Here is a 121,059-nt window from a genome sequence, read left to right as displayed (position 1 = left end):
ATTCCCACTTCATCACAGCAGTTAAGGCTGCAGGAGCCCTGCCCTCTTTTGTATCAGGTCAAGAGGGCAGGGCTCCTTATATTATCACGTTGGAAGGACAAATGCTCACCTCCCATAATGCAATGAACTGAAGGCCTAATAACGCTATCAACTTTTGAATGGGCGTTACATAGGCGCAACTTGTGAGTGGATAAATACACAGATATCTGGTCTGCTTTTCTTGAAATCTATGTGTGACTCCCCCCTCCCCCCACCATGTGTGTGTTTTGAATGAATGGTACACATGATGAAAAATAATGATATTCCTTTTTATGTAATTTTTTTTTCTTTACAAAATGTATTTTCTGTTCTGTTTTTTTTATATATACACAATAAAAGGGGGAAAGAGGGCAGAGCTCCTGCAGCTTTAAATGTTGAGATGAAGAGGGAATTTTACCAGGTGCTGCATGCATACAAATGCCACCTTTTGAAATTCCCTTTTCAATACAACTGTTAAAGATACAGGAGCCTTGTCCTCCTTTCCATATGGTCACCCTATGTCATGTAAAAAGTCTGGTTGCAAAAGTTTAATGCCACTTACAGTGAAATCTTATGCAGGTCTACTCAGAAACAAGCCCCATTGGGCCTGTTCAGACAACACACTAAGCCACGGTTAGGCCGCTAACCCTCTTGCAGCAAACAGTTAGTGAGCGTGTTTAAACCGTGATTATGTAGCCACCATGATTAGGAAGGGTTCACATACCATGCCACATCATGCTTCACATGACATGCTAAGCCATAATGTTTAGCTCAAAATGCTTAACCACCATGGTTTAGTGTGTCTTTTGAACAGGGTCATAGAGTTCAATTGGGTTAACTCCCAATAAATGAGTATAGGATTGCAGCGTTATTCTTGCAGTTTTTTTCTCCCCGTCATGAAACATAGTCAGTGGCGAGTGTAGTCACTGGTGAGTGAAGTTGAGAAAGCCACAATTCCTCCATCCCACTCTGCTTTATAGAAGATGCTCTCTCTGTTTCTTGGCAATCACACACATATATGAGAGAGAGGGAAGAACAGATATAACTAATATTTCTATTTGTATCTGCCAACTTTGCTTTGCGTATGAAACATTGTGCCGCCACCACCTGCTGAAAACTTACCTATAGAGCATTTCCTTCCTTTTGCAATGAAGCCTAGATGCTTATCTTTAAAGTAACTATCTCCACATATTTATGAAGAGGTAAGCACTTTGAATTAGAACGTGTTTATTTTAAGCTTCTTAACCTCATATCAACAACAAACAGCCTTCCTCAACCTGGGCACCCTCCAGACGTCTTGGACTGCAACTACCATTATCCCAAGCTGCAGTTTAACGCTTTTGAAGAGCACCAGGTTGAGGAAAGCTAACAGACAACATGTCTAGCAGAGCAATTCTAACACTGGGGGCTTGTCTATATACTCTATATACCTTGTCATGGCTGGACAGTTGCACCCTGTTGTTTATATGATGCAGCCGTATGGGGCTTTTCCCAGCACAACTGCACTTTTTTGAAGTGTCTTTTTACTGCAGATTTTCCATTGCTCCACTTTCACAGCAATTGTTTCTTCATCTGTCAGTGGTGGCTTCAGTTTGGGTTAAGAAAGTGGGTGTAGCAAAGGCAGAGCCCAGTGCAGGGTAGGTGTGGGAATGCTGGGCGCCAGGGGTGGGGTGGGGGGGTGGGGAGCAGGTGTGACAATCCTAGTAATGGCCATCTGGTGATGTTAAAGTTGAAAGTTAGGGCAGTTATGATATGTAATACAGAAATTAAATTAACTGTAGCAGAGCATCTGCACTGTTCCGGGCTTTCAAAGTTGCGCAGAGTTGCTAGAGAAAAAGTTTTCATGGTTTCCCAGTCCCTTGATTTTTGCTCCCCATTCCCACTGTCTGACAAAGGCACTACAATTTGTTGTGCCTGGAAGCCTGCATTCACTCCCACCATGTAAATGCATTGATTTTGCTTCACAGCAGCGATGCTGCAGGGTTTGGAGGAAATTAGCTAGCAAAGCATCGCCGTATAGACACCCCCTGGGTAGTGATAGATGGCTTCTATGTCCACTATACTGGCAAAACCCAAAGATATGCAGGCACAGGAAATCCATGCCCATAATAAGCATCCTAGGATGTGATTGGTTCAGGCAATTACCTGACAGAAGCTAGCCCATTGGTCCCTGGACCCCTCCCTCTGATTAGCTATATCCAGGACCAGCATCGGGTTGGCATTGTTGGGTAATTGCCTAGGCTCCAGGTGGGCCTGCCAGTGACCTTGACCATGTAGAAGCTGCCATTGCTGGCATCTGCCCTCTTTTGTCACCCTGGGTCAGAGTACTTTAGACAAAAATAACTCCACAGCAAATTCACCATCTGAGACATAATCTGCACCAAATGCAGAGATTGCCCTTTTCCATTACTATTGTGTTACTTGAACAAAAGGATGGATAGCAGCAGCTGTAACCACAGCTATCTTTATCCCAAGTCAAACTTGTATGAATATTTCCAGTATAATCACAACCACAACAAAAGAACTGTAGTGATTAAAAGAGATTAAACATTTCCTGGAGCATATGGTAACAGCATCACACCAATGACTTAACCAGTGTTGTATGGAAGAGAGCTTTCAGTTGCAGCTAACCTGGTGAGTAAGGAACAAATAATGAAATGTTTGTATAAACCATGAAATTGTATTGTTTGTGTTTTGACACATTGGGGTCAAGCTGGAATATAAGCATACAGAAACTAATAGATACTTCAGCTCTTTAGAAATTACAAAAAGCAGAGGTGTCAAACGCATTAGCAAAGAGGCTACCTTATTCATGCTGATACAGGCTGAGTGCCAGAGAAGCAAAATCTTCCTTTGCAAATTTGGCAGTCTTGTCTCATTTCTTTTTTAAGGTAGCAAAGAGTTTGTTTTGTTTTTCGTTTTGTTCTTTTAAAAATGTTGAGTCTTTATGGTAACTATAGGTTTTAATACCCACTCCCATTGTATGTGACACAATTCTTCTGCACTGTCTTACACAGCAAAGCTGAATATGTAATTTGGAAGTCTATTGCACAGGTTTCAGTGGGACATACTTCCCAGTAATGTCTTTGATAATGAGACGCTACTTCGGACATTTTCCTCAGGGAGCCACTTCATTTTTCCTCACACCTCCTTCCCTCTCCACCACCCTCTTGCTTCTTTTTAACTAGTGCCATGAAATTGGGAATTTGGACAAGAGAGGGTTAATGGAGCCAGCCTTACTGCTGGGGTCCTGCCTTAATGGCTGGAAAGGTTGTTAAGTATTGCCCATTGATATGGAGATTACAAGTAAATAGTCCAGAAAGGCAAAGGCCTTAGCTAGACGGGGCGAAATCCTGGAATGTTCCCTGTGTGTTCACATGACGCACAGGGGATCACGGGATCAGGAGCACTTCTGGAAAGCGAGAGCCATTTTGGCAAAACGGTGTGCAATGTACCCTTCCTCCCACAAACACACAGACACTTGTGGCTGAGGCCTGTCATTAAGAGGCAGCAACTTCCCCTTTTTTCCTTGGATGGATAGTCTGCTTCAAAATCCAACTAGTACTGGTTTGGGGGTGTCTGTCTGTCAGCAAGCTCAAGCTAACAAGCTGTTTTGTTAGTGTCTGTCTTCCTGAATAACGAACAACAAAAGGGTCTTGTGGCACCTTAAAGACTAACACATTTATTCTGGCATAAGCTTTTGTGGATTATAGCCCACTAACATGGCTTACATTCTGAAAACTAAATAGAGGTGACTGTTTCCAGACAGCAGTTGTGTTATTCCGTTGCTCCAAAACCAACAAAGAGTCTTATGGTACCTAAAAGACTAGCAAATGAATTCTGGCACAAGTCTTTATGGAGTATAGTCCACTTCATCAGATGCATGGAGTATTATGGAGAGTTTCAGGACTTGTATACTGTACATATGGTGATGGTGGTGATGATCATCATCATCCAAGGTCATTTTTCCTCCAGCTGCGTTCCACTGTTGTGTAAATTCATCTGGGAAAATTCATTTCCTCCCCCGCCTGCTCCGCACTCTGTTTTCCCTCCCACAGCTCCAGCGCCACCCATCTTCAAGTAAACATTGCTTAGGTGCACTTTAACACCACAGGTCAGTTTCAAATGACACTGACCAGTTAAACTCAGCCAAGTCCTTATGACTGCCCCTTAGCCACATCACCAATAGCGGAGGGGCTACAGGTGCAAAGCACAGCTGGGAACAAGGAAGTAAAGCACATGGCAGTAGCGGCTGAGTAATCTCAGCTGCAATTCTCCTTCTGACCACTGCATTGAAGTATATAAACTATTGTCTTGCCTCAGTGCTGTGTGACTCTGATTTAGCAGCATGAGTGCCAGGAGGTCACCTTATTCTCAAGAATAAACATTTGGAGCCCAATGCCTTGCCTGTGATCTTTTGTGAGTGTTTCGATATTGGACTTTGATGCACTCGGATTAGCATAATTTATGCAACACCAATACTAGAAGAAAGCCTGCTTGGAAGAAATACTGTGATGTGGAAAGCTTCAGCAGCCACCTCTGCCACCCCCCCCCCATTGCCTTTTGTGTTTTAAATCCCAGCCCAACCTCCTTTCTGATTGGAGTAGACATCAGGCTGTACACTGATTAGCTACATCTCAGGCAACACTGGAAATGATTGATAAAAGCATGGAAGATAAAATATTATTAAAAATCTCTCTCTCTCTCTCTCTCTCTGTGAGTGAAGCAGCAAGACTTTATCCTCTCAGCAAACAGTTTTGGTGCTAGGTGGAATTAGAAGATACAGTGCCAGTCTTACTGCTTCTATAGATGTCCTCCAGCAAAGGGAGGAACAAAAGGTTATTAAAGCAACGGGAAAGGGTGGCAGTGAAATGCATTGGAGTCATCTTCCCATAGTCCTCAACAAAGGTCTTGTGCTCCTATTAAGGAAAGACCTGCTTAGAATTTAGTAGAAGGATTTGAGAGAAAGGGCAGTTTTTCAAACTGTAACATGATAGCTACATGGTCACCACCACAAATTAGATTCCCCCCTTTCAAAATCTGTATGAAATAGCCAGTCTTCTGAATGGTTTTAAATATTGACATAACAGGCCTTGGTCAAATTCAAAGACCAGCTGCAGCTGAGAAGTCTGATTCTGGCACCTGCAAATGAGAATATGAGGGCCAGATGTGGAGGATGTGGTCAAAGTTGAGCTCATGGGAAGGTTCTGAGGGAACATAAAGGGAAGCATCCCCTGGGTCTTGCTGTTAAAGAGTCCCTGGTTTATCTCCCTGGTGTCTCACGTAACATTATGATCTCTCTCTCTACATCCTGGCTCAATGCATGTTTACGTTTTTCAGAACATGGTGAGTGTGGGGGAGTTACACAGTGCAATAAAAGGACAAAAGAGGATATAAGGTTGCACAAAACTTTATTTATTTATGTGATTGCAAGTGATTAAAACAATAAATACAATAAAACATAACGATGACAGAATAATAAGTAAAAACAACACCCAACCCAACAAACAGCAGAGAGGGAGCAAACTGAACCTCTCTTGGAAGGGAGTTCCACACCCAAAGAGCAGCCACCGAGAAGGCCTTCTCTCGCGTCACCACCTTATGCACTTTTGAAGGTCTCAAAAGAAGTAGGGCGATGCACCACCTCAGGCCGAATCAACGAAACCAAGGCGAGTCCGGCTGATTTGGCCCACCTCACCTTGGTTCCGAGTCAGTTCCAGTCAGCCCGAGGCGCTTCGAAGACGAACAGCACCTAAGTTTTGGGGCGCCTTGGGCCACTTCAGAGCAGCACTTGGCCACTCTCCCTGCTCACCTACCGCCATCGCTGCCACATCAGTCCTGCTGCCATCGCCGCATCACTTCTACCACCATTGCCGCATTGCTCCTGCCGCTATCACCATCGCCACATCTGAGAACCAGGCCATGATTTTAAGACATTGCCAGGGCTCTGATTAGTACCTCTACAGCCACAAACTACGGTGGCCACAGAGGTACTAACCAGAGATCCCGCGATATCTTAAAATAGTGTCCTGGTTCTCAGATACGGCAGTGGCGGTAGGAGTGAGGCGGCAGCGATGGCAGCAGGAGCAAGGTGGTGGCGATGGCAGCAGGAGCAAGGTGGTGGCGATGGCAGCAGGAGCGAGGCATCGTCGTTGATGGTGGCAGGTGAGCAGGGAGAGGGAGGTGAGTCCAAAGGACACACGGCCGGCCTTGCTACTCGCTTTCCTGGGTGCCAGCTGCACAGGGACTTGCAAGGCCAACTCGCCTCGGAGCACCCGAATCTCGCCTCGGCTTCGGCACCAAGGTGGGCAACCCCTGAAGCACTCCGAGTTGAATCAGGCTGTTTCAGGAGCTCTGACCCAGCCTCCGAGGTGAATTGGGGGGACCATGCACAGCCCTAAAAAGAAGACCTCTCCGGAAGGTTTTAAGAGCCAGGCAGGCTCGTAGGGGAGAAGGAAGCCTTTCTGGAAGCTTCAATTAGGTCCTAACCAGCATTTTGAATCCTGCCTGACACAGACTGTTAGCCAGTGAGGCTGCTGTAACCAGGGAGTCACATGCTCCTTGTAAGTGGCCCTGGAAATCAGCCTGATCACAGCATTCTGGATCATCTGAAATTTCTAAACAGTTTTCAAAGGCAGATACCACAGAGAGCATTAGTAGTCTAAACGGGATGTAACTAAGACATGCATAACTCTATTTCTATAATTTTAATAGAAATACAATATATCTCAGCACAGGTGGGAAGTCTGAGACCAGATGGCCTGTGTTCCTCTCAGTCTGCTGACCAGGTGCTAACAGTTGATGGGCCCTCTTTAAAGGCCCCTGCTCTGCAATCTTACAGTGTCCTATACTCCTTTATCTTTAGACTTGGCTAGGACTAGACTTGGCTTCAGCGGAAGGATGTTTTCAAACAGAGGACTGCCCTCTGATGGACTTTAAAATAGATGATGCTCTTCAGTAAAGCAGGGCATCCTGCTACCTTAATGGTGAGTTGTGAGCATGAAAAGGAACAGACTTCATTCAAATAACTCATGGTGACGTTACCATGTAAAAATGTTTGTGTTACTTGGCACTACAGCAAGTTTTACTCAATATGTTGTTAAAATTACTTTAAAAACTGAAGTACAAGCAGTTTTCAACACAACTATCAAATGAAGTATTTGAGAAAGATGTAAATAATAGTCGAAATTGTCAAACACACTTTGATAGTATTGTCCCTTTGTCTTGCGCAGTCGTTGAAAATCCCTTTTTTTCTGAAAGAGCACACTATAATAGTTTTCAACTTTTTTACTCATAAGGAATTTTACCACAGTGATGTGTCTTCTGAGGAACTAAAACTGGACTCGATGGCCTTGTGGGCCCCTTCCAACTCTGCTATTCTATGATTCTATAAGACAGCACAGAAGCAACTCCTGGGTTGTTTAAACCAGGATTTACACAGGGTTGAGCAGCACATCCAAGCTGCATGCTTGTTGCTTTTAATCAACAACTCAGGAACCCAGGTTCTGAATCCAGAAACTGTGGGTTGCTTATGGGTCAAACAATCCAGAGTTAACCCAACAATTGCCCATGGTTTATTGTTAATTCTAGGTTGTTTAACCCATAAACAACTCAAAGTTTCTGGATTATCATGCCATGAAACAACTCAGGAATGGGGCATTCCCGAGTTGTTATTAAAAGCAGAAAATATAAGCACATTCACATGTGTGCATGCTTACATTTAATTGGAACTTTCTTTGTAGTCTTCTCTGCTCAGGTTCTCACAGCTGGCATAGTGACACTTATAAATTTGAACAACAGTGTGCTTCATTAGGTTTGTGAGTTGCAGCAGTGGAAACTATGTAGAAACCTCTGGCTCTGTACACATTATTCCTTTACATGCACATAAATAGCTTCCTTGGATCACAGCCTAGGTTCATATTCTGGGTTACAATTTTGAGAATATATCAGCTTCAGATTTTGAAAACATGACCTAATTAGAAAATAGACTCAAAGCATTACCAAACACAATTGGGATTTTATGTGTCTTAATATATCTATGTCTGAGGCTTTAATGATAAATTGCAACCTTGATACAAAATAATTTCTTTGAATTGGTGACAATATTAATGCCATACTCAAAGTATGCAGTATAATATTACAAGGGCTTTTTGTTGTTCTTAAAGGTCATATAATTTGTTAATGATTTTGCCTATTCAATTGCATACTTAAAAATAACTTTATTTACTTTATTATTTTTAGCAGCAGCTTTTGATTTGATCGATAGAAACTTGTTGTGGAATAAACTGGCCGACACTAATATAGATAAGCGCCTACTGTTTCTAATTAAGGAACTTTATTCCAATACAACTGCTAGAATTAGAGTTGGTACTTTTGGCTCATTTACTGATTCTATCTCCACAAACAAAGGAGAAAAACAAGGATGTCTACTGGCACCATTACTCTTTAATTTATATTTGAATGACATAATTCCAGCATTGTCTGGCCCAGAATTTTTTCCGCCTTCAGTTGGGTCAAAGAAGATTTCTATCCTTTTATATGCTGATGATATGGTTCTAATTTCACTTACCCGTATAGGTTTGAAAAGGCTGCTCTCTAAGCTCAGTGTATTTTGTACTAAAGAAAAACTGAGCATTAATTATACTAAGACAAAGGTGATGGTGTTTGGGAAAAGACATTCTCATTTCCAATGGTCTATCAATAGTCATCAGATTGAACAATGCCGGGAATTTAAGTACTTTGGCAGAGAACCTCTCCTGGAAGCCACATATAGAAGCTATTAGAGCAGTGGCTTTGAGATCTATTGGAGCAATCCTTAGATTTTATTACACTACAGGAGGACACTTGGTTGTTCCAGCTCTGAAAATATTTCAAAGTAAAGTCATTGCCCAGATCCTGTATGGTGCTGCTGTCTGGGGCTGGGATGACTCTCAAATAGTTAAACTGGAGGCACTTCAGAACACATTTCTTAAAAAACTGTTAAGACTTCCTCCAGGTACTCCTGCAGCATTGGTCCGGACAGAAGTAGATCTCCCCTCTATTAGATCTCGCATTCATTTTATTTTATTTAACTATTGGAGAATTGTACAGGATTCCTCAGTTAGGATTTTCCCCAAGCTATGTTTTGAACAGCTATCAAACTGCAAAAGCTGGAGTTCAAGATATTACAAGTTGCTTGAATTGTATCCTGCTCTTCTTGACAACTTTTCTGTCTTGAACTCAAGGGAGAAACTTCAGGAATATATTTTTAACTATGGTGCTCAGCTGGACAGACAAGCCATTAACAATTCCAAATTTTCAAAATGGTATAGGCTTTATAAATTTGACCATCAAAGGGCTGTTTACCTGGTAAAGCTTACATCCCCAAAGCTTAGGCAAGCATTTACAGCCCTCCATTTTCAAACTATGCCTACAGCTGTGACGGATGGCAGATATCAGCGCACCCCTTTGGCCCTCCGTCTGTGTATCTGTGGGGCCCCAGAAATTGAGGATCTGCCTCATTATTTGCTCTTCTGTTCTTTATACTCTGAACCAAGAACCAAATTTTTGGAATCTATTCTGTATCAACTACACTTCAATACCACTTCAGAAAAGATTTTCTATCTCCTGTCTGACACTGACTCTAGGGTAACGCACAAAGTATCTCTTTTTGCCCTGGCAGCAATGAAAATTAGGGGAAGATTTATTACTGAGATTGCAGTTGGCTGTGCTGGAGATGCTCTTATTTAACTACAAATTTTATATTCAAATTATGCTTTTAATTGTACTGAATTTTATTCTTTTATTATATATGATCTGTTTGTGATTATATGTAGTATTTTTATATTGTTGTTTCTCCATAGTGTATCTATTCTGGATGCGAATGGCCTATGGCCTAAGCATTAATAAATTACCACTACTACTTTATTATTTTAATGTCAACATTGTTTTAAACTAATTTGAAGGCTCAGAAGCTGCTCATAGATTTTTCTCTATCTCTGCTCTCACAAAATAACCACGTGTCACAAAAAACAGGTAAAATGTCACCTAGCAACAGGAAGTGCAGGCAAGAAAAGTTCCAGACCAGGCAGAAAGTCATAATGGAGGCATGAATGAATAAACTGGGTGTCTTGAAAGAAGAAGAAAAAAAAAAACAACTCCCACAATATAAGCATGCTGGAAACAACACTGGGGTGAGTGTATCAGATTTCTTTTTAAAAACAGTAATAGACAGCCTCCTTTAGGCTCACCTAAAATGAGATTTGAGCTTGATTCAGATTAGGGTGAAATTAGAAATGTTTTACTAAGCCTTCTTCAGTGTATTAATTCACCAAAGTAACTGAACATTACCAGATCTTTAAACTATCATTTCTATTGTTCAATATTAGAGGCATAGATCTACAGAGAAATATTCAATAGTTCCAAACCAATTATATAAAATGGCAGTTCTCAGACTTTTCACACATCATCATATACTTTTTTTTGCTTTTGGAACCTACCTCTTATTCCAGAAATCACACCCATTCCTTAACCTCAGTATGACATTCTTCATACCCTTATCCTGCATTATTTCTAATACACATTGGCAATGCATTAAAATACAAATGGGCCTATAGACTACTTCACATGTTATATTCTTTAAATATATACTTAAGATGTTTAATTGCACACCTAAACATTTGAAAATATGAAAGTGTATACTTCAGGTATTTTACATATGCACCTTTCTGCATAGAACAAACAGTATCAAACTCTATGCAAAAGCCTAGATCAACACAAATCTGATATCAGAAATGGCAAGATTTAGAAACCATGGAAGGTCATTTCAATATTCCAGGACACTTCATTGAAAGTTGTCATTCTTCAAAGTAATTTCTAATGGATTCCCCAGTGTGAAATAGCCAATTTAATAATTAATCAAGAAGTTTGATTCTACGCATTTTGGCTTGAATCAAGATAATGGTTTCCTATCCCACTACCACTACAGGTAACTTAGCAATGCTGGAATGATTTATGTTATCATCAATTACTGCGATTACAAATGGTCACAGCTCATTTTAAGCTTTAAATAGAATTGTCCAACTCTAGTTTTACATTTCATTGTCATTTGACCCCACAGTTTACATTTCTCTCTCTCTGTCCTGTGTGTGCACGATGTGTGTGTTTGTATGATATATCTACAACTGAGGATACTACTTCATGCACATGGTGAAGAAGCCTCCAGTTTATAAATTTTGTGCCAAAATAAGCCTATGAAGGCAAAAGACTGTTGGTTTTACCTTAACGTGTAGGGTGAATGCAACACAGGAACATACGCATTAAGGAGCTGTGATTGGTTCCCTGTTTAGTGTATACTTGGTGCAAATGTGGGTTTACTTGAGTGCAATGTGTGAAATAGCCCCAAATTGAATAACACTGCCTTCCTGGTCTTTAAAGCATATTATTATTATTGTTATTATCTACCGATGGATTGATAGTTAAGTTTAGAATTCCAACTATCTTAATTATATTTCGATCACAAAAGAAGCCGCCTTTTGCACGTTCTTAGCCGTGGTTTGCAACGTCAGCCTGCTCAAGGATAGCAAGGAGCATCCCCCCTCCAACGCCAAACCCATTTAGTTGAAATACGGGGGGAGGGCAGTAAAAGCAGGTAAGAACCCGAGAGGGGAGGGGGAACCGGGTGAGGCGACGGCCAGAGGTCGGGGAGAGGAAACCCAACAAGCCAGCGTCGCTGTGTTTATAAAGCGCGCGCCTTCTTCCACCTGCGTGAGGAAGCCAGGGCGCATTAGGGCCCTGCGGGAAGGCAGAGGCGCCCGGGGTCCCCGTCCTCCCGTATGTGCCTCACATACACACCGCCCGCGCACGCAGAGGGAGGCCGGCTGGCTGGCTGGCAACGACGGGGCAGGGGCTGCGCTGATTTGAGCCTGGGACGTCTGCCAGCAGCTGCCTCTTCCGCGGGTTGCGATGGCAGCAGCAACAGCAGCAGCGCGCTCATTCGACGAACCGCACCTCTGAAGCCCGGCGCTGGCTGGGCTACCTCCGTCGTCCTCTCCACCGCCCGTCCCCTTGGCACACATTCACTCACGCCCGCCTGCCCGCCCGCCCGCCGGCCGGCCGGCGCGCACCCTTCCCCGCTCACGTTGCCAGCGTGCCCAGTCCCGCTTGGCCTCTTCGCGCTGTCAGACAGGGGGCTTCAGCCTGGCCGCTTGCTGCGGGGCGACGCCCCCCTACCCACTCAGCCACCCACTCTGTGGGGTGGGAAGCATGTGTCTGAGCGCGCGCGCCTGAGCCACAGAGAAGCGGGGGGGGGGGGAGAGCGCGCGCGCTCGCTCCTCCTGCAGCCGCCTCCTCCTGCAGCCGCCTCCTGCCGTCTCTCGGTTCAGTCGGTCCGCGCGGCTCTGCTGGTGGCGGCGGCGGCGGCGGCGGCGGGCTGGAAGTTTGGCTGGCGGCTCCGGCTCTCCTCAGGCAGCCCGCGAGAGCTGCCCAGCCCAGCCGCCGGAGAGCAGAGCCCGCTGCTCTCTAGCCGCTTTGTCCTTCTCCTTCCTTCCCAGCTCGTGAGGAGCCGGCGAGCGCCCGGCGGACCCCGACGCCGCTGCCCTCCACCGCAGCATGCTGAAAGTCACCATGCCCTCCTCGGCGACGTCGTCGCCGCCGCCCTCCACCTCGTCCACCGGCGCGGCTGCTCCTGGCGCTCCCTCCGCCGCGAGCCGGGTTGGGGGCGCCGCCGCCGCCGTCCCGGATTACTGGATCGACGGCTCCAACAGAGACACCTTGGCCGATTACTACGAACTGGAGTCAGAGCTGGGACGGTAAGGAGGCGAGAGCTTTGAGCGGGCGCCAGAAAGCAACGGAGCAGGGGAGGGGTGGGGAGGCAGGCTGGGCGGGGGGAGGAGGAGGAGAAGGAGGGGGAGGAGAGGTGGGCAGGGAGAGCGACGCAGCGCGCGGTGCTGGGGCACAGAATACATCCTGGGCTGGGCAAGGCGCTGGTGCTGCAGGATGGCGGGGGGCGCGGAACAGCGAGGGAGAAGTGTGGGGGTGATCGTAGTGGAGATGGTGTGATAGTTAGGCTCGGTGGCGCTGGACAACTCTCGGGAATGTCAAGGCAGAGAGATCATCAGAGGCAGCCCTAGACAAAGCGGTGCCCACGGCGGCGGATTCGAGCGCAGGGCAAGCCAGGCAGCAAGGCACCGGTTGAGATAGGAAAGAAGGCTGTCCTTAAGGCAGGGCAATGCGGGGGCGGGTGGGGGAACAAATGCCTGTATAGTGCAATGGATTGCGTGGAGGGGGGAGTTGCTTGTCGGGGACGGTGGTCCAAGCAGAGGAAGGGGGGAAGGGGAAGCTTTTTATATTGTATTTTTGTATTCGTGTTTTTAAATTGTGGGTTGTTTTTGTGCTCTTCGTGGTTTTAATTTTTGTAAACTGTCCAAAGAGCTTCGGCTATTGGGCGGTATAAAAATGTAATAAATAAATAAATAAATAAATAAATTCCTAGACAGTAGAGACAGTGGGATGGCCAAGAATGGAGTTGTATTAGAACAGTATTTGGAGAGAGTAAAGAAGATCACTTGTGTAGGGCAGTGTGTGAGGGGCGAGGTAGGAAAGCGGGATGGCAATGCTTGGGCAAAGGGGGGAGGATTCAGGAATGTGGCAGGGGGGGATATCCTGGCCCTGTGCAGGAGAGGAGATGTGGGCTATGGTGAAAACTGCCATATGGGGCAGTAACGTGTGATAGGGGATGGCTACCCGGTACCTTTAATTTGCACTTGCTGATGCTGTGGGGCATGGATCGTTTGCACACCCAAACGTGGGTGAACATGCTAAGTTGGTACCTCAACACCTCTGTTCAGTCATACTGTGAGAAATTCTAACACACTCCGCAACCCCCTTCCCACGCTATATTGGGGAGAAAAAGAGCTGGAAACGACTGAGCTGTTCCTTCCAGTTCGCTGATGCCCCTATTCTTTACATGTGTAGGAGGCTGTATTGAAAGCTGCACCATCTGTAGAGCTCTAGTAGGAGATGAAGATCTGCATGGTTTGTTGTTGTTTTTTAAAAATGCACACATACATTTGGATAAATCAACATTATTATTTCAGCCTTGTTAAACTTCTCCTATGACTTAAATGACATTGAAAATACTAGCTTGCTGCTGTGGTCCTGCCAGTAGTTGCTAGAGAGGGGGGAATGAATCATTTAACACAGTTGAAAGCAAAAATAATAAAGGGATGCCCTGGTTCAAAGAAACGAAGAGCCTAGCGCTAATTATCTGGGAAGAGGCTAAGCTTGCAGCCTCGGCTTCTGAAACATAAAGAAATGTTTTGCAAATAACATCTCAAGAGCATCACTATTCAGGATAATTATTCAGTGGTAACAGCTGTTGAATACTTATGGCTTGACAGAACATTTGTGTTTGTGTTGACAGAGCATTTCTGAAAATTCTGCGTTCCTAATACTTTTAAGATCAGGTTGTAAGCTATATATATATAGATGATGGCATGGAGGTAGAAAATGGAAAATTTCATATAGCTTTCTTAAAGTGAAAAAATGCTCATTCTAAGTTGAAAGTTAAACCATTTTTATTGTAAAAATTGTTTGGAAGAATGTACAACCTGTCCACCTATCCAAAAGTTTGTTTCTCAGAGAGCAGCCTTTTACTTAATTTTAAATAGGCTGTGAGAACATCAGTATTTGGCAATGAATTGGACAATGAAAGAGCCAATATTTTAGTTAAATAAAAGTGGAGGTATGAACGCAGTAACTTCCCACCCAAGTTATGGGAGGGAGTGTGATGTCACATGAGCTTCCTGTTAATATATATTGATACAAGTGTAGGAGGAGTCTTGAGTGGAGTATTTCCTTGCCAGTGGCTGTAAAGGGGGATTCCTAATGGGCAAAAATACTGGAGTGGGAATGGCATGGAAGACTGTGAAGGGAAGATACAGTATCAACTGATAGCATGTTTCATGTGTTTTGCAATACATATCTAGAAACACCAGCTACTATAAACATATGTGCCCTTAGTATGTTGTTCCCTGCCTTGATCCAGAGGCAGGTAAGAAATAAATAAAATTATTATTATTATTATTATTATTATTATTATTATTATTATTATTATCTTGCACGTCAAACCCAAAGTCTCAATTGAATCACCCATGCCATTTTCCATTTGCTTACTAAATATGAGATAAGAGACCATAGGCTTCATTGAGTAGCCATTGGACATGCTGCACCTCTATCCCATCCTGTTTCATTGAAATATCAGTGCTGCTCCACACTGCCCATCCCTTTTCACTGCTGCAATGGCCTCTAATAAGAGTAGCACGCCCCATAAGGATAGAGCAGTGGGAACAATGGCAGGGAGGGCAGAACACACACTTAGCAGGAGACCATGGAACTGATATAGAAAGAGCCCAGATGAGCAGAGGGTGTGGGGAATGGGCAAGCTCCCCCTTTTCTGGGCTATATTGAGCACATAATTAAAGCATATGTCCAGGCAGATTCCCCAATGGTGGGGAATGTGTGGCACTCCAGATGTTGCTGGACTTCAGCTTCCATCAGGGATGATGGGAGTTGCAAGCCAACAACCTCTGGAGGTCCATGTGTTCTCCATCCCTGCTTTAAGCAGAAAAGAATTTTAAGATGTTGTGATTGTTATCTTAATATTGTATTGGTTTTATATGCTCTTTTAACCAGTTTTATGTATTATATTGTATTTAATGTTGTTCCCCACCTCGATCCAGAGGGAGAGGCGGGTAAGAAATAAATAAATATATTATTATTATTATTATTATTATTATTATTATTATTATTATTAAACATAAGATGGGCAATTCCTGCTTTCAATAGCCTGTGTAGATTGGCCATCTTTATAATCTATCTCAGTAGTGCATTGAAGTAGTAAAAGGTAATGAGACTTTTACAAAATTAATAGGATACATCTTAATAATTAAATGAAACCTGAACATGTGATAATAAGATATGGGTACATGGCTGAGGCAAAAAGGCATTTTAATATTTTGATAATGGAGAACTGAAAATAACTTAAAGCAAACTATTTAACCATATGTTTTATTGTCGTGTGCTCTACAATATTTTCTGGAGGTCCCATGCTTGCCAAATAGAGGGTGGGATGCTCCCTAGTCCACAGCCATGTCAGAAAAGAAAAGCTAGTGGTATACTTGCATCTCTCCCTCTCCCATCCCTTTCTGTGTCAGGTAGACCACCAACATAACTGATGTAAATTGGTACGCTTCTATAGTCTATTTGTAATAAGCTGAAGAACTGTGGGCAAGGAAAACCCTGCTTGCCTTACTCATTCAAGGAAAGATTAAAGTTTCATGAGTGAGGACTGCAGAGCTTCATAGCTCATATTTTAATGTTTTACATGCTTTCATAATTTAGCATTGTATATTTATAATATGATGTTAATATTTTTAAAAACTCACGGAGTGCTGGGACTAGTGGTAAAGACATTTGAGTGTATGTTTATCTTATACAGCTTTCCTGCTAGCTAATTCTCCTTTTGCTAAACACTGTAGTAATAATTCCTAGAACTGCTGGATACGTCGAAAGTTCTATTTTTTTACTTATTTATTTATTTTTGGAGCTTATTTTCAATCAAATCACATCATAGCAGAGTTTAACTATCCCAGACATGGTTTTGGAAAACATAGACTGTTCTTACGCATCAGAGTTACATTGGCTGTTAATGTAAAAGTAAAACTACATTTGCTGGGATGGACAATGTGCTTCATTGTTAGTGTCAGAAACACTATTTCAGGACCAATATGCTATTATATCTGGACCTGTGGCACAAGACAGAACCATCTACACATCAATGCTGCACAACATCAGTATCCATCATCCCTCTTTTCCCCATGCTCCTAGTTGGCTGATGTGTGTGCCTGTGCCTGTGCCTGTATGTACGCATGTACCAGATTATATCAGGCCTGACACATGTGGTGATTCTTACTCTTTATTTGGTTTTCTGTTATGGGCAGGAAGTGGGTGATCTGTAGGTAGAGGAGCCAGAAGTGATTCTATGTCATGAGCAAATCATTATCTGGTTAAATTTGGACTCATGACAGCTTTTACCCTCTCCTGGGGGGATATTAGAATGGTCCATGCCTGGAGGCTGATGGACACAGATAGTTTTGTGACACCTCTTGGGGATTTTTATAGATGATAAGGCTAGCAGTCCTGTCACTACCCTGCTGTTGGTTCTACTAATAATGAACCAGCTCTTTTCAAATTACTGAATTAAGGTACTATGTTCCTCCCTCCCTCCTTTCCTCCCTAAGGTTTTTATGCATTTAGAATTTGACAATTTCAACTCAGCTTCAGAAACATTAAATTCCATTTTCCCCATTACTATTAATCATTGGTACTAGAGTGTCCTTGTGCCGTAGCCATCTGTTTACATACTAGAAGAAAGTGTATCGTCCTTTCCAGGTCTTTTCCTTCTGCTGGAGAATTGATGAGAGCACCTGGGCTCAGTATTTTTCAACTTTACTCTGAGAGCTTCTCTAGTCTTCTCTAAAACATTTTCATAGGAACATATGAAGCTGCTTTATGGATCCATCTAGCCCAGTATTGTCAACACTGACTGGCAGCAATGGCTCTCCAGGGTTTCAGGGAATAGTTTTTTCCCCCCAGCCCTACCTAGAGAAGCCAGGGATTGAATTTGGGATTTCTCCATGTAAATCATGTGCTCTACCACTGTGACACAGCCCTTCCTTTCTGCTTCTCAAAGCAATATTGGTACCCAGATGGATAAGCAATATGGAGTAGGTAGTCAGAGGTTTTAATGAACCCTGGTAACTTTCCCATGATGTCCTAGCTTTTTCGAATCTGGTCTTTCCAGATGTTTTGGGCTACAACTCCCATCATTCTCAGCCAGCAAAGCTATTGGCCAGTTTACTCCAAATGTGCAATTGGTCTACTGGCCAAGTTACTACTTTACATTACCAATTTACATGGCCATTGTCTATCCTGGCTAGGGATAATGGGAGTTGTAGCCCAACACATCAGGAATGTACGGGTTGGGCAAGGCTGCTATTAATGCATGAGGCCTTAAAAGTGAGTCACTAATAACCACAACCCTGTTTTTCTTTTGCAAAAAGAGATGTGCTGTTTTTACCTTCTTTTAGCATTATTAGAGTTGCTTACTGGCTCGTTGCCAACCTGCTCTCTTTCGTTAGCCAGGTAATGTCAGGTAAGCTATTTTAAAATTGCAAACAATGATATGGATTGACACATGCATACAAATAAGCCATAGCCTTTTTGTTTATTTGGGAGAGGCGCCAACTCTAAGTGGCACCTGAGTTATTTTCGGGCTTACTGTTCTTTGGCCAAAGAAAAATCCTTTTGGATCCTAGCTCATGCCATTCTTCTGTGAAAAGAGTTGCCTGCTTTCCTGCTATCCTTCTTCCAATAGCAAAACGTTTGGTGCTGCAGTGCTTGCCAGTTGTGAAAGCTATATGCCAAAGACATTCCTATTATTGATTTGAAAAAGAGCTTATCAGCTATTTTATTGATGACTCCTAGACTTACAATGTTTCTGCTATTGTGTCTTGCTCCTTCATTTGCCGCATGGAGACCAAATGCATATTTGGATTAAATTGGAGATGGCTGATTACTTGATTTTATCACAGAGACAGAGAAGGGGAAAATTCAAATTCTGCATCTTAGGTCCATTTCAAAAATGAAAGCAGAATTTAGTCAATGTTATTTGATATGAGAAGTTATTTCTGTGAGATGGTTTCCCACGCACAATAATTTCAACCCTACCAGTATAACCCCATTTCCTTCTGAGATAGGCATGGAAGGATGTGGTGCCATCTAAATTGGGAAGAGCATGACTTGTGAACAGTGTGGTATAGTGTGCATTAACTGAAATGGGGGAGGATTCCTGGGTGACCGTAAAATACACAACCTTGCTCTTCTCACAGGTTCGACTCTATGCTGCTTTCTGGAATTTTGCCAGAAGATTATTAAAAAGATAGAACTTAAACATTAAGCTTTGAAATCTTAGTTTAATGTTTAAATTGGAAAGGCCAAGGATGGGCATCTTACTTTGAGAGCTCCCTGAAACAGCTGCTGCCTGCTGAGAAACCCACACAAAGCTTAATTTAACTTTGAATATATTTGGGTCATTTTGAACTGTGCAGCATAGCTGTTGACTACAAACCCTTTTCCATGCACACACAAAGATTTTAGCATGAAAGGGGCAAAAGCATCATCATAGTGAGTGAAGCTTGGAAAATCATAGCTCTTCGATTTGTATTTTGATAGTCAAATATATGTATGTAGCTACCTCATTCGTTAAAATGTTTACTGAGAAAACCAGCTGTTAAACTTGCAGTGGAGCCACCATTAACCAAATGCGTGAAGCAGCTCTTCTTTAAAATTCAATCAGTGTCCTTTTGTGTATCTGTGTTATTTGGTGTGCAACCTGAAAGTTGCCCTTGAATGCATCGTTCTTAATCCAGTCCTGGTTTTCTCTCCAGAGTAATCAGCTCATAGTTCTAAAGTGTAATTTCCTATATTTATTTGCCATGTTCTACACTCCACCAAGTTCTGTATGATTTTTCTTTGCATGCCATTGCTGCATAGTATCTGACAATGGTATCTGTGTCATAAAGCTGCCCCATATTGTTGCAGTGTCCTAGATTGGCTTCAAATGGCTGGATTATAAAGCATAAATGACACTTGACAGACAGAGGTCCACGTTAATAGAGAGTTAAGATGGCAACATTTACAGCAGTAAGACGCTGATGCTTGGAAAAGAGAAATAATAATAATAATAATAATAATAATAATAATAATAATGGTCAAAGACAAGACAAGTAGTTTCTCTTCTGTCTGTACAAAGAGGTCAAGAGGCAATAAGAGTGATGGTGAGAGCTTTACTCAAGGGTAGGCTGGAGATGAAACCTAGCATATTTTTCTGAAGGAGAAAAAGAGTGATAGTCAAGAAGAGGTGCTGGATAGATTTGGTGAGATAAATAAGATGAGATCTGAAGGTGTGGAAAGCAGCAAGGAAAAAGACCATAAGGGCAAAAATCAGGATGCACACAAAGCGATAGAAAACATTAGCACTCTGTAACACAGACTGTTACTGAAATGGGATCTGAAAGAAGGGCTGTATATCTGTAGTACGCCAGAGTTGGCAAAGACTGGAAAGCCATGACTCTGTGAGCAGATCTAGCACCACAACTCTGGAAAACAGGAAACTACTTGCAGAGCTATGTCTTTGCACCTCAGCAGGGAACAGCACGGAACTAGCTAATTAGGAACCCTGGTTTAGCTCTCACCTGCCATGTTAATAGGGTGCTCAGATGCTCCTGCACCTTTAATAGTTGTGCAGAAAAGAAATTTTCTGTAGGTGATGCTCATTATGTGACAGCTGCTGAAATTCTCTCTTCTGCCCAACTATTACAGGTGTTACTGATGCTCAGAGGATTGGGTGATAAAGTTTTAAACAACACATTGTGTTAAATATGTAGTGAGCAGCTCCATCTGTTGTTATTTTTTACTTAAAAGTAAGTGCAGGGTGATTCAAATCAGGACTACAGTGTGTGGTGAGAGGAGAGTTAATCCTTTCTTCCCCCACCACATTCCCATCAAAGATCAGCCCTATCATGCACCAATTAGGGGAAAAGAAAGTTCCCATTGACTCCTATTCATCTCTCTGTGTACTGCAGTCCCGATACAGATTAAGAGCCTCATGCTAACTGTACATGCTATGTACAATAAGCTATGTGCAATGTATTTAATGTAATGTGTAGTTAATTCTGTAATCCAGAATTAACTGTAAATAGGAAATATTGTGACTTGCATACTGACTAAGCTCATATCTTGTTTTGACCATTGCATTAGAAACAGAACAGCTTGAGAAGTCAGTATTTGAAGAAAAAGTGGAACCTGAATTCCTAGGTGGGAGCCAAGTTGATTGCGATGCTATATTTGATCTTATTTTTTGCACATCTAGAATCTTAGTTCTTAAGATTAGGTGAGTGGTCATTGAATAGATGTTAAAATTCAAGATTGTTCATGATGTAATATACAGTATCAGCTTTGGTTCACTCATGAGTGTTGAAGTAGGACTGAAGAATTTTCTTCTAATAGCTTAATTGGGAATTTCATGTTGGCTTCTTGACACTATTTTTCTTTAATCCAGTCATTACTGGGATATAAAAGATATATACACAGCATGGCTAAGTAGTAATTACTGTTAATTTTTCAGGGCTAGCCTTTTGACAAATTGAGTCCTTTTTTCTTGGCTCTCTTTCTGCAAAGAGTTATTCATGACCTTATATTACAACCACCCTCATACATTCTTTTTGGTGTGGTAAAAACATACAAATTGTTAATAATTCATAATTTAAGAGAAGGAGCAAAGTCCTAATGAGGTGCTCTGATAAGTTCTCTAATAAGGAAAGGTTCCCAGTTTTATGGGGCTTTATGCATTCGTTTGACAGCACAAAAAACTTCCACTGCAGACCTTCCCCTGTCAACATGGTGAGGTTGGTTGTTGATGGGTCAGGAGTGGAGCGTGCATCCCTAGTTCCCTCTACATAATTGTAAGATGAACATCTGAATAGGACTTCTCTGTTCTCTAACCACAAAGACAACTTGCATGCGCTTTTACACAAAGTCTGCTAGTAAAAAAATTGTGTGTGGAGGTGTTCTCTTAATGTTTAGCATGCATGTTGAAATTATTGTGTGAGTTAGCCATAAGTCTGGATCTAAACATGCAGCAGAATGAAGTCGAGGAATGAATTGCACCATGTCAGTTTGCAGGTGGGAGGATACAATTCTGGACATTTCTTTAGGTAAAAACAACAACAGATCCCTATGGTAGAACAGCAAGATGTCAGGGAGAAGGTCTGAGCTAGAACCACTGACCCAGTTTGCATGTCACAGCCAATTCCTCGGTCATTTAACCCAGGAGTTGGTGGGGGAGGTAGTGAGAGCACTGCTCCCACCCAATTACCACTTCCGCTTTCAATTTTGTGATGTGCAACAGAGAGCAGAGAGCTTCGGCTATTGGGCGGTATAAAAATGTAATAAATAAATAAATAAATAAAATCTGAAACTCTGGGTGTTTTGGGATTAACCCAGAGTTACCTGAACAAGAAACCACAGATTAACTCTGGGTTGTTTAACCCATAAACAACCCAGAATTTCTGAGTTTGCACATCATGAAACAAGCCAAGAGACTGGCTTGCTAACTGGGAGCGGGTGAGTCAGTGAGAGCCAGCATGTTTGCGTGCTCTGACAATCTCACAAACAACCCATGGTTAAGAAATCATAGGTTGTTTGGTAGTGCGAAGTGAGTTAATGTCTCTGATGTCCTCCGTTCTACTTTCTCAGGACTCTGTCACCTCATTTTGCTGAATGTGTACATCCAGCCTAATTTTGTCTCATTATTAGCAGTAGCAAATGTTGTTTGGAGAAAGAAGTCCAGAAAAGCATGTACCCTAAGAGGACTCAGAAAGATTCCAGTGCATTGGGGGCTACAAAATTGTAATTCTGATCATCTGACATACTTTCCTTCTAGTTATCAAATATATATTCCCCATCATATGTGGTACCTCCGAGTATCTGTGTTTGTCACAAGGCAAGTAAACATTTTGTAAACGTTATTGGAAGGAAAATGGAGTGGGAGATAAAATAGTTCAGTACACCATGGTGATATGAGAAGTGGTTCTCATTTTCTTGTGAGTTACCATCTATTTTCTACTGAGTTCATTAGGATGTTAGAGGTTTTCCATGCATAGCTTGCAAAAGCTCAGTGGCTGCCATAGTTACATTTTTCTTGATTTTTTCCTATTTGTATAACACAGTACAACTATAAAAAGAAGAGTTTGAATGGCCATAAGATAAGCATAGTCATAACCATTCCCACAGTTTTACCCCATTGTGCTCTCAGCTGGTACAAGCTCTTCAGTACTTCTTGAAGGAGCCGGGAAAACTGGGCCAGCATTATATGGGGAACCATAATTCTTGCTGCTATATTAAGAAGTGAATGAACAAGCCCTTAGAGATTGACCAGCTTAAAATGTAATGCTGAATGGATATTAATGAACTGTCTTTATCTCTTCTTGGTAACAGTCTGCAGTATGTGTTGTGTGCCTTTGCACATATATACACGGCTTCTAGTTTTGCTATCTGCTGAGACAACCTGTCTATGGAAGTGGGGCAGTTTACCATAGCTGAGTGGAATAGCACATGCTTTGAATGCAGAACATCCCAAGTTCAAACTCTGGAATCTCCAGATAAAAGGATCAGTTGATGTGAAAGAACTCTAGTTGAGATCCAAGAGAGATCCACTTCCAGTTAGAGTAGAGCAGAGTTCCTCAACATTTTTGAATCCCTGAGCACATTTGGAAATTTGAGAAACTTCTGTGCGCACCATCACAAAATGGCTCCCAGGGAGGATGTGGCTAATCACATAATGGGCATCATCAGATGAGTGTTTTATCTCATGCTTGCTACTGCCCACTTATGAATGTTCACATGTCCTTTAGATGACGACACCTGTCCCACTCCTTCCACTCATTTTTCCATAGCAAAATTGACTCCTTTTAATCCAACTTTTTTTAAAAAAAAATGAATGTGCCACAATCCCCTGCTGTGTGCAGGAAAATCAGCATGATAAAAGTAGCCTCTGAATAGGCCATGTGGCCTTTGTTTACTTCCTCTTTCCTTTCCGGGAAGAAAGAGGAAGTAATGGACAAACGTGGGGATGGAGAAGTGATGGCAAGGAACTGCGATTTTCCCCCATGTAATGATGCCCAAGGACTGCAATGGGAGGATTTCTAGTTAAAAGTGAGCTAATGCAGTTGAGGGGAGAGAAATAGTGAGGCTAGAGGCTGGGAGGGAGGAGGAAATAGCAAAGCAAAGGATTAGAGGGAAGAGAGGGAGCAAGGCCAGAGGCAGTGAAACAGCAAGGTAAAGAAAGAGGTGGAGAGAGAAGCTAGAAGCATGGAGGGAGAGGAAAACAGCAAGGCAAGGGGGTAGAGAAAGAGAAAGACTAGCGGCTAGGAGGAGGGAAAACAGTGAGCTAAAGGTGGGGAAGGGGAGAAAAATAGTGAAGCTAGAAGCTGGGAGGGAGTGGGAAACAGAAAGGCAAAGGAGTAAAGAGAGAGCAAGTCTAGAGGCTAGGAGGGGGAGAAACGAGCTGAAGGAGGGGCTGCACAGACATAGTGAGGCTAGTGGCTGGGAGGGAGGGGGAAATATCAAGGCAAAGGAGGAGAGGGGAGAGATAGACAAAGGCTAGAAAGGGAGAGAAAGATGAAGGGGGGTAAACCATCCAGAGAGCTGTAGATCTCCCAGAGAGCTTCGACTATGAGGCAGTATATAAATGTGATAAATAAATAAATACCATTTTCCAAAGTATTTTTTTAAGTTTGTTTTTGAAGGGGCAGGGAGTGTAGAGCTTTATGGACACTGTTGGTGGTTCTGGCAGACACCATAACACAAGTGCTGTGTTGTAACCCCCCTGGAGTAAATGGTACTAGATTATATTATATGGACAAATAGTCTGATCTGGTATAAGGCAGCTTCCTATAAACACACAGTGAAGGAGCCTCTGTGTACAACCATCTGCCAGGCACTCTTTACCCCCCTTAATTGCAAAGCCTGTAATGCAATTTAAATAGCCAGACAAGTGGGAGATTTCTTCTTTTGGTGCTCCACAAAATAGCTGACCCCAGTATTCAATTGAGAGGGATTTTACTAAACACAAGGGGAAAGGGATCAGATAGAAAGATAAAGCATAATACAAGTTCAAAAGAATCAAAATAGTTCCTACATAACCTAGACTGAGTAACTATCAAGCTCTGTTTCACCGTACATGTGCACCAGCATGAGTCTTTTCAGGTGTTTGGTTGAAGATGACACAACCCAATAAAATAGATACCATCTTTATTCAGTCTCATGGCAGGAGAGAAGCCCACTGATCAGGACGTAGCAAAGGCTGACTGGTTTCAATCTCACGTAGGTGGGTAATGCCTGTTTCACTCTTGCCAGCGCAGGAAATTCTAAAGGATAGGTGAGACCTGAGGAAAATATTTTCCCCTTCTACTGCCAGTCAGAGCTACAATAAGAAGAACCTATCCTATTAGCGTTATCACACCAGCGTTATACTGTGCAATCACTGCGAATTGCATGCAAAGGACTCCGAAGTTTTCCAGTTTATAATCTGCTTTTATTATGAAGTACTCTGAAGTTTTCCAGTTTATAATCTGCTTTGGCTGTGAAGTACTCGCTTGCATCCTGCTTTAATTGTGCTTCAAATGCAAAAGAACGGCCCTTTTTTGGTACTACTTTTGGAGCGAATCATTTGTTGTTTTCCGAGCTGCCACTGGGGACGCAAGAGCAGGATTTGATATGTTTAAAGAAAAATTAAACAAATGCTTACATTTGCGTAAGTTTTAAAGATAGAGACATCAAAATTGGCACAGTAATAGACATTAAGGAGAGCTTTAAGCATACCAAATTTGAATTGGATTGGGTCATCCATTGATTTTTTAATGATTTTTTACATTTCCCCCCCTTAAACCCATTTCCTGGTATGCAAAGGATCTTAGGAGCGCTGCCGCCCAGGGTGTGAGCTAGCAACAACAACAACAACAATGACAGTTAAATGCTGTAGGGGATAATTCGAGGGAAACAGGTACATGGGATGAAGCTTTATGTATCCGGGAGAAAAGGCTGGTGTGAAGGAGCAGACTGACTTGAGGAAATGGAGTAGGAAGGTCTTGGAGGATCTAGAGGTACTTAAAGGAGAAAAAGCTTTTGTCACACGTAAGTTCCCTCCGAATCCTGTTGTAAACCTTCATTGGCTCAGAGCACAGAACCACTCCGTAGAGGTTGGAAACAAATATCTAAGGAAACAAGTTTCACACAGTCTAGAAAGTCACCTTTTAAAACAACAAATATATCCATTAAGAAAGCACCAACTCCAGCCCAGATCTCTACTAAGGCACAATCTACACTAAGCAGGATATAACACTTTGAAAACGTTTTGAAGACTGTATAGGGAGTGTGTCCTGGGCCTCAACAGTTGTCACTACTGTTATAAACCGTTTTAAAGCAGTAGTGTAGATCCTGCCTAGGAGAGTCCTTTTGGAGCAGTAGGAGTAGTAGCAACAGCAGCAGCGGCTGGAAAGTGTGCCAGCAAACCTTCTGCTCTGTTGATCAAGGAAGAAGGAAAGCCATGTGCTAATGAGGTTCAAGTAGATGCAGGCACCAAGTGATCATGTGTACTGGCTTCCCGTTGCCCCCATTAGTTACAGCAGGTGTCCAGCTCTCTGAATAGGAAACTTCTAAATGAGCAATTTTAAAGAACTGCTCATGTGGAAGCCTGTTCAAATGAAAATAAAACCTAAAAACATTTGCACATCTTTTGTTGGAAGTATTTTAGTTCAAGTGCAGTGATGCTTCTGAGTCTTAATCCCCCCCCACACACCAATTGGGGGGGTTTGCATATAGTTTAGAATTGTGAATGAAAAGCTACAAGATCAAAAATCAAATGTAGCACCATTTGTCCCAATTTTGGAGAGTGAGAACTTTTATTTTATTATTTTATTTTATTTAAAGCAAATATCCAGCGCTTTTCAAACCTATGAGGCAAAATGTGCAGGCACTATTCCACCCAATCCTTTTGTGAGAAGCTTCCCTGCTGCCACCTTTCAGTGTTTTTAGCCAAGAGTGAAGTCATAGCTGTGATAGACATTTAGGGCAGCATGCAGCCCCATCTCACCTTACCTGCTGTGAGGATTTTCAGAGCCCCTTCTCTGATAAGCCCCTTCACACCTCATCTCAAAATATTCTAAAACTTAATTGACCATCTGTTTCTTTTGCCCATTCCCTCAGGCCTAAAGCTCCACTCTCCTTCAGCAAGCTATAACAGAAAGAGGAATGTATTCCATTTGGATGTAACTGTCCACATAAGCATATTGTAGTATTTGGTAAATAACTATTTTCTGGAATAGTTCCAGAGAGATGTAAGTGCTACTGCAGCTAGGCAGTTCACGGTAATGTTGCTAATGCCATCATGGCTAAATCTAGAGTACTGCAGTGTAATATAATATTAAGAAAAAACACTTTTAAAATTACGTTTTCCCCATTGCTGTTACTATTCGTCATTGCTGTCCTTCAAAGCATCTGGTTTCTTTTTCTAATAAAATGTTTAACCAATGCATGGGTTGGGATAGGGGAGAAGAGGGTTTTCAGAATGCTCCAGAATCTAGCTTGGGACATTTCTTCATATTGTTACAGTGATTGGACATGACATTTTATTAGGGAGATTGCATGGTAATGGATTGAAATGACTGGTCCATTCTTTAATGGAAGCTAATTGTTAGAAGGTGGTTTCTTGATAGAGAATCCCCTCGGAAATGTTTCAAAGCCATCAGAGTTTTGAGAAAGTGGGCCAGTTCGCATATCACACTAAGCCACCTTGAGAATAAGCCAAAGTGGGTAGGTTGCTTGTCCGTTACTTCCAACAGATGATTGCCTCCTCTGCAGCTCCACAGCTTACTTCTCCCCCAGTCTCTCACTCCTCCAGCCAACTGCCAGCACATATCCCAAGGGGCTGTATGGCAGAAATGCTCATTTCCTCATTCCCAAATAAAGCACCCTTTCTGTAATTGGGCCGGTGCAGTTGCTGGCTGACAAGGGAAACTCCCTCCGACATCAGATCACAAAAAGGGAATAATTTTCTGAGCCCTTACGAACACAGGAGCACATTCACAAACTATTTTAAAAATAAATAAATTTGGTGCTCTTGCACTCTTGTGTAAGAGCAAAATACCACCTATCTGCTATTTATCCAATCTTCCCCTTAACCATCTCTTATCAGTGTCGTTGAACTTGTACAACTACTGAAAAAAGTGGGCTGACTCTCTTTCCCCACCATCAAACTACAGACCCAAGTTTAGACTTCGTTTATCATTCCAGTCACACTTTTCAGTGTATGTAATGCTTTGTGATTTTGATCTTGTTTTACTCCAATGAAAGCTCTATGAGATAAATTAGGTTGAGTGAAGAATTACGTGCAAGGGGCTACTCAGTAACTTTATGGTTAAGTGGAGGATTTAATTAAGTTTCCTTCTCCCAGCCACTGCTCTAACTACTGGGTTGTATCCAGCGTGGCCGTTGTGAAAGTGCCCCCTCCAGCTGATACCGTTGTGCAAGCGGAGATTTCACACTTCCTATAGGAAGCCCAGAAATGTATGGGAATGCTAGTTTCTGGATTGGGACAGGGCAGACCTCCCTTATGTGAGCTCTGCTGACCTGCCATGTTCCAGAAACTAGTGCTTCCACTCATTTCGAGTTCCTGGAAGTGCTAAATCTCCATTGTACAAACAGTGGGTCTTGCTTGTGGAATATAATCAGTAGGGATGCATTGGAATCACCAGGACCATAGTGTCCAATTGGATACTGCCCACTGCATTGCATCACACACACACACACACCAGAAAGTACTGAGGGATGTTGAAATGAGGGAACTATGCATGCACTCACTTTAGATTAGAAACTTGTTGTAATGAGACACTGGCACTGAGAGAGCACATAGCAGTGTTAGCCAGGCAGCAGTTGTGTCTGTAGCCCTTTTGGGAGTGGACAGCTACCCTACCTCCTTTTCATCCCTTATGATAGGGATGTGCACATTCTGTGATTGCATTGCACAAACTTCAAGGTTGGTTTTTCTAGCCTCTGAATTTGAGAAAGTTGGCTCAAAATTGTATGTGCTATGCTTGGTGTAGTCTCTGAAGCTAGTGTGCAATGGTTGTGGAAGAGTTGAGCAAGATTTCCAGAAGTCAGTGCCCTTCACCATGTTCAGCAAAAGCCATCATGAAAATTTGCTTAATTTGTACATCCCTACAGGTGGATGTGGTTGTTGAATAGTTAGACAAGGAGTGGGATGCCTCCATTAACTTTATCTTCGTCTTCATCACTTACAAGCTTCCACCATGACCAATAGAGAAGGAAGTTTCTTCGCTTTGCATGACTGAAACCCATGGCCGTGACAATGTTGACCATATCAGCTTTTATATTGATGTTTTCTAGGCTTGTGTCCACAGAAATTGCCTTTGTTGGCCAAGGTAAAAAGCATGCAACGCAAATTACCATTTATTATTAGGCAATCACCACCTATTCATTCCTTCAGTATTTATGTATTTCCAAATAACCACTTGCTGCATGAAGAGTGAATTTCTAATTTATGTAAGATGATCTTTCATAATGTATATAAGAAATGTCAGTTGCAATTGGTAGTATATTTGTCTTTGTGTGTACATTGTTGCTATAGTACAGCTACCCAACGAATATAGGTTTACTTAAATATTAAACAAAAATCTGATACAAAACATGGTATTACTGACCAAAAATAAAACAGACGATGAACACAATACAGTGATCAAAACTGCAGAAAAATCCCAATAATTGACTGAAAGTATATGGCATAGCAATGCTGAAAAGAAACATATTGCTCCCTTATATCTAAAAAATACTTATGTTGTGCAATCCCATCCATATCTACTCAGAAGAAAAACACTTGGAGTTCGCAGGGAAATGTGTTTAGGATTGCAGCCTTAAAAGAGTGAAAACTATGCACTGTAACTCTTCCTCTTCCTCACAGGGCACTTTAACATCCCCACTGAGCTTGGAGCGCAGCAGCAGGAAAATGGATGATACCAGCTTTCTCCCCCTTGCACTCAGGCATGTTTAGGTAACGCGCAAGGGGTGTAAGTGGTGAGAGGAAAGCCAGGAACACCAAAGAGTACCATTTCCCAGTGTGTAAATGGGAAGCCCCATTTGTGCACATAGGAAAAATTACAGGGAAGTGCAGGCAAGGTTCCTAGTCTCATTTTTGCACAAAAATGGTCCAGGAACATAACAAAAGGGGTCCAAACCGATCACAATCATAATCAGCTGGGAAGGGGGGCGTGGGCAGTAGCTTGGGTACACTTGCAAATGGTGATTGTGCCCCACTGCGCAAGAGTGGGAGGAGTTTTTGCCACTCTTGCTGCACAGCTCTATAGCAGGACAAAGTAACCCACGGTGACCACCAGATGATACGCTAACCTACTATGGTTTAAATAACCCCTCTGCAGAGTGTGGGTTATCAGAGCGCATTATTTTGGCCAAATAAGCCTGCGTGAGTTTTTTTTAAAAAATCCCACCAAATGACATGATAACCCATGATGGGCTAAATCAGCCATCGTGGCTCATTTAACTCATCGTAGCTTATCATGACATCCGAACCCAGTCTGATCATTTAGCCCAGTAGTGTCGATACTGATTTGCCATTGCTTTCCAGGGCTGGATCTACACCAAGCAGGATAAAACACATTAGGCAAGATTTTTTCCAGCCTTACCGGGAGATGCCGTGGATTCAACCTTCAACATTCTGCATGCAAAATATGTGCTCTATTACTTGGCCACTGACCCAGTGTTTAACAGTTTTGACTGACCCTGCATGACCGTTCTTCTAGTGCTGCATTCTAACTTTCTAATTTCCAGAAGACTTATGAAGACATTATAGCATCTTCTTACAGTCATATTTGTCAGTTAATTTATCCCTTGTAATTGTTAGTATTATTATTAGTGTGTGTGTGTAATGTACTATATTTAAAGGGGAACAAACTCTTCTGTGCCCAGCTCAGCAACTGTTAGAAAGACCATATGTTAATAACAGAACATTGCACTGCAAGTAAAGTTTGTTGCATTTTTAAATAGCCAGTCATGCTCAAAACGACAAAGCACATGTTAATATGAGATATAAGGAATTATTTTTAGATTATGATTACCCAATTACATTCGTCTTATGTCTCTTTCTACTAACTGACACTGTGTATACATGCAGACATTGGACTTATTGTAAAACCACTTGAAAAAAATGTTATAAGCTTCTATTGTATCATGTTTCAGAATATAAGCAAATGAAATATAACTTGGAAGGAGCAATCCTATGTCCCCATGACAGCGTCTGGCAGGACATAAGATTGTTTGGTTTCCTGATTCTGAGCTTGTAAATAGGGCTCGAAGCGGCGAGTCAGGAAACTGCACTGCCCTCCCCCTCTTAACTGGTGCAGAGAGAACTGTGCCAACTACCTCCCCATGCTCCAAAAATAGAGTGCAGAACAGGGGAAAGGGGGTGTTCCAGCTGGAGGGCAGGAGACTGGAGCGGCTGCCCCAGACTTCTTCCCTCCCTCTCTGATGCGCCACTGCTAGATGGGCAAAATTGCCTGTCTAGCAGGAATGCAGGGTGCTCTGGTGCAGAAAGGCGAAGATCACCTTCGCAGTGCTCCCAGTCTGCATGGTATTCCTATCAGCCCCCAACTTTGGAGGCTGACAGGAATTGCAATAGGATTGTGCCTTAAATTGTGTTAAATAACATCTGTGTTTCATCCAGGAGTTGACAAATATGCCAGTGGCAAACTTAAATTTGCAAATGCAAAGATGGAGGGCTTATTTTTTCACTTTGTTCTGAGCTTTGGAGAAAGGCCAAAAGCCTCGAGAAAACCTGATGGGAAGGGAGACAGTATCTGTTTTATTGTCCAGCATGACATAAGAAGAGAGGCATGCTGAAACAGACCAAAGGTCTATCTAGCCCAGTATTCTGTTCACACGATGGGTGACCAGCTGCTTGGGGGAAGCCCACAAGTATGACATGAGTGCAACAGTAGCCTCCCACTCATGGTCCCCAGCCACTGGTATACAGAGACATACTGCCTTTGATATTGGAAGTAATATATAGCCAGCCATCATTACTAGTAACCATTGATAGCTTTATCCTCCATGATTTTTTTTTTTTTATAATTCCCTTTTAAAGCCACCCAAGCTAGTGGCCATGGCTATACCCTGAGATAACAAATTTCGTAGTTTAACTATGCACTGTGTGAAGAAGTACTTCCTTTAATCTCTCCTTAATCTCCCATCATTCGGCTTCATTGGATGAACTCAGGTTCTAATTAAGATGGTCAAACTAGTGTGTTATGGCTTGAAATAGACATGGATTTGCCACACACACACACACACACTCAGTGTTCCAAACAGAAAGTGTTTTACCTATGGGTATAGCATTGGACACATTTAAGGAGAAACAGGGGACTGGTTCACATATGCATGTTCACACGATAAGTACAGCATAAAATGGTGACATACAAATCTTGAAGGAACCATTACAGGTTAATTGACACAGACAGGCCTTTAAAATTGCCTCAACTTGCCACCTAAAACACAAAAATGTTACAGTTGAATTGGTTCACCTTTGCATTGTGAATCATCAGTTGTTGAGTAATTGAGAGATCAAGTGATGTAGAAGCATATGTGAATCAGCCCACAGACCAGAGTGATACAGCTGAAACAGGTTCAACTATTATCTTTTAAGATGTAAGGGATCACTGTGTTTGGCTGCTTCCTTCCTGGTAGTGCCATTAGGGTGACCATATGAAAAGGAGGACAGGGCTCCTGTATCTTTAACATTTGTATTGAAAAGGGAATTTCAGCTGGTGTCATTTGTATAAATGGAGAACCTGGTGAAATTCCCTCTTAATCACAACAGTTAAAGGTGCAGGAGCTATACTAAAGTGACCAGATTTAAAAGAGGGCAGGTCACCTGCAGCTTTAACTGTTGTGATGAAGAGAAAATTCTTCATATATACAAATGACACCTGCTGAAATTCCCTTTTCAGTACAACTGTTAAAGATACAGGAGCCCTGTCCTCCTTTTCCTATGGTCACCCTAGCTAAATAATCATTGATCTTTCATTGTAAGTTACAAGTGGAACTGCAATTGATTTTCCACACTAATGGGTATATTGCATCCCCCCTGTATGTTTATCATGTTATGTAGGGTGACCCTATGGAAAGGAGGACAGTTAAAGCTATACTATACTAGCTATACTAGAGTGACTAGGTACAAAAGAGGGCAGGGCTCCTGCAGCTTTAACTGTTGTGATGAGGAGGGAATTTCATCTGGTGCTGCATGCATACAAATAACACCTGCTGAAATTCCCTTTTCAGTACAATTGTTAAAGATACAAGAGCCCTGACCGCCTTTCCATATGGTCACCCTACTGTTGTTTCACAGTGTGTGGAACATCAGTGGCTGTGACATAGCTGCTGTGGGTGGAGAAGGGGGAAGTCCAATTCACCTGAATGGTCATTTGAAGAAGAAAAATCTGAGCAATACTTAAAAAAAATAAAAATCTATTATTTTATATCAAGCACCTATTTCTTTAAGTGTGATTACTATCCATGAAATGCCAAAAAAGCAAACACCACCCACCCACCCATGTTTAATTATTGTTTTAGATTGCAAGTATTTATTTTGGGGAAAACCCCGCAGTGATAAAATGACAGTAACTAGAAAGGTTGTTCTCCCGTCATTTTAAAATTAGTGTCCTTCAATTAAAACACTGTAAAACCTTTTCACTTAAGCAGTATTTAGATATATATATATATATATATATATATATATATATATCAGGAAAAGCATCTTAGCACACATTAAAATATTGATTAAAAATAATGGTGTGATAAAATAGCGCCCATTACAAAGGTTATAATGAATATATGCTTTGTTGGTCACCTGCCTGATACATTACTGATGACATCTCTTTAAAAATGAAACCCAGAAGAGTAGCTCTAAGGCCATCTATACAAAAGGAATTTGTGCAGCCCTTCTGTACTCAAAAAAGTCTGTGGTCTGAGAAAAGACAGAAGAACCACATGGAAAATACAGGAGGAGAACTATTGAATGAAGCTGGAGTGAACAAGGCATGGCAATTCACACTAGATGCCTACTGTGGAAGCACCCTTTCTTATCAACATTTGAGCAAATAAATGTATTCTGGACCAAGAAAACTAACTTTATTAAATTCATGTATGGTTTTGATTCCTGAATATGCACACATGTCTCTTAAAAAGAGAGCCAGCTGTAGTTTTCAGTAGCATTTATCTATGATTTTGCTGATTTTAAAGTTTCACTGTTTGCTTCTTACTTTACTTTCTCTGAGACGAGAGATAAATTGATGGAATGACATACTCAAAACATGCAGAATTTTTAAATAGACACTGAGATTTAAAAGTCAGAGCAACTGCAGATGTGTGGTGTAGAAAGCAGATCAGTTATTTAAAATAGTTGCATGGAGGTGGTTTTGAGGAGGCTGAGTAGCAATAGAGGTCTTCTGTGAAGTGTAGCAGTATTTATTTACCCATCATTCAAAATCATCATAACTCTTCTAAACTTAGAAACATTTCCATATAGCCTACTGATGCCCACATCTTTCTTTTAATAAGGAATGATGACTACATAAAGTGTTTGAACTTTTAAAGCTTCTTTTACTTGAGATAATTTTAAAAACTCATTTTCCATTGCTGGTGCCCAATTATATAAGCCTGGAACAAGAAGAACCCACTAGCATTCTTTGAGGCTCATGATGGGAGGGAGCTTTCAGGAGGCGGAAAGGAAAAGGGACAGCTTTTTTTCCCTCCTTTCCCACTGGCCTGAAACTTTCTCCCTCTGTTCTATGAATTGTTAAAGGGCTCTGATTTGGATCAGGCTACCACCCCAATCCAGAAGGTATTATTACTGTATGGCGGTAGATTTCTGGAGCGTGGGTAAGGAAAAGGGTGTGGGTGGGTGTGCATATTCATACACATACACACTTCATGACATGTATCCCATTAACCCTAATCCATTCTCCAGGATGCTATATGCTATTGGGGACTCAACCAATTTTCTCCTCACTTTTGGCCTTCTTCCCGTCTGCAAATGACACCCTTAACATTCCTTTGTTCAACTGCCTTCAGTATTCCCAAGATACCTGATGACAGACTGATGCAGGGGGCTGAAAATAGTTTTCATTTAATTTTGAAATGAATACATTCCTTCATACCTGAGTGTGTGGGGTGGTGTCTTTTGAGTAAGTAGAAAACACATCCTTATTTTTCGGTGGCCCTCTTCCCCCCCACCCCAGATATGATAGGCCCATATTTGGTAACGAAGGGAATTAAAGTATAAATGGACTCTTAGTTAAAACTATTAGTTGACTTTTACACTGTGTGGTCAAAGGTCTAATTTATACAGAAAGCAGAATCAAATAAAGGTTTCTTGGACTGCATCGCTTCAGGCTGCTGTGCATCTTCTCAGAAGAGGAGCAGCTTCTCTTGGGTTAGGGTCTAGTCCTGCCGCTGCTCCTTTTGGGCAGGGGCAGTATGTATGCTTCTGGCACATCTGAGGTGGCCTATTGTTGCCTGAGGACTGAGTGGTGCTACTAGACCAGAGCTACCACCTGTTGCAATGGTGCTGCCAGCTGCAGAAGCAGACAACACGTCGTCTCAAATATTTATCCTTCTGTGGAATCCCCCGGCCCTCCCATGAAGTGGGATGGATCCCCCAACTCCAGCGGTGGAGAGGGAAGAGTGGCAAGTTGCACACAGGTGCTGTTTGGTGGATGGGTGAGTGCTGCAGGGCGGGAGCTGCAGAGAGCTCCACCAGCCACTCTGCCACCATGGCATTGGCCACAGTGGGAGAATGGAGCTGATGGGGTTCTTCATAGCTGCCGCCTGGTGGCACTACAGTGGGTGCAAAAACGTATGAACAACAGGTGCTCACCTTAACTGAAAGTAAAACAATGAGTGACTACAAAGTTAAGGAAATAACGAAACAATAAACTTATAACAAAAACAATCTTTTATATATATACAAAAAGAATAAAATGTGGAACACTTTTTAGAGGCATACACACAAAGATAGTAAGCATACAGACAACGGTAATACAATAATAAAGCTGCTCCACAATGTCTGTAAGTGAAGGTGCTCCAGAGAGCTCAGCTGGCCCTGCTCTTCCACTGCAGCAAATGGCTGGGCTCTCTGTAGCTGTCATCACCTGTCCTCTGGCTTGCTCTGAGGATTCTCTCAAAGTGAGCCAGTGGTAGGGTGGGCATACTTGCTGAGGGGCTGTCGGCCATAAAAAGTGGCCAGTGCAACTCTGCAGAGAGCCAGGCAGGCCAAAATGCCAGTCTCTAAGAGGTCATTCCTCAGACCCTGGCATTATGGGAGGAGGTGTCCTTGGAGATCACCCATGATATAGACAATCTCCACGGTCACCCCTCAGAGCCAGGCATTTTGGCCTGGCTGGCTCTTCAAAGTACCTGCCTACCCACTTGCTCACCTGTTGGCTCCTGAGAGGATCCAACAGAGCAAGCGGCAGCAGCAATGGGATGGGGTGGGTGCATAGCAGAGAGATGCTGCAGCTAAGGCGGTGGGCTTGGCAGCAGTGGCAATGGCATGTGTTTGCTTTTCCACCTCAGGCAGCAGGAGACCTTGCAGCAGCACTGCATTGTATCACAGCAAATCCTTTATTTTATGAATTTTGTGACATGTAAAAGTTCCGTAAGATCCACTTTAAAAAGAGATCTGAGATTATATCGAATGACTTTCTGTCAAGAGACCTTATTTGCTTCTAACTTTTGTTTCCCAGTTCTGTGTCAAACAAAATATCAGAAGAAGGAAACAATATTTATATACTTTTAGATGTAAAACACAAAAGGATTAAATCTGACAAAGATTCCATTTGTATTTCTGAAATAGGTAAAATGGAAATGCTGTCTATTGTAAGTGATTTCTTTCCTTCCTTTTTCATTTACATTTAGTAGCAATTCGATTATTATGAACAGATGGTTACCATGGCCTTTATTTTACTGCATGTGACCTCCTGGTACCCCTTTCTGTTTGCTTTTCATGATGAAAATGAATTGCCTTGCATATTAAATTTGAGTCTCTGTCATGTGTATGTTTAATGAAATTGATTCTCACAATGTCAGGTTCACAGGCGTAGATTCCCAGAACACACTAAACAGTTAAATGGGAATATTAAAAGGGTAGGGTATGCACTGAAGACAAGTTTTGGATCAGACCCTGATTTGGGAAGTGGGCCAATTAGGCTTAGATCGCTTGAGGCACAACCTGTTTTGGCTTGGATCCCAAACAGAACCTCACTTCAGAAAAACCAAGATTTCATATATTTGCCCATTGGCTTACACAGGGAATTGAACAAACAACTATAATATTTTGACAGAATTGCATGAAATGTGCAGCCATAGTTGCCCCTTTTAAGGGAATGAAGCCTGCCAAATTTCAGATGGAAAATTACCATGACTTTTGTGCAAGGGCAACCCTTAACAGTTTGGGTGTGTTGAAAAGGCATTAGCTTTCCCCCTCTAGTTGTTTTTGTGGGCAATTGGTATAAAGATGGCAACCTTTGAGAGGTGCCTCCAGGTAAGTAACCTGCAAAATTTGAGACAGATAAATACAGGGGTTGTGTCAGAGGAGTCTTTAAAGTTTGTGGGAAGTGGGGTTTACTTTCCCCCTCTGCCTATTGTTTTGTGGACAATTTGTACAAAGATAACATACATCATTGAGCTTCCCTGAGGTAAGTAACCTGTAAAATCTCAGAAAAACAGAATTATGATGAATGCAAAATAGGCTCAGGCTTTGTTTTATTTTCCACTCCATTGACACCAGATGATAAGTTCCTTCTACATTCCTCTTAAAGGCATTGCTATTGGAAGTAAAAAAAAAGAGAGCCCTGTTTCCGCACTACTAGCATAGGGGTGCGCTAGGGGTGTGCCAGGTGTGCCCAGGCACACCCTAATGTCTCAAGCAATAAGCGCCAAATTGAAGGGGGCATTGAGTGGGGATCGAGTGTGGTACAGTCCTTCGACTGCCCTCTGGCTGCTCCACCACCGCACCAAAGAACCGCTGCCTCTGAGAGAACACCGTTGCTCCCAGCAGCAGGAGTGAAAAGGAATCGCTGTGCTGGGAGCTTCTCTGCCAGGAGCCACACTTCAAAGAGGCCAGGAGGAGGGCCCCCGACTATCACCTCATAAGACCCTCCTCTGGCCAGTGTCACCACAAAGCTCCAGCAATCCTGTTTGGTCAGCCTGGATTGGTCATGGTATGAAGTGGATGTTTGAGTGGGCCGCCAAATGCCCAGATGCTAATTTGCCATATCAGCATAAATGTTTCAGTGAGTATTTAAGGATTTTCTGGAGTAATATAACTTATAGCCTACATACTACCCACATGAATAGGATGAACCAGCATTTCATCACTATAGGTTTGAACCCCAACAATGTATGTTTTAGTTCAAGATCTTAATAACTAATAGTATGATGTCAGCTCCAACCTAACTGCTCAGCAGCTGTTGGGAACTCAGTATTTTTATTTTTCTGGTCATTATTCCCCAAGACTCTACATACATGTTTCCCCCCACCCAAATGGGAACAAACAGAAGATAAATACATCATGATATGAACCACCCTAAACCCCATATCTTGAAAAAAGGAGGTATGGCTAGTGAAAGGAGAAAGACAAGGAGGGAGGTTGTCTCACAGCCCATAAATAATCCCATTGTAGTCTCACAGTCCATCAACAGTAATTGATTGTTGATGGGATCTCACAGAAGTAGTTTTGACAGAAAGAAGCTTACAAAACAGCATGAGTTATATTGCTACAAGATGAAGCTATTGTCATCTCCAGCAAAAGTAGTTTTGAAAAATCAGGCATTTAATTTAGTGGAAAGGAGTATATTTCAATAAGAAATAGATATGTGTATTCTTTGGATCAGACATATAGAAAACCCTTCAAAAAGCAAATGAGGAAACAGATTAAAATCATATATGTAGCTCCTCCAGCAGATGTTACTTCACTGTGAGATACACTAGCATGGATTTCCAGACCAACTATCAATTTACCTTATACAAAGCCCATAATTATTATTCAACTCTCCAGCAGAACAAGTTCACTCTTTTCCTGCCAGCTCTTTGCTAAATGATGACTGGGTTTGGATGACACACTGTGGCTCATTGTGGATTATTTAATCCACATCATGCCACGGTGCCCATGGACTCCAGGCTGAATATACGACTTCTGCCCGGGGGTTGCCATGTCATGCGAACCTGGTGAGCATGGATTAAAAAACTCTCACATAACCCATGCTCACCAGATTCACATGACGCAACAACCTCTGAGTGGCAGTTGCATATTCAAAATGGGAGCCACACACCCCACAGCCTCACTGTGGGTTAACTGATTTTGATACAATCATCATCTATAGTCAGGGTTTAAACAGCCTTTGGCACAAATAAGTTCTCCTACAGTGGTGCAGCTCCTATGAGCTAGTTGCTTTAGCCCAATAAATAACCCACAGTAGGCTGTCATGTCATGCAAATACCCTGAAGACTCTGCCCATATTGGGCTAAATCAACCAGATCATGAGAGCTACACCCTTGTACGAGAATTTATTTGTGCCAACGGTTTGTTTTATTCCTAACTATAGGTGATGATTGTATCAAAATTTATTGTTCAGCAGCATCCAGCCTTCATATAGTTATGGAGTCTCCTAATCGGCAACAAATAAGTAATATTCTGTCTGTTGACCCTAACACCAGAGTAGCTATCCAAATGCTGGCCACGCAAAGAATACTATCACCATCATTTGATAATATTCATTGCCTCAGGGCTGTTTGTCTAAGCATACAGTTCTCTCTTGGTGGAAAAAGAAACCTCTACATGCCTACACACACAACAGGATTCTTATTTATCTTTCTAAGCTGTCTTGCCTAAGCTCTTCTTTATATGTGTTTACAATTGGTTGTTGGTTTACACCCACATTGGTACTATTGTTAACACCCCTCCTCCAGCATTTTGCTAATTTTGTCTATATTTCAATCTTTAAAGATGTTTATTACCATGTATTTATCACCATATTATTTAATTATTTAGGGTAGCGTATTTATTTCTATACATTGAGGCCTACCTGTGTGTTGCTATTTTAAGCAAAAGAGCACAAGGGTTTGTTAATTAAAAATTGTTAAATTAAATTGAAATACTAAACATATTTACGTAGAAGTAAGTCTCATTGATATTTATTTCTAAGTAAAGCTGGTTAGCATTTGGCTCCAAAATAATAAATTAATGTAACAGTGATAGGTAACTAGGCTCAGAACAACCTCATATAGCCTCAGAAAGACATGAGATATAAAATCTGTTTGACATCTTATTTAAGATACAGGAAAGTCCAATTTTATGTGACAAGTCTACAACTTGATACCTAAAGTGGGAATATATTGTCAAAAACTAAATAGTACAGTGAGCACGGAATTCAGGTCAAGCAAATTATTTCTGTTCTCTTTCCCTCTGTACTAGATGAAAAGTATATACAAGACTTTCCTAACTTTTTTATGTGAAACATAATTAATAACTTTGCACATTCCTTCCCTCTTGGGCTATGCTGTCTCCATGTGCAGTTTTATCATATCTGTCCTTCACACCTGCTTGCCCACTGAGAGCAATCCAACAATACTAGTCAACAGCTGTTTTATGACCCATGTGAAGCAGCTGGAAATGTGCCACTGTTCTAAGTCAGAGTGACCTTTTGGGATTTTGTCTTCCCTTTTTTTCCTCTATGGAGAGTTTTCCATATGGCCAAGTCATTTAATTTCTCCCTAGCATGTGGACATCTCCATATGGCCAGGTTACTTACAAAAAGGCTAGTGGATAGTCAATGCCCAGAGCTTTTTTGTGGTACAATCATAACTTCTTTTAATGTAATGTATGCCTTTTTGGAAGGTGCTTTCCTACTTTCCCATCTCAGAGAAAATAACACCCTAGAGTCACTCTTCTTCAAATTTAATCATATCACTTGTCTAAGATAAGCTAGTGCTGTCACAAAAGTCATATTGCAACACTGAACAGGTTTTTTTTTATGGTTGTTAATTATCCAGGTTAAGTCACTTATTTTTGACAACTTCTGTTGTTTGGATTATTCAATCTGAAAAACACAGAGGATCCTCTGTCATCCTCAAAGAAAATTTATTTCAAATCATGTTATATCCTTTTGATATAGGGAACTGTCTAGAGAGAGAGAGAAATACTATCGTATGAAAATCATGCAGTAGTTTATTTTGTTATGTGAATATGTGGTTAAGGAATGGATCTGTCCTGTAGCTTCGTGATATGTGCATGCAGATTTGTGTATACAAGCACACGGTTTTCACAAATGCTGTTGTATGGTTTTCCCTCCCTACATGTAAGTTATCACAGTGTAGTGTCATGTGAAGCAACCCCTAAAGTAAAATTAACTCTTTGCCGGGGGGGGGGGGGAAACAAAGTTGGGAGTGGCTGAATTGGGAGTGAGAGGTACTGCATTATAGTGGTTCCGCTCCTACTTGGCTGGTCGGCTCCAGAAGGTGGTGCTTGGGGAACATTGCTTGGCTCTGTGGATTCTCCAGTACGGGGTCCTGCAGGGGTCAGTCTTGTCCCCCATGCTGTTTAATATTTACATGAAACCATTGGGTGCGGTCATCCAGAGTTTTGGAGTGCGTTGTCATCAGTACGCTGATGACACGCAGCTCTACTTCTCCTTCTCATCTTCATCAGGTGAGATTGTGGATGTGCTGAACCAGTGCTTGTCTGTGACAATGGACTGAATGAGAGTTAATAAACTGAAGCTCAATATAGACAATGACTGAGATGCTGCTAGTGGGTGGTTCAGCTGACCCGATGGAGGGTGTTTGACCTTTCCTGGATGGGGTTGCACTTCCCCTGAAGGAGCAAGTTCGTATCTTGGGGGTTCTCCTAGAACCATCTCTGTCACTTGAGGCCTTTTACCAACTGCAGTTGGTGGCCCAGCTACGCCCTTATCTGGATAGGGATAACCTGGCTTCAGTTGTCTATACTCTGGTAACCTCCAAATTAGATTACTGCAATGCACTCTATGTGGAGCTGCCTTTGAAGATGGTTTGGAAGCTACAGCTTGTGCAAAATGCAGCGGCCAGATTGATAACTGAGACCAGAAGGTTCGAGCATATAAGACCCACTCTGACCCGCTTGCATTGGCTGCCTGTATGTTTCCAAGCCCAATTCAAGGTGCTGGCTTTAACCTATAAAGCCTTACATGGCTTGGAACCACAATACCTGATAGAACGCCTTTCCCAACATGAACCTACCCATACACTATGTTCAATATATACGGTCTTCCTCCAGGTGCCTACTCCAAGGGAAGCTTGGAGGGTGGCAACAAGAGACAAGGCCTTCTCTGTGGTGGCCCCCCAACTATCAACTTTTTGTGCCAGGTCAAGACTTTTCTCTTTTCCCAGGCATTTAGCAATATGTAATGAGCCTGGGCCTGTTTTTTGGCTCATCGTTTGTAAAATTGTTATAGAGTTTTTAAATGTATGTGCATTTGCATGTTTTTATGGTTCTTAATTTTTGTATATTGTTTTTAAGTGTTTTTATCTTATGTGAACCGCCCAGAGAGCTTCGGCTATGGGGCGGTGTACAAATGCAATAAATAAATAAAAATAAATAAACGTGTTTACTACCTCAAGTCTGCATCTTTTCCCCCCACTGCTTTAATATTAGAATTAATATCTTATGGTTGATAAGATAAATGTCTTTGAATTATCCCTTTCTGAAAACCATTTTGAAAGAGTCATGGGCAGAGCAATCCTATGCCTGTTTAGTCAGAGTAGGGGTGTTGTTGTTTTTTAAAAAATGTAGCGTAATTTAAATGTTTGCATTCAAACAAATTCAAAACTTCACTTAGAAATCATTTGTATACAATACCTGTAAATGTTTTAAGATAAGGCAATAACAAACACTTATTTTACATTGTTTAAAATTTAAGGGAGAAAGGCACTTAAAACTGTTAACACACTATTGCTTTTTTTTCATGTTACAAGATGTCTTAAAGTTTATTTAATTTCTTCTTCCTCCTTTTTGCTTCTGTTGATTTTCCCCTCATGGCAACTCTTTTCTATTACTATGTTGATAGTTATTCGCATTAAAAGAAAAAATTAAATAAAGTAAAATGCAGATATATTGCGAAATACAAAAATAAAAACTGATTTTAACCCACCCACAAAGCTGTGTATCAGATCTATATCTAAGTATAGTAATGTGGAAATGGGTAGCAGCCAATTCATTAATTTATATAAAACTTCTTTTTATTGTTCAGCCTCTCTCCCTGCTGCCCCTATATTACTGATATATACAATAGGTTTATATACAAAACTGAACCTCTCTTCTGCTGATGTAGATCCACTCATCTACTGTGGCTATTTCTACCTGTGTAGTTCTGTGGAACATTTTTTTCCTGCAATACAAATCACTGCAAGATTGTGGATGTATAATTTAGAATACAATTGTGTCCTGTATATTCATAACTATCACAATCTATGGGTGCCCACGTGATATTACGGTTCCGTTCAATGCTTGCTCTGTTATTAGCTGACAATTGTGCAGACCTCTGTTCATTTTTAAAAGGGGCAGTTCTGTTGTTCCTGCATCTTTATTCATCCATTGTGCGAACAAAATTTATTAGAGCCCTGTAACTCCACATCTTCTTCTTAAATACATTAGGAGTTCTGCAGAAAAGCTGCCTTAGGGGTGGGTGGGAAGAGAGCAAGCGTTCCAATGGAAGCAGCTGCTTTCCTTGGGATTATACATTCTCTCTTAGTGTATTTTTCATATTGACCCACATGGATTACAAAGCAGCTGGCTCTCGTTTTGTATTCAGCAGCACACCTCTATGCACCGCAATTGCCATACAGGCCCACCACTAGAAACCTGCAGTCTAGATTGGATCAGAATATGCACCATGTAGAGAGGGCAACAACATGAGGAGGGAAGATGATTTAGACAAAGTGTTGCTCCAGTGGAATTCAGAAGTACTTTCTCTTCCCCCCCCCCACACACTTTTCCTGTTTCATTGACTGTGATTTTCTTTCAAGAAGTGTAATGGGCTGATTGACAAGATGGGCAAAAGCATGTGTAGAAAAAAGTGCAACTTCCCATCCTATAACAGCCTTGCAAATGGATCCACAAAAGTTGCTGGCCACGGGTGCTACAGTAATGGGAGCAGGGGGGCAATGCCCTGAAAATATTTTTGAGTACCCCAAATCTCAGCCAGCTTCCATGTGTGTGAATGTTCTTATTTCAGACACTTTCCACAGAGCACATTTTATTGTTAAAATTGAAAGATCAAGAGTAAAATATATAGCCTTAGGTATAAGAAAGCATGCTTACATCATTCTTGAAAAGCAGAACAGTCTGAGAGTCATTTGGCTGGTTTACTTCTGAGTAAACACGTGTAGAACTGACTTTTAATAGTGTAGTCACTCAGAAGCTTTTTTTTAAAGTCTTAAACAGCAAACTGGAAAGAAGTGCTCTGCAACCCTATGCTTACTTCTGAGGTCTTACTTTTGTTTACTCAGAAGTAAGTCTCTCTGTTCAATGGGGTTTACTCAAAAGTAAGCATCCATCTGATTTCAGTATGACTTGTATGTAAATACAGTTGAAATCAGTGGAATTTACTCTTGAGTAAGGGAATCAAGCCCAGGCAATAAACAAGCTCTATTGAACACACACACACACCTCTGATTCTGCCTTAATCCACCCCTGCACAGAATCAGAGGGATGTGTGTGTGTGTGTGTGTTAATGGGAAGGAATGACTGGGGGGGGGGATTAAAAATTCGTAAAAAGTCAAGGGATGAACCGATCTGATTCAAACTTGGACAGCCTAAAGCCCTACTTAACAGCTCTCACAGTCCCAAATTTCATCTCTTTATCTTTAAAAATGAGGGAGCTGTAAGCAGGTTGGTGAATTCCGGTAGGAGCTCCAATGAGCAAGGAGGGAAGGCTGCCACTTGCTCACAATGTCCATCAACGACAAGAACCAATGAACTGGATGGGGAAGGAGAAGGGGTGCAATAGCAGCAGGAGACCAAACAAGTGAGAAGAGAGTTCACCGGTATTGTGAAAGGAAGGAGCGCTTGTCAGGCTTATGAAACAGAGGTAAAAACATGGAGGCAAACCAAGAGAAATAATAGGTGTGGTGGAACTCAACGTCCATTTGTGTAAAATATTTATCTGCTAGGCGACCAAGAGGAATATGTTACAGCAGAAAAGTTTAGATGGAAGTATATTGAAGTAAACAGTGTAAATTGTCAAGATATGCATGTGTGTTAATATTCTGTTTTCTCGGTAAACTTTATATGATATTTCTTGACTTTTAATGATGATTTTAAATCCATATGTAATTGCAGTGTTAAGTGATAAATTAAGGAGTTAAATGCTGCATTATTAATACAGCTTTTGAGGTGTTATGTGTAAGTTCATAGCATGATTCTTTAAAGTATGTGTTTGGGATAATTTTGACCCAGAATATCATGAACACTAATACTTTCCTCCCTACTGACCCCAGCAGAATGGGAGATGGTATGAACACTACCAAACAATCAATCCCCTTATTATGAGAATATATAGTACGAAGTTATATGGGCACCTCATTGTACGTCTTTGATGTTGAAATAAACCTAAATGTGTAGGACAGTTACAAAATCCATGACTTTTTGAATACTATCTGACAACTAGAAAGTAACAAAACTTGCAACCAAGTTAACCTCAGGCCTCTTTACTTTTCTTTGGTGATAGGCAACAAGTATAAAAAAGAAAGAAAGAAGGCAATTAAACAACTAAAACTAAATAGTACATATGGAGTGTATAGTAGCATTAAGTTACTACAAGTGATCATGCCAGTTCTTGGTAAGGGAAAATGTGATTATATGGGAAGTCCTGTTTCCCAACAAGCATAGTGGGTAATGCACTGAAATTATGTTATAGATGTCAACTTGTGTTAATTATGTTAACTTATTTATTTCTAAGATTAGTCTCCCTACAGCTAGTTCTCAGATTGACGTTCAATTAAAAAAAATGAATCTAATGTTACTTCTTACTTGCCATGGATGCTCCAGTAGCTTTACTAACAATGAAATGGCCAATTGTCACTAGTTGATCAGTCTGCAGTTGTTAATTTTGAGGTGCCATTCTATAACATAATTCCCAATTTGCCTGGGGAATATTATTGCTATTATCAGAAACCGTAATTGATGGTGATGTTGTGTTCCTAGTTTGTAAAATAATCATGAGATGCATATCTGCCTCAATAATCCAGGAATTAGCCATAATTTCCCATTTTATTCAAACCAAGAAAATAAAGGGGCAGAAGCCTTTCCCTCCTATCAGCATCACACATGCTGTAAGGCAAACAGTTCTTGAAACTGAGGGGGGTTTCAAAAGCAGTTTGCAGTATGGTATGGTGGGATGGAGGAGCTATTCAAAGCAAAAAAAGACACTGAGCTCCATCAGACAAGCATTTTATTGCACGCTCGTTACTGAGCACTCACGGATTTTCATGGGTCCCTCTCATGACGTCGTCTGCTTGCTGAGTGCCTCCCACCCCTTCTTGCCTTCTTTGCATCACAAAAAACACACCCCAGTAAGTCCGATTTAAAATTAAGACAGAAGTTGCTGCTATTTCCTGCTGTGTGCAGGAGAAGCAGCATGATGAAAACGGCTGAATGAATAGGCCGCACGCACGTAGTTTACGTCCTCTTTCAAAAGAGGAATAATGAGCAACAAAAGCGGGGGTGGAAAAGCAACGGTAGGGAAGCGTGATTTCCCTCCATCTGATGGAGCTCAAATATTCTGGGTTAGGACAAGCCTAAACAGCTCTTTGGATCTTGGCCATACATTATGCTGTAAATGGTGAAATAGTTGGGTGGGTAAATCTTTCTGATCTGCCAAAAGAAAGAAATGTACAATATTTACTGCTTATATTTTGCGACATGTTTTGGAGATGGTACTGTTTTAAATTAAAAAGAGTGGGAGAGAAAGAGAGAGTTTTGCTCAACAATTTTGGATGCTCTGCTTTCTAGCTGGGTGTTCTTTGATATACAGTAAATTCAGGACATCTTTATTGTTTGGTAGTCTAAAGAGATGAGATGAGATTTTTAATTAATGTGAGCTGCTTTAGGCACAGTTTATCAGGGAAATGTGGCACATTTAGAGGATCATCAGAAGAGCGTTTTATAGCATGCTCGTTACTGGGCACTCACAGATTTTTGCAGGTCCTTTTCACAGCATTGTCTGCCTTTCACATGCCTCCCACTCCTTCTGGTCATTTTCCCATTAAAAAAAGAGTCCCCGGAAAATCCAGTTTTTTCCTCCTACAGCAAAATGTGCCACCATTTCCTGCTGTGTGCAGGGAAAGCAGCACGATAAGAAACCCCACTGAATGGGCCATGTGATCTTTGTTTACTTCCTCTTTCTTCAACTTGTGGGACAGCAGCAGGAGGCAAAGCGACAGGAGGGCAACTTTCCCCCCTCCCCCGCCTGAAGAAGCTCTTAATCGATGATGATGATGATGATGATACCTTATCTGTCATACCAATACTCAGAAATCTAGGAGCTAAGAGCCACAGATAAAAAAAAATCTAAAAACATATTTTATTTCTTGTCAAAATCAAAATATACAAAATTCTAATAAATTCCTTTTCGATATCTGGTTGTATGAGATTTCAGATAGCAAAATGGCATTCGGAAAGGTTTAGCCACTCCCTCCCCAGCACCACAAACCCTATCTGAATTAGATACTCCTTCACAGTGGCTATTAACATGTTTATGTGTTGTTGTTGTTTTTAATTGGGGATTATGTTCCTGGATCTCCCATGTCATGTCTAGTTTTACCTGAGATGGAATAGGCAAGGGGAATTCATAATAGTAAAAGCAAAAAGGTGAATTGATCCAAAAAGGGAAAAGGAAGAGAACTGATGTGTTGAAGAATAACCTGAACCCAAACCAGATGTCCCCATCCTAAGAATTCTTTGGTGGTGAGGAGGCTTTCTGCCTCTCCCACAAATTAAAACACCACATACTGTGCTGTGTAGGATTTCAGTTTTGTATTGCTCCACTTTTTCACAAAATTACTTATCGAACCTCCTTATGCATTTACAAATGCTTTCTAAAAGTTAGGTTTTTATCAGATTTAATCTGTTCAGTTGTCCATCTGATTGGTCTAAGGGCACTATTTTGTACAAAGTATTTTCCCTTGAACATTCCATCCTTTTGTATAATTTTTGTTTGGAAAGCATTTCTTTGATAAGATGAAACAGAATTTGAATTGATGTCTGTTTATTTACAAATGTCCAAGTAAGACTGCAAGAATTTACCCAGATAAAATTTGGGATTGGATTTGTGATGATGATGATGATGATGATGGCATTTGAAATGCAGTACAGAAGTGATCCATTTTTTAAAAAGATGCAAAATTGTACATGAATTTCTAAGTGAAATGCATTTTCCTTCTGATTGTGCTGGGCTGGTTGTGATACTCAGTGTGAAAACAGATCTGAAATTTTAGAGCAGTGGGGCAACTCTGGAAGCTCCATCACTTCACTCAGTTCAAACGTACTTTTCTTCTTGATTGTCACACTTGACCAAATAAAGGTACTGCAAGTTTGCTGCAGAAACCCACTGTGCCTGGCCTCCCATGTTGTCACCAAGAAAACTTCCCCAGTTCCCCATTGGAGCACTTTGCACTTTTTAAAAAAAGTTCTTAAAACCATTAATGAAATGACAAATGAAATGCATCATGTGGTACTTTTAAATATAAAAAGGCAGACAGATGGTTTGAGGCATGGAGGTAGGGACAAAACTGACAGCTGAGCTAGCATGTAATTCGGGAAAATGGCATGTCTCCATTATCACTGACACCGGTGACCCTTTTGCAGCTAATTCATGTGGACCTCACATGTACCCTAGTTCCCAAATCCAAAGGCATTACCTTTTTGTAGCCTCTGCCATCCTATTTCCTCCTGCACACCCTTCTCAAAGGAGCTGAAACAGGTGAAGAGGGAGACATGTATGTCCTGTAGAACAGTTTGAGAGAAGAATTTTGTCGGTCAAGCACTGACTTGAGGAAGGAAGGAAAGGTTAAGTGCTGTAGATGGGAATGGAAGAAAGGACAGCCATTATTACAGGATTTTTCTCAATTGCCATTTCTGACAATTTGTTGAATGGGCCCAAGTATTATTGACTCCTTCACCTTTATAGAAAGGACTTTTACTCAAAACTCCTTTTTCTTTCCTTTGGCATCTGCTTTATGCCACAATTTATTTTAGAACATTCTCACTGTGCTGCTACATCAGGGCTACTTGACCTTGGGAACGTAATTCCAGTTCTAGGATTTCAATTCCCTTTTACCCTTCTTTCTGTACAACCCTCTCAAATGTTTCAATAGAAATGAATATCCTTCATTCAGTGAACATATGCCCAGGATTAAGGCATATTCACATAACTTTCCCACATTTTTTCAAAATATTTAACATCTTAATAAGAAGGGGTGTGCATGCACCAATAGCAATTAAATGACTTACTAAAATATTTTATAATTCAAGATATTCTGCATTCAAGGAGTGGTGGATACATTCATGTTTTATGAATGTTCAAAGAATTCTACCAAACAACATTTATAATGCTGGAGCATAAATATTCCATATAAGAAAGCATTTCACCTAGTTCTGTCATCATTTTTTTTAAAAAATTCAGGCCTGTATGAAAGTTGAAGACTGAAAAGAACTAAGACATTATCTTGACTGACAGTTCAAGATTTCATTTCCCAGTGTTCCAAAAGTCATTCCGACAGTGAAATTATAACTCTCCTGCAGAACAGAAAAGCTACTAAGGAAATAGTTTTCTGTTCTGCAGAAGCGTTTCAATGTCACTACCACTGGAGTCTTTTTGCTGTTCATGACTCCTAAGCTGAGTACATGTGGCCAATGGGATCGTGGTTGTGGGCACAATTACTTGGCAGAGATGTGAGGAAAATAGAAATAAAAATATAGAAGAAAATAGAAATAAATCTAATGCAAGCATTCGAATCAAAATTGAAAATACAAATAGCATAGTGCATTTTTTAAGCTTTTAATTTCCAATATTGAAGTAAATCTGGTCTTGATAGAATTCAATATGTTACCTAATATATAATATTACACATATGTATTTCACATACCTGAAAATGAATTTGTGCTCTCTTTCATTCAGGGGCGCTACATCTGTTGTCTACAGATGCAGGCAGAAGGGAACACAAAAGCCATTTGCTGTCAAAATCTTGAAGAAAACGGTGAGTTTCATTTTTCCTTTCCGTGGATTTTTGCTGCAGAGGATGTGTAATAAAATACAGATATATTCATTTCCTAAGTGCATAGTCTGACCACTGAAGTCTCTTCAGCTTCCTTTTAATTTAAATTAATGATGTGGACATCTGCACCCATTAGAGTGAATCTATTTTCAAAGAATTGGTACTTATTTCCAGCAACCCTGACATCGCTAAGTGGGGAGATCTTTTGTGGAGCTACTGCTGTATTCAGAGCCCTGCAAAAACACAGGCAGCCAGGGCAAGAGAGGTGTGTTGTGGGGTGGGGGTGGGGTGGGGAGTCATCATTTCTTCTGGCTGATCTCAGCCTCTTTTTTCCACTTCTAATTGGAAAGGAAAATAACCTGGATAGAAGGTTGATCCTGGAGCCTTACTGCGGAATGAAGGGGTTGGATCCAGCCATTTTGTGGCCTTGTACTACCAGTGAGAATACCTCCAGCAATAGCTTTATACTCATGAAGCTTTCTGTGGGCATAACTTGTGCCTTAGAGTGGATTTCTCCTCCATCAGTGGAGAGAGACCTCCGGAGCAGCATAACCCTCTTCAGCTAGTACATCTGGGAATTTGGATTAGAATATTACTTATTTTTTGTGTACTGTTCCTTCTGTATATTGGCTAGAAGAGTACATATAAGTGGAAGATATCCAATGGATGAGCATCTGAACAAAGAGGTAGGAAAACATGAAATGGACAAAAAAAAATAAGAAAAGTACTGCAAACTAATTCATGACCTTAGCTAGACGACGGGTTAGCCCGGTGCAAGCCCCGGGCTCGCCCCTGTGCATCCAGATGACACACAGGGGATCCGGAGCTCAGGCAGGGGTAACCCTCCCTTGGCCCAGGATAACCGGCACCGCTTGTGCCCCGGTATTTCCCACAGTCTCAGGCTGAGCCTGAGACCGCGGGCGTGTAGACTGGTCCGCTGCTTTTCCCGGCTACTGCAATTACTCGTGAGTAGCTGGGAAAAGTGGCGGACGGGGCGCAGCACTCCACAGGAGTGCTGGGCCCATCGGGGCGGGAGAGAGATCGGGGGGGTGGGGAGATCGGGGGGAAGCGGAGATTGCGGGGGGGAAGCGGAGATCGCGGGATGAACTGGAGATTGGGGGGGAATTGCAGCCAGGGTGAGGAAATCGGGGGCCAGCAGGGAACCCTTTTTTTAAAAAAAAAAAACCACCACACTTACCTTTGCTGCTGGTGCGCTTCTGTGCACCCGGCCCTTTAAGACTAAAACAAAATGGCGGATGCAACGGGGCTTCCCTGTAGCCCATCACGTCTGAAGTGTGGATAGGAGCGACAGCCTGGGCTACTTGTAGTGCGGGCTCGCCACTCCTCCTGCATGGATTGTCAGGTAGGTCTAGCAAAGCACCATATTTTACACATCACTTCCTCATTCAAGTTCAGCACATTGTGGGGAGCAGAACCTTCAATGCAGGCATGAGGATAGTGGGGGGAAGAAATAGGCTTAACACCCCAAGACTACATGCAATGGGTTCCTGCAGGAGAAGCAAAGAAAATGCTGTATTCTAGGGGGTATCTTCACGGCGCTGAATTGGCAATGCATTCCCCCAAACCCCCGCACATTTGCTCCTGCGGGGTTGCACCCTGTTAACCCCACACACAAAAATTGGGTTAAATCCCTAACTTCTTTGCTTTCGGGAAAAGCCCTGGGATGCCTGTGCAGTGGATTCTGCATCATAATCAACCCCGAGCCACTGCACACCCACCCCAGGGCTTTCATCGCATATAGAAAGCCCCTTTACCTGCAAAGGTGGCAACCTTATCTTGAGTGTCATGCCAGCATGCTGCGCTTGTACATGAGCCTACTGGATCTGACTTTAGGAGGAAAACGAGTTTAGTCTCTCTCCCACTTTGCAGTCAATAAGCAAAGCTGCCCTACACAGCACTAAAAAGTTATTGAAACAAATTCTGAATTATTATGAAATCTATTTTCCTCAATGTATTTATTAATTCTCATATTTTTCTCCCTTTAAACTGGTGGTCTCAATGAAAGATATAACAAAGAACTACAAGCCCTAGAATTTTTTCAAATTAATTCAAAAGTAAGCTGTGAGACTAAATAAAATTAAGAAACAGGTTTAGGTTAGGGCAATAATCCTAAATATACTTTCTAAGGAGACAGCACCATTGAACATAACGGGAATTGCTTCCGAGTAAGCATGCATATGATTGCACTCTAAGGCTGAAATCCTATACTCACTTATCTGATATAAATCCCATTGAACTCAAGGGGGCTTGCTTCTGACTAGATTTTGTTGCAAGTCTACAATACTGCATCTAATTGCTTACGCATAAAAATTAATGTCTACTAAATTTTAAGATTATATATATATAATAATATTTCTTGTTAATGGGACTTAATCCCAATAGCAAATGTTCCATTCCTGGGCAAGGTCCTTCAGCGGGTGGTTGCGAGCCAGCTCCAGGCACTCTTGGATGGGACCGATTACCTTTGAGTTTGTTTTCAGGCCTGGTTTTGGTACGGAAACAGCCTTGGTCGCCCTGTATGATGACCTATGTCAGGAGAAAGACAGAGGGAGTGTAACTCTGTTGATTCTCCTTGATCTCTCAGCAGCTTTCGATACCATCGACAATGGTATTCTTCTGTGGGAGGTACTGCATTGCAGTGGTTCCCCTCCTACTTGACAGGTCGGCTCCAGAAGGTGGTACTTGGGAGACATTGCTCAGCCCTGTGAATTCTCCAGTATGGGGTTCTGCAGGGGTCAGTCTTGTCCCCCATGCTGTTTAATATTTGCATGAAACCGTTGGGAGCAGTCATCCAGAGTTTTAGAGTGTGTTGTCATCAGTATGCTGATGACACACAGCTCTATTTCTCCTTTTCATCCTCATTAGGTGAAGCTGTGGATGTGCTGAACCAGTGCCTGGCCGCAACAATGGACTGGATGAGGGCTAATAAACTGAAGCTCAATCCAGACAAGACTGAGATGCTGCTGGCGGGTGGTTCTGCTGACTGAATGGAGGGTGTTCAACCTGCTTGCCACCCCAACTGTTTTAAGAGTGCATCAGAGTTGAGCAGTTGCGCGGGAGGAGAGGAGGTGGAGGCGGCTGGTGGTGGAGGTTTTTAAAGTAAGAGTCACCGGACATGACCAAGCAATAAGCTACAATAAACAATATCCCCAGCCACAAGTGCACAGCCTAGCTGGACCATCAGGAAACTTTGGCAGAGAGGGAGAGAGAGGCGGGGTAGGGGATTGTTTGAGGTTGGAGGCTTTGGTTTGGCTGCCGTGACTTAGGGCCTTGCTAGAACTACCTGAAAATCCAGGCATGTGGAGGGGCCAGCCTGCGCTACAAGTAGCGTGGGCTGTCGCTCCTATCCACATGTCAGAGGCGACGGGCTACAGGAAAGCCCCGTCACATCCACTATTTTGTTTTAGACATAAAGGGCCAGGTGCGCAGGAGCGTACCACCAGCAACGGTAAGTGGTTGTTGTTTTAAAAAAAGGGTTCCCCGCTCCCCCACCCCCGATTTCCCCACTCCCCCCGCTCCTGATTTCCCCACCCTGGCCACAATTCCCCTCCCCCCATGATCCCAGCTTTCCCCCCTTGCGATCCCCGCTTTCCCCCCGCGATCTCTGGTTCCCCCCCCCCGCGATCCCTGCTTCCCCCCACGATCCCCGCTTCCCCCCGCAATCTCCGCTTCCCCCTGCAATCTTTCCCCCACCCCGATGGCTCCAGTGCTCCTGTGGAGTGCTGCACCCCATCCACCACTTTTCCTGGCTATTCGCGAGTAATTGCGGTAGCTGGGGAAAGTGGTGGACTGGTGTACACACCCGTGGTCTTGGGCTCAGCCCGAGACCACAGGAGATACTGGGCCACAAGCGGTGCCGGTTATCCCAGGCCAAGGGAGGGTTACCCCTGCCTGAGCCCGGGATCCCCTGTGTGTCAACTGGATGCACAGGGGCAGGCCCGGGGCTTGCACCGGGCTAACCCGTTGTCTAGCATGGCCCTTAGAGAGAGAGACAACAGAGGCTGCACAGACAACCCAAAGACACCTGTTGTGACTTAGCCCATGGTGCTGGCATGCAACGCAGAGCAATACAGAAAGAGAGTCTCAGAGTCTTGTGTTTGTGCAGGAAGTAGACAGGAGTTCAAAGTGTGGATGTGCGAAATGGTGCCAACGCAGAAGCCTTGAGAAGCTAATATATATAAGTGAGAAGTGTGAATGGGACAAGTAGTATCCACCATCCACAACACCCACCCTAATGTTAGAGTAGAGAAACTTGTGACAATCGTACACACGTTTTTTTAAAAAATGAAATTTAAAAATAAAAAAGCCAGCCAGCCGGCTGGCCGGCAGCAAACCCTGTTAACAGCAGCAGCAGCTTGCAATAAGTGAGGATACAGTCAGAAAATATATTTGACGGAAGGGGAGAATGTATCACACAGAGTATAGCAAAAGCTTTAAAGTACAGCAAAAGCTACAAAAGTAGGAATGAGTGAAGTTAATTTCAGATACATTGAATGTCTCACTTGTTCTTTATTTCAGTGATTTTAACATTAAGATATTATGTAGGACAGATTTTTCTTAATTGTGTGCTGTAAAATCAGACATGTGACCAAGGCTATGTTTGAGTGGGCACGCCCCCTTGGTGCTGGACACGCCCCCTGGGGCTGGACATGTTGGTGGGCACGCCCCGTTAGGGGCCAACCATGTTGTCCTCCTTTTTGGTTTCCAAAATAGGGTCACCCTAATGGTAGGCACCAAAATTTCAACTTTGCTAGTATGCAGTACTTTGAGAAGTGCATTTTGTCACATCTTCTCTGGATACTGAAGATTTTATGGTATTATAAAAATAGCATTAGGATTAAAAATTCAAAAGAAGTACAGTCAGGAGATCCATCCAGAGTCGTGCTTATGTAAGTTACCGCTGTGCTGAATATTTCTTTTTTATTTTCGGCAGTTTGTGCGGCATTGGGGGCGAAATGAAGAGTAGTTGCAAGAGGGCTGGGAAGGTGGGCGGATTTTGATGAAATGTTTAACTAGAAAGTGGGGAAGGCTGGGGTTCCATTTACTTTTTTAGGCGTCCGAAGAATCTTTTATCTGTTGTTTACTATTAAAATGCCCTGCGTTTGCAGCATCAGAGGGCTCTTCTCAGACAGGTTTTGAGATTGCAGCAGTTCCTAGAATGCTAGTGTGGCTATGTGACATGTGGTCACATGGACATCCCAAAAAGGGCTGAAAGCCTCTCTGAGAAAAGGCCTGGAGTGTTGTGAATGATCTCGTAGAAGGCATTCTAATAGTAAAAATGGATAGAATCTAAGAGCACTTGCTGGGACATGCTGGATAGTGTAGGACATTTTTCTGTCTAAATATGTATAGGATTATGCCCTAAATAAACTAAACAGAGCCCTTGGCTAGTTAGAAATTTCTTCAAAATTCACCCCTACTCTGCAAAAGTTGCAGAACAGTGTGTCTTTCGCAGGGAGTGAAGAACTTTTCAAAAGTAAGGAACAGGGTTTGGCACAGCACTAACGTAAGTGTCTAAAATGCCTCAAAACAATGGCTATTATTTGAAGTTTTTATGATTGCATTTTCCATTTTGAAAATCCAGTTTAGGAGGATCAGGCCCAAGTAAGCCCAACGAAGGGGGGCAAATGCCTGGGCTAGCCCCGGCACTTCAGTACAGCCTCCTGCTGGAACACTTGATGGGCGAAAAACGTAGGCCGAGGCAGGCACAGGCCTTCGACCCTGCTGCCCTCTCAGGCTTCCCAACACCCACCAGGAACCCCATGCAGAAGGTGGTAGAGCAGGCCATGGAGAGCTGCAGCTTCAAGGCGGCCCTGGCCTGCATCGGGGGGCGGGGAGAGAGAGAGAGAGAGAAGTAATGAATTTAATTTGTTTTAAAGTTACCTCACAGGCCTATCACAAGCCTCCCTTGCAGGGCTGTCGAGAAGGTGTGTGTGAGAGAGAGAGAAAAAGAAACAAATTTAATTCATTTAAAAGTTAACTAACAGGCCTAGCATGGCCTACTACTTTAAGATGATTATCTTGCAGACATATATCTAAAAGCTTTATCACACCAGACTTATAGTCTGATGTTGCAGCGAATTGCATGCAAAGGACTCAGATGACATCAACCTTATAGTCTGCTGTCAGGGCGAATTGCATGCAAAGGACTCTGATGATGCTGACTATGTCCTGCTGTGATTGCAGTTGTTCCCCCCCCCCCCTTAGCGATGTATTTTGGTGTGCAGAAAGTCCGTTCGTCCATCGTTTTTGCCTTCTCTTTAGTGCCCTGCCCTTCACCCCACCAGCCTCAATGGGCACTAGCCACTTCTGAGGGGAAACTAGCGTAGAGGCGGGAAACAACCTGGACTTGGGAGTCCGAAGCCAGCAGGAAACAGGGAGACGGACGGCTTAAAGGAGGGCAGAAAGCAAAAGGCGGCTAGTGGTGCAGGGGTGGGAGGGAGGTTGATGGGTGCCAAAAGAGGCTCCTCCTGCAGTACCGTGGCGGAGGGACAATCTTGCAGGTGCATTTGAGGGAGGAGGAAGCACAAGAGTCCCCTAGTTGTCAGAGTGAGGAGAAATGAAATTTTGGTGGCCCGCAGTTGCAGCAGCTGCAGCACTCAGGCTGAAGGGATCCATCATAGGTGCCGGACACCACTCCTGCTGAGGGAAGAAACAACGGCGGGAAAAGCGGTGGCAGCGACAAGCATGTTCTCTGGCTTTGTCTGAGGCAGGATGAGGAGGTGCCCATTGCAATATTCAAACAATACATTGAAATATAAGTTTAAAGCAGCAATATCACAATGACTATTTAAAACCAAACTAAACAAAACCACAACCACAAACCCTAAAGCCTGAACACACCCTCCCTCATGTTCAAAAGCAAAAACCTATCAGCAAACTTCCAAAAGAGAGATGAAATGGAATAACAGCAATGAGCTACAGGAGAGGTGTAAAGAGGCTTGGGACATACAAGCACACAGGTGTAAGTTTGCAAGCTTTCATACGCTATGGAAACGAAGTGGGATAATTCAAGGGAAAACCAGGACAAATGTGTAGGTGTGATAAAGCTTTTAGAGAGCCCGAGCAATGGCGGGTATATTAGCTAGTTAAGAATAAAGTCTAGAGTTCTGTTAGATAATTATTTTTAGAAAGACTAGCTAAGCTTGCTTTAATCAGTATATAATAAAGTTTTAGCAAAATATTAATCCCGTCATATACGATATAATGTTCATTGATACCAATAGTTCAGTATCTCCAGTGCATTCATTGGGACAAGGCAAAAGGAGTCAGAAAACCATTTTCTGTTTTGGTAATCTATTAAAAAAAATGTTGTTTCAGGAGTTGCCCGCTGAAGAGCTCTGTGCAACTCTAAAGAAGTTGTTCGAAGAAAAGGTATTGCGTTACATATATGTATATGATAATAGGATGCGTATTAAGTGATTTCGGAAAAGCAAGAACCAGAAAATATACTTACCCAATTAAGTAATTCCATTCAAGCATAGGAGCTTTGATCTACTTGTAGAGTAACTTCTGCATATACTTCCATACTCTCTTTAATGGGGGGCTAGCATGTATAAATAGATTTACATGTTGGATGCTCCTGTCTTTGAAGTGAAAGTCTTGCTCACACAGGAATGTCTGCATTGGTATACACAGAGTTTACAAATCATGAGCATTAAACAGAACCTTGGTGTATAGTCTTGCTAACCAGGCCATGGTTTTGCTGCTTGGGATGCATTTTGTAGCTGTAAGGAGAACATTGCCCCTTGACCTGAATTGATGGCCTGTTGATTGTAATAATGAAGTGTACATTTTACCTAACATTTACACTGCACATTCTCCATTTATGTAAGCCATATAGAAATGAATGGTACTTGTGCAGCAGCTTGCTAGATTACATTCATTGCTAACTTTGGTTATTAATTTCAGACCATGCTTATATTCTTCATTTGCATATAATTCTCCTGAAGAAACATGAAGGCTTTGTAAGCCTTTTTAAGTAGAAAAGTAATAAGTACATGATTAGGGACGTAACATATATATTTTAAAGTACATGCATATATAATTTGCAGGTAAGCCAGTAACTTTGGTCACTCCTCAAAAACTTTGACTCCATTGTTTGAAAATGTCTATAAGGTTTTTCCTCTGGTAAATAGAAGCTGGGAACTGCCTAATGGGCTTTTCACCATTGTATATGAACTGGAAACAAAAAAGCTTTGCTGACTTTATCAAATTTTGTGATGAGTTCTACAGAAACATACAACATTCAGTGTAACTAGGGAGACAGTAAAGCAACAACAACACAACAACCTACTACTGACGCTTTAAAAACCAATAAATTTCACCCCTTTCTTTATTTCTTTTTCTCTTGTTTACCCTCCAGGCACTTATTCCCTATTCTCCTGTTTCAACCAGCTTGCTGGAGTTTTGAGAGCCAGAGACCTTATCTTATGAGAAATAGCAACTTCTCTCCCAAATGTCTAAACAAGTGATATAAAATTCTGTCTTTGAGCACATTTCTAAAATTAACTTTGTAGTGTTGTAAAAAGAGAATCCTCTGTGACATATTGGCACTTCAGGGTCACTCCGGTCTCATAGAGATGTAGCTTGTGGGCACTGATGTGTACAAAAAGGGAGTGCCTCGTAAAGCTAATAAAACAAAGAAAGGTTGCTCCATGTACACCTCGCTTCCACCTATTAAACATAGATCACTTTCCTGGACTTGGGTAAACTTTGGTTCCCTTGTATACTCATTATCTTGTTATATGATCAAATCTGTCTGAAATAACTGTTCAAGATTATATTCCTTTCAGACTTCAGACTTCTTCCTGCCCCTGATAGCTTCTACCACTAACGTTATTTTTTATGGCTTTTCTCATTTTCTGTGTTGACCTCAGTGCTTGAAATATTTTCTCGCCAGTACTAGCAAACTTCCTTCAGTTATTGTCATTAGTAACTACTCTCTACACTTCCATCGCCCTGCTGTCATCCTCTTGTCTTGCAGCAATGCTTTTGTTTAGGCATTAAACTGTTCAGGGGAAGGAAAGTGCTTATCAAGCTGATTTCTGCATATTTCTTCATGCTGTTATCTCTGGGACTGTGCACAGCTAAAAGGTACTTGGGAACAAGGCAGCTATCAGTATGTGGTCATCTAACATCTTTTGTAAATACACTGCATAAACAGAATGTTTAAATGGTAATGCAGGATTTAAAAAATCCTATTGAATAAGATTTATGTTTAGTAATGGGTGGATCCCCTCCAATATGCACAGAAAATAACTTGGAGGACCAAATTACATTGTGTAATGTCTCAAGGCCATATTGACTCTGGTGTCGATCCGACTGCTGCCACAACTCTCCCAATGGAAGTCCTTCCTACTGTTTCTTTCGCCTGCTTACCTTTACAACCTTGTTTAGAATGTAAGCCTGTGCGGCAGGGTCTTGCTATTTATTGTTTTACTCTGTACAGCACCATGTGCATTGATGGTGCTATATAAATAAATAAATAAATAAATAAATAATAATAATAATAACCAAAGATAGTAAAACTCTTCACTTGGTATGTTGGCTCTTAATCAAAGGCATCGTTAGGAACCATATGCTTAAATTATTTTTTACATATGCTTAATTTCCCCCCCTGATATTTAATCCAACTTCAGCAATGTCTGATAATTGGTTTCAACATCTTCCATAAATATGAGAGCTACATCAGATGAGCATTTTATTGCATGCTCGTTACTGGACACTCACAGATTTTTGTGGGTTCCTCTCATGACATTGTCTGCCTCCCACGTGCCTCCCGCCCATTCTAGCCTTCTTTGCGCGACAAAAAAATCCCCTGGTAAGTCCATATTATTTTTGAAGATAGAATTTGCTGCTATCTCCTGCTGTGTGCAGGAAAAGCGGTGCGATAAAGATGGCCCCAGAATGGGCCACGTGCACTTTTTTTACTTCCTCTTCCCTCTCCCTGAGAGAAAGAGGAAGTATCGAGCAACAAAAGCGGGGGCGGAGAAGCGTCGGTAGGCAAGTGTGATTCCCCCACCCCCCCGTCTGATGGAGCTCTTAGTAACATGGCTAAACTGCTCTTCTGTTTTTTGTTCTTTCATAAATATACTGTACTCTTGAATTTGGGGCCTTGTTTCATCTTGATAACATATTGGTGGATACTTCTTTCCAGATGGTTTTTTTTTAGATGCACCAGAAGCAGAGTACAATTTATCCCTTGACTTCAGAATAATTGGCCCTTATTGATCAAATTTCTATCATACTTAAGTACATTACTGAAATTGAATTTTCTTTAGGAATGCTAGTACTTTATTCCTAACATGCTGGCTGTTCCTAAATGTATTAACAAGGAAGTAAGTCATTGGAAGTTCTATGGGACTTGCTTCCTTTTAAGTGCGCTCAGGGTTGCTAGAACAATCACAACTGTCCAAGATGAATACCACTAACAACTTATTACATACTTTTTTCTTTTAACTAGGTAGATAAGAAGATTGTCCGAACAGAAATAGGTGTTCTACTTCGACTTTCACATCCAAACATTGTAAGTTGGATATTTCTTCAAACCAAATATAAAATGTGTACTTTCTTGTTTGCCTGCAATACAGATTTGATACCTTTCACTGCTGGCATGATGTCTTATTTTGCTACACATAAGAGGAATAAAACTCAGCCACACAACTAAGAGGAAAAGAGAGATAAAAGCTGCAGTTAACAAATATTAATATTTCTTGTCCAACTTAATGATTACACAAGGCCAAGGATTTCTAATAGATTAATATATGGCCCCTTTTTTTGCTTTAAGCCATGCCTTCTTCTCCTGGTCCCATTCAAAATGATTTCCATTGGGTTTTTACTAGATTTCAATTAATGGCATTGAGGAGTCCTAAGTAAAACAGTCTTTAGTTTTACTGGGGGCTGCTGAACCATAAGAATGTGAAGCCTTTAGGCAGAATGAAATACAGAGAGATTTTAGAAAGAAATTAAGAATTGGAATAAGTTCAAATACTCAAGAGCAAACAAATGGGATATATGCTTCTTCCATCCTTCATTATAATTTACTTGTTGTAGTTAATTTTAAAGCATATAATACTCTGAAGAGGGGAAAAAATGGAAATTCCTTATTTTGTGCCTTTCTCAGATAAAACTGAAGGAGATATTTGAAACCCCCACAGAAATCAGCCTTGTCTTAGAGCTGGTCACAGGAGGAGAGCTGTTTGACAGGTAGGTGATATATGAAAATTAAACCATTTGTCATGTAGGAATATGATTATAATGGAGACTCTTGCTAAAAAAAAGTGGGGAATAGCTTTGTGTTGGCTGGGTGGGAAATTGAGAGGCTGAGGTGATGTGGTGCTTGGTTTGGAAATGGCAGCTAGTTCAGGATGCAGCAGATGGTGCTCAGTGGGGCACCCAGCCATCTATACAGTACATCTATGCTAAAAGAACGACGCTGGCTATTATTTATTTATTTACAATATTTATATACTGCTCAATTATCTAACACAGGCTTCAGAGCGGTGAACATAGGTATAAACAGTAAAAGAAAGAAGATTTAAAAAGCAAATTAAAATTGTTTAATTTAAAAACAAAGGAACCAGAAAAGCAGTGGCTGGTCAGTTGAGGAATGCTTCTCAAAACAGTTGTTTTCAGGAGGCACCAGTAGCAGCCCAGTGTTGGCGCCTGCCTGACCTCCAGAGGAAGAGAGTTCCACAGAGAAGGGGCCACTACACTAAAGGCTCCTCTCCTGGTGGATTCCAATCGGGCCATAGGTCCAAGTGGAACCACCAGGAGCATGCCCTCTGATGACCTCAGTAAGTGGGCAAGTTGGTGAGGCTTACTGAGCTCAGTCCTCTGCAGACTTGCAAAGGACGTAGGTCAGATCCTACAAACAACTGCTGTCCCTGACTTGCCTTATGACTGGTGCTTAAATGTACAACTTCTAGTTCTTTGAAATGGTTTAATATATCCTAGAAGAGGAGCACATGTATGGTGTAGTTGTTAAAGTGTTGAACCTTTTTCAGCTCGAGGGCTGAATTTAATTTCAGAGAAGCTCCTGGATTGCACTCCAGTGCTGGGCGGGGCCAAAGGGCCTAAAATACCAAAAATGCCAGCATATTTTAGTTTAAAGCTCTTATTGCCAGTAACTAAGCCTTAGAGGAGGCATTTCAACCTTTTAGAATTAAAGTGCACAAAACCCAGCAAACCATGAAACAGTTGGTGCTGGGTGGAAAGGAGTGGGGCCAAGGAAAGGGGCGTGGCCATGTGGGGCAACCTGAAGTGCCAGATTTGGCCCATGGGTCTAAGGTTCCCCACCCCTAGATTAGAGGTTTGGAATAAGACTAGGAGACCTGGGTTCAAGATCCCACTCAGCCCTGAAGCTCACTGGGTGAACAAGGACCAATCACTCTCTCAGCCTAATCTACATTACAGGGCTGTTATGTACATAAAACAAGGGAAAGAGAGCCGTCATGTATGCCTCCCTGGAGGAAGGGTGGGAGGAAAAAAAATCTAATATTTTTTTTAAATGACGTATCCTTTCCATTGTAGCCTCGCTAAGCTAATATTTTATGAGGATTGTGTATGGGAAATTTTATACCTGACATACTGACAACACTACACAACACTACACAACCTAGATCATGAACACACTGATTACATCATTATGTCAAATGGGTTTATTGTTAATTGACGGTCAACAGAACAATAGTGAGTAATGAACAGTGAGAATTTTAGGAGATGAATGTAGGAGGACTGCCAGCAAGTGCATGTTGCCAAATCTGCAGGGGATTGAGGAGTGGAGGAGAGAAGTGTGCAAGAAACAGATGGACCATTAATAGAAAAGGAAATGGGAGATAGAATATCTAATCAGCAAGATAATGTAGAGCTACATCATTAGCATACATGTAAAAATTAGTCCATTTTGAACATTTTGCTTTTCTTATATTTCTTTCTGACTGGAGTGCTGTATCTTCCTAGAGGTTAAACAGACTCATGGTACCCCATGTTTTTGTGTGCTGAAGAGCATGGTAACTGAAGGTTCCCTGCTTTCTTGCATTCTAGTAGTCAGATTTTTTGACCCATCTTTTGACTAGTATGGGTGGCAGAGAGCACATTATATTGATTTTTGTCCATCTGTATTGACTTTCATTTCACTTCCAAACCCAATGCAAAGTTCTGGTGATTACTTTGAAGCCTCTAAATGGACTGGATTGAGTATATCTTAGGAAACAAGGGGAAGGTTACAACAGCTGGAATTGTTTAGCTTGGAAAAAAGGATTAGTGGGTACATGACAGAGGTATACAAAATTTTGCATGGTGTGGGTAATATAGATAGGGAGACATTTTTCTCCATCTCCAATAATACTAGAATCTGGGCCTATGAAGCTGATTGGTGGGAGATTCAGGACAGATAAAAGGAAGTATTTCTTCACAAAGCGCATAGTTAAACTATGGAATTCATTTCCACAAGATATAGTAATGGCCATAAATTTGGATGGCTTTAAAAGGGGGTTGGATACATTCCTGAAGGAGAAGGCTATCAATGGCTACTAGCCCTGATAGTTGTGTGCTATCTCCAGTATTTGAGGCAGTAAGCCTGCATGTACCAGTTGCTGGGGAACATGAGTGAGAGGGTGCTGTTGCACCATGTCCTGCTTGTGGGTTCCTGATCGACAGCTTGTTGGCCACAATGGCCCTTTCTACACCTAAGGGTTATCCCAGGAAAATGGAGGGATTGTCCCTGCCTGCTCCCGGGATCCCCTGTGTGTCATTTGGATGCATAGGAACAATCCAGGGACAATCCTGGGGGCGGGGGGAAGGCAGGTGTAGAAACGGCCTATGTAAACAGAGGGCTGGGCTAGATGGACCCTTGATCTGATCCAGCATGGCTCTTCTTATGTTCTTAACACTTGCTTCTATAAGTTCTTTCCCACACTTAGAGAGTTGTTGAAGCTGCTTTGCTCTATGTTCTTTAATTTATTGAGATTAACATCCACGGCCACTAAAGAGGGCTTTTTCTGTGATGACAGCAACCTTACAGAATGCCCTACCAAGGAAATCCACTGACTAGCCGATAAAGGCTTATTTCAAGCATTCCTAGCCAGCTACTTATGATAATGATGTGTGTGTGTGTGTGTGTGTGTGTGTGTGTGTGTGTGTTTTAGTCATCCTTGATACTGTATTATTGTAATGTCTTAAAGTTTTGGATTGTTGGTTATTAAGGTTATTAAGGAGGAGAAGGAAATCAAGGTTCTCGGATATAACCCGTCTGTGCTACACTCTCTCCCACCATGTTCTGGTTTTCTGAGTACCAGAAAAGCAACTTCCTGGGATTGGCCAGCCATTAATTTGTTGAGTGCCGGCATGACATTGCTTGTAAACAATTCTTAACAGGATTGGTCAATGGGTACCTATTAGAATGTAAGGCTATGTGGCAGGGTGTTGCTGTTTTATTCTTTTACTATGTACAACACCATTTACATTGATGGTGCTAAATAAATAAATAAATAAATACACTTCTTTTCATATAAATGCTGTGGTCTGATTGGCTCTGTGGAACTAGATCAGCACCATAGAGGGGAGAGAGACAGAGCAGTCCCTTCGGATGTTATGCTTCACTTCCTCACTGCCTCTCTTCAATAGCTAAATACTAACTGTTGCTGCTCATAGAACTATGGGGAAACATTTTGAGCATGTGCATCCACACCTCTAGAGGGCACCAGGTTGGGGGAGGGCCGCTGTAGTCCTAATCACTTTGCAGCCTTTACATGGATGTAAGTCCCAATCCTAAGCATGCTTACCAGGAAGTACATACCATGGTAGAACTGGATGTTATAAGAGAGAGAGAGAGAGAGAGAGAGAGAGAGAGAGAGAGAGAGAGAGAGAGAGTCTCCCCTGACATCATTACACTTCTGTGTTTACCTGCTCCCAATTATGTGAAGTGGGCCTGGACAATATCAAATATGGGGGGACAACAACATTATTAAGCACAGTTCCTTCATGATGGCTGGAGATCATATTCTGGTCTCTACAGGGGTAGCTAGAGCTGCTTGCTAAAACTCTGAAGTATTTGCAAAACTAACATACTGGATTCATTTTCAAAGACACATCATTTTTGTAGCTATCTAAAGAAAACTTGGCAACAAGAAACGGGAATTGCTCCAGTGCTGATGCCAGACATTAGAGAAAGCATTCTATGATATTAGTTTTATTAGAGACAGAAAGAGATCCCATTTTCTTTTAATGTTTACAAACCTTTCATTTGGAAGAAATTCTGAAGGTAGCTTTCATTTTTAAATGCTTGCTCTAAGGAATTATTAACTTATGCATTAATCCCTACTTCATGCAAACCATCATTTAGCAAATATAAAACCTTAAGGTATTTAAAATAAGAGACTAGACAGCATTTCCCAACATGGTGCCCTTCAGATGTGTTGGACAACAATTCCAAATGTGTTAGATTACAACTCCAGATGTGTTGGCCAACACTTCTGGAAGACCAGACTAGAAGTATGCTTACTCAATATAGCACTGAATTCTTCATATTATGCAGAAAAGTATTTAAGTGACACCAGTGTGAATTTATCAGTATGAACTATATAAGCAATCCTATTGAGCAAAAGTAGAATCCAGTACCATAATGGGAAATATTCTTGTTAGTTAGCATTTTCTACTATCTGCTTTGAAATCACAACCTATAGGGTGGCCATTTTAAATCCTTCTCAGCCGCATTAAATAAAGTCAGGAGGTGAAGATGGCCTTGAAGAGGCACAAGATTCAAATTGGGGTCTAATTGACTGGGCTCGTTTGCATAAACTTCCATTTTCACTAATCAACCCGAGAGAAGCATGAAATAAAGTCTATGCATAAATGTAATGCTAAATCAGCTGCTGGAAATGGCAGATTACACAGGAAGGTGCAGACGTTAACATGCTGTAGTGAACTTAACGCAACTTATGTCATGCCAGGGAGAACAAAATACATCTATTAAATGAAACTGGAGCCCATGTTTTGTTCATCCAGGTGCTCTAGAAGAGAGTTTCAGTTAAAGATCGTCTGCAAATTTCCAGCATTTAATTCTCACTCAAACCCAGCTACCCTAGCTGGTTGAGAAACCATGCATGCACATCTCTCCACTCCTTTGATCCAGCTACTAGGGCTATCCATGCATACGGTGTTGTAGTGGAGCTAGGGCTTCACCTGGATTTTTGATTAGCAGGGATGCTAATGTCATCTGCTACCCTTCTTAGACTTTTCTGTTCCCTCTGAGCTCAGTTGCAGTCTCCGCAGTGGGCAAGGGGGAGACCCTGTTCAGATGGCACGCTAAGCCACAGTGGTTAAGCATTTGGAGCTAAACTTTATGGCTTAGTGTGTTATGTGAACCATGACTTAGCATGTCGTGTGAACCATTCCTAACCATGGTGGCTACATAACCATGGTGTAAGCATGCTCACTAACCATATCTGCAAAAAGAGTTAGAGGCCTAACCATGGCTTAGCGTGTTTTCTGAACAGGCCCAATATATTTTTGTGAGCTATCACATGGCAGCGTGTATATATAGAGAAAGGTTTATCAACACAGTTACCTGCATTGCTAGATGCATACATCACCCTTTCATTTTAAGGATGTTTTAATCATGTATGCTATGTTTTTAATCAGTTTTTAATGTGTTTTATATTCATTGTTGTTCCCCACCTCGATCCAAGTGGAGAGGTGGGTAAGAAATTATGAGGAGGAGGAGGAGGAGGAGGAGGTGGAGGAGACTGGCATGATGCTTGGCCTGTACTTCAAAGGGGACCACTACACCACAGCATACATCACCCTTTCATAATAAATTGGTATTGTTAGGGAAGAGACTGGATATCGTTCGTCTTACAGTTTCCTCCATAAGAGCAAATAATCAGCATGATTGCCAATTTTGTGAAAGGGCTACACATGTGCAGCTCCAGCTGTTGCATATCCAGTTAAATCAGGATCAACGTCTTCTTTCTTTGCCAAAAATGGAGAGTTGTTAGGCTTAGGGCAGGATTCAGATGGGTTTTAAACATCTTCTTAGGCAATTAAAAGACTCCCAATTTTTCTTTTACCGTTATGCTCACAATAACCCCGAGACACTGTCAGTAGCATGATCCTGTCATCTCATGTAATGGATAGGGGTGGGGGCAGCCTTACTGTGTGTACAGGAAGACAGAATTTTCCACTACTTAAAATCAGAAAAATGTGCACCCCAGAAATAGGTTATACTCAAGAAATGTAATTCACTGATGTGTGTGCCACAGTTTGAATGAAGATGTGGAATGTGCTGATTTTTACCCTGGAATCTTACACATGTGTTTCTTTCTTAATTCAATAATTTACTTTGTGGGGGGGGGAGGGGAGTGCTTTTACAAGTACAGAAATATGCAGAACTGGGTTAATATAGGTAAGTCTTGCAAGGAAGACAAAAAACTCTTCCAAGCTGATTGCCAATATGAACCACTTGTGTTTGTTACCTGGACAGGCCTTACTGCCTGCCTTGGGTAGGGTCGGTGGCCTCAAAGAAGGTGACACCAAAGAGGATTTACTCCTTTGTGTGGAACCACTTCAAGGGGGATGCAAGGACAAAGGCCACTTGTTCTAACATCAGGTTGGCTGGCTTCTATGAGGATTTGGGCTGGGGAGGTTGGCTTCTCTTTTAGGACCTGACATGTGCCTAGGAAAAAGGATATGGGGAGAAATATGATGATCCAAGGTGGCCCCAATTAGTGTGGTGATGGGTAGAGGGAGGTATGGTGTTGGGAGGAGGGCTAGCTGGATAAGGGGACAGTTAACAGCCAAACTGTTCTTGCCCTCCCTTTCAATCCACCAGGTTTGGCAGTTACTGTATCAGACAAGATGCAATTCACACGTTTAGCTACTGCTCCCATTGGGTTGTATCAAAGATGACTTTGCCTTAGCAGGAATCATTTCCTGTCCCACAAATTGGGACTCTAAATGTTCATTAATGCCTCTTAGTTACTGCAGCCCTCTATGCCATATCTCATTCTGTTCTGGAGGGTACCTCAACCCTCAGGAGCTGCTTTACATGGTGAGTTTGGGAGGACTGGCAAAAATTGGAGGCTCTACCTTGCACACCGTATCTTGTGTTTTGGGGATCACATTGTACACAGCTTAATGAAAGGACAGGGAGATCCCTTGCTGTACTATGCAGAAAAGCTATTTTTGTTCCCTGCTTCACAACTTACAAGTGGGAGGATGAGTTATAGCATCGATGTGTTGTATTGCTGAGATATTTGTAATATCCATAAAAATAGTTGATTTAACACTTTGTAAAGAAGTATGAGAAGAGGGTCACGGCACTTATAAACACCCTAAACCTGTTTGGTTTTGTGATTGTTATTTACAGTATTTCCCCCCTTGCCAAGATTCACTTATTACTGTATTTTTTTCTTCCTTGACCAATATTCTCCATATGGTTGTATCTTTTCCAATATTCTCACGTCAACTATCCATTTTCATTTTACAGTAAAATTATATTCTAGCAGGTAGCTGGCAGCAGGGTGTGAAAAATCAGTAAACAGCAAAGAAAGCTTCTACAAAGTTATTTTTATGTCATTTGCTTCATACCGTCAACCTGCCAAGTGCCACTCCAAGCCTGGTCCAATTCTCTCCACTGATTTAGGCTGCCAGCTTTTCTTAAATCAAAAGTTGGCATCCCTGCACTGAACTACTTTTTCTGTGCTATAAAAAGTTCTGAGCAGAGCTAGATTAATGTCTTATTACCTTTGGATCGATACAGCAATAAAGTGAAATGGGAAAGGTTTGCTGGTGTTAGTGCGTTCTTGAATGCATCAGAGCCTCTAAATATACCAACCTTTTTTCTGCTTCTAACTCAGAAGCACTTCACAATAACTGATTGCTCAAGGTTGTTATACTATATTATATTAAGTGTAACATGGTCATTGCTATAGCATGACAATCTTTATAGCAAACTTTTTGTAAGGAGCTGTACTGTGACTGATCGCATTTAGCTCACACGTAGTCTTTCTCAGCTAATAATAATAATAATAATAATAATAATAATAATAATAATTTATTTCTTACGTGCCTCTCCCTTTGGATTGAGGCGAGGAACAACATTAGAACAGGAATCAATACATCTTAAAAATTCTTGATTTAACATTGATCTGGATAGGCCTGCCGGAAAAGGCTAGTCTTTAAAGTGCCTTAAAATCACACAGAGTTAATTTTACGAATCTCCTCCGGCAGGCCATTCCACAACCTGGGGGCGACAGAAGAAAAGGTCCTCTGGGAAACTGATGTCAGCCTAGTTTTAGCTGACTGAAGTAAGTTCACCCCAGATGACCTGAGTGTGCGGGGTGGACTGTATGGGAGAAGGCGATACCGCAGGTAACCTGGACCCAAACCATTTAGGGCTTTAAAGGTAATGGCCAACACTTTGTACTTCGCCCGGAAACTAATTGGCAGCCAGTGGAGTGATTTTAATGTTGGGGTAATATGCTCACTCCTAGATGTACTGGTGACCAACCTGGCGAACAGCATTGAATGGTTTAAAAAGAAAGATTGTTTCTAGACATGAGATATCAGGCTCTTCTTTGGTCTTCAAATCACTTATCTGAAGTAGACCTGTTGATTTCAGCGTGACTGCCCCAGAGTAAATGGTATGAAGACAATTCCTTTCAACTATCATCCTATGCAATGGTGCTTTAACAATGTAAATAATTGTCCTATGCTGCAATTTTAACTGCTGCACTATGATCTAAAGTTTCTAAAAAGTTATGAACTCAGGTAGTGTCCTGTACAACCCCTGGGAAACTTTGTTCCCTTGATGTATTGCTGGCTTAGAGTGTACTTCAAAGGCCTTACAATGCATTAACCCCACTTCTCTCCATCCTGCCCATGTGGGGTGTAGCTTCCTAGGGATGGGTTACTCAGGGCTAACTATCAGGCCAATATTCTCTGCTACATGTCAAGAGCACTGCCCATCCTCAGCCACGTGCCTGTCTAGCAACCAAAATAATAGAAATTGCTGCAGCTAAACCCATACAATTCAAGTTCATATTTGCCATGTGAGCTGTATCACGAGAGAAGCCACAGCTGTGCCATTGTTTGGTGAACCAAGAGTGTGACCTGGCTCCTTATTAATTAGCAGTGATAACACTGAGATTCCTATTCACAAAATAAAACAATTCAGAGAGCATCTAGACCTAAAAGCTGTCAAGAATGTAGTATAAAATGACAGACACCTACACTTACCTGTGAACCACTTTTATTTCATACTACTATGGTTAGGTTTCCAAGCCAGTCCTCTGCACACCTACCTAGAGGTTAATAGTATTCGTCTCAGTGGGCCTTATTCCTGACCAAGTATATGGAGTTTGTGCCGCTACCCTCTGATGCTGGAGTCCATAATTATGTACATATCTTACAATTGCTCGCATTTGAAGCATATCATATTTATTAGCATAAATATATTTATTTCCACAACACTGATATTGATATTTTGCAAGTGTCTTTTTATATTAGCTGAGAGTCAGTTGCTGTGATGAAGAATAAATCTATTTTTCACTATGAGTGGCGCCTTTTATTCTACAGGAGACATCACAGACTATAAGATTTGTGCGCTTGATTACTCAGCCATTAATTTTTAATGGCACATTTATCTAGGATTGTGTCTCATTGTAATACTTGAGTCTGAATGGCAACTTCTGGTTTCTTTATAGGATTGTGGAAAAAGGATATTACAGTGAACGAGATGCTGCTGATGCTGTGAAACAAATCCTGGAGGCAGTTGCTGTAAGTATTTATTAATTTTATAGACTCCAAATAATGTTTAACTTGGAATGTTTAACTTGTTTACCGTTTTGCCCCGCAACCCTCACACATGGTCGTCCCTGTCCTGCAGTCATCTTGCCTATTCCCATCCATTTTCCTGTGTTTTTCTAGGGTGGGGAAAGTGCGGCATTTTTTCTCCATGCAAGATAGAACCACCATTCTGTCCCCGTGTATTGCTGTCCTCGCACTATGTTACAGAACCTTCCTTCTTGGGGGTGTCTGCGTTGAAGGCCGGTCTTGCTGGCGAAAAAGGAGGGTGTGCTGAGATGCTCGAATGACCAGGCTTTTGCTGAGTCACTTGAATGTACTTCTGCTGCTCCAGCCGCACTCTCATTGCCCTCTCATTGCTATTTCTCCCCCTCGAAAGGCAGAAACGGCACCGAAGTTTGTCAATCTTAGTTACATTTGCAAAACGTTCAGAACATGCACACTCACACCCCTAGCCACCATGTGATGAACTATATGTAGAAATCCACATGACTCACCATGCTCTTGATGAGTGTCTGTACATGTGGTGAAAAGATTACCAACCTATAGTGAAAGCTTAGCCTGTGCTTATATCTTAGCCATTAGCAGGGGATGCATGCAAAGTAACTAGGTTTAAGAAGTTTTGTGCAAGTGCAGCCATTAAATTTGAGAGTATCCAAAAAAGAATGTGTGTATCCCCCTATGTTCCTTGTGAACTATTCTCCTGAAAGTGACAGACAGCATAGAGTGGGCCTTAAGTAAGAAACCTGCAAAGCATGCAACAAGAGTGGGATATTTAAACAAATGTCCACAGAGGAGCTGCTGCCTAAGGGAAAGCATTTTCAATTTAATCCCAGCTAGTATTCGGATTGAATTGGAAGCAGGATTGAGCAGACAATGTAATTCAGTGGTCAGAATTACATGCAACATTTTATGACTCCTGGACTTCAGGAGAGCATGATGGGGGCTGAAGTCAGCCAACAGCCTTATTTGCTCCTCAGCACAGCACTGGTCAAGAGACTGAAATACTGATCCAGAGAGCCATAGCTGAAGCCAACCTCTCCAAGAAAGGTCAATTTACAATCAAAGCAGCATCAGTTGGGGATTCACTAGCAACTGAGGATACTGGAAGAGAAGCCATCCTGGGATTAGTAAGGGGAGGTTGTTACTAAGACTGAAGGGGGATCTGCACGTCGTACCAAGACCGCTTCTAAGCGACCCCAGTGTGACGTGAAAGCGATCATGTAACTTGCCTTTGGAAGAGCTGAGGAAGAGGCATCCTTGCCGCCGCCGCCACCCACAGACCTCCTCGCCGGCTGGGACGGAGAGCTCGGGGGAAGAAGGCGGGGTGGAGAGCTTCTTCCGCTCTCCACCCTGTCTTCTTCAGCCGAGCTCTCCTCGCCGGCCGGCGAGGAAGTCTGTGGGTGGCGGCGGCGGCGGCAGCAAGGACGCCTCTTCCTCAGCTCTTCCAAAGGCAAGTTACACGATCGCTTTCACGTCGCACTGGGGTCGTTTAGAAGCGGTCTCGGTACGACGTGCGGATTCTCTCTGATTCTACCTCCTCTTCGATGGAGAAACCAACAAACAAGTGTTATCCAGTTCCCAGGATTATGTAGACATGGGTTGCTCATGAGTCTTTCCCAACACACAAATCTCTACCTCTTCAAGCTCCTCATCATCATCAGTAGAAGAGCTTCTCAAGTCTATGTCTTGATCCTCGGCTATGGTAAGCTTCCCCGTTCATTGTCAGATCAGCATCCATTCTGCATATACAGTGGGTCCATGTGTAACACTAAAGTGAACGTAGAAGCCCTTGCAGGTTGAAGGGTTAAGGAGCTGTGTTTCAATCACCACATTGGTTTGTGCCTCAGGATTACCCATGTTTCCTTTGCCTTTAATGTGGAATTAATTCAAGTTAATTATCAATATGCCTCAGCATTTACAATTTTATTCTGAAATCTAAATGATAATTAAACGGTTGAATTTTAAAGGAAGAAATATTATTTGGAAATACATGAAATTAAGAATTTTCAGAGGGTAAGACACTGTTATGAAAGGACTTTAAAAAATCCCCATAACATCAGGAAAACTTTTGACCTAGCCAAAGGTCTAGAAGCTATTATGCTCTAGTTAATTAGAAAAATGTGAGGCATTGTGTCATTTTCCATTGCCTTGGTTATATGGCTATTTATATTACGAATGCCAGGTCATGAAGTGCTAGAATATTCTGTTCCACTCTGTAGGAACTGAAGAATTACAGAACTAATTGATCTTCTGTTGCTCTTTAAATAAAGTTCATTAGACTTCAGTTCATGATTATGCTGGATGAAGTACGATGACTCATACCGAACATAGTGAAATGTGATATAGATATAGATATATAATGAAAAAATATGATTGGTTAATTACTTCCTTTTCTTCACATGTTTGCATGAATGTAAGAAAAAGTAATAAAATATTAATTTAAAAAACATGGTTAATGGCATTGGCAGTTAAGAATTGTGAATGAGCATGGATTTAACAACCGGTGTTAGAATCAATGTCATACCTTGATAGTCTTTGTGCTCTTTTGTGATGCTTTAATTGTTATGATGGCCACAGATCCAGCCACTAATTCACTAATTGTTAAGATTTTAACTTCATCCTTTTATTTTATACCAACACAAAATAATGAAAAAGTAGAATATAAATCTGATAAATATAATGTTTAGGAAAAGACGACCAGTGTGGTACAAATGTTAGCATGTCAGATTGGAGTAGCAAGTTTGTCAGGAATGGTGTCGCAAGGAATGGGGTAGCAAGAGAGTTGAAAGGGGGGATCAAGAGGGTTAAATCCTTGCAAGATGCATGGAACTTGCTCAAAAGCACAATAATAGAAGCTCAACTAAAAAGTATTCCACAGGTTAGGAAAGGTAGCATCAAGTCCAAGAGGTCACCAGCATGGTTGACAAGCAGTGTCAAGGAAGCTATTGTACAAAAGAGGGCTTCCTTCAGAAAATCATTTAAAATCTGAGAATTCTAAGGTGGTATATCTTTTTTCCACTCAGAAAAGCTCTGCTGGAATTCATTGCACTGATGCAGTGGTGCAGAACTGTAATCACTTCATTGTGGCCACTGCCATCACTGCCACAAGGTAGACTCTAAAGTGAGCTCTAGCTCTTTTTGGACATTTGTGTTCAGTTATTTATCTACCTGCACTCTAGGACCAAATCTACACCTTGGGCCTTGCTAGACCTGCCGGCTTACGCCGGCAGGGAGGCGGGGCCGAGGCGCGCTGAAGTTAGCGCGCCTCCCCCAGGCTACCAGACGCACGACGCGCAGGGACGTCGCGTCCCTGCGGCGTCCGCCATTTTTTTTTTAATTTTAAAGGGGCCGGGTGCGGCCCGAAGACTCCGGAGAGGTAAGTGAGTTTTTTGGGGGTTTTTTTTACTGGGGGGGGGCGAAGGCTGGGAGGGTGGGTGCCAGGGTGGGTGGCACGGGCGGCGCGCGGCGCGATCGCACCCGCCCTCCCCCCGTGCCACCCACCCTGGCACCCACCCTCCCAGCCTTCGCCCCCCCCCGCCGATAGGCACAGCGCTACTATAGGCGCTGTGCCAGGTCCGCGGCTTTTCGTGGCTCCTCGCGAGTAAGCGAGGAGCCGCGAAAAGCTGCGGAAGTCCCTAGACGTTCCCCAGCTCCGGCCTGAGGCTGGAGCTGGGGAAAAGGCGCGCCATAAGCGAATTCGCTTATGGCGCGTTGGAGGAGGCCTCAGCGCGGCCTGTCTCCGGATTCCCCTGTGCGTCATCTGGACGCACAGCAGGGAAGCCGGGACAGAAGGCGCGCTAAGGCCTCGTCTAGGAAGGCCCCTTGTGTCACATCAATATGATCCCATCATGGTGACATTTATATCCCTCTTGCGCATTTATACCTCATAGCATGCACAATGACACCTCTTGCAGTATTTTGGATAATTTGGAATAAAAAGCAGGAAATAAACCTAGAAAAGTGGTATGCGTAATGTGCGTAATGTGCCCCAATAGTTATCAGTGCACCACTACTGATAAAAAGCACTAGTACTGATCTAGTCTAGTTGTCATCTCTGCTCTTTCATCACCTGCAGCTCTAAGTTGTGCTCAAGAATTGCAGTTCTGACCATCTGAGATTTCCTTGGTTAGATTTGTCAGTACTTTGTAGGCACTAAAATGAACAAGCTCTTAGGATGGAGAGCTTGTAATGCAGTAAGAGCAGTTTTTGTTGGTTTTATGGAAATCACTGATTTTCTTTGAAGCCCCACCTGGAAATGTGACAGACCCACCTTATAATGAAGGCTAGTCAGGGCTGGCAGGAGTCTTCCCACTACCTTTGCTGCTGTGGTGGGGGGAACATGAGCCACTGTTGCTGGGCAGAGCACAAGCTGCTGCCATGTGGGGCTGAGGGAGCACATGCCACTGCCCGGGGGGAGCATGAGCCCCCTACCACCCACCTTCTCCTCAGTACCTCACTCTGAGGAGTCCCTTTTTCAGAGGGGGAAATTGGTGGGGGTAGCCCTGGAAGACCACCTGTACCATGGTAACACAGGCAAGTTCCAGAGGCATTTTGGCTTGCCACTTTGGAGTGCCCACCCACCCTATGCCTCATTTTAAGAGGCACAGGGCAGCGGAAGCATAAGGACTCCCAGTGGTGAGCTTTCATGATCCACCTCCCTTTCTGATCTGCCATCTCAGGTGGGGGATTCACCCCACCTCATTGGACAGTTGGCCCTGAAGCTAGCTATATTAATATAGTATAGCTAGCATAGTAATGCATCAAAAATGGTACCTCTATAAGTATAAAAATTCAGTATTGCTTTTGTAGCCAATATTCTTCAGTGGATCAGGATTTTGTTCTTGAATGTGCAAGGTTGAATCTCAATATCTGTTGACTACATCCTTCCACAGTTGGCACTGTGCCAGTTCAATTGTGGTCTGCCTTTAGATATGAGACAGCATCAAATCGATTTAAATGAACATCCTTTGTAACTGTGCAAATACTGTCACTTCCTCAGGAAGCCTTTCATCTGTGAAAGCAAAGATTGCCGTTCTGAAACTCCTCGAGTTTGATACACTTGACTTAGTAAAATGTATACCCAAAAAAGAAGCTTTGTATTTTCAAAATGAGTTATTCCACTCAGATATAATGTTTTATTAATGACTATATACTTTAAATTACTCCTTTCTTGCTCTTGACCTTTTTCTTTTATTAGTACTTCTAGTAATTTGGAGATATTGTATATAGACTAAATTAAAGTTTTCTATCTGCATAAAAACCAAAAACTCACTGGCAATCTTTCAGAGAAACAGTAATGCCTTTTTACTTTCGATAGCAAGTTCCACATTTCAAAGTTGCCATATACATTTGTACATTACTCTGCAAAAATAAAAATTCAACAGGATAGAAGAAGTTGTGGGCATGAATAAGTGGTCTTTGGAGTCTAGTCTTATACGCACCAGGAAGTAAGTGCCATTGAACACAATAGAGTTTACTCCAAAGTAGACAAATATATGATTGTTCTGATATAACACCACATCTCTACTTGGGTTTTGTTTTTATCCAAAATGGTACATGCTTACTTGAACTAAAAAGCTTTTCACTGTCTAGCTCCTTCCTATCTCTCCTCTCTCATCTCACACTATTGCCCCGCTCGTGCTCTTCGCTCCTCTGATGCCATGTTTCTCGCCTGCCCAAGGGTCTCTACTTCCCTTGCTCAGCTTCGTCCATTTTCTTCTGCTGCCCCTTATGCCTGGAACGCTCTTCCAGAACATTTGAGAACAACAAGTTCAACCGCAGCTTTTAAAGCTCAGCTAAAAACTTTTCTTTTTCCTAAAGCTTTTAAAACTTGATTTTGTTCTGACTTTATACTGTTAGTTTTACCCTACCCAGTGCCTGTTTACCCTACCCTGTGCCTGTTTGCATTCTCTTCCCCTCCTTATTGTTTTATTATGGTTTTATTAGAATGTAAGCCTATGCGGCAGGGTCTCGCTATTTACTGTTTTACTCTGTACAGCACCATGTACATTGATGGTGCTATATAAATAAATAAATAAATAAATAAATAATAATAATAATAATAACTATATGGATGAGTTTCTGACATGCATAATATCTATTATAGGCATGATTAAACACTATCTGGAGCACAATCCAGCCAAAATAAAGTCCCTTTCAGCCCTACTGATTTCAATGTAGAGCAATAAACACATGCTCAAATATTTGCCATTGGAAGTGCTTAATGGTGCCTGAGTTGTGGCCATCTAGTTTTCGCAAAAACTCACCCACCAAATAAGCCATCCCAGCCTTTTTGGTTCTGAACCTTTTATGAGTCTCTATAGACTTGGTTATATAAAATCAGCTGCAACACAATAGCATTTCTAAATCGATCCAGACACTGTCTGTGAACTAATTGAATTTCCTGCCCCCTCCTACTCTCAGACATCAGTCAGTCCTATCTTACTTGGAACACTCCCACGCCTGAATAAAATAGGACACACTTCTACATCTGGGGAAGCGAAAGAACTATAAAAGTCTGGAGTATGCTGAAGAGGGGATGGACAGCAGCAGTAAACTTTATTAAATTGTTACATGTATATCGCGCCTTTCCTCCAAGGTGTCATAGTGTACATGATCCTCCTCATATCCATTTTATCCTCATAACAACCCAGTGAGGTAGATTAGACTGAGAGCCAGTGATGGACCCAAAGTCACCCAGTGAGCTTCATGCTCAAGTGAGGCTTTGAACCTGTTCTCCCAAGTCCTAGTCCAACACTCTAACCACTACACCATACTGGCTGCCAAATGTGCACATGGTGATTATTGCAAACATTACAAATTAGTGACACTGATACAGGTACCACCTTCCCTTTCATGCATTTCAGAACCTAAAAAATAATTATCAGTATGGTTCCTGTTTTAAAACATATAAGCTAAATGATCCATGATGCTAATACAATGCTGAAGTCTGCTAATAGGAATACTGATTTTAGTTTCTGCAGATCCAAAGAGCTGTCAGGAATACTATTTACCTGTTACTACAGTAGAACTGGAGAAAAATAATAGATTTCTTTTCTCCATAATGTTCCAGGTGGCACAACAAAATAATTGTTGCCCATGGTGATCACACAGGCCACAGCTAGACCTAAGGTTTGTCCTGGGATCATCCAGGGTTCGCCCCTGCCTGAGCATTGGATCCCCTGTGTGTCACCTAGATGAACAGGTTTGACCCCTGGACGATCCAGGGATAAACCTTAGGTCTAGCTATGGCCACAGTATAATACAATCGTCTCCAATCAAACAGATTTGGCAGTACTTCTAAAATGTGCAAAACCTGTTTGATCAGAGAGAATCACAGGCCAGACTAACTCAGTGGTAGGACACATGCTTTGCATGCAGAAGGTCTTATGTAAACCACCCAGAGAGCTTCAGCTATGGGATGGTATACAAATGTAATAAATAATAATAAATAATAAGGTCCCAGGCTCCGCCTCCAGTAAATGGGTCAGCTAGTGGGCAATAAGAGAGACCTCTGTCTGAGACCACAAAGAACCTCTATGAGCTGGAGTAGGAGTGTATAGACTGAATGGACAAGTAGTCAGACCTGGTATAAGGTGGGTTCCTATGTTTGTTCCTAGGTGAGAAAAGGAGTGAGTACCCTAAGGGCAAAGTCTATCAAACTACTCTCAAGTCTTTTCACAAGTATTCTCTGTCTTCCACCTAAAGATGCTAACATTAGACCAAAATATAGAAAACATTAATTATTTAGAAGTGGAACACTAACCTTAAAAGATGGTTGACTTCCGCAGAGGAAGAAGAATGAAAACTGTTTGGACACTATGGCCACAGCTAGACCTAAGGTTTATCCTGGGATCATCCAAGGCTCGCCCCTGCCTGAGCAGTGGATCCCCTGCGTGTCACCTAGGTGAACAGGTTTGACCCCCGGACGATCCAGGGATAAACCTTAGGTCTAGCTACGGCCTGAGTCCTGCCAGATTAGACTTCAGGGCTACTTTCCTGTGATCATTTTAAATTCCCAGCAAGCTCATCCTCTCTCTTGCTTCTCTGCATGAAATGAATGACAAATAAGACTTACAGTTGTGCAGCAGTCCATATGAAACAGCACAAGCACTAATTTTGCATGTGCAGGTCTGGGTATTTTGTCATGAGTAAATGACTTGCAGCTCATGAGCATCATGAATATTAAAATATGTAGGGGTGAAATGCATAAATAGGGATGAAGAGCAAAACTTTTAGCCATACTGTTTTGGTTCAACAGCAGAGGGGAATGCAGTAAGTGTAAAGGCCCACAGGGAGGAAGTTGCAGCGGTCTAGAAAAAATCTAAAACAGAAATAGCTTATGTTACAAGCCATACCTTATCACTCCTTTGGCTCCCTGATTGGTTACTCCTGCTTATCTTAACTTTCTCTGGATCCACTCTTTATGCTATTGATTCAAGGTTGGGTAAAAAAAAAATCCTTGAGAATCCAGTATATGCCAACATATTTCATGCCCTGTTTTTCTTAACATGCTGCAAAAAAATTTTCTTGACTTACTATTCATACTGAGCTCAAATTGTTTTGAAACCATCATCTATTTTAAGCATGACATTGTTAAGGATTTTATTTGCACTTTGGCAAGTTGTCATGCTGTTATCGAAGTCTATGCTACATGTGTGTAATATTACAAGGTAATTAGATTTGTGGCTGCTGTTTTTGAAATGACACAGCCACGGGAGGTTCAGTTTGGAAGAACTAGGCTGCTTTTAATCACTGTGTTTTCAGCCACAGTGTATTCCCCATGCGTACACTTCACATGTCTTATTATTGGCCCCAATTCTCACTATTAGCAGTCCACAAGCTGCTGTTTTTCTAACATTCTTGCAATGTTTGAAATCAGCATCTCATTAATATATTGTGACCTTAGCCCCTCAAAGACTAGGTTCTGCCTTTTAAGTAGTATGCACTGTAAATTGCTACAATGATTTGATAATGCAGGCCTAATTTCTGTTTCAGATATGCCTTTTTCTTTAAGGGAACATACATCATCATCATCATCATCATCATCCAGTTATTTCTTACACACCTCTCCCTTTGGATTGAGGTGGGGGACAACATGAGTACAACAATACAATATAAATCAAATACATAAAATTAATTAAAAAGCATATAAAACCAATACAATATCAAAAAACAACAACACATCTTAAAATTCTTGGTTTAAAATTCATCTGGGTAGGCCTGCTGGAAGAGGCTAGTCATAGAATCATAAAAAAGCAGAGTTGGAAGGGGCCTACAAGGCCATCGAGTCCAACCCCCTGCTCAATGCAGGAATCCACCCTAAAGCATCCCTGACAGATGGTTGTCCAGCTGCCTCTTGAATGACTCTAGTGTGGGAGAGCCCACAACCTCCCTAGGTAACTGATTCCATTGTCGTACTGTTCTAACAGTCAGGAAGTTTTTCCTGATGTCCAGCTGGAATCTGGCTTTATAGCTTTATAGTCTTTATAGCTGTCTTAAAATTATGATTTGATTAATCTTGAAATGAAATATCTAAAGAAATATTAGAGTGAATATGGTAGGTTAAATCCAACATTGCATGAACAGATGTCTGTTCACAACAGGAACAGATTTGGGGCAATGGGACCAGAGGAGGAGGGGAATTTGTTCTCCCAAAGGTTTCTGTTCTGCTGGTGAATGGCCAGCACTGGACACAACTGAAAGAGATATTAACTGCCTAAAAGCTTCTTTGTGGTCTCTGTGCATCGCACATATGGGGCTCTGCGTCTGTGCTGAGCCTCGTTTCAGGACTCTTATAACCGAGGAAAACATTTTGGTGGGAATAGAGATGTGAAGGCCTGGGAAAAAACCTTGAAAAATTCAGGAAAAACAGGGGTGTTCCCCCCCCCCTGTTTTTTATTGAAGCCTTTTTTTGTGGAGGGGGGGTCCAAAAAATGGAAAAATGAAGACAAATAGATTTTGGGTAGTTTTATTTTAGCATGATGAATAAAATGTTTAAGACAAGGTGTCCAGATATTTCTCCAAATGATTTCTAAAAACTACGTACGGTATTAAATTATTACAATTTCTGTGTACCGAGGACAAGCAAGTCCTAGGTTGCAAACTGAGACTACAGCTCTCAAATGCAAGAGCAAGATGTATTTCTACCTCTAGGGGACACTGCCATTGAAGCAGAGACTGAAACTGATAGTGATAGCTTTAGTTCAGAAAATGAGTCTGATTAAATTTCATGCATATTCATTGAATCTTCATCCCCCCTTTTTCTCAGTTCTTCTTATGGAAATGAGTGCTTTATGTCCACTTGACACTGTGGAGGACTTGCAGAGACATTTTTATTTATTTTTTGTTACTAATGTTGATGTTTTCCTCTGTTTGTTTGTTTTTAATTTTTTGCCTGCTCATAAACTGGCAAAACCAAAGAGGTTCCTTACAGTTCAGGGGTTCCTAAACAGTTCAGGAGCTTGTAGGTCCATTTGTTTACCAAAAAGGTAAAAAAGAAAAGAAAGTAAATTCAGTTTGTAATAATTGTTTGAATACACTGTACTTTTAATATTCTTGCCATGAAAACTAAATGGATCAGTACAACCAGAGATATGTCGGTATACCATTGGAAGGTGGGACCCCCAGGTCGGAAGATGGTCAAAATGCTACTGGGGAGGAACAGAGGATAAGTTCAACTAGCCCCAGATGTGATGACGCAGCTAGCTCAAAGCCAAAAGGACGGCTAGCGGCCAACGGTGCTGGTGGTGAACGACGAATCTGATGTTCTAAAGATCAACACACCATAGGAACCTGGAACGTAAGATCTATGAGCCAGGGCAAATTGGATGTGGTTATTGGTGAGATGTCAAGATTAAATATAGATATATTGGGTGTCAGTGAACTGAAATGGATTGGAATGGGCCACTTCACATCAGATCACCACCAGATCTACTACTGCGGACAAGAGGATCACAGAAGAAATGGAGTAGCCTTCATAATTAATAATAAAGTGGCTAAAGCAGTGCTTGGATACAATCCAAAAAATGATAGAATGATCTCAATTCGAATTCAGGGTAAGCCATTTAACATCACAGTGATCCAAATATATGCCCCAACCACAGATGCTGAAGAAGCAGAAGTAGATCAGTTCTATGAGGATCTGCAGCACCTACTGGATAATACACCAAAAAGAGATGTTATTTTCATTACAGGAGACTGGAACGCTAAGGTGGGCAGTCAAATGACATCTGGAATTACAGGTAAGCATGGTCTAGGAGAACAAAATGAAGTGGGACATAGGCTGATAGAATTCTGCCAGGACAACTCACTGTGCATAACAAACACTCTCTTCCAACAACCGAAAAGACGGCTTTATACATGGACTTCACCAGATGGCCGACACCGAAATCAGATTGACTACATCCTTTGCAGCCAAAGGTGGCGGACATCTATACAGACAGTAAAAACAAGACCTGGAGCTGACTGTAGTTCAGATCACGAACTTCTTATTGCACAATTTAGAATCAAACTAAAGAGAATGGGGAAGACCCACAGATCAGTTAGATATGAGCTCACTAATATTCCTAATGAATATGCAGAGGAAGTGAAGAATAGATTTAAGGGACTAGATTTAGTAGATAGGGTCCCGGAAGAACTGTGGACAGAAGTTCACAACATTGTCCAAGAGGTGGCAACAAAAAACATCCCAAAGAAAAAGAAAACCAAGAAGGCAAGATGGCTGTCTGCTGAGACACTGGAAGTAGCCCAAGAAAGAAGGAAAGCAAAAGGCAACAGTGATAGGGGGAGATATGCCCAATTAAATGCAAAATTCCAGAGGTTAGACAGAAGAGATAAGGAATTATTTTTAAACTAGCAATGTGCGGAAGTGGAAGAAGACAATAGAATAGGAAGGACAAGAGACCTCTTCCAGAAAATTAGAAACATCGGAGGTAAATTCCAGGCAAAAATGGGTATGATCAAAAACAAAGATGGCAAGGACCTAACAGAAACAGAAGAGATCAAGAAAAGGTGGCAAGAATATACGGAAGATCTGTATAGGAAGGATAATAATATCGGGGATAGCTCAGACGGTGTGGTCAGTGAGTTAGAGCCAGACATCCTGAAGAGTGAGGTCGAATGGGCCTTAAGAAGCATTGCTAATAACAAGGCAGCAGGAGACGACGGTATCCCAGCTGAACTGTTTAAAATATTGCAAGATGATGCTGTCAAGGTGATGCATGCCATATGCCAGCAAATTTGGAAAACACAAGAATGGCCATCAGACTGGAAAAAAACAATTTATATCCCCATACCAAAAAAGGGAAACACTAAAGAATGTTCAAACTATCGGACAGTGGCACTTATTTCACATGCCAGCAAGGTAATGCTCAAGATCCTGCAAGGTAGACTCCAGCAATTCATGGAGCGAGAATTGTCAGATGTACAAGCTGGGTTTAGAAAAGGCAGAGGAACTAGAGACCAAATTGCCAATATCCGCTGGATAATGGAGAAAGCCAGGGAGTTCCAGAAAAACATCTATTTCTGTTTTATTGACTATTCTAAAGCCTTTGACTGTGTGGATCATAACAAACTGTGGCAAGTTCTTGGTGGTATGGGGATACCAAGTCATCTTGTCTGCCTCCTGAGGAATCTGTATAACGAACAAGTAACAACGGTAAGAACAGACCACGGAACAATGGACTGGTTTAAGATTGGGAAAGGAGTACGGCAGGGTTGTATACTCTCACCTTATCTATTTAACTTGTATGCAGAACACATCATGCGACGTGCTGGGCTTGACGAATCCAAGGCTAGAGTTAAAAACGCAGGAAGAAACATTAACAATCTCAGATATGCAGATGACACCACTCTGATGGCTGAAAGCGAGGAGGAGCTAAGGAGCCTTATGACAAAGGTGAAAGAAGAAAGTGCAAAAGCTGGGTTGCAGTTAAACCTCAAAAAAACCAAGATTATGGCAACCAGCTTGATTGATAACTGGCAAATAGAGGGAGAAAACGCGGAGGCAGTGACAGACTTTGTATTTCTGGGCACAAAGATTACTGCAGATGCTGACTGCAGCCAGGAAATCAGAAGACATTTACTTCTTGGGAGGAGAGCAATGACAAATCTTGATAAAATAGTTAAGAGCAGAGACACCACACTGACAACAAAGGTCCGCATAGTTAAAGCAATGGTATTCCCCGTAGTAACCTATGGCTGCGAGAGCTGGACCATAAGGAAAGCTGAGCGAAGGAAGATAGATGCTTTTGAACTGTGGTGTTGGAGGAAAATTCTGAGAGTGCCTTGGACTGCAAGAAGATCAAAGCAGTCCATACTCCAGGAAATAAAGCCAGACTGCTCACTTGAGGGAATGGTATTAAAGGCAAAACTGAAGTACTTTGGCCACATAATGAGAAGACAGGATACCCTGGAGAAGAGGCTGATGCTAGGGAAGGTGGAAGGCAAAAGGAAGAGGGGCCGACCAAGGGCAAGATGGATGGATGATATTCTGGAGGTGACAGACTTGACATTGGGGGAGCTAGGGGTGGCGACGGCTGACAGAAAGCTCTGGCGTGGGCTGGTCCATGAAGTCATGAAGAGTCGGAAACGACTGAACGAATAAACAACAACAAATAATTTTATGCCAAACCAACTTGGACATAATTACATTTTATGTTCCTAAAGTAACAAAGTGACTTTCAATCTGTAAAAAGTACTAATATTGCATTATTTCATTATTATTTTTTAAATCCATTTTTCCCCCAGAAAAAATGGAAAAAACCTGGGTTTTTTCCATGGCTTCAAAATTTCTGGAAATTTTACATCTCTAGGCGGGAATTCTTTTTTTTTTGACCCTCTAATGAGGGCTTCTGAGCCTTTGCTTTTTATATATATTTTCTTGGCTGCTGAAAGTACCAGAGACCTACCCGGGGGTGGATCAGTACGACCCATGGTTAGAGTCAGGAACTGAGAATTATTTGAAGACGCTGGTAGAGCCACCTCTGCCATAGACAGAGCTGCTTTGGATGTTGTTGGTTTTGACGAGTCCATGGCTTCCAACGCTCTCCTCCACAATACCACTTTTAGGCGGTTTGAGCAATTCTTCTTAGTCTGTTTCGTGAAACTCATACAGTCGTGGCACGTCTCAACTGTGTGTGCCTGTTCCAAATAGATCAAGCAAAGTTAGTTGGGGGAAGTTTACTTCCACACCTGACGCATTTGCGAAAGAGGGACTTAAAGGCCATACGCTCAACAGAGCTGACTTAACTCATCCAACAACGGAACTTACTAAACTAGATTAAACTTTTTAAAATAATGAATAACCACTCAGCCACATGAAGAAAGTCTAGGAAAAGGGGGCATTTCTGAGAGAAAGGGCAGGAGTTCCCAATGACACCTCCTATCACTAGGTGGTCGAAAAGGAATTGAGGGAATGGGTAGGAACCATTAGGACATGCCCAATGGATGGTGGGGGAGGATTCCTGCCAAAATGTTTTCCTCAGCTATAGGAGTCCCGAAATGAGGCTCAGCGCAGATGCAGAGCCCCATATGTGTGATGCACAGATGACCACTCGAAGAACTACAGTTACAGGTAAGAAATCTGCCTTTTTTGCATTTAGGAGGGCAGTTAAAAGTTTTCTCTTTAATGAGGCTTTTGAGCCCTCCTAGATATTTTGGCTGCTGTGAATTTTGTTGCTTATATTAGTTTACTGTTTTAGTGTATGCTGCTCTGATCTCCTTAGGGTGGATATAAATTATTTTAAACAAATTCTTCTGAATGCAGGAAATGTATGTTCAAACCCATTCCAGCACACTTTAGAATGGCTGTATCCTTCACCCTTATTTAGAATTCCATCTGATTGTAAGAAAGTTGCATAATTACATTGGTGAATTGTTGTTGTTTTAAAAAAACTTTATTGTATCTTATCGTGTTCTAAGAAAAAAAAATGTCAGCAGAGGAAAAAGTACAACTGTAGTGACAAACAATAATGCCTACATTGCAAGAGTAGCATTACAGTGATTTTTTTTTTTTTTTTAGTGGGGAATTGTGTGAACACTGCTTGCCTTGTTGATTGCAATGGTCTCGTGATAAGTTGTTTAAAAGGTGGGGAAACAACAGTGAGTAATGAAAAAATATTACTTCTCAACTTGAACAGGCTTTTGCCTTGCTACCAGCAGCTTGCAGCAGGAAAATCTTAAAGGGTACAGGCAAACTAAACCAAAGAAAATACCACTGTCCAACAGCAAAATGCCTTCAGCAGATTTATAAAAGATGTCCTTTGGAGTAGAAAAATGCAAAGGCTCTGAGTAGTGCAGACCTAAGAAAGTGGCAAATAATAATTTCCTTTGGATACATCAGACGTATTTCATGAAAGAAACTCATTTGCCCAAAAGAAGCTCAGATACATCTCAGTGCCAGAAGATAAAGAGTACAGATACAGGTAAGAGAGATGAGAAATAATGAGGGCGCAATGGATTTTAGAGGAGGAGGAGGAAATTCACGGACAAGAAGAGTGTTATGTTGTAAATTAGAATGAGAGCAAAAGATCAGACAGTAAGAAGAGAAACAAGACAGGAAGAAAATAAAGCAGAGTTAGCTAAGGTGAAGACAGAGAGTGAGAAAGACATCAGAAGAAGAGGGAAATAGTATCAATAGAATCAGTGCTTGAAGTCCGGTGGAGATACCCTACTTCCTTTCAGGCATAATTAAGTCTCCCCCTTCCTTTTTACCACCCTCCCATTTTGAAACCATCACAATCCCCCCCCCCCCCCACTTCAGGCATGGAATAGAAGACATTTTGTTAACAAAGAAGTAGGCAAAGCCTTGGGAGAAAGACCTGGAAGAAAATTAAAGGTTAAAAAGAGCTGTTTAAGAGAGAGAGAATAAGATTGGACCACTCTTTTCTTAAAGTGCCCCCCCCAAATCTTTTGGGTGGCTACCAACAGAGGTCAAAGCTCCATCTTTATTGCAGACCTTTGTTGAAGCAGTGCTTCCTGAAATGGGAGTTTAGAGCCTGTTAAGATGGTATCTTGTAGTGGAGCAAATTGTCGATGGGGAGAAAAATAGCAAGGTTTCAGATTCTTACAGCTATTCCTTGCTTAAGATGGAATGGTTTCAAAAACTCCTGAAAGGGAAGGACAAGAAAATATGGTCCAGGATAAGTATAGTACCAGATATTAACTTTCTGTGTGTGTTTTCAAACTTGCAGACAGAGGATATCAGCTTGATTAGAAATTGGACAAAGCATTAATTAGAAACAGTTATAGAAAAATGTAGTTACTAAATATATACATTATTGCAGGGTTCATAATATTTTATAAGAGATAAAACCACATTTTCTAACCAAATGGCAAGTAATAGTATACAACGTTTTGATATATCATAAAGGAGGTTCAAAGGACCCCACCCACACGTTGAAAAAAAGTATGTGAGGAGGGTCATGGGGCCGCACAGGCTAGCCCTGTCCCAGATGACCCCACCCCCCATTGCTGGTGCATATGGCCAACATGTGAAGAAGCTCTGCACACATCCTGATGTATATGCATGGAGCTCCTCCATGCAAGAGTGAATCCTACTGTGTGATATGCATGAGTATGTACATCAATCTTCCATTGTTGTGCAAACATGCAGTGAACAGCTGGAGTGCCCCTAAGGCATATCAGCAGCATTGGGCAAACCTGCCAGGCATGTCCATGAGGGAATCTACATGTCGTACTGAAGGCGCTTGCATGCGCCTCCAGTACGCCCCCAAAACGATGGTGTAGATTCCTGCCTACCTGCCCAGAAGAGACGGAGGAGGCGGCTGCAGCTGGGGAATCCGGCCGCGTCCTTGCCGCCGCCTCCCCGCCGGCCTCCTGCTGCCGGGGTAAGAGCGACCCGGGTCGGAGAGGAGGCGGCAGGAGGCCGGCGGGGAGGCGGCGGCAAGGACGCGGCCGGATTCCCCAGCTGCAGCCGCCTCCTCCGTCTCTTCTGGGCAGGTAGGCAGGAATCTACACCATCATTTTGGGGGCGTACTGGAGGCGCATGCAAGCGCCTTCAGTACGACGTGTAGATTCCCCCCATGACGGAGAGAAGCTAGCTTGTGTGGCCTCCTTCAGTGCACAGAGGGTCATCTGAACTGACCCCATAGTGAATGTTTATTAAGACATTCTGCCCTGAGGGGAGAGGGAGAAAAAATACAGAACACCTTGGTAAGTTATTATTATTATTATTATTTATTTATATAGCACCATCAATGTACATGGTGCTGTACAAAGTAAAACAGTAAATAGCAAGACCCTGCCGCATAGGCTTACATTCTAATAAAGTCATAATAAAACAACAAGGAGGGGAAGAGAATGCAAACAGGCACAGGGTAGGGTAAACAGGCACTGGGTAGGGTAAAACTAACAGTATAAAGTCAGAACAAAATCAAGTTTTAAAAGCTGTTTAAGTTGCCTACCATCTAGCTCCAGATGTTCTGGCTGAGGCAGTCTCTCCCTTCCCCAATTGCCACCTCAAGGCTACACAAGAACCATCTTGCCCTGAGGAGAGGAGAGAGAGGCAACAGCATTGTAGCTCACTGGTAGAGCAATGCTTTGAATGCGAAAGGTCCGAAGTTCAATCCCTGACAGCTCCAAATAGTGTTGGAAAGAATACCTGTCTGAAAGCCTGGAGAGCCACTGTCAGACAGCAGTGATACTGAGCTAAATGGACCAGGGGCCTATTGCCAATGGGATGGTGAATCCACTCCGGGTTTTAGTCAGAACCAGTCACAATTTGAAAGAAGCTATCCAAGATGCTGACTGGTTCTGAATGAAACCTGAAGCTGATTCACCACCCCGCTTAGTGAGCTACGTCAGAGAAGTGGTGTATAAATACCTTAATAAATAAACATTTTCTATTGAAAAAATACTTGATCTTCATGTCACCTTACAAATCCATGGATTTTCATATTCACATTGAATGTGAAAATCCACATTCAAAATACACAACTTTTTCCTGAGTTTAGTATTCCAAGCTCACATCTTAACTACTCAGAATTCTAACCCTGTAGCATTTAGACATTTAAAAGGACTTTAATAAGGCTGTCGAATTTGCTAACACTTTAGTGTGAATTATTCTCTTGCATTCAGAAATCACCCAGCATTCACTAGCAAAAAAACCACATCATTTTATTCATGTGGCATTTTAAGAGGGGGAATGGTCACAGACGCATGTTACATATATAATGTAGAGAGACTGTGCCTCTAGCATTTGTTTTCTAACATCCTTTTCATAATGGAAGATACACCAGTTCTTAATTTACATCCTGGTCCTAAACATGATTCTTCAGCATAACCTATTCTGAAATCAATGTAATGTAAGCCAAGTAATGCAGATAGAACTGGGATGCAACTCTGGTAAAGTTACAGTGCAATCCTATAGATGTTTACTCAGAAGTAAGGTCCATTGAGTTTAATGGGACTAATTCCCAGGTAAGTGTGTTAGACTACGGTAGTTCTTCGCCCCAGGGACAGGATCCAATCAACCCCTAAGCACGATTCCACACTTCAGCGACAGAGGGTTCAAAAGCGCTTTATTGATTATAATCAAGGTCTGGGTCTCTTCAAAGGCGAGCAGTCAGACAGAGAAGCAAGGAATTCAGTACAGCATTTGAAGCCTGCAAGGGGCAGAGCCTAGTAACAGCAGGAACCAATCAGAACTTAACACTGAGGCATAACAGTCTTTCTAATCTTCACTAAACAACCACTGTAACCTAACCTTTGTGCTGGAGCCGAGGCTTTTGTTTATGTTAGATAAAACAGACACAAGGAGACACCCTTGGGGACGTGGCGCTTCGCTTGCTGCATAATGGCTGTTTCATAGTTTCCTTTTGAAAATGGAGTCACTTAGGCTAACAAGTGTACGTAGGATTGCAGCCTTGATTTCTTTCCCATCTGAAAAGTTTGACTGTTCCAATGTTTCATATGCATAATATGCATTCAATATGCATATTAGAGTAAATTAGAGAAATGCATTTTTTCATGCAATAAAATTAACTACTGTTGAAAAGGCACTGAGCATAGAACACTGCATTGAACAAAAATTCGCCATGCATGCTTCAGATTTTTCACAGCAGTGGAGTAGAAACAGTGTGGCATAGTGTGGCTCTCATGGGGCCTTCCTAGACGAGGCCTTAGCGCGCCTTCTGTCCCGGCTTCCCTGCTGTGCGTCCAGATGACGCACAGGGGAATCCGGAGACAGGCCGCGCTGAGGCCTCCTCCAACGCGCCATAAGTGAATTCGCTTATGGCGCACCTTTTACGTCTAGGGACTTCCGCAGCTTTTCGCGGCTCCTCGCTTACTCGCGAGGAGCCACGAAAAGCCGCGGACCTGGCACAGCGCTCATAGGAGCGCTGTGCCCATCGGCGGGGGGGCCGAAGGCTGGGAGGGTGGGTGCCAGGGTGGGTGGCACGGGGGGAGGGCGGGTGCAATCACGCCGCGCGCCGCCCGTGCCACCCACCCTGGCACCCACCCTCCCAGCCTTGCCCCCCCCCCCCCGGTAAAAAAAACCAAAAAAAAACCACTTACCTCTCCGGAGTCTTCGGGCCGCACCCGGCCCCTTTAAAAAAATTTTAAAAATGGCGGACGCCGCAGGGACGCGACGTCCCTGCGCGTCGTGCGTGTGGTAGCCTGGGGGAGGCGCGCTAACTTCAGCGCGCCTCGGCCCCGCCTCCCTGCCGGCATAAGCCGGCAGGTCTAGCAAGGCCCATGGTAGTTGTAAGGATAAAATGGGGTACTATTGCATGCACCACTAGAGTTCTTGTACAAATATGCAGTGCAATCTGTCCTTATTTCATAAACCAAGTGCCAGGACTAGATGATGTCTTGAATGTGTGAATACATTTAACATGCCTCTTTTCTTAAACTTTAAAATAAAAGCACCAGGGGCAGGATCCAGGCTATAATGCTGCCTTCCTAGTGAAACCCCCCTTCTTCTCCCCCTCCCGGCCCCCAGTTGATATTTACCTTGGGAGGGAAGCTCTCAGTAGCACCAAAGGCATCTTTTCTCTTGGAAACAATAGAAGTTTTTTTAAAAAAATAATTAAAAGGATATAAAATATATTTAATTATTTCAATAATATTTTTATATCTTTGAGGATAATCCTTTTGGAATCCTCTTAAAGATTTTTTTAAATATAACTCCGACCATTGTTGTCATGGCTGCAGTTCCTCAAACCATTACATCAAAAACTATCACTTTTTAATATATATATATATATATATATATATATATATATTATATATATATATTAACAGGCAGTTTGGTTTGTTACTTGTGAACCAAATAAACAATATTTATAAATTATCAGTAGCTTCTGAAATGAGATAGTCTAATTATATTTTTGCACAGAACAGTCATACTTCTTTCAGATAGCTCAATAAACCATGTTTTAACATGATGGGAAGAAGCTACATAAAGCCTTGAACTCATATGTATTCCTGCATCTTCTGGTATGGCAGTGAGGAAGAGACTGGAAGCTTCCACTTCTGTTTTCAGTTAACTGCAGCTTCGTGTTATGCCTGAAGTCTAAATTGCAGTTAATCTTAACTTTGCATTGTTGAAAAATCCAGCTTCATAATTCATAGTTTAAAATTGGCTTTGTTCAACAAACAATGGTTAAGATTAACCACAGTTTGTTGGGTTTGGATGAAACAATAGCTTTCAAACAATTAATCAGAGTATGGTACACTGTCCATGCAATTCAAATGAAGCTGTAGGCTATAGAGATTTCTTCTCTATAGTAGTATTTTGCTTCTTCATTGTATTACCAAATATTGGTCTCTGAATTTGTCTGATAAAATGGTAGCATCTGAAAGATATTCAAATATGCCATAGAAGTCACATTGTATTGCAGATTGTTGCAGCAAGAAAAATAAAATAGAAAGGATAAAACACATGTGCGATATTAGAACCTTAATTTCTTCTTTAAAAATATTTCAGAGTTCTGTTTTTAGTGTAGCATACATGTGAGCCTGTCCAGATTGTATACATGTAACAATAACAAGAGGATATAAATTTACATAATAAAATGTTGCAATAACTCAGAATAATCTGTTTATCACACCTGCTTTATGCTGTTTTGATTATTCTGTCTTTATTTATTTATTATTTTATTTATTTATTTATTACATTTTTATACCGCCCAATAGCCGAAGCTCTCTGGGTGGTTCACAAAAATTAAAACCACAGTAAAACACCCAACAGTTTAAAACACAATTACGAAATACAGTATAAAAAGCGCAACCAGGATAAAACCACACAGCAAAGTTGATATAGGATTAAAATACAGAGTTAAAACAGTAAAATTTAAATTTAAGTTAAAATTAAGTGTTAAAATACTGAGTGAATAAAAAGGTCTTCAGCTGGCGACGAAAGCAGTACAGTGTAGGCGCCAAGCGGACCTCTCTGGGGAGCTCGTTCCACAACCGGGGTGCCACAGCGGAGAAAGCCCTCCTCCTAGTAGCCACCTGCCTCACTTCCTTTGGCAGGGGCTCATGGAGAAGGATAGTCTTTGATATCTTTACCCTAATAAAGATGAAGAAACCTATAGAATTCACTGTTGTAGTTTAAAAGAATGATTAGTGTCCTCAAACAAATCTTTCTGCTTAAAAACCTCTTAAAATAGAGTTGTTCTTTCCTTTTACATTTTCACTTTTCTGTTGAAATTACAAGTTGTATTCAAATTCTTTTTTCAAATACTTGGTTTTCTACTCTCAATGGTTGAAACTGTAGTCAGTGTACTGTAAGTACATCATATTATGAAAAAAATGTCTGTCATAAATAAAAGTTTAAAATTGTGTATCTTCACTTCTTTCTTCTAGTATCTACATGCCAATGGAATTGTTCACCGTGATTTGAAACCAGAAAATCTACTGTATGCAACACCAGCTCCAGATGCACCTTTAAAAATAGGTAAATGCAATTCTCCAGTAGCCATTTCAGTTTGCTATTCTAGTGCAGCTGTTCCATTCATTTCAATACTGGGAAGAAAATGCTCCTAACATTCATTACATTCTCATTATGCACAGGGCATTCCATAACATTGAATTGGGCAACCTCTACTTCAGCGACCTTTGTATGCACTACCAAACTCTTTGGAGTTTGGATTACAGTGATTTCCATCTCTACACAACTATCCCTATCCAACGCATTTTTTGTATGGAACTATTTCCTGTGATTCATATGACCTTCTCTTCTTACACTCCAGTGTGTTCTGTTCTAGAAATACAGATAACCATGTCTATATATTTTAGCTCTGTTCAGGTATTGTGCTTGAGTGTTTAAGGAACAGACAAGGAGGTGGGTGGGCGGGCAGAGAATGAGAATGAGTAAATTAGCTGTGCCCCCTCCATTGTGATTCTCATTGCCCTCCACCTGTTGAAAGCAAACATGCAGTGGGGAGTATTTTCTATCTGTGCAGGCTCCCCAGGGCTTTAGATGGTTCAAGGAGCCTACATGAATAGAAAATGAGATACACCATGGAGGTGGGAAAAGCTTCTTTTTAAAAAATTACATTTACATCCCACCTTTCTGCCATTGTAAAACTCAAGGTGGCTACATGGGATTCCCAGATAGTCTCCCCTCTAAGCATTGACCAGACCCAGGTGGTTGCCTCATATGCCTTTAGACCATGCCTTTCTGGACCATCCAGCTGGGATATGACTTGAAATGCCTTTGAAATGGTTACATGAAGCTGGAACTAATAATATAGGTTTGGATCCTAGTGAAGTTCTACTCATGGGATGGGGAATTTTCCATCTCACCCTCCCCAATAAAGCCCCCTATGCCACCCAAAAAGTCTCTCCAGAGGGTTGGTGGACCCTCTAGAATAGCATGAGATATGGTGTGCAGCTGCAGCAGGAAAGGCAAGTCAATGAAAATCAGGGACCTACCATCACTACTACCCCTGAATCAGCAGAAGTGTCTTACACTCTAGTAATAGCAACTTTGGATCCAAACCATATTTTGGTAAGTATTAATTTTGTATTAATCTACTGCAACAGTTCACTTCCATATCTTGCTTATGTAATAAGTAAGAGTTTAATATAATATTTTCCAAGAGGTAAAATATTCTACTCATTTAATTCCACAGTTTGTCATAAGAAACACAACAAAAATAACAAGTGTTTCTTGTTTGTGTGCAACAGCTGATTTTGGACTTTCCAAGATTGTTGCAGACCAAGTGACTATGAAAACAGTCTGTGGAACTCCAGGGTACTGCGGTATGTTCCTTTATTGTATATATTTTGTTATCTCTGTAGTTGTGATTAAGTAATACAATTTAAATTTATATTTTTTTAGTTTAATATATATCACACGCAGACCCATGATAGCAACAACAACAAATGACTATATCCAACATCGTGGAAATGGATTTCCACTTGCTGAACAGGAATTCCCATTACTCTTCTCCCCCTTGAAGACCCCCCCTATGTGCCCCCCAAATCTGCACTTGAAGGCCCCCAACCTTCCTGAGCAGATTTAGAGCCATGCAGGGGGCTGCAGGGGGGAAGGGCAATCCGTTTCAGACATCGTTTGGATTCAACCCATTGAAGGGTCGAACCCCACAGCAGAGATTCACAATAGTATGTGTGAGAATCTCCCTCACCAAACAATGTACCTCCATGTGCCAGTAAAGGTTTTATCACACAGGAGCTCCAGTCAAGGATGAACAATCTGTGTAACTTAAGATCCTCTTCTTCCAAATAGGTGCATGAGCACCTTCAGGTGGTGTGTTTGTTTTCCCTACACAGCATCATTTTGAATGCACAGGAGGTATATCCACATGCAGATGTCTCTGCACATGGATCATCCTTACTGGATTGATGTGTCAATTCATAAGATAAAATACTACTAATATTATCTATGTAGCACTACAAAAATCTACAAACTACTGCATAGTACCTCTATGCAATTTGCCCTTCACCTTTTTGCCTCGAGTCCTAGCCAAACCCTCCAAAGCCAAGACGTCTAGAGAAAGAAGCTTAAATTACACAGAATGCTCATGCTTGATTGGAGCCCATTCGTGATAGAACCTTTATTTGCACAAGGAGATACACAAATAGCTATTATTTATAGCTCACTGAAATCAACTTATATTGACCAAAGGTTTGTTTATATTACTGACTTCAACAAGCAAGATACATTTACCTCTGCAAATGAGGCAACTTTCCTGAAATTTTGGATTGCGTCATCAGGAAATCAAATCTGAGTACTTTTCAGACTATATTTTCAGAGCAGACGACATATTTATGAACAAGCAGCTGCACTTTATTTTCAAATTCTGAGTGGCAAAACATCAGAACATAAGAAAAAGGCCACTGACATTTATACCATTTTTAAAGGGTGTTGGATATTTCCTTCCATCTCGGACATTTTTATGACTGACAAACAATCTTTTAATGTAACATTAAATATTTAAAGTGTTTAGCAAATGTTCAGATTAGATTACTTCATATTTTGAAAGAAAGATGTAAATCTTTATATACCACTAGCCCCGGGACTTTTAATAACAGAAGAAGCTCAGACTTGAATAGAATAAAAGGCAGAGGATTCAAAAATTAACCAGAGCAACAAAAATAATGTCTAGACAAAAGCAGGATTCCACTCTAGAAAGATGTGGAACTATTACATCCAATGAGAAATGGTGGTGTTAGTTGTTCATGAATAATTAAGTTCTGGATATAGTCATACATTGCCTTAGGGTGACAAAACAGTCAACCACAAAATGAAAATAATAGATTATAATTTTTGTATGCCATACATATAATATGATAAGTCTTGACATTTCAGATAATGCGCTTATCAAGATTTGCAGAGAATACAAATTCAGCTTTTCATAACTAAAAGGACATTCAAAAATATAGATCTGTGGTCCTTGGGAGGCCATCCCTGGGAGGGGGAGCTACAAGCTTTGGGAATCCAAGTTGGATTTTCCCCTCCCACCACCCGCAGCTACCATGGAAATCTCCAGTGTGGCTCCTCTTCTGAGGTTGCTGCTTCTCTCTTGGAAGAGGGTTGAGAAGGGAGGGGGTGTGACAGCGGGCAGAAGGGGACAGGAGAGACATGGATCTTTTAGATCCACAAACGTTTCCGTCGCCAGGCCTGCCCGCAGCAAGGAAGTCAGCTATCTGGGCTGAAAATAATTTTAAAGGTGGAATGGGAGGTAAAAATGGCTCCATCATTCCACCCACTCTGGCTGGCTCTTGCCAGCAGGGCTTTGGATGGGCAGAGCTTCAGTCTGGGAGGATTGCATTCCGAGAGAAGAAAGCTTTTGCTGATGTTGTCTTTTTCTTTCCTTTTTTTTTTTTTAAAAAAAAAAGTTCTGCCCCATTTGACTCATTTCAAAAAAATCTCTTCCTACATGAAGTGAACCTGTTTGGAGAACAAATTTGTTTCTCTTTCCCCCTTTCCTCAGACATAGAGCCAAACAACTAAAGGTGCTTCCACATTAACCCTTTTCTCTAGAATTGTTATCCTTTGTTCCTTCACATTATGGTACCTCTGGAGGATATCATTTCTGGGTTGTTGACATCCAGTGTTTTCTACATTCCCCTCCCATAGTTGTGTGGTGTGTTGTTGTTATTTTTAAATCTGGTTTGCGGTGGCCTTTTTTTCTTTTCTTTTTTTGTAAAATGGAATTGCATCTTCAATCAGCCCAGTGTAGACACAAACAAAGCACTATTAAGTCTTTTCAGGGTTAAATCAAAAAAATTAAATCAAAAACTTCCTCCTTGTAAGTTCAGCCTATATTACTGATTCCTATATTTCATTATTTTTTAAAGAAAAGAAAAGAATGAAAGGAAATCAGTATTAAAGACTCCTTTTTCATACAGAAATAGAACCTGACTTGGGGCAATTCACAGAAATGCTATTGAAAGAGAAATAACTCACTAAACCCCCAGCCATGATAAATACGAAGCAATAAAACAGATTGAACTTGCAAGCAATAAACTTTTATTTGAAATTTCTAGGGACCTTTGCTTTGCTATTTATACAAACATGTATTTTCTTGAAATACGATACCTTATAGTGCTTTAAAAAGCAAATGTTCATAGTTGTACATAGTTATGTATTCATGCTAATTCCTGTTATCCACAGGTGGACTTGTAGCAGATAGAGAAAAGTTACATATTCAGACATACTTTTTTGCAGAGTCAGACTTAACTCTCTAGGGATATCCCTTGTTTAATGCACTTTGCCTCGTTGCAAAATTTTTTTCACAATGTGGCAATGTTTCAGAATGTAGAATTCAGATTCAGAGTCTGATCCCATAGTCCAGATTATATTTTTATTATGGGTTCTAGCAGAAGCTAACACAGTTTAAGGGCTTTGCTAGACCAGGGTTTAGCCCGGGCTGACACCCGGGCTCACCCCTGTGCATCCAGATGACGCTTAGGGGATCCCAGGCTCAGGCAGGGGTCAACCCTGCCTGGCCCCGAGGTAACGGGCACCACTTTTGGCCTGGTATTCCGCAGTCCCAGGCTGAGCCCGGGACCGTGGAAGGTCTAGCCCGTTCCGCGGCTTTTTCCGGCTATGCTGCTTATTCGCACGTAGCCGGGAGAAGCTGTGCCCATCGGGGCCGGGGAAGAGATCGGGGCCAGGGTCAGGGGGAGAGATCAGAGCCGGGGGGGGGAGAGAGATCGGAGACGGGGGTGAGATCGGGGGGGGGAATCGGAGCCAGGGAGATCAGGGGGGAGATCGGAGCTGGGGGGGAGATCGGGGCAGGGGGAGCGGGGAGAACTATGTTCTTAAAAAAAATACTTCCCTAAGCGCACGAGCGTTCGTGCGCATCCAGCCCTTTAAATTAAAAAAAATGGCGGACATGACGGGGCTTTCCTTTAGTCCATCGCGTCTGACTTTTAGATTAGAGCGACAGCCCACGGTAGCTGCACCGCGGGCTCGCCCCTCCTGCTGCACGGATTAAGAGGTAGGTTTAGCAAAGGCCTAAGTCAGCAAGGAATCAAAGCACAGGAGATAATGGAAGAAAGAGAGGCACACACTTGAAGCAGAGATTTCATCTCTCCTGTGCTACTGAAAAAGCTTCACACGTGTGCAAGTGTAATACCCGAATGACGTCTTCGACACTGAGAATTTATTTCTGTTAGTATCCAAGTAACTGTAGTAAGTCTTACACAATGTAACATGGAAAAACATATACATCAAGGCTTGATAACCTTGCTTGAGAGCAAGTATGAGAACATGTTGATCAAATAGATTTTGGAAGTCGGGGGGAAGCCCATATGAAGGTCAAAATAGACTCTTAAATAGAAAATGAAATTAATTGAATATCATGCATTTGATGAAGTGCACTATAGCCCACAAAAACAAATGCCATAATAAATGCGCAGTCTTTAAATTGCCACAAAGTTCTTTGCTGTTTTTGCTGCAAGAAACTAGCCCAGCTACCACTCTGGAAAGATTAATTATAATAAACGATTTCATAGGAGTATAGGAAGTGGCCTTATACTGAGTCAGACCCTTGTTCCATTCTAGCCCAGTATGGTCTACACTGACTGGCAGCAGCAGCTCTCTAGGGTTTCAGGCAGGATTCTTTCCTTGCCCTTCCTGGAGAAGCCGGGGATTGAACCTGGGACCTTCTGCATGCCAAGCATGTGCTCTATCACACTGAGCTATGGACCCTCCCCATGAGCTATGGACCCTCCCCTATAACGATCAAATCAAATCTTAAAACTACCTTTTTATCCTCTGAATATTTTATTCCTGAAATACATTCTTCTAGAAGGGTTGAGGCCATACTTAATGTACATACTTTGCTTAAAAATGTGCTCATTTCTGCAGTTCTTAAACTTCTTTATTTTATTTTATCTTGTTAGAAAGGGATTTGGTCTGATTTTGGATTTTTAAACTTACGCTTTTTCTTCCCTCTGCCTGTGAGTTTATCCCATATATGTTCGCCTCCTTCACTATTATTTATTTCTACATTTAGCTTCTGTTTCATTGACAAGGTTTTTATCATCTGCAGCACCGGAAATTCTACGAGGATGTGCCTATGGCCCAGAAGTAGACATGTGGTCCTTAGGAATAATCACCTACATCCTGTAAGTTTAGAAGGAATTATTATGGAACAAAAAGTGAATCTTTCATAGTTCATTTTCTAGGCACCAGTTGTTGTAAACTATCTGCTCCATCAGACGAGGAAAATCGCATTTGCTTACCGTTGCTTCTCATTACCTCTTTTGAAAGAAGTAAACAACTTGCATGTAGCCCATTCAGTGGGCCGTTGGCAACTTCCATCTTTAAAAATAAGTCTGACTTACGGGGTTGTTTTTTTGTCATGCAAAAAAGGCTAGAAGGGGCGGGAGGTATACAGGATGCAGATGACATAGTGAGAGGGACCGGTGAAAATCCGTGAGTGCCCAGTAATGAGCATGCAATAAAATGTTCATCTGATGGAGCTCTGTATCAACAAGAATTGTTGACCAGTTTGCTTCATCCTACTTGTATTTTAATGGTTTAAAGGATGCAAGGTTCACTGATGATATTTAGTTCTCTCAAATTGTAGTCATCCGGCATTACTTCTGTGTGTATGTGTATATATGTGTGTGTGTGTATGTATATATATATATATATATTTCATGGTAACAAACACTGGCTGCAAACCTGTATAAACTTATCGGGTACTAAGTCTTATTGAACAAAGTTGGACTTACACATGCCAGGATTTCACTGGACATCCCCCTTATCTAGATTCAATATTTTTATTCACTACCTTACTGTGGCCCTGCCACTAGCCAGTGTGGGCAGTCCCAAATGGGTGGCCCAAAAGATGGTCCCCTATTTGTGTGTTGACTCTTCTGGGTTGGATTGCGGGCAAAGGTGCCATGCCCCTTGACTCGTGTGTGAGAAAAGAATTCTGGGGTTGGTCCTTTGAGCCCTTTTGATGTGAGAAGACCCAATTGAAGGAAATGCTCGTAGGTGTGTGTGTGTGGAGCTGACAATGCGGATCTAGATAGTCTGTGTGAAAGGTGGGCTGCTGGCCTTGATAGATTAAATGTTTTTTGGAAACTCCATTTGCATTAGCTACGTGGGTGGGGGTGGGTAATGAGAATTTGAGGATCTACTTTAGAATGCTTCTCTTGGACTGGTTTCAATATTAATTGCATTTTAAATTCTGGTTCATTTTATTTGGAGACGTTGATGGACTAGGACATGTGGTTTTCAAATTTTATATCTTGACTTTATTGTACCTGAACAACTATGCACTGGTCTGGATAATTTTAATGCTATTCTGAAAGTTCTATGGAAAAAGAGACCCCGAATCTGCCCCCCTTTTCCCCTTTCACTGCAGGTTTTACAACAGTGGAGCTCCTCTTCGTGCTTGTAGCTGCCTTTTTTTTTTTTAACTCTTAAGTCCCTACGGAACAATGTTCCATCATTGCATAGCATCATTTTGAAAGGACATCTGGGGAGAGAAATTGGCCGCCAGCCCCTGGGACTGCAGCGGAGCACTGCCAGTAGTCTCAACTGGCTTTTGCCCCATTTTGAGCTCCCCAGAAAATCAATTATATGACCCAAGCCTCACCATTCTGCATGAAGAAGCAACATTTGGAGGGGTTTTGGCTCAGTCCCAATTTCAAACTATGGCCACAGCTAGACCTAAGGTTTATCCTGGGATCATCCAGGGTTCGCCCCTGCCTGAGCACTGGATCCCCTGTGTGTCACCTAGATGAACAGGTTTGACCCCCCTGGACGATCCAGGGATAAACGTTAGTTCTAGCTATGGCCTCAGTCTCAGCACAATTACACTTTACCATCTGGGTAGTGGTTTTCCACTGCTGCTAATCTAGTGGTTGTGAGCTTTAATCTGCTCTCACTTGGGTTTTTAGTATGTGCTTGGGAAATCTTGGCAACAGCAACTGAGGGGGAGAAGAGATGGGTATCCCGACTGAGGCTGTCACAGGCAAAGGCGCTCCTGAATAGAGATAGTTCTCCCTTTAGCAGTTCAGCTAGGACAATATAAGAGATTACCAATTAAAGATAGAGTATGTGGATGTAACGCAGTCTCTATCAAAGACTTAATTCATGTTTTGCTTCAATGTCCTATGTATAATGACCTTAGAAATATATATATATATATATATCTCCTTTGCTAAAATCGCTGAAGGGCTCCTCATCACATGCTAAAGTTTGTCATTTGTTATCAGATGCAAAAAAAATTGTTTCTTTTAGAGTTGAAATTTTTAGTTAAGTCTCTGCAGATACATTCTACACAATGCATGAAGGGTAGTGACTCCTTTTATGATGCTCAATTATTTTTATTGTAAACTGTTCTCTTTTATAACTTGCGTATAATGGCTAACTGCTTGTAACACAATAAATTGACTGACTGACTGACTAGAGATAGCCTGGCCAAAATTATCCATGTTGTAGTAACATCCCATTCATCATAGATGAGGCTGCCTTTGAAGTGTTTGGAAATGTTAGTTGTGTGAAGGAAGGCTAGGGTCCACTCAACCTCCCTGCAAGGTAAGCTCGGACCAACCGTCTGTTTAACCAGTCTCCCACCTCCAGTACCCAGATGGTAACAGCCAGCATTTCAGAGAATAACCACACAACAGACTAAGGAGTGAAGCAGTTTATTTAAAACTCTAAAACAAACACTTCAGTCAAACACACAGTTAATACACAGACGCAGGAAGGCAGGGTGAAGGGGGTGAAGGGAAGAAACATGAGGTATTTTAGCAGCACTAAAACCATTAACCCCACCATAAATCACGCCTCAAAGGCTGCAAGCCATTCCCTGGAGCAACTAGGCACTTTAATACTAAAACAAGAAACCTCTCTAAACCCAAGTTGTAACCTTTCTTGCCAGGGGATCTTCCACGCTTACTCACGTTCGGTTCCAGGGAAGATGGCCAGCCCCTGGATGCTAACTCATTTATCTCTTTTGGGCCAGCCAGTACCATGACCCATTCTAGCCAATCCCAAGCCCCTCTCAGGCCTCCCTCCCTTTCGGAAGGGAGCCCTTCCCACCAGGCTACTTTCCCCACAGCTGAAGTCAGAACACTAATTACTCTTGACCTTGAGCCTTACTGATAACTAGCCAGGTGCTGTTTTCTGGGAGAAGTGCCTAGCAAGCTGTTTTTCTAAGATGGTTCTTTAGAGCTGTTCTTGCTAGCTCTCACTGCCAAAAGACAGTAGCAAGACCACAGCCATCTTGGTTGGTCTTCACAAGTTGGTACAAAATAAAGCCAGTAGTCTACTGACTGGAACCGGGTATAAGAGAACAGAAATCAACAACTGTACTGGCCCCTAATCTGTTTCTGAGCACAATTCAATGTGCTGATGTTAATCTTTAAAGTGCTAAATGGCTTGGGACATTGGTACCTTAAGGGCTAACTTCTTCCACATGGGCCTACCAGTGTATGAGATCTTCTTTGGAGGCTCTTCTCCAAGTCCCACCACTTATCAGAGGTGAGGTGGTTATGCCTTTTCAGTGGTGGCTCCCCAACTTTGGAATTCTTTGCCCCAAGACGTTTGCTTGGCCCGGATCATGACATTGTTTCGGCCCAGGTGAAAACCTTGTTATGTTCCTAGGCCTTTCAGCTTTTAATTTTATTTTTAGCTCACACTTTCTTTTGCACACTGTATTTCATTGTTTTTGGTTCTTGCTTTTACTGTTTTTAATCTGCTTTGAGAATCCATTTAGATTGTAGAAGCAGGATATTAAAATACTTTAATTAATCATTAAGAGAGCAATCCTGTGTCATCTAGACAGCATCTGGGGGGACATAGAATGAGCTGCGACTTCAGAGCCAGAACACAAAATATAGAACTGGTGAGCAGGGGGATTTTGGCTGCCATGCTGCTCTTTGTTATTTGTATCTAAATCCCACTGACGACCGTTGTTCTTTCTCATGCATAGCTGATGGCAGGATTGCATCCATCATATGCAAATTCTGAAAAGTATCTATGAAAGGAAGCTACAAACCTGTAATTTGTATGTCACAGTGAAATTATATAATATTGGGTTAATTTGATTGTTGTTTAGACACTTTGAACACCGTCGACACTATCAACGTACAATTATTGTCTTGCGTTTGAAGAATACTGGGAAAGCAGCTAGCTGTACTGATGCCAAACTATTTTCAAAAGTTACAAAACGATGCTTAGGGGTACCTATATGTATTCTTCCAGATTTTCTCCAGGCTCCAGTGACTTTGTGTATTCTTGCAGAGCAGAAGTAAATTTGGGGAGGAATCCTAGGCTCCCATGGAGAGCAGATGTGGAGCTGCTGGATGCCCTGGATCCCCCTCTCTGTGGGTGGAGAGGGAGGTCCGTGGGCAAGGAACTCAGGTGGTGGTAGAAAGCTCTACTGCTACCATATGAAAGCTGGTTGCGGGGGAGGTACCGGGAAATGTTGGGGAAGAAAATGGGTTTTTCCTTCCCCTGCCCCAAATGGAAAAATCAAACAATTTTGGATTATGAAATATTTTCTTTTAGAATGATGAATACAATGTTTAAGACAAGGCATACTCTCCCAGACTGATTTCTAAATGTAAAAGGAAGACTTTTATAGGATGACAAGAGATACAAAATTTCTGGAAATTTTGAAGCCATGGGATGGATGGATGGATGGATGGATGGATGGATGGAGATATATAGATATAGATATAGATATATCCTCTCTGTAAGATCCCTAACATAGTTATTTCTTTGATTCCTTATTAAAACCATTGATCTATAGTATTTATTACTGATACACATTTAGGGATGCTCCAGGTCATGCACAATTCCCCAACATATGCTTAGAGTCATCATACTATAATATAAAATTAAAAACCTTTAACAACTGCCATCAAAATAAAAACTCTATACCTAAAAGTAACTCAGTATCCTGCTTCCTATGGCATAGGCATGGGATTGACACCACCACTAAAGACAACCTTTCAAAATGAATGGAAATTAAGTAGTTTATTAAGAAGAAATTCTTACAAAAGGGAACAAAATATTACTCTTCAAATAATAGGCTGAGATTGCTTAAAGCTCTTAAATTAAATATGTTTCATTACCATTCTTAATAGGTAACAGAGCCTTCCCTAGCTAAATAAGCTCCCAATAGTGTTTCCTTCAGACCAGTTTTTCCTAAATTCCACCCCAACCAATTCCTCACAAACAGGATCAGCCAGCCTTCCTCTTCCTTTGGCTTCTAGGGCCAGATCTACGCGAAGCAGAATATGACACTTTGAAAACGGTTTGAAAACTTCATATGGAGTGTGTCCTGGGCCCCAACAGTTGTCAGTACTGTTATAAACCTTTATAGTAGGGTGACCAACTGTCAGGATTTCCCCGGATTTGTCCTGGTTTTTGTTCTTTCCATGGTGTCAGGGGGGATTTTCTATAATTTTCAATAATGTCCTGGAATGACACACCTTCCCCTTTAAGGCTGCCATTAGCATGGCAGGAGGGAGTGACATGCTTTCTTGAGGCACGTCATTCCCCCACCCCAAGCTCCAATTGAGGTCTTAAAGGGGAAAGTGGGTCATTCATGGACATTATAGAAAAGGCCCCAATTGGAGTGGGTGGTGGTGGTGCAGAATGAAATCCTTTCCCCTCCTCCACTCCAATCGGGTTCTTTAAGGTGGCGGGGGAATAACGTACTTCCTGCAGGACTCAGAAAGCTGCTTCCCCACACACACACTAAGTGTCCCCTTTTTTGGTTTCCCAAATATGGTCACCCTACTTTATAGTGTAGATCCTGCCTAGGAGGATTCAGATGTTTTATGGACCACCTGTTGAAGTTCTCTCTGATAAGACATAAAATAAGAACCTAAAATGTATTATGTATAACTTGGTTTGTTCATAAAATTATCATAAAGTATAGTTTTATTCAGACAGTATTTTACAAATTTACTGGGGCCACAGCTAGACCTAAGGTTTATCCTGGGATCATCCAGGGTTCGCCCCTGCCTGAGCACTGGATCCCCTGTGTGTCACCTAGATGAACAGGTTTGACCCCTGGACGATCCAGGGATAAACCTTAGGTCTAGCTATGGCCTGAGTTCAGTTTTAAATGTTTTAAATTTTAGTGATAATTTTATGAGCAAACCAAGTTATGCATGATACATTTTATATTTCTAAAGTAACAAAGTGATCTGTAAAGAGCACTACAAAATAAATATTGCAAGTGTTCTGGTTTCTTTCTTGCTTTGGTAGTAGATTTACCACAGCATTCACACCCCATACCCTGCCCCATTAGGATTGCTCTGACTATAATGTTATTGCCTCCTTTATTTCCCGACACCAAAATATCATTTGTTCCAGGATGATAAACCCTGTAAGGTAAAAAGCAGAAGACTAATGTTGTATATTCATCTATACTACTTAATTTTATTTAATGAACAACATTTACTATTATATCCTACCCAAGATGTTAAAAAGATAAAGTTAAGATACTTGCAAACCTATGAGTCCCAATGCTGACAGCTGCTCTTAAACCTATTACTGTATCCTTCTTTTCTCATATAAAGCACTAGATGGCAGACTTCATACCTACGGTATTTCCTGCTGTGCCAGCCACAACAGTATATTTCTAAAGCTACTTTGCTTCCACCTACAGCCCAGTCTGAGATATTTTCTAGATGTTTTTAAAGTCTCCAAACACTCTGAAGAAAATAGAATTAGAATCCTTCATGTCAATTGCAAACTCCTATTTGCTGTATTAATCTCTTATGTCTTGATCCTTTGCGCCACTAGCTGAACATTGCCCAGTAGCCCATGAGAGCGTATGTGGAAAGTTATCACATCAGGGAGAAGGCTGGCTGGCCTAGGGAAACTTGTGGGAGGCGGGGGGGAATGAACACATTACCAATAGCTCTACACTCTAAAACATTACTATCCCAGGAGAAGGTCCACTGCATTCTACATTCTCTCTATTTCTACACTCAAGATTACTATTTTTGAATATCCAAGATGACTAGAAAGGGTAATACCAATTACTTGTGTATTTCTGCATTGCTTTCACAGGCACAGACTGACTTGTATGGTCAAACTCTTCCACATAGTTGTAACAAATTTCTTATTTATTTGCCTCTAGACTCTGTGGCTTTGAACCATTTTACGATGAAAGGGGAGACCAGTACATGTTCAAGAGAATTCTGAACTGTGAATATGATTTTGTTTCTCCCTGGTGGGATGATGTGTCTCTGAATGCCAAGGATTTGGTATGTTCAGCAAATTTTACCATTGATTTCAAGATAATCAACATAGCACCATAAGTGTGGCATGAGAACTATGACTGTTGACTGTATTCAAATGTTGGGGGGCGGCAGCTTCAGAATGGCGAACCCAGAAGCCACTTCCAGGCGTGCCGCTTCGAAGCCTCTGACCCGCCCCCCAACGTCAGAGCAAGTGCAGGGCGGCTTTAGTACGGCGTGCCTGCCTAGGGCACAAAATAGTCTGGCGCCAGCCCTGCTCTGTAAGAGCGTTCTATAATCCATTTTCGGCAGAGGAGGGCAATGAGCAGTAGTTGTACCCCATCATTTTATTATCCTGATCTGCTAAGATGAACATGCAAAAGTGAGTTAATGTTAACTGCATTATAGATTTGGTTAAATCTTTAAATCTCTTAAAATCTTTAAATCACTTAAAATATGGTCCCATGAGAGAGTTACAGCAGTGAAAATGTGTTATAATGGCATGAAAGATGCTTAGAAATTCAGTGTTTTTGTTATATTTTACTCTTGAGTGTTCTGAAGATGCTTATTGCTTATTTGTCTTTGTTTCAGTATGTTAAATACATTTATGCAACTGAGTCCAACCGTTTTCAGTGGGGCTTAGAATTCCAAATGTAGCTATATTTGAGGTGGCTCAAACCAATTATTTCTTCACTCAATGAGGGTTGTTGCAATAGAATTGGAGAGCCCCTGAACGAAATAATTAGTTTTTCCCCTTTCCATTTTTTATAAAGCCAGAATTAATATTTTGGATCTAATAGCAGTTTGATGGTAATCAGCCAGAAGTTCCTATACAACAAAATGCCATGATGTTCACTTATTATTGCCACAAATCAGCAAGAGTGATAAACGCAGAAATGCAAAGGCTGTGTGTGTGATTCCTGTACTTGGTTGAAGAATCTCCTGTCAAGTGCTGGGTACTGCCACCTTTGTCAAAGTTGATCTTTGGTGGTGAATAGAATCTTTGGTTCATTCCTCCTTTCCCAACAGAGTCGCAGGGATGGCGAAAGAGACAAAGTTTGAATTCAAGACAAACATTGCTCTCAAAGAGTTGATTGACACGGTTAACTCTGATGGTACCAATCATCTGTTGAATAGGTAGAAAATGGCTAGGGTGACCATATGAAAAAGAGAACAGAGCTCCTGTATCTTTAACAGTTGTATAGAAAAGGGAATTTCAGCACGTGTTATTTGTATGAATGCAGCACCTAGTGAAATTCCTTCTTCACAGCAGTTAAAGCTACAGAAGCCCTGTCCTCTTGACCAGATACAAAAGTTAAAGCTGCAGGACTCCATTAACTATTTATTTATTTATTTATTTATTTATTTATTTATTACATTTATATACCGCCCCATAGCTGAAGCTCTTTGGGCGGTTTACAAAAGGAAGAGGGAATTTCACCAGGTGCTGCATGCATACAAATGAGACCTACTGAAATTCCCTTTTCTATACAACTGTTAGAGCACTGTCATCTTTTTCATATGGTCACCCTAAGATGGGAGATAAGGGGTAGTATCCAATGTTAGTCCTACTTAGAGGACCCACTGAAATGAATAGGACTAACTAAAATCCCATTCATTTCAATGGGTCTCCTCTAAGTAGGACTAACATTGGATACTACCCAGGGTGTGCAACAGTGACCCCGTTCAGAAGTCACTTTAAACAATGGCTTTAACCATGGTAGTTAAGCCAGAAAGCCAGACTGTGTTCAGAAGACACCTTAAACCACAGCTTTAACCATGGTGAATAAAGCAAAAAGCCTTATTCACTGTAGTTAAAGCCATGGTTTAAGGTGTCTTCTGAATGAGCCCATTATCTTGGATTGGGTCCTATATCGTTTTGAGAAATAAAACAATTTATCTTACATGCTATTTTTATTTATTTATTTATTTATTACATTTATATATCGGCCCATCGCTGAAGCTCTCTGGGTGGTTTACAAAAGTTAAAAACAGTGAACATTAAAAAGTATACAAAATTTTAAACCATCAAAAGCATAAAAACAATAGTATCCATTTAAAAACTGTAATTCTGGGGTCCGTTTCTTACTATGCAGGTGAAAAAGCTAATTGTGCTTGACCCCAAGAAACGTCTTACCACATTTCAAGCTTTACAGCATCCTTGGGTCACAGGGAAAGCAGCCAATTTTGCTCATATGGATACAGCCCAAAAGAAGCTCCAAGAATTCAATGCTCGGCGTAAACTTAAGGTATATTTCTGGGAAAGCTATTTTAAATAGCTCTTTTGTTGTTGCTTTGAAAGCTTTTGGTCTAGTGATATTCTGCAGTGTTGCTATAAAATTTAACAACAAGCCTATAGATATGGTCCCCAAAATGTTCCCCATATCTATTGGGTTGATTCCATTGTTGGCATCCTGCAGATGGAGGAGCTCCTTCTGTCCACAGGAGGCTTCTGATCCTGCAGAGCATTTCCACTGGTGGAATGGAGGAAGCAGCAGTCTTAGTCAGTTGCGCACACACCCACCCCACAATCCCTTAGAACATCTCCTCTGGAAGGTGGGGAGACTTTCCAGAACAGTCGGGGAGTTGGGGACTGAAAAGGGAGGTGGAAGTAAATGACAATCACCTCCTTTCCACTAGCTAACTGTTGTTTTAACCAAACTAAAATTAAAATATGGGCCCTTTGCTGTGAAAATCTGTATAAATTCAAAGTCTGCTACACAGCTCAGAAAGAAGAAACATGATTTCCAGAACCACCTCTGGAGTTTTTACCTATCAGCCCTTTCTTTCCAAGAGAATTATAGTTTAGACAATACATCTTGGCATATATTTACATAGGGAACAACTCCCAAGGATGTAGTTTTGTTCACAGCCTTGATTGCCGTGGATGGACCTGAATGAGTGGATCCTATTGCTGTGGGAATTACCATCTTTTAAAATGAATTTTTGTGTATTGAATTTTAATAGTAGCATCTAATCCCACTATTACATGATTTATGTATTCTAAAAAATATTTTTTGTTAACAGTATAATAAAAGCTGCTTTAACTGTTTCCATTTCTGACCACTGCTCCACCTAGCCCAATATTGTCAACTCTGACTGGCATCAGCTCACCAAAGTTTCAGGAAGGAATCTTTCCACCCCTACCCAAAGATGTGGAGGATTGAACCAGGGACCTTCTGGGTGCAATGTTGAACCAGGACGTTCTGCATAGGCTCTGCATGCAAAACATGTGCTCTGCCACTGAACTATGGCCCTCCCTATGGCAAACAGGGATTCTAGATTCTTATTGTGGTGCCTGGTGTTCTTATCATGATCAAGACCTTCCTGGAGAAGCAGGTCACTGCTGCTTCTGTACAGTGCTTCTGTACCATATCTACCTTCCCTCTTCACCTACATCAGGAATGGGAAATGTGTGCCCCTCAAGGTGTTGTTGGACTGCAGCTCACCATTGACTATGCTGGCAAGGGCTGATTTGCGTTTCAGTCCAACAGCATTTGGGGAGCCACATGGTCCATCCCTACCTACGTGGTGTAGTATGGAGTGGCTTGTAGGTTGCAACAGAAGGGGAAGGATGTGACAGGATCATTTCAGAAGAACAATTGCCTGGAACCAAAGTTCCAAGCTATCCTGTAGCCTAATGCGTTTGGAGCCTTCGTATAGATCATGATCTCGCAAATCTAATTCTAGACAAAGACTAGGCATTAGCAAGTGTGTCTGTTGCAGAGGCGTTAAGAGAGGTGGAACACACCCAGATATCACGTTAAAAAGGAGGGGGATTTAGGGTGTAATCCTAAACATGTTTAGACAGAAAAAAGTCCTCCAATTCCTTACTGTCTTTTATTATTTAATGAAATAGCCAGTTGTTCTGGCTGCTAACACACTTGCCTTGCTGTAGCAGGCTGGCTTCAGATTCGGATTTGGTGGTGGTCCCACCATAGAATTTCCCACCCTAGCTGTTACTATGTTGATGCAAAACCAGGCATAATTCTCGCTGCAAGTGATTTTCAGTTCTCCATAGATTATATGCATTTGGCATCAGGGATTATGCATATTGCCAAATTTATCTAGCTAACGTATTTTTGTGATAAATTACTTAAATCTGGGATGAATACCTTATTTCACCTTTGCAACTGTAGTCTTTTAGCCTCCATGCTCTGGATGGAGCCCTTTAATAGTTGAAAAATGAATGATAAAAGTGATTCAGTTTTGATAACTGCTTTCTAATAGGCAGTGGTGACACACAATTGAAGATAACGACAGAGTTTTCTGAGGAACACTTAAAGGGACAAAAATGTTTCAATAAAAGATGTTTATTCTACTATGAGCTACTCCAGCTAGACTTAGCTGCTTAGCTCCTCCTCGTCACAGAAAGCGACTGAGGCCCCAGAAATGTCCATTGTTCCAGCTTTTAGCAAAAAGCCTGCTTTGTTAGAAGGTATTGCTATGTTTAGTTTGAATGTACTTTTCTATTCTTACCCATGCAATCCTAGATGGAATTAATTCACTCATTGACCTGGTTCACACATTGTTGTTGGGTTATTTGAGGATTGTTTTCCCCTCAAACAAGCCATGCTGCCCATGTTCAGATGAACGACAAGCCATACCTGGGTGGCTAATTAGGCAAGTGGTGCCCAACACATACTGCAACTTAAACAAGCCACTGTGGCTTTTTAAGACACGGTGATTGTGTGAACCGGGTCATTATGTAAGAGATAATCTACTAGGAAGTAGCTGTAGCCTTGCTTTGGCCTATGTTAGGGACAAACGGCCAGTGTCTCAAGAACAATTAACCCTCCCCCCAGTGAACGTGTCAAGAAATATAACCACTTTTTTTGTTTGTTTAAAAAAAATAGGCTGCAGTGAAAGCTGTTGTTGCGTCAACACGTCTTGGAAGTGCAAGCTGCCACAGCACCCACGACAGCAATAAGCCCAGCCAAAACCAGTCTCTAGGCCCAGAAGACGATGTGAAGGAAAATGTGGAGAAAGATGAAGCGGTAAATCTCATTGAAACTCAGGAAGTGGATGCTCAGGAAGAAGCCTTTGAAGGAGAGCTGTACACCTTGGGATAGGTTATCTCAGCCAAGATCTGACATTTCACGCACCAGCCAAGTTTCTGTTCAGCAAGAAAGAATCATAAGCAGGACCACTCTAAGGGGCCTTGCATTAAAATGCACTACTAGCTGGTGACCTGAACTTTAATGCATGTGACTGCTTCTGGGGGTGGGTGCAGGGAGTAAACAGTCTTTTATTGGCATGCCATGGATAAAATATTTACATTAATACCAACAAGTGAAATGGAGAACAGGGAGTGTGTGGCACTCCTTATGGTCAACACATATATCTCATGTAGGGTGTTTATAGATGACTTCTGAAATGAATTATGATTATGGCTTACACACAGGATAGGCATTTTCTAGAGCTCATGGCATTTCTGCAATATGCTTCCTTCCAAACTCATAATCACACAGTAGATTGATGGGAACCAAGATCCACCCAGTGTTTTTAAAACATCATGTGAAAGATGTTGCATTAATTAGTGATGATGTACACACTGTTTACAATTGAGAACTTAAGCAATTTATATGCAAAAACATTCCACAGATTCCTGTAAAAGATTGAAAGGTTTGTTCAGATAGCTATGAATCCATATGTTCCTGAAACTGATGTTAAGAATGCCTTACCTCTGTCAAGTAACCATTTCTATACTGTATTTTAATGATAACCAAAATATCTCAGACTGCTGCCATTTCAGTATCTAGTATAACTTTGACAAAGCAACGTTAAGAGCGATACACAAGCCAAGAAGGTAGGTGCCATTGTCAAGGAATTAGTCATGACTATGAAACTGTGCAACTGTTTATAAGGCTTGGGATTATCAATCCACACTTATAGAATTGCACTGTGAGAAGGATATTCAACAGCATGCTTTCCTGTAGGAGAGCATTCATGTTACTTCAGTAAAAAAATAGAAATGCTTGCATGGCTGGAGATACAGGAAAGTTGTGCAACCATTTTTTGTTTTGCCTGTCCATGTAGACTTGATCAATATGGTTGTGCCAATAAAGACCAAAGTAAAGGCAGATTCAGGCACCTGTGTAAAAAGGTGTTACAATCTTTACTCTGCCAGGTGTAGCCTATATGAACTGAAAAATCAGAAGAGATATCTAACAAACATTTGTTTGTCAGTCATTTTATAACACTTGAATTTCTTAATGTATATGTAAAAAAGATTTTTAAAAAAACCTGGCAAGTGACAATTATCTTACAGCACAATCCTATATGTGTCCACTCAGAATTAAGCCCATTTATTCAACGGGGCTTACTTCCAGGTAAGTGGGTATAGGTTTACAGCCTCTGTTGCTTTTCAGGTACTCGCCTAATATCATAATAGGTTAGATCATTATTTCTTACCTTCTTATTGCATTTTCAGTAGTATTTGCTAGCACAGACAATAGATCTCAATTAAGGCAAGAGTATACACAGCAGCCAAGAGTATGATTAGTTTTGTGTTTTTGTTCTATTGCAGTTAAAATGAAGGATAATGGAATATTATTGATGTGAGGCTTGGTAAATTAGAATTACTTTGGTTATTACAGAATAGAATACTATGTTTTTACAGTGAATGTCCTTTGTGGGTTTTTGAAAAATGATATTTTGACACATATTGGAAGCATGAATTAGAACTTACATGAAAAACATTTATTTTGCACAAGGAATCATTGTTCCCAAGCACAAGAATTCAACACATTCCAAGATATTGTTCTTGGAAGGAAAAGTAGAGGTGGATTTTATATTTTTGTTGGCAACTTAAAGTCTTGCCTGGAGAATAGAGGCATTCAGAGAATTTAACTAGAAAAAAAACACAGCATGGTCCCAAAATACTTCATATAGATTTTTTTTTCAATGGTGTGGAATGCTCTGGACATGCATAGAGATCTCCCATTGCATGTGATATGACCTCTGTTACATAGTCAAGGGAACTGGCTACCCCAGTGAATGGCCCACTGAAACGAATCAATGATTACTTTCTCAGTTGCACATTGTGACTTGCATTATTAGTAGTCCAGGGTGTCACTGCTAGGAACAAAACCGGGTTGGTTAGTTTATAAAAAAAATTCCCAGCGTTTGTGGAAATATAAAGCATGTGCACTACTTTACTAGTTTCTTGTAAGAATATGATGCACTCTTTCCTTTCAGGGATCCAGAAAGCTAACCTTTTATCAGACAATGTCCTGGTTTGCACATAACACTAACCCATAGTCTATTTAACAAAAGGGTTGTTTAATTCTGGATTGTAGAGATATACGAACCCAGCCACACCAACAAACCATGGTTTGTTAACCACAAACAAACCAGAAAGAGATCCCATGATTTATTCTTGGGTTGCGGACTCTGGGTTATTTAAACTATGGGTTGTCATTATGTATGCAAATACTACAGTGCCAGAAAAGAATTTGGGATACAGGGAGAGAGTGGATGAAGGTGGAAGGAAATAAACAACTCAGGGGTTGAGAAAGCTGTGGTTTATTCAATTGTATGCCAGTCAAACCCTGGATTGAGCAACAAACCATGGGTTAACCATGGGCTAAATAAACCACGGACTAGTGTTATGTAAAAGCCAAGTCATAAACTGTCACTTTAGCAAAAGTCTGGAAGTCATTACTGTTAATTGCACAAAATAAAAGAATTTCAGCATCATAGTACCAATATGGAGGGCAATCAAAACATCTGGAAATTCAAGGTTCATTCCAAACTTACAACTTTAGTTCTAGTAGGGGCCCTTGCTCATGTTCGTCAATTTGATAAATTTGAATCCTTGGTCAGGTATGTCCAAGTATTTGTACTCTTGGAAAAACGAAGATGCTATACTGAGCTAATGTTATCATTCTTCCATGGAAATGAAATTGCAATTATTTGAGTTAACTCCATACCCTTGCTTGTTAGGGTGGATTTATTACTGTTGTTTCTTATGTCACAGTAATATTGTGACATAAGATCACAATATTACTGACAGTAAGATCTCCAATGTTTAAAAGACATTATAATGCTAAACCCAAACAGAGTAATGGGGGATGGCTATTGAATGACAGTGCAGTTCAGAAACCACTATTCCACATTCATTCAAAAGACTGGAATTTTCTTATATTAGCTCACTAAATCCTGTTCAGTATGTTTAAAAGGAATCCTCTCCTATAAGTCTCCATGTACAAATATCTCCAGGACTCTGGCATGGTAGACTGTATGTTCTAATTATTAAGTATCATGGCAAATCAGGGTAGTGCGTTATATCTAATTCTTGTGTGGGCCACTGAAATTCCAGTAGTTGAGAATCTCTCAGTTCAGTCCTATGACAGGGTGGCCATATGGAAAAGGGAACTCTTTTGTATCTGGTCAAAAGCACAGGGCTCCTGCAGCTTTAACTGTTGTGAGGAAGAGGGAATTTCACCAGGTGCTGCATGCATACAAAATAACACCTGGTGCAATTCCCTTTACTATACAACTTTTAAACGTAGGAGCCCTGTCCTCCTTTCTATATGGTCAACCTACCTAAGTTATTTACTTAGATTTAAGCTCCATGGAATTCAAGTGGGACTTGCTCCCAAGTCACTGTGCATAGAATTGGAGCCTTAAAATGTGACTTTGATTTTGTAGTTGCCTAAGGGAGAGTATTGCCAGTTCATGTGATGATACAAAAGCAACTTAATTGTGACAGAAAATAAATGAGATGTAGATGTTTGTTGAATGCATGTCACTAGTGGAGCTAATTAGACAGGGATGTTTTTATTATTGGGATACGTAAGATTAGGGATTAATACTAGAAGTACTGATAATTACTATTTCCCAGAAATATGTTTTTCATCAGTGCTAACTTTTTTGCCATTTCAACAGTTACTGGTTGCAAAACAGCAGCAAATTAATCAACTGGGGTAACCATTCCTGTTGAATTGTTACGCCATACTACAGCTACAGTGGACCTGAGAACAAAATAGCCATCATCAATGGTTCATGTGTAAGGACAGGGCTAATCTTGTTAATAGGCAGAGACAAGTGGGATCTGCAACAAAATATTGCAGTGTGGAGAGTCAGCCATTCCATTCCATTCCCCCTTTCCAACAGTTTCTATTCCTTGCCCCCACCCAAAAAAATATTGGGCTGTTTTGGGAGTGGGGAGGTTCTCCCTTGTTTTTTTTCTAAAGATTTTTTTTACTTGTGAAAATATTGGGATTTTCCCAGGTATCCTGATACTTCCCTCTTATCTGTAAGTGGTGCTACTTTCGCTATGTGGGACCAGAACTCAGCAAACTGAGTTCTCATTCACTATTAGTATATATGATAGGCAGTCACGTATAGTGGCAGGTAGCTGTTCCTGCTGCTGTATTTTCTCTGTTGATTCTGTATGTGGGTACATGTAAACCATTTGCACTGTTTAATAATATGGCATTTAATAATATGGCAATTATTAGTACATGTGCATTAGCAGTAAATAACCTGACAGTCAGGGCTTCAGAGTCACCAAGCATAACCACTGACAACACCAGGTAAACAGCCCACAGACATGGACATGGGGTAGGTGTGGCTACTCTTAAGGCTGACCTTGCAATTCAGATCAGGGATGATGGCAGAAACACAACCATGATCATGTTCCTCCTGGAATAATCCCATGAGTACAATATAGAATGCATTTCTAGTATAAGAGCACTGGAAGTAGCAGATAATTTTTAAAAAATGGGCTGTAAATAACACACTGGATAAGGGGCAGTGTATAATTTGCAATGCAGATATGAGCTTAGTAAAGTATTTGAAAAGTATTGAAGTGGAAGACCTTTACTGCAAAAAACAGCGGGTGGGGTGGGGAGAGTCTTTGAATAAATACTAAGGATTAGATCCAGACTAACTTAAATTCCATTGCTTTCACTGGATCTATTTTAAATACTGTAAATACATTCCTGGAATGTGTTTCTTGACTCTTAAACACATCCAATATAAAAGGCAGGGCAATCCTATGCATGTCTACTCAGAAGTTACCCTTGTTGAGTTCATCAGGACTTACTCCCAAGAAAGTATGGATTGCAGATGTAAGCCTATTAAAATCAAATTGGTTTAAGCATGCCTGTTAGATTACGACCTATGGTGCACGGCTTAGAGATGAAGGCCTAGCTTTCTTTTTCCAGTCCATGAAATAATGTAAACATGAGATATGGTTAATGCAAGATGTTTTTTTACAGTAGTATTGGCAAAGGGCCTTTAGGGTTTGTTTGGCCAACATTTCTATGTACTTAACTGGATTGTATTCCCTATATATGTTTTTATCTCTGCTTTATTTGCTTCCTACAAACATCTGTCATCTTTTTATAAAAAATATTTAATTTAATAAGTTACTAATGAAAACAAATGCCTGCTTGTAGAAATGCCTGCAAGTATAAATAAGGATCTGACTGATCAAGTTTGCAAAACATCTCTCACAAAGTTAAGCATTATAGAGATCTCAGAACTAGACATTTGTTTGCCTTTTCTGCTACTTTTATAAGTGGACTTACCTAGGTTTTTGTATGCCAATACTGAGACTGATATCTGCAGAATAAAAAGGTTACACTTGGATGCTGAAAAATTTAAGTGATTTGCATGTACCATATGAAAATAAACAAGTGCTCCCAGGATTGCTGTGTTGTCTTTCTGCAAGTTCAAAGTCTTCTATAGAAAACGTGGGAGGTTAGTTAGATCTCATATCAACATCTGTCCTGGGGAAAGCACCATGTGTCTGTAAAAAATGAAAATGCAGCGACAAACCCAAATTTTTGTAGCGTTCAATGGTTCCACTTAGGGTGCTCTAGGATCCCTTTGGGTGGATGAGGCTTGGTAATAATTCAAGCGGTGGATGGGATCTTGAAGAGCTCAGCTTGTAAAGAGAGGCCTGCTTCTGTATGTGGGAAGGTTCAGGGCTGATAGGGAAAGAGATCTGTTGCAAATAAAGGGAACCTCTGGGTCTCTTCAGATTACCAGGATTATGAAGATTTTGCCAAGTAATTCTTGAGATCCAACACCAGATTAGGGTGTCTTGTGGGAAATGACACTCACAATAGACTCTTACGGCTCCATACGTTGTGGTTAGGGAAGAGATCTCAAAAACAAGCTGGCTGAGATGGAGTCGGTATTTCCTTATTGTGACAACCTTGGGGTTAAAAGTCTGCCCACCCAGTGTCCCAGGAAAGAGACATACGTGATTACAGCTGCTTTAACAGACGCAGCTGCTGTCGAGCCAGATATAGGACACATGTTCTTTGAGAAAAGAGCTACAATATAGCACAGGAAAGGTTCAGAATGGTCCATAGGTAAGCTTTGCTCAGTAGAGCAAAAGGACAAAGGGAATAAATTATCAGCTGGGGCCATAACTGGCACCAGGGCTGAGGGGAGAGTGTTGGACAAAATGCAAACTCTAACGCGAAGGTACTGCAATTGCAAGGAACAAGGGCTGGAGGGGAAAGATGAGAGGCCTGGTTGCATCACATATCCTTTTCCCATCTCAAAAACGGCCCATAACCACCATCAGACCAAAGCATGGGAATGCATGCGGTTCTCTCCAGTTAAAAGCATCTCAGATAATGGTTGGAGAAAGAGGTTTGCCCAAGAGCTTGCAGAGCTGCCACCAACCAAGCGTGGCCTCACTGGGCTCGATCGCCCCCCTGGTTTGACTAAGGCACGGCAGCGTCATATGGCTGCATGTCTGAGGACGTCCATTGTATTTTATTTTTAAAAGAACACACACTTATTTTGAACTTAATACTTTAATATACATCATAAACATTTCATATAAATAATCTTGTTTCAGCTACCATACAGAACAGGAATATATCATAACTCTCATACATTCCCCCCCCCCCCAGTATAAGCATCATCTGATGACCAGAAACAATTTCCTTTACTGTCATGTCACTTGTGCCAGCAAGAGAATTTTTAAAAATCTTTTCCAATTAAAGCATATTGACAATTTATCAAAAAAAAAAGTCATTATGAAGTGGTCAGAAGACTGCGTTCTACCAAAGCTCTCAAGTCATGGGGAAATAATGGTGGTTTCTTCAATACTATAATCAAACTGTTCTTACAGAAAACGTTGGATCAATACCTGCATCCCATCCAGTTTGTTAAGCATTGTTAACTCCCACTGAAGGCAAAAAGTCCTACAATTCCAAGCAAGCCCCAGACAGCATGGCTGACTGGAGGGATGCTGGAAATTGGGGGGCATTTTCTATCTAAACATGCATAGGATTTCTCCCTTAGCTGGTTTTAATATCTGAAAGTTGAAGGCCATCCACTTGTAACAACCCTATCTGCATGCTTTACTATTGGTTGCCTATAATAGTTACTAATCATAACATTTTTGTTGCTGCTGTTGCTATTAATAATTCACATTTTGGATACAACAGAATAAGCAATAGAGAGGCTGAGCATTTATTTACATACTAATACACATTCAGCCCTTTAAAAAGGCTGCTCTTACAGCCCAAATCCTATGCATGTTTTCTCAGATGGAAGTCACAATGTGTTTAATGGGGCTTACTGCCTAGTAAGTATATTGAAGATGGCAAAAATCCTAAATAGCTCTGAAGAGCAGGGCGTTGCTACCATTGCTTAGTTTTGTTCATGAGCCTCATCATACGAGGGAAATAACGTTTGTTTACTGCCGCTTCTCTGCCCGCGCGTTCGTTCCTCCTTACTTCCTCTTTTGAAAGAAGGAGTAAACAATGTGCACGTGGGCCATTTTGATCCCGCTGCTTCTCCTGCACACAGCAGGAGATAGCGGCAACCTAAGTCGGATTTGCCGGGGTGTTTTTTTGTGGCGGGAAGAAGGCAAGAAGGAGCAGGAGGCACGCAGAAGGCAAACAACGTTGTGAGAGGGACCCGCGGAAATCTGTCAGTGCCCAGTAACAAGCGTGCAATAAAACACTCGTCTGATGGAGCTCTATGGGAATTTCACTTAACTAGAGCACGAACTGTTGCTGCTTTCACACAAACACATACAAACCTGACACCACCACCCCTCTCTCTCTCACACACACATACAGCGGAAACTGCAGTAAAAAGTTAGGAATCTATTAGGCTTTAAAACCTTTTTTAAATTTATTAGCCCTTAACAAGCTTTTCACCCTGCAGTCCACCTCTTTCCAGACCCCAGAACATTTGTTTGTTTAACAAACTACCAGTACTGGATTGCAACTAATGTTAAGGGGGAAGTGGTTCTAATAGCTTTTCAGAAACAATAGTCCATACACAGCTAAGTGAAGGGGGTTCTATCAAGAGGCAGGGAAGCTAATGCTAGCACCATTAAATTAGATGTTCTACATCTTGATCTTGAATTATTCTAATACTGTTACAATGATGGTTGGAAGAACACAAAACGTTTTGCTGGGTGGTGGTGGTGTTGGTTTTTACCACAGCTTAGCCAAATCTAAGACTATGCATTTCGACCTGAGGGGCTACACTGCACAGGCACTAGCCTATCTGTATGCAGTTACTTAGCACATTTTGCTAGCTTCAGACCACTCCCCCAGACAAACTTTGCCAATTTACTCTGAAAGCAATAGGTTACAATTATAATTTCAGAAAGACCTGCCATTTTAACATTGTGATGCCATTTACAATATTTTCCTGAGTTTAGTCAAAGGCTCTTTCTACAATTCATCATAAGCACACATTATGCATTTGCTATGCTACCAAACTGCAAGGACACTGAAAAGGACACGGCCATTTTAATTCTGTCCTCAAGACCTGGGTGACCCAGGGCCACTTTGCACAAGTACACGTCCAGCCATCTCATAACAGAAAACACAGGCTGAATTATCAGACATCGACATCCTCACTAATCAAGGATAGCCACTCATTTAGCAGGTTAAACAAATTCATGAAAAATAAGGCTATCAATGGCTTCTAGTCATGATGGCTAAAGAATCAGACAGTCTTGCCTCCAAATACTAGGCACTGGGGAACAACAGAAGAAGATGGCTGCTGCCTGGTTTCTGGGGTTCTCAAATGCATCTAGTTGGCTACTGTGGGTGGCTCATCCCAGATGCTAGACTAGATAGTCCTTTGGTCTGACCCAACAGGACTCTTACCTTCATATGATTCATTACGTTCTGCAAGATACATGCAGAAACCGTTTCCTGCACATTTGTGGCTCTATAGAGAACAGTGTGTACCACTTGGTGCTGCTTTCCAATTCTACAGCCATCACTTGTATGAGCCAGCCTCTTCAGGCCGAGTGCTGCAGCTGTGATCTGCATGTGATAACAGTATTCTTGGGAGCCACTGCCAATGAGGAAATTACAGTGTATGTGTCCGTCCTCACACCATTGTGTTCAGAATCACTACAAGCTGTTCAGCTAACTGAACTACTATAGAGTTAGGCTTCCGATGTTTATTTTAATCCAGTTTTGCACGAAATACTGTTCTTTGATGATTCAACCTGGCAGCATTTGAACAGTCACCACCACATGATACTTCAGGACAAGCTGTCTAGACTGATGGAGGAGCCTGAAAAGACTTCTTATGAACTTCCAGTTCTGTTCTGTGATCTGGGGGGCTGCATACGATGCAATTGCACCTGCAGCAGCCTCTTGCACATGCACTAGCTGCATTGTGTGGAAGCCTTTTTTTTTATGCACAGACTGCCACTTGAAAGATTTACAACATTATATTGCATAATTGCAGTGTGCAAGGTGGGATAAAGCAGCCTCCCACACCTTCAATCTCACAACTACCCTTTAAAAGCCTCAGCAAGCCATTTTTACATTGGAAGTTTGTTGTAGAATGCAATCCAGAGCAATGCTGGTAACTCTCATTTTCTCTCTGTACTTGAAAACATTGCATACACCTGCTCCAGCCTCAGTCCAAATAGAGATTCAAATATAACACTTTATCCCCTCCAGCTTGGGATAAAAGTAAGACGAACACACCCGTGCAGCTTTGGATGCAAAGCCAGCATAAGTGCAA

General features: G+C 41.6%; 1 protein-coding gene across 2 annotated transcripts; it reads left to right on the top strand.

Annotated features, from left to right (window-relative positions):
- Window positions 1–12,606: 12,606 nt before the first annotated feature.
- Window positions 12,607–111,225, top strand: CAMK4 (calcium/calmodulin dependent protein kinase IV). Of its 2 annotated transcripts, none has more exons than XM_063129544.1 (11): window positions 12,607–12,806; window positions 49,974–50,052; window positions 60,557–60,619; window positions 61,217–61,299; window positions 70,800–70,872; window positions 92,734–92,824; window positions 94,060–94,134; window positions 98,898–98,973; window positions 105,972–106,098; window positions 108,168–108,320; window positions 110,928–111,225. In XM_063129544.1, exons 1-11 carry the CDS (start codon window positions 12,607–12,609, stop codon window positions 111,141–111,143), a joined length of 1,236 nt encoding a protein of 411 aa, XP_062985614.1. In that variant the 3' UTR covers window positions 111,144–111,225. The 2 variants fall into 2 exon arrangements, with proteins under 2 accessions (XP_062985614.1, XP_062985615.1); XM_063129545.1 differs by having other exon boundaries at window positions 12,749–12,806; window positions 60,561–60,619.
- Window positions 111,226–121,059: the final 9,834 nt, after the last annotated feature.

This window comes from Elgaria multicarinata, chromosome 6 (assembly GCF_023053635.1).
Source record: "Elgaria multicarinata webbii isolate HBS135686 ecotype San Diego chromosome 6, rElgMul1.1.pri, whole genome shotgun sequence".
In the NCBI taxonomy this organism is placed as follows: Eukaryota; Metazoa; Chordata; class Lepidosauria; order Squamata; family Anguidae; genus Elgaria; species Elgaria multicarinata.
The sequence above is the reverse complement of the archived record's forward strand: the minus strand, read 5'-3'. Positions and strand labels throughout refer to the sequence as shown.

Excerpts from the sequence above, each read along its gene's own strand:
- CAMK4 (XM_063129544.1), top strand. The coding sequence starts at position 12,607 with ATGCTGAAAGTCACCATGCCCTCCTCGGCGACGTCGTCGCCGCCGCCC. Across the intron at positions 61,300-70,799 it reads GGAGGAGAGCTGTTTGACAG|GATTGTGGAAAAAGGATATT; the intron begins GTAGGTGATATA and ends GTTTCTTTATAG. Across the intron at positions 94,135-98,897 it reads TGGAACTCCAGGGTACTGCG|CACCGGAAATTCTACGAGGA; the intron begins GTATGTTCCTTT and ends TATCATCTGCAG.